Raw genomic sequence first — 104,198 nt, 5'->3', positions numbered from 1 at the left:
GTTCTAAAACTCTGCTTAAGAGTTGTCTTTATTTTAAACTACCTTTGAGACACCTCTTGGAATGAAAAACATCAATTAAAAGATTTCAGCCATGTTGCTAATTTTGCACTGAATTTTCATTAAAAATGAGAAGAAAATAATGAAACCCTAATTGGTGATGGAAGATAATGCTGATAGCTATCAAGTGACTCTTGCTCACCAACAGAAAGCTTGCTGAGCCCACTTTGCAGTTTGCCACGCCCACTCAAATCTAGCTTTACTTCAAACATGGCGACTAGGACTAAATTTCTGATGAATGGTTAAGGTGCCTCCTTCTTGACATCAAGCCACCATTTGAACATGGTACTAAGAATCCATTAAAAAAAAATCATAAAGGGGAAGATGTCCCATTATGAGGTCATATCTCAAAAAAGGGAAAGATGTTTTTAGGTTGTTCAATGTCAATAATCCAAAACCTCTGGAGATTACTACGAGAATTCCTAGCCCCAATCTTCAGCTGTTTCATTGATGACCTAGACACTATTTAGGGATGGGCTGATAAATAGTGAGTAATATTCAATTCACAAAAAAATACCAATGATCATTAATATGAGAGGTTCCAATTATTTAACTTGGACTTCTTCAACACCAAGTCTCCAGCTATTAGTGTGTGGATATATGTGTGGGAAAGGGTGGGAGGGTCACCATTAATCAGAAACTCAATTCAACAATTGATCTGCCCCATTCCAAGACTAGAGGATAAAAATTCAGGTTGACACAACAATCCTGAAGTGAGAGTGCTAATGGCAGAATGGCTCAGATTTTTGATTTCCTAGATTACAAGTGTCCACTTCAAAAATGTATTTTGAAAAATATACAAATCTTTAATATAGCAAAATTTCCTGTTGTGAGTCAAAACTGAAGTGTCAGATTTGTTTTGTAGGTTATTTAGTAAGAAATCGGGTACTATCGGTTCTGCATGACATAAATTAAACACTAATTGTAACCAATATATTGCTAATTTATATCAAGATGATCAACTGCAGTGTATAAAATATCAAAGGCAAAAAACATTGCTTATTAATGCAACTACAAATCCATTTATTAATAATCCTTATATTAAACAGAAAATATTGACAAATTCTCTACAATAAATAGTGCTCAGTGTGTATCATCTTCAGTCCAAAGCTAACTACCTCATTAGAAATCACATCTGCTGATAGTCAAATGAATCTGAGGCAAATGAGAGATAATATGAAGCTGCAAGGCTTTTGTACTGTTTAAAAAGCTTGGGAGACTTTCCAAATGAAATGATCTTCTTTAATGTCTACCTGGAGGGACACAAAACTTCAATTAACTGCAGATAATCCAATTATCAGCTATTTTCATCAAATATGTATAGTTTATCTGAGTAACAAATTATATGCTTATTTTTCCAATGAGGGGCTATAGGATACTGCATGGCTTTTTTTTTTAAAGGAGACACATTTTATCTATTTCAAACTATAAATTTTACATTTATTTTGCCTATTTCCAAGTTGACCAGGAATGAGATTAAGCTTGTCAAATTAAATACGAGAAATCTGAAATAATCAAATAAGACAAGACCCAGCAATTACTCCATGTTTTATTTATAACTACAGCTGTAGCTTTCTTTTAGTACAGTATGTTTCTGATTAGCCAAAAACCACAAACAAAATTCTCAATTATCTAAATTTTTTTCCCCGTGGCAACATGATGTCACAAGTTGAAAATAATTTCATCCGACGTGCTCATGTGGGGCTCTGACATGCTGTCAGTGTCAGTTTGGTAACATCGGTGAGTGACTGGAGGAAGTTGGCGGGTCAGGCAGCGCATGGAGTGATGGTCCTCGTTTCAGGTAACTCTCTCCCCTCTCTCTTTCCATTTCTTCTTTACCCTCCACTGTACTTGGGTTCTCCACTGTCCCCAGACAAATCAGAACAAATCTAATTGGGGAGGAATTGGGGTAACCGCAGTGAGGGGAGGGGGTGGCAACGTCGGATCAGGCGGGAGGTTGGTGCTAGCACCATCGGATAGTGGGATGGCACCAGGAGCATTGTCCTCGGGCTCCCGGGCAGGATTGGCGAAGGAAATGGGAAGGTGTTTGGGATCGGAGCAGGGACCTCGAGCTCCCAGACAGGTTTGGCGATGGCAGAGGGAAGGAGTCAGGGAAAATCGGTGACGGCCAATGCAAGTATTCTGCTGGTGCTACTTAAAGTCATTTCTCAGTTACCCGAAAAAAAGTAGTTAACACGTCCGGTCCTGAGTCTTCCATCCAGCACATATTCCATTATTCATTCAAGTTACTGAAATTCCACAGTTCTGGAACTCTAACCCTTTACCCAACAAACTGAAAGCCTGGAGAAATTTACAACTTTTGGGAGTGGGTTGAGGGTGGCATGTGATTGGTGGTGGAAAATTGGCTTATTTCTATTCCCCTTTCTATGGCAAATTGCATTTTGTCAGCCATAAACTTGGATGCAGTTCTTTGTCATTCATATGGTTACATGTCAAGGCCTAAGGAATAACAGCTAATTGTTACCACTTTCCAGACAACTTTCAATTTTAATTCTACATATTCTCACATTAATAATCTTGTGCATGACTTTATTAAATGCTAGATGGAAATTTAAATTGACAATATCATATTAGCAACTTGCCAAAAAAAAATTTGACTCTCTTACTTGGGCACGGTTGACCCTATGACAAATTCCAATGTCTGATAGATACCCTGTCCCATCATCAGCTTTCCCCACTGACAACTCTGAAACTTTGATACACATTCACCTTTCCTCACTGTACTTTAAATAATCAACTACACTGTCCTCCTTCTGTATCTGTACACCTCTGTTGGTGATATTGCACTTGGCTGGTCCCATTTTTATTTGGTTGTTGCAGCTGAATTGCCTGCACTTGCCTTTCCTCCTGAGTTTTGACTTATCACTCGTTTTCCCATAGCATTCATCCTCAACTCACTTTTATTTCTACCCTAAAAGCTTTCCACAGCAATGGAATTCTAAAACAAAACCTCCATGTGCAGGTTAACAACTCTAAAATCCTAACCACAGTTCTAGCTCTCTACATTTCCTCAATTGGTGGATTGTTTACCAAACACTTGGTAAAGAGTCAATAAAAGTCTGTTTTGGGTTTCTGTATAAACTTCATTCCTAAGCAGATTCCAACATCTCTTTGGAATCTAATTATAACTGGATTGATATTAAGTTCCAAGCTTTGGATCTCTTACTCAAACCTATTTTCACCTATGTAAATTTCAACCACCTCATTCATTATTCCAGTTTGTCCATTGTTGAAACTGTCATTTGTTATCTCTAGGTTTGACACTCTGGTCATCTGCAGTTCCACTGTACTCACTAATCACTCATACCTACCATTCTTTTATATCTTTCACTGAAGTCTCCTCCAGCTCTAAAAGCCTCAGATATGCTGAGCCACATTTCTGGCTGTCTGTTCATTCCTCAGCTGGCATCCTTTCCTGATAAGCCCTAAAGTGTTTAAAGCCCTTCCAATCCCCATCCTTTTTAATTCCTTAAAACACTCATTTATCATCTACTTTAGCTTCTCCGAATAAATGGTCTGGCACTTGATTTCCTTCCACTATGAGAATGGTATTGTTGATAATTTCTAACACTCGACATGACTGGAAATGGAACTATTCATAGCACTGAAATTAATGAGATAACAGTTACTGAACTTGTTTTTTGTCTGTCACTAGCTGTTCAAGTACTTTAAAATTTATTTGAAATTAGTTTCAACGGCCCTCATAATTGAAACAGGGTGTCTTTATACCATGATTTTTATCAAACATGTATGCACAGATTAAATCATCTTTTCAGATACTTTAAAAAGTATTATTTTGAACATACTTAAATATACAATGAATCTGGTCATGTTGAGAAACTGTTTCAAATAGTGGTTTATTTAAAGTAATCAATTTTTTTCAAGTTACTTTTGTGGGCTATCAAATCAGGAAGATCATCTAGAAAGAATAAAAACATAAATTTGTTTAAACAGCCACGAGTTTTAAATTTAGAGGAAACAAATGACAGACTTTTAAAAACACATGTGCTTTGTAGGATGACCATTTGTTCCTCAAACTTCTCACAGCACACAAGGTTAGCTGTTTCTATAGTCTGCCCACATTATAGATTTTTTTCCCCTCAAAATACTTCAATAAAATTGCTTTCACAATAATGAATAACTTATATTCTCGAAAGTTTATTCACTTTATTGCAATGCACCATAGAATTTTGTTTTGCATAGCATAGCTTATAAATAATCAATTATCTAAATATCTAAAATTTTATCCAATGATTATTTTTTATTTCAAGGTGATATTTCAAACATAATACAATGTAATTTTTCTAATGTTTTCTATTTGAAACAAATATTTCAATTTCTTTCCTCTTTCAAACTATAAATGTTTAACAGAACACATTCAATAATTTGCATGACAGTCCCATTACTGTTCCAACCTTCACATGCACAGAAACATTAAAAAAATACAAGATTCAAGCAGGTTAAACCTTAAAAATATAAAAAGGATTTAAGTTTCTTCTTCCTAAAAATTACCTTCAAAAGTAATTCTGCTTTACCAAAACTCTTGTGTGCATATTGAGAAGTTAGAAGTACAATTTTATACAAGTGGCATTTACAATTTTCCCATTTTTCAATTTGTTCCTTCTTCGATCTACAATTTTTTAAATATATATTCCTCCCATTCTTCCGGACGCAATGTCATAATAATAGTTTCTTAAAAATATAAGGTCAGCAAGAGCCCTGCACAATATTCATAGCAGTACTTTATACCACCATTTTTGAATGTGGAACCATGATACATAATGCTTAAAACCTTGGAAATGATAATTTCTAACAATTATTTCTTAGTTAAAATGAGCAGTAACAGGCAATAAAATATAAATCTGCAATATAAACACATCGACTTTTCTTTTAAAAAAAGAACATCCTATTGAGCACATCAAGAGGCTATATAAAAACATGCTCAATTATTGCAAACTAAATCCTTATATATTTTTTGAAATTCTGGCAAACATCACTACAAGTCAGCAGCGAAACCCATAAGCAATTTTAACAAACTTAATTTAGAAAATTCTAAATGCTGGGATATTACTCCCAGAGGGAGTAATAATGGTTTTGCATTTCAGGCAAATATTAATGTAGAAATTGTAAACACCCATTCTTACACAGAAACATGCATAGACTCAAATGACTTGAATGAAACCAATGGATTGTGCTTAACCCTTTCCATGTTGAATAAGTAGGAATTCCATATGGTCAGCACATCTAATTCTGCAACGAATATCGTAGTTTAGCTGTGCTAATTTTCCAAACCTGAATATGATCAGTTTAAGTCCAGTAACTGCAATATTCAAGTAAAAATTCTCTCCATACTTGATGTGGAAGAACTACTAAAATACTGTACAGCAAATAAGATGAAACTTAAATAAAAGCAGATCATTTTTCTTCTCATGGAAATGCTAGTAAAAGGCCCTTCAAGTTTCCTCAGACTGGGAGGTATGTTTAAAGTCTATGAGACAGTCCAAACTACAGTTAAAGTACCCAATAATTTAGAGACTGTTCAGACATCCATTTCCTGTACACCAGTTAATACAATATACAATCATGGCATTCACATTAAATCATAAAATATTTGAGGGATGTATCAAAGTTGTATCTGATGACAGATACCATTCCAAAAATATACAAATTATTAATGTCTTGTGGACATTATGAATTGGTTAAGTGAAAAACAATAGAAATTCACAAATATTTTTGTGAATTTCTTATTTTGTTTAGAAGCATGTTGAATCAAAGAATTTTCCATGACTCCAACGAAAAGTACATAATCTTGGTGGCAGAGGCAGGGTAAGGCAGAAGTGTCCATTTGTGAATATTGCAGCTTTTTTGGTCTTACGCTGGAAGCTGGTCCTGGTGAGTTTCTGGAGGTGGTTGGTTGAAGTTTGGCATCATTGGACCAAACAGCAGTCAAGAGAGCATGTTCAGGCCATCTAATCTACGTCATTCTCATGATGCAGAATTGTATCTTATATCAAGTACAGAAGGAACCTGAAAAATATTGTTAAGAGATTACAAACCCAGAATTTCAATTTTAGTTAAACTTACAAAAATTTAACATACCCCAGCAATAATATTGAAATCGCTGCAAGAATTTCATTTCAGCTGTGCTTATTTACATATTCCAGAAGATCCAAGTCAAAAGAAATATAAAAACTTTATTCCCAGAAGATAAGAGTTTAAACAAATTGTATATACAGGTAGTGCCCGACTTACGAACGTAATCAGGACAGAAGGATCAGTTGCATCTTGGAATGGACGCAAGTTGGAATTTTGCCCACGAACGTGGAGTACCGAAGTCTTAAAGCAAACTTTTTAAAAAAAAAACAAATCTTTTTTTCATCATAGATTTGATAACTTAAAGCTTCTTGAATTTGTTGATCAACCTTGGCAAATCTTTCCACACTGATCCACACTTACCTTGTTTGTCAGCATCCTGGGGTCAATTGGCTGGGTGCAGCCATCTTGATTCCTGTGTGCATGTGCGTCTTCGGTTGGTGCATGTACGTTGGGCTCACATATTGGAACTCAGTTGGCGCATGCACAAGAGTAAAGTGCCCTAATGATATGGAATTTGTGCCCTTAACTTTCGCACATGAGCCAACTGAACTCCAATGCACGAATCCATTGAGCATGATATGGAATTTGTGCCCTTAACTTTCGCACATGAGCCAACTGAACTCCAATGCACGAATCCATTGAGCATGTGCACAGGAATCAAGATGGCTCTTCATACTTGCAGAACCTTTTACAGCCTCACATATATTTTATCTTTGTCCTTTAAAACTGTGGAATGAGACAATCTATCGGCAAGGAATAGGTTTTTCCTCTTGCTTGCCATCTTTCTAGCACTCCTACAGAACAGCGACTACTCACCAGGCACTATACTGCACTATATTGCACATGTACACATGTATCAAAAAAATTTTTTTTGGTCATATGTTGAGTAGGTCATAAGTCAGGGAGTACCTGTAATGCAGAAATTGATCACCATTAACATGTGGCTGTCAAAACAGAATTGTGTGCCATTAGGCAAGGATTTTCTTTGATGTGGTCATCCTTAAATAGCCCCACAAAAAAGGACTTCTCTTCAATTGTGTAGTCTTTAAATTTTAATGCTGCCTATTCCTGAGAATTGGTACATTTTTAAACAATTAAATTTTTAAGAGATCAAATCTGCTTTGAGATCCATAGCAATACCTCGCTTTGTTACTGCAAGGCATTCTTAAAAATAATGGAGAATGGGATAGAGAGGAATGAGAGCAGAAAAAAAATACTAAAATCATTCTGTCTCCATCTGAAGAGGTCAAAGTGGAGTTCCCAAAGTGCCAGTAGCACAAGAACAGAAGATATACGAGCAGGAGGAGGAAAACTGGGACGTCGAACCTGCTCTGCCATTAAATAAGATCATGGCTGATCTGGCCATCTTCCTGCCTTTTCCCCATAACTCCTGATTCCCCTACTTTGCAAAAGTCTATCTAACTCTGAACATTGTTCATTTTTTTAAAAAACCTGAATGAATAGAGTAAAAGTAAAAACTCAATGTTGGAGAAACTCAGCAGGTCAAACCGTGTCCTTTATATAGCATAGGTAAAAACATATAACCGATACTTCGGGATTGAGCCCTTTATCAAGATGTGGAAAAATGTTGGCAGGCACCCAAATAAAAGAGTAAGGTGATCACAAGGGCAGGAGATAATAGGCAGAGAAGGGAGGGAGGGGACGGCAGCATGAAAGGGGAGGATGGTTGGGTGAATAGAGAGGGAAGTGGGGTTGGGGGAGGAGGAGAGCTGGAAGGGGTAGGGGGAGAAAGAGAGGAGAGGTGGTTAGCAAAAACAGGAAAAGTCAATATTAATGCAATCTAGCTGGAGTGCCCAGTTCCTCCAAATTACAGATAGTCTTGGTGTGACAGTATACAAGGCCATTGACAGGCATGCCAGTATGGGAGTATAGCACAGAAATTAATGGTTGGCCACTGGTGGAGACGGAGCCAAGATGCTCAGAGGAGCAATCTCCCCGTCTGCGCCCAGTCTCTGATATAGAGAAGGCCACAAAGGGAGTTCCGGATGCAGTAAATCAAACCTGAAGACACAGCTGAAGTGTTGCTTCAATTGAAAGACCTGTTTGGGGGCCTTGGACTGTGGTGAGGGAGGAGGTGTGGGTACAAGGGGGGGCAGGGGGTTGGTGGGGAGATGAGTGCATGAGGGAGTCACAGAGGGAGCGCTCCCTATTGAAGGCAGAGAGGGGAGAAGGGAAGATATATCTGGCAATGGGGTCCTGTGATAAGTGCCGAAATTCTGGAGGATAATGTGTTGGATGAAGAAGCTCGTGGGATGGCAGGTGAGGACAAGTAGGATTCTGTATTTGTTGTATCTGGGAGCAGAGGGGGCCAGGGTAGATGAGCAGGAAATGGAGGAGATATAGGAGATGGCTGAGTTATGATGGTGGTGGAGGGGAAGCCACATTTGTGGAAGAAGGTAGACATTTCAAAAGATCTGGACTGGAAGACCTCATCTTGGGAACAGATGCAGCGAAGACGGAGAAATTGAGAGTAGGGGATGAAATCCTTGCAGGGGGCAAGGAAATGTAGTCCAGGTAGTTGTGAGGAAGTGTAGTCAATAAATCTACTTCGTCGAGAGCATTACAGCCACATTCAACGAGAGCGTACTTTTCTCCTTGCATACACTCACCTTATCATAATAGGGCAAAAGCAAACAGAGCAGGTGTTGGAGGCATTTTGCAGAACAGGGATCATCCATTGAGGCATGGTTAGCATTCATGGCTAAAAATTTTACAGTTCTGCCAAATGAATGCAGTAAATTTTTTAAAAGGACAAAAGGAAAGGTCTGGGCTTGTGTGGCAGACCAGTATATTTTAATGAGAATGGAGATGATAGTTTACAAGAATTAGGAGACAAAATAAATAAATCCAAGTAGATCACTATTCCACTTGGAGGCTGAATTCTCCCATTTCCAATTACCTGCACAAATCTTGTTGGTTTACTTGTCTCATTACACTTCCCCCCTTTTACTTGTCTCATCATAACCCCACCTTCCATTTGCATTTCAGTATTATCCCTTTTATAATTTAAATTCATCTAGTTTCCATCTTATTTGACTTGGTCCTTCCTCCTTTCTCAAAAGCCATTTTAAAATATGTACTAAATTCATAAATCTTTAGTTATCCCACTCAATAATTAAATCAATTTTAATAGACGATAGTCAAGTTTTCCTGCGATTAAAATGTAAATAGATTCCTTTCATTGCCTTTGTCAATGAGTTAAATTTTGCCAACTTCATTTCTCAAGTATTTTGAACCTTAGAACACTACAGGATAGTATCAGGCCCTTCTAGTCTGTACCAAACTTAATATTCTGCCTAGTCCAGCTGACTTGCACCCGGACCATATCCTTCCATACCCCTCCCATCCATTTATCAGTCCCAATTTCTTTCGAGGCCACATTCCCCGCTTCAGCTGGCAGCTCGTTCCATACTCCCAACACACACTGCATGAAAAAGTTCCCCCAAAACCTTTCTCCTTTCACCCTAAACCCATGTTCTCTGGTTTGTATCTCACCTATCCTCAGTGCAAAAAGCCTACCAACATTAAATGTCAGTATACTGCTATCAAATCTTCCCTTATTCTTTTATGCTACAAGGAATAAAATCCTAACTTGTTTAACCTTTCCCTGTAACTCAGTTCCTCAAGTCCTGGTAGATCTTCCCATCAATGAAAACGAGACCTGACATAGTTTACCAATGTCCTATATAACAGAAACATGATCCCCAGACGTTTTGTGAAACAGAAAATGAAAATGCTGGAGAAACTCAGGAGGTTAGGAAACATCCATGGAAGACGATCAACAGTCAAGGTTTCAGTATAATCTTCCATGAATTATAATTTGGAGAGATTATTGGGTTGTCATCAGGTTGCTTTTTGTAGGTTAGCTGTTGTGATTCCTGCATCCCAAAGCGACTGTGCTCCATTAATCATGAAAGCACTTCGACAAAGTTGCAAAAACCACTATAAAAATGCCAGTTTATTCCTTCTACTTGCTATACTCCCATCTGCTAATCCAGGTAGGTCTATGAGCTGACATCATGTAAAGCCACAAACACCCGAAGCTGACACAGAAGGGTCTTTAAGATTTGGGGCTCCTGTGGGGATCTGTTTTCCCATATTCCCCTCTCCACCCTCTGCAGAGATGGCTTTCTCCAAGACTCTCTCATCCACTCCTCCCTACCAACCAATCACACCCTTGGCACCTAACCCCTGTGACTGCAGGAGATGCTCTGCTTGTGCCCACACCTCATCCCTCACTACCATTCTATATTCACTAAAAATCAGACATTTTCATAACACTGACACAATGTTCAATTCCTGCAATATCAACCATCTTTCTTTGAAATCCATGCACTCAAGCCACAAGAAAATTAAGTAGAATCACCAAACATTCTTATTCACTGCAAGAATGATTAATTAGGAACAGGAGTAGGTCTTTCAACTTTGAGCTTGCTTGACCTCGTTTTCCAGGATGACAGAAAAATGCAAAATTAGATTCCATCAAGTTTCAAGTGCAAAAAAAAAATCAAGACAAGGAATGGAGATTTTACCTCCTCTTCCTCCTCAGAAAGTTTAGTAGCAACATCTGGAGAGTTTTGGGATTTGTCACCAATGTTTCCATTTGCTTCTCCACTACCGTGTTCTGCTTCCCATTCTTGGAGAACTTCTTCAAGATTGAAACGACGACGATAATTCACAAAGAAGTTTTTCACTTGTACAACTGTCTTATTGCCAATTACATCTGAAATAGCTTGAAAATCTCTGCCATATTTTCTTATTGCTGTGGTGGGGGTGGGGGGGGGGGGTGAGAAAACTATTATTCAATATAAAAGTTATTACATTTTAACTACGGTTACATTTCTGCATTTTCATTCTTTACTCACCCTGCACAGCTAGCAGTTGCTCTTCAGTTGTCCAACGAGCGTTAATTTTCTGATTTGTCTAGAAAACAAACTTGGATTTAATATTGCTTCATGACCAAATATTTACTTCCAAAGTGATCTCCTGTTGTTCTGCTGGCAAATATGATGTGAAAGATTCTATTTTTAAGTCATCCAGAAACAGCAATTATTAAGGAAAAGCACCGATTTTTGCCTTTATTAAATACAGAATTCCCTAGCCTTAAAACCAGTGTTAGAAAAAAAAAGTTAATATTTACTGAAAGAAGAACCCACAGGCTTTTCCCAGATTAGCATTTTAACTAATCATCCGAAGACACTTTAAATTGCGCATTGACAGAAGTGTTAATGCCTTAATAATCGAACAGAACCCGTCAAAGTGGCGGCTCTCTTCATAAACATTTTTGTGCCCAGCCACAACTGTTATCCATTTACAACTGCCAGCTGATGAAACAGCTTGCCAAAGCTGATACAATCTCAGTATCAAGCGCCAGTAACTATTTCTCTTCTCTTCGAACCCTGAGCAAAAGCTTCCTTTGCTTTGTGTGTCTTAAAGATTCAATGAACTCTCCAGACTAACAATTAGCATTTATAATGAAAACTTAAACCAAATGTGCAGAAGACACGTATGTTCGATATGCATTGAAGGTAACCATCTAGACATTACCTCAGCTGTTTTTAAGACATGAAACTTAAACAGAATTAACTGATAATGTTTGATGTCAGTGATTTACATTTATTAAGAGAGAACCACAATGACAAGTATCAACAGGGAACTGTAACAATATACCTCAAATTCAAAGAGATATGTTTATCAACTTGTAAGAGTAGCAAGGTTCAATACTTTATGGTAGAATTTTGCTGCCCAGGACCCCGTTTTTGAAATCCAAACCCATACACATGACAACCAATAGGGGATCAAGCATTGAATCTTGTGTTCTCCAATCTGTAAAGCAATCTTTCACTACCACTCTACCTCTGCCAAGCCTTGTAAACAATTGGCTGGCTCACTGGATCACATGTGAATTTAAATGATCTCGTGAGAAATAAATATTAAACAATATTTTCTGGCAGTTCAAGCAAGATTAGAACACTAAGGGGAGGGAATTATACTTCAGATGAATTAGCGGCTTTATTTGAATTCCATCTGAGTGATCAGATTCACATTTGGTCACTACATCCTAAGAAAATAATACTAGCCTTGAGGTGTAGCATAAATTCAGCACACAATGCTGGGCTTTGGCTTTAAACTACACATCTTTAAACATATTCCCTCAAATTGAGATTGGAGTAATCAAGATTTGAGAATATTAATGGAATTTGACAGGATAGGTGTACAAGAAATATTTTTAAAGAAGGCACGTCAATAATGAGCAAGTCTCAGCCTAAACCTTACAATAATACAGAAGAGAAACAGGCCCCTTTGGCCCTTCTAGTCTGTTCCGAACCCTTTTTCTGCTGAGCCCCTCTGACTTGCACCCAGTCCATAGCCCTCCATACCTCTCCCATCCATGTACCAGTCCAAATTCTTTTCAAATTTAAAATTGAGCCCAGTCACCACTTCAGCTGACACCTTGTTCCACTCTCCTACCTCCTAGCTATTTGGAACAAAAAAAAAGCTCCCTTTCAAGGAGGGCAGCTGAAATCAATGCTTACATTTTCTAAGCTAAAGTTCTCGTCTGAATGAAGTTTTAATGAATTTAAGAGATGAAACTAAAATAAACAACATTTAAAGTCACACTTCTACTGATGATTTACTTGGTACCTCTTAGAATGCAGCATTTTATAAAGTATGTGCTCAAAGCATCTGTCAAAGGTAAATGCATTAACAGATTGATTCCCCCCCCCCCCACCCCAGTTCATCATTTGTAATAGAGGATAATGATAAGCAACTGCCTTGATTCAACAGGCTCAACCAAATTCATTTGAAATACAACTAGAAATTCTTTTTCAAAGTATTGGTGACGAGAGGATGAAATAATGTGTCATGGAGCTTTATACAAAATAAGAATAAAATATTGAATGGCACTACCTATCTAGAGTTTAAGAAGCTCTTAAAAGTACTCGGGATATGCAGAAACAAAAAGACCAGTACTTTCATGTTTCTGATCCTCAGGGCAAGCACATACTCAAGATAATGATATAAACATCACATGCACATTTTAACAAGGTTAACAGTTCTTTACCTCCAGTGGCTTGAATTCCTCAATCCCACCATGTAATTTTTGTTTCAGAGTACCATTTATCTGTTTCACATTTTGGATCTAAAATTTGAAAAAGAGTAAATTTTAATGAGGAAAAGAAAAGCTCAAATGGGATTTCTATATTTTTAATCACCTTCACGCAGTTTTTGTCACTACTAGCTACACAAGGGAGAAGAAAGTGAATAATTATATTCATTTTTCTATAATCTTCAAATATCAGTGACTTAAGACCACAAGATCAAAAGACATAGGAGCAGAAATAGCTTATTCAGCCTATGGATTCTGCCCCACCATTTAAACTTGAGCAGATCCATTTTCCCACTCAGCCCCACTGCCCGGCCTTCTCCACATAACCTTCGATATCTGGCTAACCCAGAACCCATCAACATCTCCTTTAAATAGAACCAATGGTTCAGCCTCCACAACCACCTGTGACAATAAATTCTTCATATTTACCATCCTCTGGCTAAAGAGATTCCTACGCCTCTCTAAGCGGAGGCTTTCAATCCTGAGGTGGTGCCCCATTATCCTAGACTCTCCCACCATGGGAAACAACCTTTCTACATCTACTTTGTCCATACCTTTCAACATTCAAAATGTTTCAATAAGATCCCCCCTCATTCTCCTAAATTCAAAGTACAGGCCAAGAACCGTAAAAAGCTCCTCATATTTCCTGGAATGATCCTTGTGAACCTTCTCTAACGTCAGGACATCCTTTCTTAAATGAGGATCCCAAAACTGCTCACAATACTCTAAGTAAGACCTCACCAGTGCCTTATAAAGCCTCACATCCCTTTCTGGGATACACCTCCAAGGACCTTGGTTATCTTTGCTATCTTATTCAAAATACTATTTTTCATATTTATGTGTTAGCAGAGTGCAAAATAAAACTTTTAATTTTGAGGACCTTCACAGCCAAAGGTGAAACCCATCACATACAAACATATTCAGGTTGAGTCAATTGGTTGGTAAACAGTGGTGTGATCATTGGTAATTCTCAATTTAATCCAAGGCACTAATTATACTTAGGAAGGGAGGGTGGGGGCTGAGGAGAGCCATGGTTTTAATTAGAGGACCATCAGAGCTGGGAGGTGTGAGACATCCTGTCAGACAAGGGATCCCTGGAAGGAATGTACATTTGGGAAGGTGGATAGGCTGAATGAACGATCCAGGAATAAGCAAATGGAAGGCCTCATTAGCCCATCTCCTCCATCGTGCTATCCTTCTTTTCCCCTCCCCACACCATGAACATTCTGCATTCACTACCAATTCCTTGAAAACTTTAACACTGATACTTAAGGTTGGGATGATCAAGACTTCCTTCAGAATGGTGAATCAGAATTTTCAACTGAGAATGTGGAGGCTCAGAGATCAGTCAAACAGATCAGTAGATTTCTGGATAATAAGAGGATATGGGGCATGAGTAGAAATAGTCTGCTGGGCTAAGTGATCAGTCATGTTTTTACTGAAAAGCGGAAAAGGCTCAAAGGATCCAATGATCAACGCATAGCTATTAATTATTATGACATGAGTATACTTACCCAACTGAATGGAGCAAAATGGACTACATTGACCTCGTTGTAATCCAAGATCACATAAATGGTGATCACATGTTGAACATATTTCAGGATTTTCGCGCATTTTTCTTCAAGCCACATTTAGGAAAACAAAATATACTGGAGATACTCAACATCAGAAATGGACCAAAATGTTTCTTTTTCTGTAGCAGCTGTCTAACCTGTTATATATCCATAGTATTGTCTGTTTTTTTAAAAAAAAAACATCCAGGATCTACTTTAAAAACAGAAAATGCTAGAAATAGTCAGGTCAGATAGCATCTGTGGACATACAAACAAAGTTAGCGCTCAAATTGAAGAACAGGAATAGTGGAGGTTAAAAAAAATGTTGGTTTTAAGGTAGAGAATAGGGGATCAATGGACTGAGCCAAAGGGATATCGGTGATAGAATGAGGCTGGGCTTTGTTGAGGTGATAATTTATAAACTTGTCAGGTTAACAGATTGATGAGGAAAGTTGGATATAGAAAATGAAGGAACATATAAAAGGTATAGAATGCAGGTCAAAGTGGTTGCAGAGAAATGAAACCAGAAGGAGAATGTTGGTATTGTCCAACACACAAGGTTATGCCCGTGGAGAAAGAAAAGCTGAGTTAATATTACAGGTTGATAACCTTACAACAGAACTAGCCAGTTCTGATGCAAACAAAGAATAAAAGTTACCTAAAAATTGTTGAATAAAGACCCTGCCGCCCAAACAGAAGATGTGGTTTTTGTCAGGCATGTTTTAGGCTTCATTAGAACAGCACGGTGGGGGGTGGTCAAAGTTAGATAAATTTGAGTGGGATGATATGCTACTGCAAACTAAATAGAAGAACCACTCGGTGGCTGATCTGCATTTTATGTTAGAGAAATCCTTTATGTTAAAGGACACCATATCAAGAGTAATGAATACAATACACCAAATTAAGTGTGCAAGTGAATCACTTCTATACCTTAAAGGACTGGATGGATCCCTGGATAATGGGAAGGGATAAATTAGAAGGTGGTACCTCTCCTGAGATATTTTGGGTTAGTGCTGTAGATTGGAGGAGAGAGGACAATATAAAATGAATGATTCTTTCAGAATATTGAAAGAAGAATGAAGGAAATGTAGAATCTCGATCATAGTGGTGCAATATAAAGGGGGTGGAAAGGCATGGAGCAGGGGAATGCTATTCACGGTCTCAATTGAAGTAGGTGGAGAGCATAGGTGCAGAAAACAGAGAAGACGCATTAGAGGTCTTTGTCAACTATGGGCAAGGGGAAGACGTGAATAATGGAAAAGACATCTGAACAGCAAGACTCATCACCAAAGAGGATCTTTATGGAGATGAGCAAATGGAAAAATGGTATGGAATACTTACAAGAGGCTTGGTGGAAATAAAGTTGAGATAGTTTTGGGACTCTGTGGCCACGTAATGAATGTTTGTCCCTAACCTATCCTGAGAGGATGACAGATCCTGAAACGAATGGGAAGAGTCAAGGAGGACAAATGAAAATTAGCAAAAGGTTCAGCAAATGTAATATTAACTCTTTTTTCTCTCCACAGATACTGTCTGATGCTGGGTATTTCCAACATCCTTTAGTTCTCTGCAACAGTTCTGATCTGAATTCCACATCTTGCATATCCTTTTGCTTTCTTTCTCTCAAACTTCCCTCAATCTATCAACCAGATAGCATAAACAGTGCATCACTAAAGCAATCCTGGTCTTTACCTATCAGATATCCCCTTTTGCCTACACTCTTTTCTCTCTAACCATTCCTGCAAATTGAAACTGGTTTGTACATTTTCCCGTTTTAATAGTCATTAACCTGAAACATTTCTCTCTCTACTCAGCTGAGTGCTTCCAGTGTTTTCAATCAACATTTTTGTTTTTCCAATTAGAATGGCCCAAAATTCAAGGACACAATAATAGAAATTCAACAATTGCTCTCATTATTGCAAAAATCAGACAGTAATTTGTAGTTTTGCAAAACGATAATTAAACATGGGAATGAAAATGTCATGGTACTTTGTCACCTCCATAGGCTGTGCTGTTGAAGTCTTCACAGAATCAATCAACAGTGTTGCAATATGAACATAATATTTTATTTGCATTCTCAATGGAAAACATTAAAAATTTTAAGCCTCTGTGATTGAGCTAATAACTTTTATTTTTAAAACTGCATTGAGAATGAGCAAACTGCATTCCAAGAAATAATTACTAAACTATTCCTCTGGCACCAAATTAAATGTAGACTGCAATTTCTTCAGAATAATTGAAAACCCCATGGTATCCAAAATAATTTTTTTTCCATCCCTTACTTTTCAAAGAAAAAATGGATCAGATTATTATTTAAACGCTGAAGACTTGCAGCATGCTACTGAGCAGAGGAGCCTGGAGGTTCTTGTACACAAATAGTCAAAGGTTGGTTTACAGGTCCAACAGGTAATCAAGGTGACAAATGGAGCATTGACCTTCATTGCCAAAGGGTACCAACTGGTGAGACCGCACCTGCAGGACTCTGTGCAGCTCTGGTCTCTACTTGAAAAAGGAAACACTGTCTTTGAAGACAATGCCAAGGAGGTTCAACAGACTAATTCCAAAGATGAAGGTTAGTGTACGAGGTGAGATCGAGTTGGGTGGGAAGAATGAGATCTTATAGAATATATATAAATTTTATGAAAGGGATACACAAGATAGAGGAAGGAAGGTTGTTTCCTCTAGTAAGCACATCTTGAACGAGAAGCCATAGCCTCAAGATTCAGGGCTGTATATTCAGAATGGTGTTGAGGAGGAACTGCTTTCCCCCAGAGATGCAAATCTGTGGAATTTACTGCTCCAGGAAACAACTGAAGTTGCCTCGTTAAGTTGATTTAAGACATTTGCGCATTAATCTCAAAGGCAAGATGCAGCCTCAGTTTAACATGACATCTGAAAGACAGCACCAATGAAAAGTAGTGTGTACTCTGTACACTACTGGAACATCAACCCAGATTTTTGTGTTCAAGCTCCTGCAGTGGATTTCTTGCCCATACAGTAGTCTCCCTCCCCACCCCCCTTATCTGTGTTCCAACAACCCCAGCAGATGCCTGAAAACATGGATAGTACCAAACACTATATATATTGTTTTTTTTTCCTATGCCTATAAAGTTTAATTTATAAATTAAACACATTAAAAGATTAACAATAATTAATAATAAAATAGAACAATTCTAACAATATTAAATAAAGGTTACTTGAACACAAACACTGTGATATGGCAACAGGTGATCTGATAACCAAGCCAGCTTTACAAGTGATTAACAGGTAGGTAGTATACACAGTGTGGATACACTGAACAAAAAGGATGATTCATGTTCCGGGGTGGGACAGCATGAGATTTTAATCACTCTACTCAGAACTGCATGCAATATAAAACTTATGAATTGTTTAATTCTGGAATTTTCCATTTAATATTTTTGGACTGCGAGTCACTGAAACTGCGGATTGGGGGGGGGTAGGGGGTGGGGGGAACACTGTATAAGCAAAATTTCATTTATGCATTATTTGATAGCAAAACAGTGAATTGTTAATTTTCCTCCAATAGCACACTATTAGTAATATTAAGGACTAAATCCAATTGAACTATCAAATCACAGGGATAGGATACCTGATGTAGCTCACCCATTTCTGCAAAACATAAGATACAAGTGCAAAAGCAGTTTTCAAAAGCAGTTATATTCAAATTACTCAGATCTAAAATATTTTTAAGAGATTTTGTACTATGATTTCAAAGGGACATTTAATATAATTGAACCACTCATTAATTGGCACCAAAATACGCTTAATAAATTAATTCAGATGGATTTTTACATTACTCAACAATAATAGTTATGGGGTAAAGATGGGTAAGTGAAGCCATCCTCCATTCCCCCATCCTCCATTCCCCCATCCTCCATTCCCCCATCCTCCATTCCCCCATCCTCCATTCCCCCTTCCTCCATTCCCCCTTCCTCCATTCCCCCTTCCTCCATTCCCCCTTCCTCCATTCCCCCTTCCTCCATTCCCCCTTCCTCCATTCCCCCTTCCTCCATTCCCCCTTCCTCCATTCCCCCTTCCTCCATTCCCCCTTCCTCCATTCCCCCTTCCTCCATTCCCCCTTCCTCCATTCCCCCTTCCTCCATTCCCCCTTCCTCCATTCCCCCTTCCTCCATTCCCCCTTCCTCCATTCCCCCTTCCTCCATTCCCCCTTCCTCCATTCCCCCTTCCTCCATTCCCCCTTCCTCCATTCCCCCTTCCTCCATTCCCCCTTCCTCCATTCCCCCTTCCTCCATTCCCCCTTCCTCCATTCCCCCTTCCTCCATTCCCCCTTCCTCCATTCCTCCATTCCCCCATTCCCCCATTCCTCCATTCCCCCATTCCTCCATTCCAATCTTCACTTTATGTAAAATGTTTAAAATATTTTTTAATTCTAATGTTTTTTTACTTCCTCATCTACCTTTTATGAAAATTCTTTATTCTGAATGGCAATTGAGCCAATTAATGGCATTCCTATTCATCAACATCACAATTCTCCTGGTGGTGGTACTAAACTCTAGGATTCAAAATTCAAATTTATTGTCATTGTAATAAAACATTGTCATATTACATGAAATTGTTTTTGCCTGCTGCAAGGCAGACAGATTTGCCTGACACAACACTTAGTCAGAGAAAGATAAGCAAAAGAGAGATTCCCCAGAGTCAACAAGTGTCCGTAGATTCACCTCCAGCACTTCCTCAGCCACACAGAGTCCAGTCCGAACCATTGGCCACCCGAGCTGCAGATCCAAGCCTCCGACACAATCAGGAACCCTTCAGCACCCCCCCCTCCCCGCATCCCAATTACAAGACCTGGTACCCCTTCAGCCAGTTTCGAGCTAGTCTCCAGCAGTCCACAGTCCAGCTTGAGTCTCCAGCAGCCCACAACCTCCATGGCTTCCTTGCCTCAAATCACCAGCAGCTCACCGCTTCCAGCCACATAGCCCGCTCAATGGTCCACCGCCGTGGTCACCATCCCCACGGGTCATCTCTCTGCTTCTTCTCAGATGGGCAATGATCTCCCTGCTTTCTAGTGCCCTGTGCCAGTCCTCTGCTCCCCTGGAGTCTAAAACCCCTTGTGGCTGCTGCCAATCAGAGGCACCGGCATTTTGGGCACAGACCTCATGGTCGCGGGATTTTACATTAAACTACCATCGGCTCCTTAACGGGCCATTCAAAGCCTGCACAGAGCTGACGGCAGTTGACTGCACATTTGGACCCCATGGGAGAGCTGTATCTCTGTTCTTCGATCCCCCGTGGGTCTGCACCAGCAGCATCTCCTGCCATTACAGCAGCTCCAGCTGCACTGTCTTTTTTGTGTAAGCCCAGTAGTCATGCAAACTCAGTAAAGGGTAAATCCAGACTAGAGTCCATTTATAAACATGATCTATTACTACTTTATAAAGAAAATGCAATTAAAATATCAACTCATCTTGAATTTACCTTGATATTATATAAAACCATTTTGGTGTTTTTTTTAATAATTGACAAAATACCTTATCCATATACAATTGTAAATGCTTTTCATTTTTATATTGCACAAGATTTAACAGTTGGCATCTAAAAAAACTGATTCTTTGTAACAGAAGCTACTATTAATGCAAAAATGATATTCAAAAAGCAAAGTGCAGAGCTCAGGTTTAAGATTATCCATTGATGTGGGTGATATAATCTGTACGCTTTCATGTCAGACTCTAATCTGTATTAAATGAATAAAGGAAGCATAATATTAATGTACTTCAAGGAGGTTAATGGTTTGACCCAAGCTTTGCCTGATTGGTTGGTTTAGATTGCAAACATTGGGAGCAGGGCTCTTTTTTTTTTAAAAAGACTTACAGCATTGTAACAAGCTCTTTTGGCCAATGAGAGCGTGTGTCCAAATACAGTAATTAACCTACAAACTCCATAGATTTTTGAAGTGTGCGAAGAAACCAGAACACCCGGGGGAAACCCACGAAAGTACAGGGAGGATGCACAAACTTACAATGGCAGATTCCAAACCTGGTCACTGGCACTGTAAGCGAGTTACACCATAGTTAAGTCACTAACCATGCATCCTAGTTCTGTAGAAGTTTTTCTCTCTAAACAAATAATGATTAATTGAGGGCTTCCAGCATTTCTTTTTGTTTTAGTTTCAGATTTCTGGCATTTTTTTGTCCCTAATGCTGGCTTTGAGATATATTTTGGCTTAATACACATTTGTTGTGTTGTTATACATTTTCATCTAGTTTGCTTTAATTTTCAAATTATTATTATGGACTTCAATTTTAAGAGTTATATTTTTAAATTTTATCAGAATGTCCAGAAACATTTCAAAACAAAATCAATGACAGCTTTGACAGAAAACCATGCCCTGCCTACAATATGCCTTCTATCAAAACTATCAGGGGTTCACATTATCTATGAATTTGTTGTTGTCGAGATCCAGGAATAGGAAGAGCCAACAGGACAAACCTATGATACAATCAAGTTAGTGTGGGCATGTGGGACCTAAAGCACCGTGATTGTAGGCAGCGAGGCTACTTCAGCATAACTCATCCTATTTTGCAATGTTCCAACCATAAAAAACTGACAAATGACAAAACACTTGCAGAAGGGGATGTCCACGGGCTCTTAATTCCAGTATATTATTTTTCCAGAATTGGCCTAAAAACTCAAAGCATTATTGATTAAATTACATGATGAATTTATGTTCCAAGTCACAATTCAGCTTCCTAAATCTGATACCAAGCGAGGAGTCACGTAATGGAGTCGTGGCCGGTAGGAGAATACCAGCCCTCTTCAGAAAAGAAGAAATAAAGTGAAGAAAATGCAAAGCTCAAGAAACCCAAACACATCAAAAAGATAAAAATGCAGAGAAAATAAAGAAAATGGCACCTAAGAAGGAAAAATCAAAAATGGGAAAAAAGGAAAGACACCAGAAGAGGCAGGGACCTGCCATGGACAGAGGAGCCCGCTCCCCGAGGTTAGTGGAGACCCCACAGGGTTGCAACCTCCCTACCGCGAGACTGCAAAAAAAATGGCTCATTGAGCCAAACAGAAATGTGCAATGTACACACAAAGGAAATGGAAAACTCTTGATGGAGGGGGGGCCCAGCTGTGGAGTGAACGTACACAACGCGACCAGCTGAGAAATGCCCGACAGCAGGGCTCTCAGCTGGAGAAAGAGGAAAGCAACAGGAAAGGGAGTGATGAGAAAGAAAAACAGCAATAGGAGGCCCAACAGATAACTAACCAAGAAGAAGAGGACCAACAACAAGAAGCCATGCAAAAAAACACCCAACAAACTGAGGCAAGCAGCTCAACAAGAAAGTCAGAAGAGACACAGAATCAAGGAAGAGAAGTAGAAGACACAAACCCAAGAGCAGACACAGAAGAAGACCAGGCTCTGCACAGAGGAATAGAAGGTAAATTTCAAGAAAAAATGAAAGCATTAAAAGAATGGTTGACATTAGAATTTAATGAAATGAAAAGAAAAATGAAAAGTACAGAAGAAAAAGTGAGTAGAATAGAGCTAATCATGACAGAAATAGGGAAAAGATGAGAAAATCTGGAAGAACGAGAAATGGCTGTGGAAATGGAAGTGAATGACTTAAGAAGAAAGAGTGGGTGGGGAGGGAGGGGGAAAAGGGGAGAAAATAACACTGTGTATATTCAAGAGGGAAATGTTTGTGTGTATTTTGGTTAGTATGGTTCATAGTGTGAAAAATAAAAAAAATAAATTAGAAGTGAAAAAAAAGTTAGTCACAAGAGTTGTTAGCTCAGAAGATGGATATAATGGAAAACTATTGTAGGCGAAACAATATGAAGATAGTGGGCCTAAAGGAAGATGAAGGCAGCAAAAATATGAAAGAATTTATAAAAGAATGGATCCCAAAAAACCTGGGAATGCCAAAAATACAGGAAGGAATGGAAATAGAAAGGGCACACAGAACATTAGCCCCGAAACCACAGTCACAACAAAAACCAAGATCCGTTTTAGTAGAATTTATGAGATACACAAGAGAAAATATATTGGAGAGGGCAAGGAATAAAATTAGAGAAGACAAAAAATCATTGGAATACAAGGGTCAAAAAATATTTTTTTACCCAGACATAAGTTTTGAACTCCAAAAGAAGAGGAAGGACTTTAACACAGCAAAATCGATCCTATGGAAAAAAGGCTATAAATTGATGTTAAGATATCCAGCTGTGCTTAAAATAGTTATCCCGGGGGAGCAAAACAGACTGTTCTTGGATCTGGAGAAAGCACGAGAATTTGCAGAACGCCTGCAGGACAGAAAGAGAGATGAAGAGATGTAACAAGAACGAAGACAAACTTCATATAAAGATCTTAAAATAATGTACAAGTAAGAACTAAAGAAGGGAAAGAAAAAGGAAATAAGGGAGAAGGGGAAAAAAAAGAGGGTGAGCTTTGTTTAAATGCGAAGATAAAAGTCTTTTCTGGAGGGGGTTGGGTGGGAGAGAATAACAGTCACTGCAAAATAAGTTGACGCTTGCAAGCGGGTTCGCAATCCGAATGGAGAGAGGAATTGTGGTTGCCCGGCAAGGGACAAGGGGCAACTCAGAGGGGGGGAACACTTGGGGTTAAGGGAATTTTAGATGTGGGAGTTGTTGAAGTAATTTATGTTTTAGAAGTGTTGTCGTACATCGAGTTCAAAAAGGGAAAACACAGATGAAAATGGGGAAAAGTGGAAGTGAGGAAGCAGAAATGAGGTGTAAACAGAGTACGAGATGGCCATGTTGAACTATATGACAATATTAATGGAATACATAACCAAATCAAAAGGAAGAGGCTATTAGATTTACTGAAAAAAAGAAAAAATAGATATGGCATTGGTGGAGGAAACGCATCTAACTGAAGTGGAACATAATAAATTAAGGAGAGACTGGGTAGGGCACGTAACAGCAGCATCATATGATTCAAAAGCCAGAGGCGTAGCTATATTAATCAATAAAAATGTACCAATCAAAATAGAGGAGGAAATAATAGATCCAGCTGGGAGGTATGTAATGATAAAGTATCAGATATATTCAGAATTTTGGAATTTGCTCAATATTATATGCACCTAATGAAGTGGATCAAAAGTTTATGCAAGATATTTTTTTGAAGATTGTAGATACGCAGGGGAATATATTGATAGGAGGGGGATTTTAACCTTAATTTGGACCCAAAGGTGGATAAAACTGGACAAAAGACCAGCAAAAAGAACAAAGTAGCCAAATTTATGGTTAAATCAATGCAGGAAATGCAACTTATAGATATATGGAGGAGGCAACACCCAAGCAGAAGGAATACTCATATTATTTGAGTAGACATAAAACATACTCAAGAATTGACCTGTTCCTGTTGTCATCCCATATCCAAGGGAGAGTTAGGAAAACGGAACATAAAGCTAGATTGTTATCTGATCATTCACCCCTGTTATTAGCAATAGAACTGGAGGACATCCCACCAAGAACATATAAATGGAGATTAAACTCCATGCTACTTAAAAGACACGAATTTAGAGAATTTGTTGAATGCCAATTAAAATGTATTTTGAAATAAATACGGAATCAGTGAAAGACAAATTTATATTATGGGATGCAGTGAAAGCCTTCATTTCAGGGCAGGTAACAAGTTACGTAACTAAGATGAAAAAAGACTACAATCGGGAAATAGAACAGTTGGAAAGGGAAATAGTTAGTACAGAAAAAAATAGCAACAAGGGAAGATACAACAAAGATACAGACAAAAAATTAAAATACAAAACATTACAGACATATAAGGTGGAGAAGAACATAATGAAAATAAAGCAGAAGTATTATGAGCTAGGAGAAAAAAAAACGCACAAAATACTAGCCTGGCAACTTAAAACAGAACAAGCTAAAAGAACTGTATTAGCATCAAGGAAAAGGGACAAACAAATTACATATAACCCAACAGAGATCAATGAAAACTTTAAGGAATTTTATGAACAATTATACTGAACTGAGAAAATAGATGAATTTTAGCTAAAATTGAACTACCAAAATTGTAAGAAGAGGAGCTTTCAAATTGATAAATCCATTTGAAATAGAGGAAATGCAAGATATATTAAAAAAGCTACCGAACAATAAAATGCCTGGAGAGGATGGACCCCCAATAGAATTCTATAAAATATTTAAAGAGTTATTAATTCCTCCAATCCTGGAAGTAATGAACCAGATAGAAGAAACACAAAACTTGCCAGATTCATGTAAAACAGCAATAATTACAGTAATACCAAAGATGGGGAAAGATCCACTAACACCAGCATCATATAGACCAATATCTCTACTTAATTCAGATTATAAGATAATAGCAAAACTATTAGCAAACAGATTGGCCAACTGTGTACCAAAAATAGTAAAACTAGATCAAACAGGATTTATTAAGAAAAGACGAACAATGGACAATGTCTGTTAAGTTCATTAACTTAATCCATGCAGTAAAAGGAAATAAGATACCAACAGTGGCTGTTGCTGCAGATGCAGAGAAAGCCTTTGACAGGGTAGAATGGAATTATTTATTCCAAGTATTATAGAGGTTCATCCTACCAGAAAAATATATTAATTGGATTAAAGCATTATATAAGGGACGATTGGCGAAGGTGGTAGTAAATGGATATGCATCGAACCAATTTAAATTAAGTAGGTCAACTAGGCAGGGATGTCCACTATCTACCTCACTGTTCGGTTGCGCAATAGGACCATTAGAAGAACTGATAAGAACAGAAAATAAAAGGGATAAAAATAAAGGAGAAGGAATATAAAATCCGTTTATTTGCAGATGACATCATAGTATACTTAACAGAACCAGAAATATCAATAAAAGAACTACATGAGAAATTGAAGGAATATGGAGAACTATCAGGGTACAAGATCAACGCAAATAAAAGTGAAGCGAGTTTAAAAAGGAATCACCATTTAAATGGCAAACACAAGCAATCTAACATCTAGGTATTAGATTAGATAATAATTTAGGCCACCTATACAAATTAAATTATCAGCCATTAATGTAGAAATTACAGGACGACTTAGAACATTGGAAAGAACTGCCACTAACACTGATAGGGAGGGTAAATTGCATTAAAATGAATGTCTTCCCAAGGATATAATACCTATTTCAATCGTTACCAATTCCCTGAACAGAGAAATTCTTCAATGAACTAAAGAGAATAAGGAAATTCTTATGGAAAGGGGGTAAAAAAAAGAGGATAGCGCTAGATAAATTGACAGAATGGTACAAACAAGGTGGTTGGCAGCTACCAGTACTGCACCATTTACTCAACATATGGAAGAAGATTCACGTAGAAAGGAAATAAACAAATTACCAACTACCAAATTTATTATTGATGCCAAATCAGCTAATCCCTTTTACAATAGATAACCTTTCCTTTAGAGAATGGGAGAGAAAAGGAATTTAAAGAATAGAAAATTGTTTTTTGGGAAATAATTTATTAACATTTGAACAAATGAAGTACAAATATGGAATAACTCATGGTACAATGTTTGCATACCATCAACTGAAAGCCTACTTAAAGGATAAATTGGGAAGCAGACTGCGATTACCAGAAGGAAACAGCTTTGAATATGTGATTACAGAAACAACGATAATAAAATGATTTATAACAAACATGTACATCAAGCTGCAAGAGAAGGAAAATGATGAAACAAGCTATAAACCCAAAAAGTAGGAAAAAGATTTAAACAAAGATTAAAAAAATGAAGTATGGGAAAAGTTATGCTCTGGAACTATGAAAAATATAATAAACATGAAGTTACACATGATACAATATAATTGGTTACACAGGCTATATATCACGCCCCAAAAGTTAAATAAATGGGACCCAACAGTATCAGATAGATGTTTTCGCTGTAAGAAGGAAATGGGAACAACAGTACATGCAACTTGGACATGAGAGAAAGTGAAAAAGTTTTGGGAAGATATAAATCAGGTATTAAATAAAATCACAAAAAGCAACATACCAAAAAATCCAGAGATCTTTCTTCTAAGTAATATAAGTAGTAAAGAATTAGGCCTCAAACTGGATGAAGTGCAAAAAAGACTTATTATGATAGCCTTAGCTGGAGCAAAAAAATGTATAATGTCAACTTGGAAATCAGAAGAGAGCCTGAGAGTACAGCAATGGTACATAGAAATGAATAAATGTATTCCACTGGAAAAAATAACAAAATTAAAAAAATAAAGTCACATTATTTGAACAAATTTGGGAACTGTACATGGAACACAACAGAGAGGGCCTACTGCGGATCTCCACCCCCTAAAATGATAGAATAAGAAGAAGACAAAATGACCTGATCCAGTGGGTAAAGTAGATGACACAATTTTCTTGTTTATTCACATTGTATGATGACATTGTTTAATGGTTTTATTGTATTGTATATGTTGAAAGTTTAATGGGTTTGGTGGGAAGGAAGGAGGGAAGGGGGGGGGGGAAGCCACTGTGTATATTCAAGAGGGAAATGTTTGTATGTATTTTGATTGATTTGTTCATTTTCAGCTTTACTCTCAAATAGCACAAGCGGAGAAATCACAATGTTTGCTTAAATGGTATTGGAGGCCCCCACATTAATGCAGGTCAAGTGACAGAAAAAATTCCCTCAGAAATCACTAGGCAAAAATTTGAGATGTAAAATAAAATTTGTTCTCACACAACGAGTCGGAAAAAAAAAAATTTTCAACTTGCTCATTTTGACACACTTAGAGATGACGCAGCTTTGAGTTATGGAATAGCCCCAATCTTGACTGTTTCTAATGCATGCAATATCCTAACCAGCAACTCACCCTCTCTCTACCACTCTTTCCCCCCCCACCCCATCAAGCCCCACTCCATAACACATGGGTCATCTGTATTGTTGACATTGTGTAGGAAGGCTCTGTTTAACAGTCAGGAGATAACTAAGATTTTCTTTTTCATTGCTAATTTTCCCCAAATCATAAATGCACTAGACAACAGGGGAAGGAGTTCCAAAATTAGATTTAAGAGTCTGCTGAATGTAACTGAAATGAATATATAGAGCTTACTTGACGTTTAAGTGAAACCAGTTCCATATCAAGCTGTCTAAGGACTGTGTTAGCAGTACCAGAACTTGTGGACAAAGCATCAAGATCCTCTTGAAGAAGAAACATTCCCTTTGGCGGTTTCTGACTTATCCTTTGCTTTCCTTGAACTGTTCTTGTCTCTTTCTTTGGTGGGACACTTTTCACAGTTTGTGAACCCTGCTGTTAAGGAAAAAAAATTACAAGATATTTGGTACAGAATCCATAGGGATACAAAAAGAATTTGCAATCCAGAACACGCATATGAATTTAAACTTAATTATTCCTTTACTATGCATCCTAGGAATCGGGCAATTACACAATTTTTGCAATTAGTTTATGTATATAATCATCATGTTAGATACTTCCATGGAGATATGATTGTTATGTCAAAATCTAAAGGAGTAGAGTAAAATTTGTAAATTACTCGAGAGATGTTGTTTAGAGAACAAGAACAGCCTATTTGGTTTTGATAGCAGGTCGCTAACATTTTCCGCACATAAATTGATATAATGAGGTAGACTCCTGAATATCAAGATGCTGCAGTTTCCCAAATGAATCTTGGCTTAATTATTTTATAGGGTTGATATGAAAGCTTGTTAAGGATTGGAAAGAGGCGTGTTTTGGGGACAAGGAATTGAGAGACCATGCTTATTCAAAAGATGGTCTTTTATGTGAGTGGATTTAAAATGGAATGCCTACAATAAGGATTTTGCCATATTCATGCCAGCTTTACAAAAACAAACACTTGTAGGTGAATTTTTGAAAATGTGCCAAACAAGATTGACAAGTTATTTTAAAATACTTGTTATCCTTTATCTACCCAGCAATCACATTGGGAGCAGCTTGTTCATGTATTATAATGAGAACAAAAACAGAAGACAAAATGAAATGGGTGATGTGGATGTTGTTTATCTATGCATTTCTCCCCCTCGTGTGACATTGAGAGGAAAGAGAGTTGAGCACATTCAAAACATTGTGGGCTGTGTACTGATTTTACAAGCTTAAAATGAAGCTACTGTGACCAGAAATTAACTTTAAAGGAATAGATACAAAGCCACCTGCAATCAGTTCCCATGTTGCAATATATACACATTTTGACTCGGCTTCTTTCTAGTGTTTTTTAACAGCTGCACTAATACTTTATTCAAAAGTGCACAGGAATTAAAGTGAGCCTACTCTGCAATCTGCCAAGTCATGGGCTTTGTACAAAAGTTTATCCCACAACATCTGCTTTGTCTTCTTTATCAAGGCTGTTAGTTGCTTGATTAAATACTGGACAAATTTCACAAAATTCTTGTTTAGTGACACAGCTTCAGTCTCAAAATCATGGAATCTGAGCAATTTTAATAGCATCATCATTTTCTGCATGTATTTGCACTTTTACTTTTATCAGACTGGATCTCTAGATAAAAGTGAAATTCTTTTTAATAGAAAGAATGGGACAGAGCACAAAACAAAACCTTGGAAAAAAAATTATGAAATACCTGGGGGTTTCTAACAGTGTTTGGATAATGGCTGTTAATTGAGAGAATGTGAGAAAGCAAGAGGTACTGTGCAAAATATACCAACTGCTTGCATCATATCTGGTTTGGTAATTGCCGGGGAACACAGAAGACTGCAGAAAGTGGCAAACCTGGCCAAATCCATCGAGCACTGACCTCTCACCCACTGCAGACAAGGCAGCCAATGTAATAAAGGACCTGCATCACCTTGGTCACCTGCTCTTCTTGCTATCACCCTCAGGCAGACGATACAGAAGCCTTAAGTCCAGCACCGCCATGTTTAAGAACAGTTTTTATCCTACAGTTCTCAGGCTTACTACCCAAACTATAAACTAAGAGATCAGTTTGGTCTATTGAGACATCACTTTTTTCTTGCACTAAATGCAACTCAATATTCGTCTATCCTTTTATATTTATGATGTCTTATTGTGGAAATTGAATGTATATTCCAGTTATTCCAGTCTTCTGCCTGCTCTGAACATTTCCAACTGCCATTGTGACATCAATCATGTCGACTTCACTACTCACCTCACTCATTCCAATCTCACCCCCACGAAATGCCTGGCCCTCCATTCTCTCCAGAGAGAGTTAGATAAGACTCTTGTAGGTAACGGAGTTAAGGGTTATGGGGATAAGGCTGGAAAGGGGTACTGATGGTAATGATCAGCCATGATCTAAAATGGCGGTGCTGGCCCGACGGGCCAAATGGCCTACTCCAGCTCCTATTGTCTATTGTCAATCTGAACCTCACCATCAAGAGTGATGCTGTTGTGGTCTGGCACACTGACTTCTATCTGGCTGAAGCCAGACAACAACTCTCAGACACCTCCTCTTACTTACCCCTCCAAAAGGACCCCACCAAGACTCATCAAATCATTGTGTCAAACACCATCTCTGATGGTGTTCAGTCACCTCCCTGGCATGGCCTCCAACCTTATTGTTTCCCAATCCTGAGCCACACGTTTCTACCTTCTAACCAAAGATCTACAAATCCAATTGTCCCGGCAGACCCATCGTGTCTTCGTGCTCCTCCCTTTTGTCTCTCTCCCTCCCCCCTCCCACCCCGCAAACCCCAGTCCAGTCTCTCCCTACCTACATCTGAATTACTTCTCACACTTCCATAACCTCATGTTTACCATGGATATCCAATCCCTATTTGCCACCATCCCCCATACTGAAGGCCTCAAAGCCCTTTGTTTCTTTCTGGAAAATGGAACCAACCAGCCCCTCTCTACCACCACCCTCCTCCAAGTGGCAGAACTTGCCCTCCCTCAATAATTTCTCCTTTGACTCATCCCACTTTCTCCAGGTTAAAAGGGTACATAGGCCCCAGCTATGCCTGTCTTTTTGTTGGCTACGAGAAATAATCCATGCCATAAGCCTACACAGACAAGGCACCTCAACCCTTTCTCTAGTACATCAATTACTATTTTGGTGCTGCCTCATGTTCCCATGATGAGCTCGTTGACCTTATTCACTTTGCTGCAACTTCCACCCTGACCTCAAATTCATGGTCCATCTCTAGCAGCACTCTCCGTTTCCTCAATCTCTGTCTCCATCTCAAGACAAATGCGATAGACATCTATAAACCCACAGACTTCCACAGCTACCTTGATTATACCTCTTCCCACTCTGTCTCCTGTAAGGATTCCATTACATTTTCTCAATTCCTCTGTTGCATATGTACCCAGGACTTCCATGTCAGATATCCTTCTTCAAACAATATCGCCTTCCCTCTATATCCATCAACTCGATGCATTTGCATATCCTCCATTACCGGCTTATTTGCTCTCTCCCCCACATGCAACAAAGACAGGATTCCTCGTCCTCACCCACCACCCGACTCATCCAACACATCTTCCTTCACTATTTCCATCACCTACTACGAGATCCCACCATCAGACACATATTGCCCTCTCCGCCTTCCACCAGGACTGCTCCCGTGACTCCCTTGTCCACTCCTCCCTCCCCACCAATAGTTCCCTTGGTACCTACCCGTGACCGCAGGAGATGCTCCACTTGCACCCATACCTCCTCCCTCACCACTATTTAGGGTCCCAAATTATCCTTCCAAGTGAAGCATCTATTGCATCTGGAACTCCTGTTGTGGTCTCTTCAACAGCAGAGAAACTGCACACAGACTGGGAAATCTTTTTTGAGCACCTCTGCTCTGTCCACCACAATGGTGTTGATCTCCCAGTGGCCACCCATTTCAATTCTCCATCCCATTCCCTTGTTGACATGTCTGTCCATTGTCTCATGCACTGCCAAACTGAGACCCTCCAACCTGATGGCATTAATATAGATTTCTCTGGCTTTCATAAATACCCCCCTTCCCTATCTATGTCTCTCCATTCCATCTCCTTTCACACCAACATGATAAATTCTTGTCTCATCCCTTGTATCCAATTAACCCCTTTTGTTGGTCTGGATTTCTCCCCCATTGTTTGAATTCTGAGACTTTCTAAGATTTCTAGGTTCTAGCTTATTCTGCTTAATCCATGAAGAAAAACTCAGACCCAAAATGGTGGCAATAAAACCAGCTGAGCAACTCCAGCATTTTGACGTGTTTCAACTGCAATCAGTGTCTGCAGACTTTCGTCTTCCACTTGAATGCATATAATTGTAGTTGGTGTATTTTATGTACTTGATTGGCTGCAACAAGAATTATGGTGCATCTGTACATTATATCTGTGTCCATGATAAACACTCATTATTCTTTTTGATGAGGTTTCAAAGTTATCTTTTCCATTGCTTCCTTGAACTGTTTAATACCAAACAGCATTTCTGAACAGTACAATTTTTTCTATTCTTGCTTCTAACTGGTGATGACAACATTCTTGTTAAAATGGCAGGAAATGTAATTCAATGAGAAACAAAATTACACTACATCGGATTCTACTCACGAGATAAAAAACAAGGAAATATAAGTTTAAACATGCAGCTGTATTAAGTACAATTCAGGAGTAAAACACGAAATTCTGCAGATTCCGTGATTGAAGTAAAAGCACAATGCTGAAGAAACTCAGCAGGTCAAACAGTGTGCTTTATGTAGCAAAGCTAAGATACATAACCAACATTTCAGGCTTGAACCCTTCATCAAGGTAAACAAAATGGTGGGGATGGGAAAGAGGGCCACGGAGAGTTTTGGGGAAAGGGGGAGGGCTCCCCAATGTATAATGTATACTATTTGACCTGCTGAGTTTCTCCAGCATTGTGTTTTTACTTAAGTACAATGCAGGCTTGCTGCTCCTGCACTAACCAAAGCTGTACATTTGAAATTGGACTGCATCTGTGTGAAATTGTTTTAAATGTATCAATATAATTTGAATAAATTATAATTGTCAATATTCTGAAATGCAGCTGTTAAATTTATTTTGGATTGTAATTCAAATACATTTGTATTGCATCCAGAACTAATTGGTTCTAATTAAAAAAACAGATTATGATGTACCTGATGTAATTAATTTGCTTTATAATTTGTGTTTCATTTCCAGCCACAATCACAATTTGAAATTTCTGTGTAAAGCTAACAACATAATCTGGTGGACACAAAGAAATTCAACCTGCATAGTTGATCAAAATGGAGGAGGAGAAGGAAAAAAAAAAACGGTCAACTCACCTCTTTCTTTGCCTCTTTGCTTGGATCAATTTCATTTTCGACAATACTGTTTGGATTTACACCAGATTCCTCAATCTCATCACCACTGCAGAAAAAAAGATTTGTCGATACTCAGAAAATTCAACAAATTAGCAATTCAGTATTCAAAAGGCAATCATTTATGAAACACTAATTACACAACAATCCTAAAAAAAAGTCATTTAACACTTACAAATGAAAAATTGTCTATATATTAAAAAACATTATTTTTTTCAATGTTATTTTTATGAAAATATACTATTTCAAGTAATCTGTTAAATTAAACCATGCTGAATCAACACTTGACACCTACTAAATCAGAGGAAGTAGTTGTATCCTATTCTTGAGAAATTTTACAGAAGGACTAAAAGCAAAAATCTAAAGCACTGTGTGAATATCTGGGTTTAATTCCAAATCCTGACATTCATATAATTGATGGTGCATTGGAAGGTAATTCTGCTTAAAAGAAGCAGTGTGGTACCCCACCACCACCACGGAGATCGAGCCAGCACATTCTGCACGGCATGTACAGTAGTAAACAGCAACATAACACACTGTAACACGTCCCTTAACACAACGAACCGGCGCGGTTGAAAGCTGGAGCAGTACAAGACCAGCAGCCCTAAAATGGCGCTGGGCAAGCTGCCCAGCTAACAGATCAATAACAGGCTGGGGAAGAAGGGTATTCACATGCAAGAATGTTCCCGCCCGCTATTATTATTCATGCAGCTGATGTCAGCCAATCAAACAAATGGCGGGAACTCCAACTGTATAAAAGGAGCCTTTCCAGTCTCAATAAATCTCAGAGCTTAACCTCCCACACTGTGAGTGCGTGTGTTTCTTTGTAGCAGTCGGCTACAGGAGCTCCAATGTGTGAATCCAGAATGCTAGATGGACAAGTTGTCTCCCAATGTGGTCATGTCTGAGACACATCTCAGGAAATGATTCAAAACTCACTGGCCCAGGCAAAATAAATAATTGCATGCAAAATTAAATCTCCTCAAATAATGGGTGTCATGTAAATTGATTCAGTTATATTGGAACTTGAACATCAGGTAAGTTGAATAATCGGATAATTTTAATGCTTGGTTTAAGTCCTGCCTGGGAGGGTTTTGTGCAAAATTGTTTTCATTTGTTAGCTAGAAAAGGAAATGTAGATAGTAAACACAAATGCAAAACAATTAAAAATACTGAAAGAAAACTAAATATGAAAATAAGCACCAAATGTTTATATTGGTTTTACCTGAAATAAACTACTACCTAAAAATAGTTTTAATATGAATATTGTACAATTAATTGCATTAGCCTAATAAGAAATGGCTGTCATAGCATTTAATTACCTCCCTTCCTTATCCCTTTTCATCTGCTTCCGAGCATGACGATCCATTACACTGGTCTTGGTTCGCGTCTTCTTCCATGAGTAATAGAATTTTACCAAGCTAGCTATGGATTTGTCAGGTAGCTGTGAATATGCATATCGTTGAGCAATTCTGTCAAGTTCAATCAAACTTCAAAATCCAGTTAATATGTCATCGTACAGATATACCTCGATCAAAAAAAGACTTCAAATCAAACCGTGCATTTTGAATCTATGATTAATAGCTAACTGGGGTGACACAGTTGGCATAGCGATAGCCAGCGATCAGGACCAGGGTTCAAATCCCAAGCTGTCTGTAAGAAGTTTGTACTTTCTCCCCGTGTCTACATGGGGGCCCCAGTTTTCTTTCACTGTTTGAAACTGGGTGTAGGTTATTTGGGTGAAATTGGGGAACATGGGTTCTTGGGCCGAAATGGCCTGTTATGTCTAACATTGAAAAAAATTCTATGAAAAAGGGAAATCGGGCTCAAGGACTGTATTCATATTTACAATCTTTTCTTTGGCTTGGCTTCGCGGACGAAGATTTATGGAGGGGGTAAAAAGTCCACGTCAGCTGCAGACTGGTTTGTGGCTGACAAGTCCGATGCGGGACAGGCAGACACGATTGCAGCGGTTGCAGGGGAAAATTGGTTGGTTGGGGATGGGTGTTGGGTTTTTCCTCCTTTGCCTTTTGTCAGTGAGGTAGGCTCTGCGGTCTTCTTCAAAGGAGGTTGCTGCCCGCCAAACTGTGAGGCGCCAAGATGCACGGTTTGAGGCGATATCAGCCCACTGGCGGTGGTCAATGTGGCAGGCACCAAGAGATTTCTTTAGGCAGTCCTTGTACCTTTTCTTTGGTGCACCTCTGTCACGGTGGCCAGTGGAGAGCTCGCCATATAACACGATGGTGCATTGGAAGGTACACGATACAATACACTTGTCAGAAATACAGAGAAAGACACCACAAAAAATTACACCACCGAGTCTCAGAAAAATGATCAAATCTATAATTTGGACAAGCTTATCTAGGGTAGCAGTTTTGCAGTTGGCCTCAGAACACATGCTTAGGTGAAGATTTGGGGAAAAATAAACCATTACTTCCAATTCAATGCTGCTTGCTGAAAAATATTTAGCTTCCACTGATGAATTTTTAATGAGTTTTCATGTTCATGTATGAAAGAAATTGCTTCATGAGGTAGAGAACATGCACTCACTGTTTCCCAACAAAAGGCAGTTTAAAATGACATTGTCAAATGTCATAATGTAATAGTGCATTTAGAGACAACAGTTTGGGGGGCATTTCATCTTTAAAGAAATATACTCCAAATTACACTGGAAAAAAGTCTGCAGACTTTTCCGTTGAGCTCCAAATTACACCAACTGCACACTTATTGTAAATGTGCCCTCAACAAATAATTTTATTGAAATTACTGTGGACTAAATATTCTCAAATGCATAGGTTTTCATGGCTTAATGGAAGGATTATCAAAAGTGAGTAACAATAAATTCTTTAAATAAAAATAAAATACCATGCTGATAGCTTGCTCTGGAAGAGAGTTCCATGCAGTGATCTACTATAAGCTCAAGCGATTAAGAATGAGTTTCCTGCATATCATGAAAGCCACCCAATTACAGGTTAGCCTCAGGTTAGATGGCTTATATGGGAAACATGTACCACAGAGACAAGGTGCAAGATTTAATTGGGGGAGGCAGAGTTTGTGAGAAGTCTGGCAGAAGTTACGAAGATGCTACAAACATTACAGGATGCAAGTTGGGCTATATGAAAGCTTCTTAAACCTATAACCATGATCGTGTAGATCATGTTCAGTCTTCTGCTGTGCTTGAGAACAGGTTTCTACTGTTGTATGTTAATTGCAAAAGTATGAAGGCAGAAAAAATACTATTCAATTCATTCCAATTTCCACTTCTGAGAATCTTAAAATCTTTGACAGGTGTGATGCAATATCCAATATTTCATTTATAATATTAGATAACAATCATTGATTGCATTAGCATCTTCACCCAAAGTTCACATCCACAACATCTGGAACTGTTTAGCAGGAAGCACATTGATTTTCCCCATCAAGGAGCAAATTTGCTTTTGGTTCAGAAAACTCAGGACAAGATATAAATATTCAAAAATGACTATTACTAAAAAATGTGCAAATCAGTAATTTTCACTGTTTCAAAAAATTTCGACCATAAGACATAGGAGCGGAATCATGCCATTTGGCCTACTGAGTCTGCCTTGCCATTCCATCATGGTTGATTTACTATCCTTTTTAACCCCATTATCCTGCCTTCTCTCCATAACCCTGGATTCCCTTCCTGATCAAGAACGTATCTACTTCTGCCTCAAATATCCGCAATGGTTTGGCCTGCACAGCCATCTGCAGCAATATTTTGCACAAATTTACCACCCTCATTGTTTACAAAAGGATGCAGAGTTGGGCAGAAAAGTGGCAGATGGAGTTCAATCCAGGTAAGTGTGAGGCTCTGCATTTTGGAAGGTCAAACCTGAAAGCTGAGAACAGGGTTAATGGTTGGATACTTAACAGTGTGGATGAACAGAAGGACCATGGGGTCCAATTCCACACATCTCTCAAGGTTGCCATGTAGGCCTATGGGATGCTGGGCTTCATTAGTCAGTGGATTGGGTACAAAGGTTATGTTGCAACTCTACAAATCTTTGGTGAAACCACACTTAGAATACTGTGTTCAGTTCTGGTCACCTCATTGTAGGAAGGATGCATAAGCTACTTAGAGGGTGCAAAATTTACCATGATAATGACTGGATTGGAAAATAAGGTTAGCAGAGCTAGGACTTTTCTTTTTAGAGCAAAGGAGGATGAGAAGCAACTTAGAGATCTACAAGATTCTGAGAGGCGTAGCTAAGGAAGACGGCCAATGTCTTTTTAGTTTTTTTTTTTTTTACACAGTGAATTGTGAGTACCTAGAATGCCTTGCCAGGGGTAGTGGTGGGAACATTAGGGGCATTTAAAGAGATTCTTGGACAGGCACATGGATGACAGAAAAAGAAAGGTTTTTTTTTGGTATGAATATAGGTCGACAGCTGAAAAGCCTAAACTAGTGGTTCTCAACCTTTTTCTTTCCACTCTCATACCACTTTAAGTATTTCCTATGCCATAGGTGCTGTGATTAGTAAGGAATTGCTTAAGGCAATATATGGGTGGAAAGAAAAAGGTTGAAAACCACTATTTTAATTGTACCTAATTGACACATTATGTGGATGCTTTCATAACTCCAAAGGAAATGGACCAATGACAATTTTTCTCAAACAAAATATTTCAGTAACAGTTAGGTCTCGAGCAGTGATTCTCAACCTTCCCTTCCCACTCACATATCACCTTAAGCAATCCCTTATTAATCACAGAGCACTGATGGCATAGGGATTACTTAAAGTGGTATGAGTGGAAAGAAAAAGGTTGAGAACCACTGGCCTATACTGTGCTGTTGTATTCTATGTTCTCATCTCTAAAGAGATGTTTTTGTATTCTGAGGCTGAGTCCTCTGGTCCCAGATGCCCCCACCTTGGGAAACATCCACTCTATCCAGGCCTTTCAGTATTTGATAGAGTTCATTCTTCTAATCTCCAGCAAGTAGAATCCCAGAGCCTTCAAATGCTCCTCATATGAAAACCTTTTTATTCCAGGGATCAATCTTTTAAACTCCTCTGGACCCTCTCTAATACCATCACATCCTTCCTTAGGTATACAGCCCCAAACTACTCACAATATTCCAAGTATGGTCTACAACAAACCTATCAAAGAAAATGGATTTGATGGCGATCTCTCGCTACATTGATAATTAATCATTGACAATTTAATAACATAGAATAGAACCAGTTTTAAAATCACAAACCAAATAAACTGCACTGCAGAACAACACCTGGCAGTAATCAGCCCATCTCATATACAACTTCTCAGTCACAGAAAGGATCACAGCACAAACCGAAGTGGAGGTCATTTGTGTTCACAACAATCTGGCCACTGAGTTTCAACAGAACAAGGTCAGAAAAATATGCTTCAGGTACAATTTTTATAACTGACATTATTACACACAAGTACAAATTTAAAAGACAAATCACTCATTCCTACCATTTGTTGAATTCTGTGGAAAGTCTTCCCATGGAAACTGAAAGCTTGCTCAAAGAGTACCCGGTCCTCCACAGTCCACTCATCTGGAAATGGTGTGAAGTTTGGAAGGTCAGCCAAGGACTTCTCAATGTTATGTTTGTGCCAAAAGAGCATACCCAAGGCCTGCAAAGGGATGGGTGTTGGAGAATGGAGAGGAAGAAAAAAAAAATTAACTTGCTGAAACAAAACTTCAATCCTCAAAACATTAACATTAAACCCAGGAGTCAAAAATTGTTGAATAGATTTTTACTATTGGAGATCTGCACATATAGTGCATGACCAAAGTATCAACTAATTCAATAAACAGCCATTTATTTGTTAAATAGCTATAAATTAGAAGGACTGATCATAAAATTCATAAGATTCAAATTTTTCACTTCTTCAAAATAGTTGAGTGACTGGTGGTTAAAAAATTCTGCAGATGCTGAGCTTCAGTGTGATACACAAAAGTGCTGGAGCACACGTAGGTCACGCAGCATCCATAGGAAGTAAAAGGCAATTTTTCAGGCCTGAGCCCTTCATTGGGAATGTAAAAAAAAAACAGCTGATACCTGAACAAAAAGGTGGGTGATTTGGTGGTGGGGGCGGGAAAGAGGACAGGCTAAAAAGTAAAAGGCATGAGATGGATACAAGCAAAAGAAGAAGAGAAAAGAATGATGGAAGATGGCAGAGGTCCAAGGGCAAGTCTCTGATAAAAGGAAAGGGTTAGGGAGTTGGTGGAAAGGAGTAAGGAGAGAGAGAGCGCGAGAGAGAGCGCGAGAAGAAATTGGAAGTTGATATTGACATCAGAAATTGGAGATTGATATTGACACCAGAAATTGGAAGATTGATCCAGTCTGGTTGGACAATGCCATGACAGGTTGTTCCTCCAATTTGTGGGTAGCCTTGATCTGGCAAGGAGGTCATGGAGAAATATGTCAGTGTGGCAATGGTGGGTAGAATTAAAATGGTAGGTCACAGGGAGGTCTTTGCTGTCATAGCAGACAGGGCAAAGGCACTGAACGAAAATCTCCCAGATTGCGTCCAGTTTCCCCAAGGCAGAGGAGCTGGATCCTAGATTCACTTGTGAAATGCTGCTTCACTTGAAAGGCACCAGGAGGCGATTGATGGGAAAGGATGAGTGGGTGAAAGGGTCACAGAAGGAGTGGTCCCTCCAGAAAATGGATAGGCATTGTCTGCTATCATTCCTTGTACAAAGGAACAATTATGGACATAAGAGACAGAGGAAAAATGGCAAACTTCAGAAACCTATCAACAAAACTTGCAATTTACACCTATAAAATGGTGACAAAATTCTTCATAGGTTTTGCTGCATTTGCTTTACATTACATCAAAAATATTTTAGAATGTAGAAACAATTGAAAGTAAACTAGTTATAAATCGGAAAGTCAGAATTGGCTAAAAGATCATTTTAAATCTTAAAACGTTATTACCTGTTCCATGTTGTAGCCATGCTTCTCTTTAGCTATTGCAATGTACTCATCCACTGAAAATGCAAAACAAAAAGTTAAAACTTTTACAACTTTAGATTAGTTTAGTGAACATAACACGAACAGAAGCAGGAATAGGTCATGGTTGATCTTTCACTTCAATATTTTTCATGCACCAAACCATCCCTCTCAATTCCACGAATTCAAGTGAATCCTGTTCCTGTGAAGCAGCTCAGTCTTTCGCCCCATGAATCAAAAAGCACTTTTCTTTTTGAGCCATGCATTCCACTCCTTTTTTTTTCCATTTCTGTTTTCTTATTTTAAACCCTTTATAAGACAACATTCCTAAAACATCAAACATTTTCCTTATTCTCCTATTTAAAACTTCTTTAGCCCCAATCTCCCCTTCCCCTCCTGAGTTGTCCTTTATCCCTTGTCGGACAACCACATCTCCCCTCTCCATTTGGGTTTGCGAATTCACTCGCAAGCGTCAGCTGATTTTGCAGTGACCGCAACTCCTCCCCACCCAGCAACCCCCCAGAAAAGATTTCACTTTTCATATGTAACAAAGGTCACTCTTTTAGTTCCCTCCTTATTCCCTCTATTCCATTTCCTTCCCTTATTAATTCTTGTCTATACTATCTATAATTTCCTCTAAATACGGATACATTCACGTATGCACATTATACATATACACACTTATACCTCTTTACCCACATACATATAAATCGTGGTCATTTTTACTCTCATTACACGTCTTCATCCCTCAGTCTATTTTGTAATTGTTCTGCAAATTTTTGTGCTTCTTCTGGATCCGAGAATAGTCTGTTTTGTTGTCCTGGAATAAATATTTTCAATACCGCTGGATGCTTTAGTATAAATTTATACCCTTTCTTCCATAAAATCGCCTTTGCTGTATTGAACTCCTTTCTCTTCTTCAGGAGTTCAAAACTTATATCTGGATAAATGAAGATTTTTTGCCCTTTGTACTCCAGTGGCTTGTTGCCCTCTCTTACTTTTTCCATTGTCTTCTCCAGTACCTTTTCTCTTGTAGTATATCTTAGGAATTTTACTAAAATAGATCTTGGTTTTTGTTGTGGTTGTGGTTTAAAGGCCAATGCTCTATGTGCCCTTTCTATTTCCATTTCTTGCTGTAGTTCTGGACATCCTAGGATCCTAGGGATCCAATCTTTTATAAACTCTCTCATATTCTTGCCTTCTTCATCTTCCTTAAGGCCCACTATCTTTATGTTATTTCTTCTGTTATAATTTTCCATTATATCTATTTTCTGAGCTAACAGTTCTTGTGTCTCTATAACTTTTTTATTAGATTCCTCTAATTTCTTTTTTAAGTCCTCCACCTCCATTTCTACTGCTACTTCCCGCTCTTCCATCTTGTCCATTTTCTTTCCCATTTCTTTTAAGGTCATATCTATTTTATTCATTTTCTCTTCTGTGTTGTTTATTCTTCTTCTTAAATCATTAAATTCCTGTGTTTGCCATTCTTTAAATGACTCCATGTATTCTTTAATAAGAGAAAGTAAATCCTTTATCTTGCCTTTCCCTTCTTCTTCTATTTCACTGTACTCTTCCTCTTCTTCTTCCTCTGGGTTGGCCATCTGTTGTTTCTTTGTTGCCCTTTTCTTCTCTTCTTTCTTGTTTTCATTGTCTTCTGTGTTCTCTTCTTGCTGCAGGTGTTCTGCAGCTGTCGTTGCCGGCTGTGGAGATCGACTCCCCAGCTGGTCCCCCCTCCCGTCGGTGTGTTTTTTTTCATGCGCATGCGCGGTTGCGCACTTTTACTCGGCTCAACGAGCCATTTTTGTAGTCCACTTTCTACCGACCTGAGGGAGCGGGTTTCTCTCTCCACCGCGGGCCTCTTCGAACAGGTAAGGCCTTCTCCTTCTTCCTCCGTTGTCTTCTCTTCCTCTCTTCTTACCGTTGATTTCGATTTTTCTTTTTTTGTCGCCATCTTCTTTCCACCTTTATATTCACTTTTCTTTAACTTTTATTTCTGTGCCTTTGTGTTTTTCTGTTTTTTTTTTTAACTTTTCTGGAGAGGGCTGGAGTTCACCGTCCGGCCACTACTCCATCACGTGACTCCCCCCCGCATTCCACTCCTTGAACTTAATGAAGCCAAAGACAATTTGCATGTGGCTGAGGTGAAAAACCATCTATTACTATCCCTGTTGTATTTTAATTTTGACTGGAGCTGCATGCATTCATTCAGTGCCACCCCTTTGCCCTTTCTATATTAATGGTCGTTACATGGACTGTACAGTAGAGCCTTTCCGTTCTGTTTCTTTCTAGTCCACACTGTTTTTGTAGCTCGTTCTCAAGGCCACAGAAGAAAGGTCTGTGCTCCTATTATTAATGCATTCCTTGTTACTTCCTTAATGTTAAGGTCCCCATGCATCATTGTCCTTTGGTCAGTTTGCAAATTGTTCGTGCAGTTTCCGCTCTTTTCCACGCTGGCTGCAAAAATTGCATTTCTATTAGATGGAGAATTCTTGGAGCCTACCTCTGGATTCCCAATTCCAGTCACACCTTGTGATTGACCATTTCGACAGTATGCAAAAGAGATCACTTCTCTTTCAGCCTGATATATCACAACGTCTGAATCTGAGACTCCAGCTCAATGAGTTCATCAAATTCTCATCACCTGGATCGGATGGATCCCTGAGCAGTAGACGACCCAGTATTTATTTCACTGAAATCAACAAAACTGATTTTGGCAGTCCCTATTTTGGAGTAAATAATCTACTTCACCAAATTAACATTAAAGAGAAATTTTTTATCCATGTACATTTCAGCACAGTGTATTTATTAACTTATTAATTAATGAGATTTAAAAATGTTAACAAAGCAACATGTTGGAAGTCTCTTCCAGCTCATGAAACTCTTGCCACCCAATTAATCTATCAATCCCATATGTAAGGGATGGCCAAACCACAGCTCGCAAGCCACATCCTGCTCTTTGATATGTAATGCGAATCTCGTGAAAATACTTTGGCTGGAGGAGATACCAGTGTTTCTGAAGGTGCCCTGGGACACTCCAAATCTCTGCAGCCAGGTCAAGGTGGTCCCAGGACAGTCACAGCCTGGGCTGTGTGACAAGGAAAGGGAAGAGTGATTGGGCACTGGAGGAACAGCCCTGCAGAGGAGTGGAGCGAGAAGTGCATGCCTGAGTTGGGTTCTCCTTGCTTGGGCAAAGCTGAGGATGTTCTGCAGGCAGCTGCCACATACGTCAAGAAGCCAGAGCTGGGCCAAGAGAACATCGATGGCCTGTCCCGGAGATGGGGCGTCTGCCCAGGTACTCCTGTATGGAGGTGGGGAGGGGAGAGCAAGATGACGGAGATGAGAGACTGGAGGGGTCCCCAATGAGGGCCTCATCCAGATGCCAAACCAGGACAGAGCTGGAGCTGGAAACAGCAGTGAAGGTCCTGTCAGTAGCCATGGGAAAGCCCTGGCCTCTCAGGATGGCAAGTCAAAACCAGACAGCACAGAGGTTAGACCACTCTATACCTCAGCCTCCGTTCCCAGTAGCTGCTTCTGCTATCCCACCAGTGACTGTGAAGAGGAGAGCAGAGCACAAGACAAGAAGGAGCAGAGCTGTGGGCTCCCTGGCCTCACCCTGCTGCAGAAGGCAGCTTTGCATCAGGTCGCTTCCTGCATCATGTGCTCAGCTATGGATGCTCTAATGATGCAGGTATCTGCAGAGTCCAGAGGCAGAATCAATCCAAAAGAGAACACATCAGAAACAGGAACAGGAGTCATTCATCCGGCCCCTCAAGCCTGCTCCCATAGTGAGACCACAGCTGATTTGGCTGTGGACCCAACTCCACCTCCCCCCTTGCTCATAACCCTCAATTCCCTTACGATGCAAAAATCTCTTTCTGTATCTTAAAAATATTTAATGAGGCAGCCTCTACTACTACTTTGGGCAGAAATTTCCACAGGAAATCAGTCAGAAATTTGAAAATATCTGGTATGTGTGTGTACTTTTTGATTATGAAACTAATACAAATCAGCAGTTTAAAAACCACATACATATTATTACATACATGTATTTCTTAATTTTGCAACAAAATATGCATGCAAGAGTAAAAATGCACATGTAATTTTTTTCATGTCTCACAGCTCTCAAACATCTGAAGTTTATCATAGGTGCTCTTGCGTTAAGTAAGTTTGGCCACCCCTGCCGTATGTGTTGGAGAAGCATGGCAATAGGGGATATTCTCAAGTGTTGTAAAATTTGCATGACACAATGCTCCAGCAATATGATCAATGCTGAGAAAACAAAACACAATTCAACTTGCTTGCAACATACATCAATGACCAAGTTGAAAATATAGATGGTTTAATTGGCAATTTTGCAAATGACAAAAAAAAATGGGAGTTGCTGATACTGTAAAATATAGGTAAATTGGAAATTTGGGCTGAGAAATGGCAGATGGAGTTTAATCCAGAAATGTGAAGAGATGCATTTTGGAAAATCAAATGCAAGAGTATTTGATTTTGTAAATATTAGAACTCTTAAGACATCTTAGGGTGCAAGCCCATAACTCCCCGAAGTGGAGGTTGATAGGTGATAAAGTTTCATGATTCTTTTAAAGTGTCCTTCACAGTCAGAGAAAGAAATAAAAGAGAATCTTCCCAGAGTCACCGAGTGTCCATGGTTTTGCCTCCAGGCTCCTGCAGCTTCCACAGCATTTGGTCCAAGCCATTGGCAACCAAGCTCATGATCCAAACTTTCACATGATCAAGAAGCCCTCAGCACCAACGTGCATCCAATACCTGGTTCCTCTTCAACCAATCTCGAGCCAGTCTCCAGCAATCCACAATCTGATGCAAGTCCTTTGACCGCAGTTGCTAGCAAACCACAGCCTGCATGGGTTCCTCGCTTTGAGTCGCCAGCAGATTGCCGCTTGTGCATTCTTCAGGTGCAGAACCCCTCACTGATCCAGTGGTAATGGGGAATGAAGTATAAAAAATTGGGAAGCCACATTGCAGCTGAGTAAAATCTGGTTAAGCCACATTTAGAGCATAGTGTGTAGTCCTGGTTGCCACACTATCTGAACAATGTGGAGCCTTTGGAAAGGATACAAAAGTAGTTCACCAGTTGTTTGGGCTAAATTTTTATAGGTACAAGGAGAGAGTGGACAAATTGGGACAATAGAGTATTGGAGGCTGAGATATTATCTGATAGATGTGTATAGAATTATGAGAGGGATAGCTAGGGTAGATAGTAAATGCTCTTTTACTTTACGCAGGACAGAATGTCAAATACCATAGAGCGTGGGTCAAGTGAAAGAGGGATGTTTAAGATATGAGGGGCAACATTTTGTTTTTATCCAGTGGAAGAAAGCAGTGCCAGTGGAGTTGGTAGAAGCGGGTATTTTAAAGACCTTTAGACAGACATGAACAGACAGGAAACAGAAGAAAACATTTTATTTGGAGACTATTGAAATTAATTCAGATTAGCATCATGGTCAACAGAGACATGATCAGCCAAAGAGCCAGTTCCTTTGTTGTCTTGTTCTGTATTCTAACCTTGCTCAAGGACTTATTCAGAACCTTGATTAGACACATGGAGATTCCCAATTCTTTTATTTTTAATTTTTTTAATTTTTGCACTATGAGTTATATCAATAACAACATCCACAAATGATCACCAATATATACATAGTGACATTTTTTCTTTTCCCCCCACTTCCTCTCTTCCCTTCCCCACCCTCATCAAAAATCAATAAATGATAAAACACTTAAAACAAAGAAATAACCAAAAAAAGGAAGAAAAAAAATTGTATCATCTACTTTCACGTATTTAAATCTTATTATGCTCATAATTGTGTTGTTTTACGAGATGGAGGGTTGTGGTCGGCATTCTCCGACATATTTTACGTATGGTTCCCAAATTTGTTCAAATAATGTACCCTTGTCTTTCAGATTGTCTGTAATATTTTCTAATGGAATCCACTTGTTTATTTCTGTATACCACTGTTGTATTTTGTTTCCAATTTCCAGGTTGTCACAATACATTTTTTGGCAACTGCTAGTGGTAAATTTTATTTGGGCTTTGTCTAATTTTAGTCCTAATTTTTTGTCTTTTATATTATTTAACAGAATTTTTTTTGGATCTTTTGGTATATTTTTTTAATGATTTTGTTTAATATTAGGTTTAGATCTTCCCAGAAAGTTTTTACTTTTGAGCATGTCCAAATTGCATGCAATGTTGTTCCAATCTCTTTCATCTATCCGAAGCTGTTGGGTACCATTCTTTTTAATTTCTGAGGAGTAATGTATAATCTGTGTAGCCAGTTATATCAAATCATACATAATCTACTATTCATCATGTTCCTCATTGTTCCGAATCATAACTTCTCCCATGTTTCGTTCTTTATCTCTGTGTTTAAATTTATTTCCCAACTTTTGTTTCGGTTTATACTTTATTTTATCTTTATATTGTAGTTTGATGTACACGTTTGAACTAAATTTTTTAATAATCATTGTGTCTGTAATTAAATATTCATAGTTGCTACTTTCCAGTAATCTCAAGCGATTTCCCAATATATCTTACAGATAAGTTCAATTGGCAATGTAAATATTGCACTTTGTGTTATTCCATATTTATCTTTTATTTGCTCAAATGCTAATAAATTATTTCCCAAAAAGCAATCTTCTATTTTTTTAAATTCCTTTTCTATCCCATTCCTTGAAAAATAAATTGTCCATAGTAAAGGGGATTAATGGGTTTTGTGCTAATATCATTTTTGGTATTTGACAATTTATCTTTTTTTCTTCCAGGTGTATTTTTGTTCAATAATTTAAGTATGTAATGTTGTACTGGTGAATTGTTATATTCCACCAATTTTTCATCCCATTTATAAAGTATGTTTTCAGGGATATTTTCTCCCAATTTGTCCAATTCTATTTTCGTCCAGTCCAGTTTTTCTCCTCTCTGATAAAAATCTGATAAGTACCTTAATTGTACCACCCTGTAATTTTTGAAGTTTGGTAGCTGTAACCCTCCTTGTTTGTAACTCCATGTTAATTTTTCTAGCGCTATTCTTGATTTCTTACCTTTCCATAAAAATTTCCTTACTATTTTCTTCAGTTTTGCAAAAAATTTCTCTGTCAGGGGGATTGGTAACGTTTGGAATAGATATTGCACTTGTGGGAACACATTCATCTTAATACAGTTTACTCTTCCTATTAAAGTTAATGGTAGATCTTTCCAATTCTCTAGATCTTCCTGTATTTTTTTAATAATTTAATTTGTATAAATGTTTTAGGTTGTTATCTATTTTGATACCAAGGTAACATATCACCTGTGATTACTATTTGAAAAGGGTACTTTAAAAAAAAATTCTGAATAATCAATTTGGTTCATTGGCATCACTTCACTTTTATTGGTGTTAATCTTGTTCTCTGATATCTCTCTGTATTCTTTCAGTTTCATATGTAGTTTTTTATTGACTTATCTGCTTCTGTTAAATATACTATGATGTCATCTGCAAATAGGCTGATTTTATATTCTTTCTCTTTTATTTTTATTCCTTTTAATCAGTTTCCTTCCTTATCAACTCAGCTTGTGGTTCAATTACCAAAGCGAACAGTGAAGGGGATAATGGGCATCCCTGTCTTGTTGACCTGCTTAATTTAAAGTGATCTGATACATATCCATTTATTACTATCTTTGCTAATGGTCCATTATATAATGCTCTAATGTAGTTAATAAATTTTTTCAGTAGTTTACATTTCTGTAACACTTTAAACAAATAGTTCCACTTTACCCTATCGAAGGGTTTCTCTGCGTCTAACGTAACAGTTACCGTTGGCATTTTATTATTTGTGCTGCATATATTAAATTAATAAGTTTACAAACATCATCAGCTGCTCGCCTTTTTTTAACAAATCCAGTTTGGTCTTGCCTTACTAGTTTCGGTACATAATCATTCAGTCTGTAGAGTTTTAAAAAGTTTTTAAGGATCTATTAATCCCTCCCCTCCTAGGCGTAGAAGGATCAGATATAAAGGGATTCATAAAAAGATGGATCCCACAAGTCTTGGAAGCAGAAGAACTACAAGATAAAATAGAAATTGAAAGAGCACATAGAACATCAGCACCAAAGCCTTATTCAAACCAAAAAACCACGTTCCATAATAATAAAACTACTACGACACACAACAAGAGAAAAAATATTAGAGCGGGCAAAAGATAAAGTAAAAGAAAATAAGCAGCCTCTGGAATATAAAGGACAAAAAATATTTTTCTATCCAGACATCAGCTTCACGCTCTTAAAGAAACGGAAAGAATTTAACTTGACAAAGCAGATACTATGGAAGAAAGGATATAATTTTAATCTACGGCATCCAACAATATTAAAAGTATTTATTCCAGGGGAAAGAAAGATTGTTCTCAGACCTGAAGGATGCCCAATACTTTGCTGAAAACTGCCGAACAGACAACGAAACAAGAATTATTAAAAAAAGACTATCAAAACAATGTATAGAGATTAATTGTAAAGATAATAACGTAAATATAAAGTTGAAGTTTGAAAAAGATAAGGGGGGAAAAAAGCTTTGTTACATTTTTGAAAACTATATAGTGTTTCTCTGAGGGGGGGCAAGGGAGAGGAAAAGAACTACTACCGCAAAATCTGTTGATGCTTGCGGTTATTACCGCAATCCAAATTGATAAAGGAATTGTGGATGTCTGGGAAGGAGCCAAAGACAACCCAATACAGGGGGGGACTTTCATTATTTTGGATAGGGATTCACAATTCTTAACCACTATGTAGATCACTTGAAGCACCTGAACTGTGTGATGAATGGAAGCTTTAGCCAGGAGTGGGTTCTATAAAATTACACTTTACATTCTTTTTTTTGGCTTGGCTTCGCGGACGAAGATTTATGGAGGGGGTAAATGTCCACGTCAGCTGCAGGCTCGTTTGTGGCTGACAAGTCCGATGCGGGACAGGCAGACACGGTTGCAGCGGTTGCAGGGGAAAATTGGTTGGTTGGGGTTGAGTGTTGGGTTTTTCCTCCTTTGCCTTTTGTCAGTGAGGTGGGTTCTGCGGTCTTCTTCAAAGGAGGTTGCTGCCCGCCAAGCTGTGAGGCGCCAAGATGCACGGTTTGAGGCAATATCAGCCCACTGGCGGTGGTCAATGTGGCAGGCACCAAGAGATTTCTTTAGGCAGTCCTTGTACCTCTTCTTTGGTGCACCTCTGTCACAGTGGCCAGTGGAGAGCTCGCCATATAACACGATCTTGGGAAGGCGATGGTCCTCCATTCTGGAGACGTGACCCACCCAGCGCAGCTGGATCTTCAGCAGCGTGGACTCGATGCTGTCGACCTCTGCCATCTCGAGTACTTCGACGTTAGGGATGAAAGCGCTCCAATGAATGTTGAGGATGGAGCAGAGACAACGCTGGTGGAAGCGTTCTAGGAGGCGTAGGTGATGCCGGTAGAGGACCCATGATTCGGAGCCGAACAGGAGTGTGGGTATGACAATGGCTCTGTATACGCTTATCTTTGTGATTATCATGATTATCCAACTACACGAAAACCAACAAGGTCGGGTCAGATACAGCAATGAGCTCTCTGAACCCTTCTCCATTAACAATGGCGTGAAGCAAGGCTGTGTTCTCGCACCAACCCTCTTTTCAATCTTCTTCAGCATGATGCTGAACCAAGCCATGAAAGACCTCAACAATGAAGACGCTGTTTACATCCGGTACCACACGGATGGCAGTCTCTTCAATCTGAGGCGCCTGCAAGCTCACACCAAGACACAAGAGAAACTTGTCCGTGAACTACTCTTTGCAGACGATACCGCTTTAGTTGCCCATTCAGAGCCAGTTCTTCAGCGCTTGACGTCCTGCTTTGCGGAAACTGCCAAAATGTTTGGCCTGGAAGTCAGCCTGAAGAAAACTGAGGTCCTCCATCAGCCAGCTCCCCACCATGACTACCAGCCCCCCCACATCTCCATCGGGCACACAAAACTCAAAACGGTCAACCAGTTTACCTATCTCGGCTGCACCATTTCATCAGATGCAAGGATCGACAATGAGATAGACAACAGACTCGCCAAGGCAAATAGCGCCTTTGGAAAAACAACCAACTTTACATTACGCAACAATTATTTATGGTAACACAGGTTACGACACTGGTTCAGACATCAATTTTTATGCCAATGCTTTATTAGGTTCATCGGTTCCTTTGCTAGTGAACAAGCTAATCCCTGTACTTCCAAAACCAGATTACTGATGCAACAGGAGCCAAGCTTTCTCAGCAGGACTCGTTAAATAACAGATATAGAGGTTATGAACATGCACTAACATTTTTTATGGCATGGAAACAGGCCATCTCGGCCCTACAAGTCCACGCCAGTTCACTCAAACAACTCTGCTAGCTCCCCCCGCCTATTCTCTGCCCATAACCCTCTCATCCCCCTCATGTATATATCCAGCCTCCTCTTAAATGAAAGAATTGACTCTGCCTCAACTATTTCCTCCGGAAGATTATTCCATTCAGCCACCACTCTCTGAGTGAAGAAACATCCTCTAATGTTTCTCCTAAAATTTTGCCCCCTTACCCTCAACTTGTATCCTCTTGTTTCAACCTCCCCTGTTCTCAGGGGGAAGAGTCTACTTGCATCTAGACTATCTATTCCCTTCATATAATTTTAAACACCTCTATCAAATTCCCTCTCAACTGTCTACGTTCCAATGAATAAAGTCCTAGCCTCTTCAATCTTTGTTTTATTATAAATGACATTTGGGTTCATGTAAAATTTGAACCTTCACAGGTTAAGATTGTGATGTCAGAAAGATGCCAATTTCTGAAACCTACTGGTTCCATCCAAGTTGTGAAATTATCACATTTCCTTGATGTTTAATACTCAAATGTGTAGGCATGATTCACATTCTCCAATGCCAGTTTATTAAGTAAACATTTTTCTCCCTCAACTGACCTCCTTTACCATTGTATAGGTTTGATCAAGTTGGGCACATTAATCTAGGCTTTGGCACAAATATACACTAACAAGCATATTTCCACAAACCATGTTGCACTTTAAAGCCCAGAAACCAGTGATTGTTGGTATCCATTTTCTCCCCAGAACATTCCCCCTCAGGTTTTCAATGGCACAATCAATTCTTAACATTTAAAACTTTTTCATACTAATTTTTAGCAAGCTCATTTGCTTCATTTTTCAAAGTTCTGCCATCAAGCAGGTCAACAATTGAATTTATAATTAAATAATCTAGAAGGCTCTGTATCAATAGCAGCCTTTCAGATTCAGATTTGTTGTCAGAGTGTATGTGACATCATATACAACACTCAGAATTTTTTTTGCAGGCAAGGCAGAATTACCACTTATTGGTAGTACAAAAAACTGTACTCAAGATACATACACATGTAAACAAATAAAGAAATATAAACAAACTGACTGTGCAATGCAGAGAATTAATTTTAAAAAATCAATAAAGTGCACAAGAGTCCTTAAACGAGTCTGAGTTTGTCATTGAGGAGTCTGATGGTGGAGGAGCAGCAGCTGTTCCTGAACCTGGTGGTATGAGTCATATGGCACTTGAACCTCTTTCCTGATGACAGCAGCAAAAACAGAGCGGGTGCTGGGTGGTGTGGCTCCTTGATGATTGTTGCTACTCTCCGATAGCAGCGCTCCCTTTAGATATTCTTGATAGTGGGGAGGGTTTTGCCTGTGATGCCCTGGGGTATGTACACTAACTTTTGGACAGCGCTATGCTCAGGGATATTGGTGTCCCCATTCCAGACCGGGATGCACCAGTCAGCACATTTTCCACATTTCTGTAGAAATTTGCCAGGGTTTCTAGTATCATATGAAACCTCCAGAAACATTTGGGAAAATAGAGGCACTGGGAAGGGTTGAGGCGGTCATGTGACAGCAATGCCCCCTACCTAGTCAGAAGACACATCAACTGCCAATAAAGGTTTGGTCCTGCCCTACCCATTAGTGCACACTTTGCCCTTTGACCCATGTAAATTGCTTGGACTGGACTCTCCAGCCTGCCTTTACTTGGTGTTGGGCCATTGGCTGTTGTAATTGGATTAACCCTCCTGGCACCAAGCAATTTTTCCTGCTAACAACCCGGGCCAGGCCCTTCAGCACTATAAAGGTATCATGAGTTCTTTGTTCTCCCTCTTTGTCAGCTTGGGACCATCCTGCTTCACTCCAGGCCCAGAAATGGGGAAGGGTGCTGGAGAAACTGTTGGTAAGATGTGCACTTTTAAAAGGGGTTGGGAGCATTTAATGAGTGCCCCTTGTAGCATAGAGCTGTGCCTGCACAGAGTCAAGGGGTGGTGGGGCATCATAGTGATTCTTCCTTGATCATTTTATGTACCAGTTCAGAGTGTGTGTGTGTGTGTGTGTGTGTGTGTGTGTGTGTGTGTGTGTGTGTGTGTGTGTGTGTGTGTGTGTGTGTGTGTGTGTGTGTGTGTGTTTTGTTCCCATGCTATTTTCCCCACGTTCATTATTAATTGTCTGCTATTACTTGCCCATGGCTGCTATAAAGTCTCTCTCTGCATGTGCACACACGCCTGTCTGTGTCACAATGCCATTAGTGTGTTGGGCCATGGAAAAATCAGAGATAGTGACTCCCAAGAACTTAAATTTCCCCACCCCTGATCCCCCAATAATTACTAGATTGTACACCTCTGGCTTTCCTGAAGTCAACAATCAGCTCCTTAGTTTTGGTGACAATAAGTGCAAGGTTATTGTTGGTTCACCATTCAGCCAAGCTTCCAATGTCCCTTCTGTTTGCTGATTCCTCATCTTTCTTTATACAACCCACTTCCGTGGTGTTGTCAGCAAATTTGTAAATGCTGTTATTGTCACACAGCTATAGGTATATTGAATGAAGTGGGGGGCAAATAACACAGCCCTGTGGTGCTCCGGTACTGATGGAAATTATGGAGGAGATATTCTTGCCAATCCTCACTGATTGAATTTTATTGTCCTGTTTCCATTTTGCTCAATATCCTTGTAAATTTCTAAAAACAAGTTCCAAAGGTGCTGTACTTCTATGCAACAATTTTTAAAAAAACTTCAAAGCCTTTGTATTCTGAACATCGACTTGACCACATACATGACAGAAGGCTTTTCTTTTAGAGGATTCTTGAACCACTATTTTTAGTACAAACAGTGATGGTCTTTGATTTTACAGTACAGTAAAACCCCCATGATCCAGTACTCTATCAACCAGAAAATTCAATTGTAAAAGCAAGTGTACTCCAAAGCAACACCCAACCCCTTGGTAGTAAACATTCAGCTAGTAGAGTGCCCCAGTCGTGCCCTGCCTGCAGTAGCTGCTTAAATAAAGGTGTATTTGAATAAAATGGTGGCGCCCAGGATGAAAGTGCCATTCACTGCTGGACCGAATCTCCTAAGATTTAACAGGGTGGAATTTCCCTTGCATGGATGTTCCCGCCCGCTACTGTTATTCATATGAATGACTCAGTCAATCAGCAAAAATGGCGGGAACTTGAACAGTATAAAAGCAGGGTTTCCACCCCGAATAAAGGAGTGAGCTTAACCTTGTGTGTGTGCTGTGTGTGTGTTGTGTGTTTCAATGTCGTGATCGGCTACATATGCACGGTATCGCCAAACTAAAACAAATTGCCACGAATTTAAGTTACCAACACATTATTGGTATAAGTGGATTTATTTTTTAAAAAGCAGGCTCATCTCAAATCACATGCATGAAACTAGAATAGTTAAAATTCCTTTCATTTTGGTTTTTTGGTCTAAGAGTGTATACTATAGTTTAGAAACATTTCATTCCCAGAATTCAATAAAAGCCAATTTCAGATGGAATCGCATGGAGAATGCGGCTCCGGAGCAGGCTGTGGGTTTCTGCAAAGGGACGTTCAGATGGCAGTGCTGAAGGAGGTGTTCTGCCACCTGAAAAGGTCTGAAGCGGGGAGAGGGGCCACAGAGCAAACACCGTCAGACAGCCCCCCGGCACAGGACTACATGGCAGAAGCGGCTGGCGTGGGACATCAGGGGCCTGAAGTCCTGCACCGGCTGCTCCAGCCTCGTAGTCCCATGCCAGGGATCTGTCAGGCAGGGGGCAGGGTGGCTGTCGGCAGCTGACTGTCAATAGCCTGTCTGCTGGTAGGCACCTGAAAGCTGCTAGCAGCTTTGCCTGAGCTGCTTTCAGATGCAATGGGGGATTCTTGGAGCAGGATATTATATCTACAGAAGGGCTAGGTAGGTAAACCTCCTAGCTAGGTTCTCCACTTTCAGGTGGCCGCCTGATAGCCACATAAGAGTACAATAGGCTGCGTTACAGTCTGGTATTGTGGCCATCTGAAAGTGGCTAAATTTGCATACATATTAAGGCAAATATGGTGTTCCCACAGAACAAAAATGTCACCAACTACTAAGAGCAACATGACAATAAACAAATTCTATTAAAATATTCTCTATCTTAAAAATATATTTTTATGTCTGAACATAAAATGTAATTAAAGACCAATTTAAGCAGATCGTACTTGTGGATAAGCAGAGACAGAGCCTTGACCAACTGAGGAAGCAAATTAGTTTACCCAGGCATCTTTTGCAGAAATGACTGGCAACTTCTTCATTTCTGGTATTTCTTAGCAAAAGAAAAAAAAAATGATTTGGCAGAAAGATAGCATTATCCTTAATCCAACTACAAAACAATGATCTACATGAGAAAGATAATCTTCCCTTGGATTTAAATCTAAAATAGAATAAAACTAATAGCACAGAAATAGGCCATCTAGGTTCTTTCTACCTGCCTACCATGATACACATTTATGTTAATCTCATTTCCCCACATTATTTGAATAAGCCTCTCCGATCCAAGTACTTTACAGCTAGCTTTTAAATATGATTCAAACTGTTGAACTCTCCCTCCCCGCTTCTCTCTCCGCCCCCCCCCCCCCACCCCACTTCTCAGATTCATGCTTAGTGTTGCTATATTGGTACCATTGAGCAGCAAGCAATTAAACATTTGAAAGAAACTAAAAAATAACAACTCCTTTATAAACAATCCTGCCACATAGAAGAGTGCAGAAACAATTCTTCTTGTAGCCTTAACTACATTTGTAAGAACTACCAGACAACTGTGTCATAACACCTGCTGGTGTGAAACAGATAAAAACACACTAAAATGCTGTTGGAACTCAGCCAGTCATTTCATTGTTCATAGAAGACAAAGATAATTGGACTATTGTCTTTAAAGGAACAGATGTCCAGGCTCGGAAATGGATTGATCTTTTGCTGGTGCCAGTGATCCAAGTCTGGTTGAAGTTTGTTGTTCTAAGAAGGGTCTTGTGGTTTTGCAAACAGAGAGCAAGTTTACTGCAGCAGGTTTCGTGATGCAGGGTGCAAAATTGGCTGGTTTTGAGTTCAGCCTATTTTAAACCCTTGTAGTCAACTACAAGAGGACATGGCTGGTTAATTTGTTTCTCCTGAAATGGGGGAAAAGAAGAACTCTCTGTGGTAACCTGGAAGAAGGTCATCTTTTTGAAAGCCCATGAAGGGACAAGTTTCTTCAGCAAGACACTGAAGTGGCTGATTGAAGGAGATCAGTTTGTGTGTGTCCAACAAACAACCAATATCTCTCTAAGACCAACAAAGACTTTCCTTTATGGTAATAATTTAAGCTCCAGAGCCCGGTGAAGATCATAAATGTTTAATTCTGTGCACAGGATGGAAAATTGCCTGATACCAGTGAACATGGAGAAGTGAAAAATAAATGATTAGACAGTGAAACAAAGAACTTTCTTGAAGACATACACATGTGCTTGGAATTAGAAGAGGGTTAGGTTCAGTTAATAGTAATAAGTTAAATATTGATTTTTTTTTTACTATGTTTGAAGAAAATTAAAGACATTTTTGTTAAAGTAACCATCGTCTTGGTGAATTTCTATTGTTGCTGGTTTTTTGGAGTCCTCTGGACTCGTAACACCATGAAGAAAAAATGTGATCCAGTACTGATGTGACAATTGCAAGCAGAGAGGGAGAGAGAATTCAATTCTGCAGTACTATAATCAGTAGACAGCAGCTGGGATTGGAACAGGGTAAGCTGATGTAAAGCCCTCTTTTGGAAGACATCCTGGTCAAAGCTCTTGTGGTTCATGCAAGAGGAGAAGACTGGCTCTCTAATGTTTCACTTGGAATAAGGGAAACTAAAAAGGAACTCTGTGGTGACCTGAAAGAAAGAGGTGATCATCTGGAGAACCCTGAAGGGGCAAGTTTCATCAACAAGACACTGAAGTAGCTAATTAAAAAGGAACAACAAACCTCTCTCTGAAAACCAACAAGAACCTTCCTGAGCAGTAACCATTTACCTTTCAAGCATCAAAGTCTGGTGAACTTCATAAATATTAAATTCTGTGCACAGTATAAGAATTGCCTGCAACCAGTAAACCTGGAGGAATGAGGTGAGATTGGACTGTGAACCAAAGAACTTTTCTGAACACACACACACACACACCACACACACACTTAGAATTAGAAGGGGGGTAGGTTAAATAAGTCAATAGTGATAAGTTAAAGTGTGATTCTGTTTTCATGTTAAAGATAATTAAAAACAACTTTTCTTTAAGTAACCATTTGTCTTGGTGAATATCTATTGCTGCTGGGTTTAATGGGTTCTCTGGGCTCGTAACAGTACAATCACAGTTTCTGCAGACTTTCATGTTTCAATCAGTGTGAAACAGAAGCATGGCCAAAATGATTCAATTTTAAATATAGTACCTCAGCCACATGGACAGAATAAAGAGAAGTCCATTTAGAATAAGATTGAACTGGACTGTAATTCTCCAAATAATTTCCAAAGGCAAAATGTTCAGTATCCAGGTTCACTTACAAATGTTGCCTGGTGCAGAGCTAACCAAAAACTGCAGATTAAGTTAAAACAGAAAATGTCAAAAACTAGAGTTTCAGTTTAATGATGGAAAGAGAAACAACATGAACATTTCAGTCAGCAAACTTCAATCAAATCTTAGAAAAGTGGCAAACTTAAATCAAAAAAGAATTGTAGCCTTTATTTCATTGATAGCCAGATGAGTAATTTTGATTAAGTGGAAAAATAGTTTAACACCAACTTGTATGCATTGGATACAGGAATATTATGTCTTGCTTGAGCTTGGAGAAAATTAGATACAACGTTAGAGTTCATGATTGAATTTGACGAGATATGGGGCCCATTTATGGACTATAACCATAATTTGAATACATAGGCAGGGGGCTTTGGGGGTTTCCTGTCTGATGTACAGGAGCTGAAACTTGATTCCTTACATATTATTCATTGATGACCATGTTTAGTGAGAGGGGAAAGGAGTAGAATGGGGGGGGAGGGGGGGTGTCCTCTTTCTTTTATTCTTTCCTTCTTTTCCTTTTCTTCGTTTTACAAGTAGAAGAGATTACTAATTTGATAATTTACCAAGAATGTGTTGTAATATTAGAATGATGTGAAGTTTTCCCTAAGGGAATTTCCATTGTATCCAAGCATTCTACACAAGACCATGTATTAACGACTCATGATTCATATTCTGTATTGAATAAAGTTGTGTGGTTTACGTGTGGTCAATATGTAACATCTCTTCCAAAACACATTAAAAAGTGGCAAAATCAAATATGTTGTAAATTGCCTGCAAAGGTTAGAGATTTAAAAAGGGCAACATTTGTGAAGGAATGGTTCTGAACTTCAAAGGCAATTAAACAAAGCCAGCACGCTACTTCCCAATGTTCTGTTTATATCATACAAAAAAATTGCTGTTCTCCCAGAAAGAGAAAACTAGAACTGTGAGCATTTGCTACCTGAATACTATCTATGCAAAATTAATAACCAACGTTTTATGGTTCTTAAAATTTGAGCTCTTCATATTTCAATCTGCCAACTAATTCTTTTCATGGTGTGGTGCACCATCTAGAGGTTACAGAACACAACAGCAATGATATTTCAATATGACCAAGATTTCTTCTCATATGCCACTAAGTAACAATTTATTTTTGAATGCATGACAAAAAAAAGATTTAAAACCACAAATTTATGTAGACCAGAAAGATAAAGGCTGCCATTGATGAATAACTGATTGGAGAAAAATATTTTTTTAAAAATGGAATAGAACAGCATTATGGGGAAGATTGTACATGGATCGCAAATGGATGTGTCCATTTACTAACTCGGGAGTGGGAAGATGTGTTAGCAAAGACAAACTGGTAGAATGCTGTACTTCAGATGAGTTGCATTTTATAGATTGAGTAGAACTGTCAGTTTAAAAACCATCTTGTGCTTGAGTTCTTTGCATCATTATGCACGAGCTATTTAGGAATGGTGCAAAGGATTTCAGAGATCATTTGTATTAGAGAAAGACAGCCTCTATTTTTTTTTAAATCATTTCAGATGATCCCAGACAAATAAATTAATTTGGCTGAAGAGAATCATACTTGATATGGTCGATCCAGAATCTGCCAAGATTTACAACTGCTCTATGTGAATCATCGACAAATTAAAAAACCCAAGGAATCAGACTTTGCCCACTGAACCTCTCAAAGGAACTCAATTGTTCAAAAATATAAACTCTAACTGATTTTTAGTCTTCCACAATAGAATATCATATCAAGGGAAATTCCACCCTGTTAAATCTTGTTTTTGAGATCACCCCTCATTCTACTAAAATCCTCTTTCCAATAGTCATACAAAAAAACAGCAAGATGGCAGACAATAAGTTATGTGGCAGTAACAAGACAAAATACTATAGTCAGGTGGGATTTTGCACTTCATTAGGAAGAGAAAGAAGTATTTTTTTAATCTCCATGGCCAAATAGCAAAGGAATCTCAAAGATTAGGTGGCAAATGCCAAGCAAGGGAATGATCAACTACTTCTGTGGCTTGATTGACTAAATGTCTGCACATGAAGCAAAAAGGGCAGTGAATGCAGCAGAGGACTGGGGCTTTGACATGGATCAGCATCACCTAATCCTCAATAATGAGGGATGCAGAGTTTAGAGAAATACAGATCCAAGGATGAGTAGAGAAGAGGAAATTTGGAGCAAGAGTAATGCAGTATTGAAACAGGCCCTTTGGCCTAACATAAGTCTATGGAGACCATCAGATACCATTTAAACCAACTCTACAGTAATCTCATTTAATAGCTCAAGGTGGCCACATTGCCCTGGTCACAACCTCTTCTCACTGGTACCTTCAAGTAGAATGTAATTAAAATTCCTTTATTGTCATCTAATTAAAAAATGTATTATTACACTAAATTGCCTTCACTCTGCATTAAGAATCAGATTCACCATCAGCAGAAATTGCCAGGCACTCCCCCCATCCCCTCCCCCCTCCCCCTCCCTCCCCCCTCCTCCCCCACCACCCCCCTCCCCCAAGAGTCTGTGATTTGCATCCAGTGCTGCCACTGCCAGTCAGGCCAAACCATCCATAATCCAAGCTTCAGATCCGAACAACCAACAAGATTAGGAACCCTTCAGTGTGCCCTCAGCTCACATCCTGGTTTCGATATGTGGTACCCCTTCAGCCAGTCTCCATCAGTCCACAACATGGCAGAAATACTTTGACTCCTGTCTCCAGCAGCCCGCAGCCTATGTGGGTTCCTTGCCTCAAGACACTAACAGCCTGCTGCTTGTGTGTTCCTCAGCCATGGTCAACGTCCCATGGATCGTCTTTTCTGCTTCCCCTTCTCCAACTGGGGGGAGAATGTTAGCCTTCCAATTTTCTGGTGCCCTGCGCCAGTCCTGAGTTTCCCCAGAGTCTGCAACCCCTTGTGGCTGCTACCACTCATTGGCGCTGCCATCTTTGGTCCCGATCCCACGGTTGCAGGATTTTAAATAAAACTACTATTGGCTCCTTTAACAGGCTGCTTAAAACGTGTAAAGAACATCAGCTGTGGAATTGGTTGTTTGGACCCTTCAGGGAAGCACTGTGTCTGTCTCCAGTCCCCACGGATCCCCACAGAACAGGTACAGAAACAGACCAGCACCACTTGGTCCAACAAATCTTTCCAACAACTATCAGGGTCTTGAACCAGGGACTGCTCCATCACTCTGCACAAAAGGAAGTCACTTTCTTCTATGACCAGGATATCTGAATTCTATCTTTTTTAATTCAACAATGTATACTATTACAGCGTTTTTTTAAAGAAAAAAGTACCCATTCAGCTGCAGCAACAATTTCATTGCATATGTACATTATACAATATATAGGAAAATAAACTTATCTCCTCACATTCCCACCAACCCCTCCATATTCTACTGCACATATCGATTACAAAAATGGAGAGCAGCCAAATAACTTACCGATCTGCAGGACTCTGAGATGTGAGAGGAAAATGTAGCAACCTGGACAAAATTCACAAGCTCATGGGGAGAACATGCAAACTCCACAGACGCTGCGCCAGAAATCAGGATTACACATGGGTGGCTGGAGTAGAGAAGCAGAAACTCCGCCAGTTATACCAATGTCCTGCCAATTTTGCAAGGATGAAAGCATTTGTGAAGCTCTAAAGGACAGAGTTAGAACTTGCTTAAATTTTTGTGGTTCCTTCAGAAACAAAAAAGACTAGATTTTCCATAATCTTTTCAACCCCTTTTGGAGTAGTTTTGAAATCCAAGCACACTACCTGAGGCATCAGGCATCCTGCTTACAACCTACCAGGCAACAAAGAGAGGCAATAGGGTACATGCACACCTTTTTTAATTAAAAATGTAACTGGTGCCCAAACTTAATAATCCAGGAGTATTTTTTTTTTAAATTACAGTAAGCTACGAGCTACATTTTGTTTTGAGATCCAGGTCCAATTTGTACTCAATTCCATGCTGGCGACTAGTGGTTAAACATTATTATTTTATGAGCTTGTGTGCAGGTTTTTCCATTTATATCCCTAGTAGCCAGACAATTGTTGGGATGTTAAGAACCTTAGTTTTGTTGAACATACACAGAAGGACTGGAGCAACTCAGCGGGTCACGCAGCATCAATACAAAGCAGTGGGCAGTCGACGCTTCAGGTCTCAGTCCTTCATCAACATTCCAGGTCTGAAACGTCGACTGCCTATTGCTTTTCCTGGATGCTGCACATCCTGCTGAGTTTCTCCAGCATCTGCAATCTCATTGTTTACCTTTGTTGAAAGAGCAATTCTTGGTGCAGTTAAATATGAATTTTCCTGTCTGAGCAAATGTAGGCTGCTGCAACAGGTTTCATACCCACATTACTGAATGCTGGAAAATCCAGGTTTTTCTCAATGCAATTTTCCCAGTAAAATTCCTGACTGAGGAAGAAACACATTCCTGTAGGAACCTGCTGACTGTTTTAGTTTCAGGACTGCAGAGCACTTGAAAATGGATAATATCTTTGTAATAAAGCTTCCAGTGTTCGCAAGATTTTATAAAGAACCATGACACAATTGATCATTCTCCATGATTTCCATCTATAGTTCATGGGATTCCACACAGGACACACCTTTCCATTTTCACTCCAAAGGGCTGGGTTCCTCCAGTATTCCCTGTTCCACTCACCAGGGCAATTTGCATTACACTACATTACTGCAGGAGATAAACATTATACAGTCTTTCCAGATGAAAGATCAATTCACATATACTTCTAATTTTGTCCACAACATTCAGTCTTCACACTGGGGTTCTACTTTGGAACACTCAAAGCATTCATTGGCTGACAGGTTTATAGAACACCTCCAATCAGTCCATCGGGGTGACTTAGTTTCCTGCCTGTCACTTTCATTATTTCTCCCACATACACACACTGACCTCTCTAACTTAGACCTTCTCCATTGCTCCATTATGATCAACACAAGCTTGAAAGGCAGCACTTTGTCTTTTATCTGAGAAATTACAACCCTCAGGTCTGAATACAGTAGTTTCAGGCAATCCTCCACCCCACCTCCCCAAGACCATGGTATACCTACATCTTTATTTCTTTCATTTTGTTGTTCCCCTCTATCTCCAATGTCTGCTTTTAAATATACATTAATGACCTATCTCGGCTGCACCATTTCATCGGATGCAAGGATCGACAACGAGATAGACAACAGACTCGCCAAGGCAAATAGCACCTTTGGAAGACTACACAAAAGAGTCTGGAAAAACAACCAACTGAAAAACCTCACAAAGATTAGCGTATACAGAGCCGTTGTCATACCCACACTCCTGTTCGGCTCCGAATCATGGGTCCTTTACCAGCATCACCTACGGCTCCTAGAACGTTTCCACCAGCGTTGTCTCCGCTCCATCCTCAACATTCATTGGAGCGACTTCATCTCCAACATCGAAGTACTCGAGATGGCAGAGGCCGACAGCATCGAATCCAAGCTGCTGAAGATCAAACTGCGCTGGGTGGGTCACGTCTCCAGAATGGAGGACCATCGCCTTCCCAAGATTGTGTTATATGGCGAGCTCTCCACTGGCCACCGTGACAGAGGTGCACCAAAGAAGAGGTACAAGGACTGCCTAAAGAAAGCTCTTGGTGCCTGCCACATTGACCACCGTCAGTGGGCTGATAACGCCTCAAACCGTGCATCTTGGCGCCTCACAGTTCGGCTGGCAGCAAACTCCTTTGAAGAAGACCGCAGAGCCCACCTCACTGACAAAAGACAAAGGAGGAAAAACCCAACACCCAACCCCAACCAACCAATTTTCCCTTGCAACCGTGTCTGCCTGTCCCGCATCGGACTTGTCAGCCACAAACGAGCCTGCAGCTGACGTGGACATTACCCCTCCATAAATCTTCGTCCGCGAAGCCAAGCCAAAGAAAGAAAGAAAAGAAGAATGACCTTGGTCTGCATCCTATCACAGCAACTCATGCCAGTGAAATAACAAAGACTAGATATTTTTAAAAGTATAGGTGTAAATTATTTGGTAAATAGCTCTACCTAGGGATGGATTTTCAAAGAAATAGAGCAGGAAGAAAAGTAAAGAGCAATGCCAAAAGCTCTCTACAACCCCATCCACCATCAACTCCAGTTTCGGGGAATTATGTATCTGTATTTCGCAGTCCTCAGTGCCCTACCGTTTACCACATCCTTGGTTTGTACAAGACACCAAGACACAAGAGCAACTTGTCTGTGAAGTACTCTTTGCAGAAGATGCCGCTTTAGTTGCCCATTCAGAGCCAGCTCTCCAGCGCATGACGTCCTGTTTTGCGGAAACTGCCAAAATGTTTGGCCTGGAAGTCAGCCTGAAGAAAACTGAGGTCCTCCATCAGCCAGCTCCCCACCATGACCTCCAGCCCCCCACATCTCCATCGGGCACACAGAACTCAAAACAGTCAACCAGTTTACCTACCTCAGCTGCACCATTTCATCTGATGCAAGGATCGACAAAGAGATAGACAACAGACTCGCCAAGACAAATAGCACGTTTGGAAGACTACACAAGAGTCTGGAAAAACAACCACCTGAAGAAACACACAAAGATCAGCGTGTACAGAGCCCTTGTCATACCCACGCTTCTGTTCGGCTCCGAATCATGAGTCCTCTACCGGCATCACCTACGGCTCCTAGAACGCTTCCATCAGCGCTGTCTCCGCTCCATCCTCAACATTCATTGGAATGACTTCATCACCAACATCGAAATACTCGAGCTGGCAGAGTCCGCAAGCATCGACTCCATGCTGCTGAAGACCCAACTGCGCTGGGTGGGTCATGTCTCCAGAATGGAGGACCATCGCCTTCCCAAGATCGTGTTATATGGCGAGCTCTCCACTGGCCCACCAAGACAGAGGTGCACCAAAGAAGAGGCTCAAGGACTGCTCAAAGAAATCTCTTGGTGCCTGCCACATTGACCACTGCCAGTGGGCTGATATCGTCTCCAACCGTGCATCTTGGCACCTCACAATTCGGCGGGCAGCAACCTCCTTTGAAGAAGACCACAGAGCCCACCTCACTGGTCAAATTTAAATTTCACCCCTCCAGAGCAATTGTTTTAATAAATGCACAACAGAACACATTTTCCATCACATCCATGAGACCAGATTCAATAAAATCTAGCATTCACTTGAATATGATAACAGATCGATACAATCTTACAAATTGCAAACGATTTGAATCAATTTAAAAATGATTCTTCCATTAAACTTCAAAACTGAATCAAGCATGGATTTACAATCATTTATAATATGCAACATTTCTGCAAACCACTTACCCCTTTTTAAATGGAAAGCATTTACACCTGATGATTTAAGTGCACCTTGTTGCAGATAAAAATACTCACTATTGTTTAATTGAGAAATATTTTAGATCAAGTAGAACAATTTAAACATTTACCATGAATATGGTTAATACGGAAAAAGACTGATTACAAAATATAATAACATGAAAATTGTCAAATGGCTTCACGTACAGATAACTGAGGTACCACATTCCCTTGGGAAGGAGGTGGTCAAATATTACTAAATAATTCATCAAAAGGAGTAGAGGATTTGACAGACTACACATAGCACTTTCATATGGGGTAAAGAACATTCCAGACCATCAGAAAGATAGTTACCAAGATATCAAATTAGCAATTCACAGGAGATTTCTTATCCGGAGTTTTAAAAGCTATATGGAGAAGAGGATGTATTTAATTATAGATGCATTAAATGGGGAAGTTAAAGAGGGGCATAAAGTGAGACATGCAAAGTTTGAAGATCAACATGAAATGGCTCATTTCTGTGCTATACAGATGTAATTTTATGCATGGAAAATGAACTTTGTGTACTTTGGCAAACAATTAAAAAGTCAATCTAAACTAGATATTTTTTATATTTTGATTTAAAGAATGATTTAAAAGGCAATATGGTTTTTTGTAAAAGACTCAAAAGTAAGATCCCCAATGAAAGATTAGGTTTGAAATTAAAGTTTTATTAAACTGTATGATAGTGAACAAGAAATCTGCAGATACTGGGGTCTAGTGCTGTATACAAATGTGCTGGAGAAACTCAGCAGGTCATGGAGCAAAACTGCCTTTTGCTTTCCATGGATGCTGCACATCTTGCTGAATTTCTCCACAATTTTATGTACTTCATTTATTAAAGTGTATGCTGGATTATGCATAAAAATCTAGTCAATATAATGCTCAGAGGTGGCCGAAAGAGTTCATCCAGGTGACCACTGTGAGAGTGCTGCAGGGAGAGAGTGACGTTTTCAGAGAATGAGGAGTGGCTTTGGTGCCAGAGGCCAATGCTAACAGGGAGAGCCCAATGACAGGAGGGGAAGGGACCAGACTGGAGCCAGGATGTTATAGGACCATGACTACAGTAACAGTCATGCTGAATTCCAATGGGAAGCGACTGGTTTTTTTTTTAATTCAAATTTTAAATTTGATTTGCCTCTTATGTTAATTATTGCCATCGAAAATTATTCTGGAAAAGTACGTTTTCAGATGCCTGTCCCAGAAGTCCGCTTCCTAAAAACAATTTGCAGATGCTGGAAATCTGAATAAAGATTCAGTGAATACTCAGCAGGTTACCAGAGAAAGAGTTATCACATCATGGTTAGAGATCATGGATACAAAACATTAACTGCTTCTCCAGTGATGCCTTCTAGCTTGCTTGAAGGCCAATGCAGTGAATTGGTGAATAATTAATTCACAAGATTGCAGTCAAGAGTGAATCAATAAAACCCAGATTATTTAACTACAAATGCAGGCTTAAATTCTACAAATCTGCAAACTGAAAGATACCATTGATGAACAGACCTCAATATTATAACTGTTTATTACTAAAGTAAACACTTCTGGCATTCATGAACTCTTTGGCTTGGCTTCGCGGACGAAGATTTATGGAGGGGGTAAAAGTCCACGTCAGCTGCAGGCTCGTTTGTGGCTGACAAGTCCGATGCGGGACAGGCAGACACGGTTGCAGCGGTTGCAGGGGAAAATTGGTTGGTTGGGGTTGGGTTTTTCCTCCTTTGCCTTTTGTCAGTGAGGTGGGCTCTGCGGTCTTCTTCAAAGGAGGTTGCTGCCCGCCAAACTGTGAGGCGCCAAAATGCACGGTTTGAGGCGATATCAGCCCACTGGCGGTGGTCAATGTGGCAGGCACCAAGAGATTTCTTTAGGCAGTCCTTGTACCTTTTCTTTGGTGCACCTCTGTCACGGTGGCCAGTGGAGAGCTCGCCATATAATACGATCTTGGGAAGGCGATGGTCCTCCATTCTGGAGACGTGACCCATCCAGCGCAGCTGGATCTTCAGCAGCGTGGACTCGATGCTGTCGACCTCTGCCATCTCGAGTACCTCGACGTTAGGGGTGTGAGCGCTCCAATGGATGTTGAGGATGGAGTGGAGACAACGCTGGTGGAAGCGTTCTAGGAGCCGTAGGTGATGCCGGTAGAGGACCTATGATTCGGAGCCGAACAGGAGTGTGGGTATGACAACGGCTCTGTATACGCTTATCTTTGTGAGGCTTTTCAGTTGGTTGTTTTTCCAGACTCTTTTGTGTAGTCTTCCAAAGGCGCTATTTGCCTTGGCGAGTCTGTTGTCTATCTCATTGTCGATCCTTGCATCTGATTAAATGGTGCAGCCGAGATAGGTAAACTGGTTGACCGTTTTGAGTTTTGTGTGCCCGATGGAGATGTGGGGGGGCTGGTAGTCATGGTGGGGAGCTGGCTGATGGAGGACCTCAGTTTTCTTCAGGCTGACTTCCAGGCCAAACACTTTGGCAGTTTCCGCAAAGCAGGACGTCAAGCGCTGAAGAGCTGGCTCTGAATGGGCAACTAAAGCGGCATCGTCTGCAAAGAGTAGTTCACGGACAAGTTTCTCTTGTGTCTTGGTGTGAGCTTGCAGGCGCCTCAGATTGAAGAGACTGCCATCCGTGCGGTACCGGATGTAAACAGCGTCTTCATTGTTGGGGTCTTTCATGGCTTGGTTCAGCATCATGCTGAAGAAGATTGAAAAGAGGGTTGGTGCGAGAACACAGCCTTGCTTCACGCCATTGTTAATGGAGAAGGGTTCAGAGAGCTCATTGCTGTATCTGACCCGACCTTGTTGGTTTTCGTGCAGTTGGATAATCATGTTGAGGAACTTTGGGGGACATCCGATGCGCTCTAGTATTTGCCAAAGCCCTTTCCTGCTCACGGTGTCGAAGGCTTTGGTGAGGTCAACAAAGGTGATGTAGAGTCCTTTGTTTTGTTCTCTGCACTTTTCTTGGAGCTGTCTGAGGGCAAAGACCATGTCAGTAGTTCCTCTGTTTGCGCGAAAGCCGCACTGTGATTCTGGGAGAATATTCTCGGCGACACTAGGTATTATTCTATTTAGTAGAATCCTAGCGAAGATTTTGCCTGCAATGGAGAGCAGCGTGATTCCCCTGTAGTTTGAGCAGTCTGATTTCTCGCCTTTGTTTTTGTACAGGGTGATGATGGTGGCATCACGAAGGTCCTGAGGCGGTTTTCCTTGGTCCCAACAAAGCTTGAAAAACTCATGCAGTTTGGCATGCAGAGTTTTGCCACCAGCCTTCCAGACCTCTGGGGGGATTCCATCCATACCTGCTGCTTTGCTACTTTTCAGTTGTTCGATTGCCTTATATGTCTCATCCTGGGTGAGGACCTCATCTAGCTCTAGCTTCTGGCATTCATGAACTAGTGGGACTGTAATACGCATGCTAAAGGGGCACGCCTTGCAACTGCTGACACTCAAATCAGAAAAAGTCTTACAATTGCAAATCGAAATTACAGTTCCTTTTGAAAACAATTTCGGCCTATAATACAAAAAAAAAGTAGACTAACCTGGTTGACTAGATAGTAAAATTGGTGGTACAAGATGAAATGAGCACCAGGTGATGCACAACTATTTGTTGTTTTCTTCCCTGGCAGACCCATAAGAACTGATAAGATAGGTAAATAATATAGAAGTATGCGCATTTCAGGACTGTTTTGTTTGAAATGCCTGATGGCTCCACATTTAATAAGCATCTGTATTTTTGTGCTTTTACAAGGAACGTCAGAGACAAACGTACTTTCATGTGTACATGCAAACACCAGTTTGAAGTTCAGTCTTGAGATGAACATTAAATAAAATATTCACAGGCACAGACTGTTGCTTTTGCTATGTAAAAAAAAAAATTTCCATAGCTTTACCTAAAATTGTGCAGCCAAACCAGCATTTACTTTAATTGCATCTCGGCAAGCACAAATTCAAAGAAGAACCCCATACATTTAGACTGCAGTAACATTGCTCTGTTCAAAATAAATTCTCAATTAGAAACTGGAATTGAAACATCTGAAACCGATTCATGGAAAACGGGGAAAATAACAGTTTTTGAAATGAAAATTAAGATTTGAAGTACAAATTGAAAAGCAAACTTACATTTTGACTCAGAGACATTCTGATTAGGCGACCAGACCAGCATTCCAAGGTTGTCCCTTTCCTGAGATTGCTTTGCAATTTCTGTATGCAAAAGGATAAAAATAAGCAAATTATTTTTCCTGATATTCACACCATGTACCCACTTCCAGCATTTTCAAATAAATACAAATTTTAAAATTGTGGGTAGCATGCTGTCTCTCAGCCAACAACCTCAGTTCGATCCTATACTTGAGTGCTATTTGTATAAAGTGGGAATGTTTTCTTTGCAATTGCATGGGATTCCTTTTGGTGCTTCCATTTCTGAGGAGTCAAGGGATGCGTCGGAAAAAAGTTACAACGGTGCAGGGAAACGAGGTGAAATGGGGATTCTCCCATGAGAGCCACCTTTTTAAAAAAATATTTTATTTAAAAATTTTAAAACCACATCTACAATTAATTGATATTAAAAAATACAAATGTGGTATACATGTATAAAGTAACATCCCACCATCCCTCCCTCCCCGACATAACAAAAGAAAAAGAAAATAAGAAGAATACCAAAAAAAGGAAAACAACACCTCATTACACATAACATTGGAGCTTTCTGAGAATCCTTCAAATTTTCATGACAACAGATTATAAGTATGGGCTCCATATTTTCAAAAGAGAGCCACCATTGATTGAAGTGAAAAACTAGTTGTATCATTATAAAAACATACCAAGCTTTAAATAAGCTTAATTGAAGACAAGTAGGTATGGGTTTAGATGCTGAGCAGATGGGGAAAACAAAGCAAGAAAACAATGGTAAAATTAGATTTTATTTAAAATCAAAGCTTCTCACATTCATTTACTATGTACTCAACTCCTATACTCAATTTAATCTTCATTCAAATGGAGCATGGTCTCAGCATTAAACAAAGTACTTCAAAGACAATGAACAGCAGTCACTGATATACAAAACTCAGCTGCTAATTTGCATATTGCTTCCCTAAACACAAAATCCCCATGGCTTTATTTGGAATTCTCATCATTTGTTTATTCATGCAAGGCACGTTGGCCCCAAAGGTAGAACTTTCTGCCCATCGCCATCTACAGTAAGATAAAGGGTTGCCACCATGATGAGGATCTTAACAAAGAAACAGTGAAGTAATAACAATACTGATCCAAGTCAAGATGGCAACTCTCTTGGATAATTGGGAGATGGCTGTGTTCAATGGTCCTGGTGGTGAGGTACTGGTCAAAACACAAATCGCTGGAAACTGAAAATATTAGGGACCGCAACCCTTTGTTTTCTGTTATTGTTTCAGATTTCAAACCTGTGTATTTTTATTTTCATTTACTCTTCATTTACCACCACTTTAAATTGGAAGGGCTGGACCAGTAGAGTCACTGATATTTAAGACAACAATGGAGTGCCACCATTTTGGTTTTTAAAGTCACTGATATTTAAGACAACAATGGAGTGCCACCATTTTGGTTTTTAAAGTCACTGATATTTAAGACAACAATGGAGTGCCACCATTTTTGTTTTTAAAGTCACTGATATTTAAAACAACAATGGAGTGCCACCATTTTGGTTTTTAAAGTCACTGATATTTAAGACAACAATGGAGTGCCACCATTTTTGTTTTTAAAGTCACTGATATTTAAGACAACAATGGAGTGCCACCATTTTGGTTTTTAAAGTCACTGATATTTAAGACAACAATGGAGTGCCACCATTTTTGTTTTTAAAGTCACTGATATTTAAGACAACAATGGAGTGCCACCATTTTGGTTTTTAAAGTCATTGATATTTAAGACAACAATGGAGTGCCACCATTTTTGTTTTTAAAGCAAGGAATCTCTCGTCTTCGGTGTCAGAGGGAGGCAGTAATCCAACTTCTCCTGAAATGATAAGATACAGCTGGCCCACTGAGCAACACGAAGCCTGTCGAAAACCATTTCTGTCTACAACACCAAGAAGGTAGACTAACCTGGTTGATTAGACAGCGAAGTTGATGGAACAAGATGAAATGAGCACTAGGCAATGCACAACTATTCATTATGTTTTCTTCCCTGGCAAACCATCAAGACCTGATGTCCACAATATGGAATTGAACACATTTCAGGACTATTTTGTTTAAAACACAAGTTTCTCAGCTCATTTTACAAATGCGCTTGTTGTATTGGGATTCCACTAGCAATCCTTTTAATGACGAGAGAAAGGATCAAAGGGTTTTGGTGTTCAAATTTTATGACAGGCCATACTTGTTACATAGCAAGGCTAATACTAGATATTCTTTTCCAATGCAAGCTTCTGTCAGAGGTCTGCTTCAATATTCAAAAAGAAACTAAATCAAGCCTCCCATAATACATTTTAAAATAACTTAATTTGTTTCCATTTATGGTCTTAAACTCATGAGATGCTTAAAGTCATTGCTAAATATCCAGTGGTTGCTTGTTGGACATGCTAGCAAAGGTCAACATTGGCTAAGGTCAACATCAGGGAAACTCTGATCAAATGACTGCACCTTGTTAAGATCTGGTGGGAGGGGGATGATTTGTTCTTCAGCAGCATTTTCAAAATACAGACTGGAGTGTGTTGGCTGAACATGCCACAGTCGATTCTCAGATCGATATTGATGGTATATACCAACTTTGTTATTAAATCTATAAATAGGTGGGTGGATAGAGTTACATCACAGAAGAAAATTAAAATATTTGCGAACCAGAAACCGTGGATGAACAGTGAAGTCTGTCGCTTGATTAGAGACAGACTCAACCTTTAGAGCTGGAAACCAAGAGATGTATCATTTGGCCAGGCCCAACTTAAAGAGGGGAATCTCTCAGGCTTAACAGAAGATTGAGGAGCACTTTGCATCTTCGGACTCAGCGCATTTGGCAAGGTATACAGGTTATCACAGATTATAAATCATTGGGTACAGCATCAGTTTCTAGCTGTGACCCCTTAAAATTCTTTGAACAGCTTAATTATTTCTATGCTTGTTTTGATCAAGAAAATTAGGGCTTCCCTTTCAAGGTGAATCCTTCATTGAATGAAGTGCCTCTCTCAAGGGCCATCCTTAGTAGGGTGAATGTACAGTCAGACCAGATGGCCGTGGTCGAGAGCTTAGAGCTTGTGCAGATCAGTTAGTAGAGGTTTTTACAGACATTTATTTTTAATCTGTCCTTGGCCAAGGTTGTTGTCCCAATAAGTTTTAAAGCGTCTACGATTGTGCCTGTCCCAAAGCGCTCAACTGTACTTGTACTTACTCAGTTGTACTTACTCTATCATCCTGAAATGTTTTGAGCCATTGGTTTTATCTCATCTGAAATTTTGTTGCCTATCACTATGGATCAAGATTAATTTCCCTACCATGCTAATAGGTCGACAGAGGATGCCATTTCAACAGTGCTACAGACTACCATGACTCTCCTAGAGTGTCTGAACTCTATGTATTATTTATTGATTATACCTTGGCTTTCAACACTGTTGTACTATCAAAGCTGATAACCAAACTTTGTTCGAATGGTATCAGCTCATCCTTTTGTAATTGGATTCTGGACTTCCTTACTGTTAGGTTGGGCAATATTCTCTCCTCTAGCATCACTGTGAATGCCCCAAGGTTGCATGCTGAGCCCCCTTTTGTATTCCACCTTTACCTCTGATTGCATTCCTATGTACAATTCAAACTTAATTATAAGTTCACAGATGACACCACAGTGATCACAGGATCTGATCACAGGGGACAATGAAATGGCCTATAGGGGTGAGGTTCAGCATCTAGCCTTGTGGTGTGCTGAGAACAATTTGTTACTCAACATCCAAAAGACAAAAGAGATCATTGTGGATTTTAGACAGGCGGGAAGTCGCACCCATATCCCAATTTACATCAATAGAATGGTTATCTCTATTGATCTCACATGGCCTTTGAATTCATCAATGTTGAACAAAAAGGCACAGCAATGTTTTTTTTTGAGATGTATGAGGAGTTACACCTCCACCCTAGAACACTATTGGATTTCTATAGATGTACTGTTGAGAGTGTGCTGACATACACTATTTCAGCGTGGTGCAGGAATTGTTCTGCACAAGACAGGAAGGCACTCCAGCAGGTAGTGAAAACTGCCCAATGGATTGTTAGAATGCAATTGCCTACCTTCAAATCTAACTATAGGAGACGATGTTTGGACAGGGCAAGGAATATCATTAAAGACGCAACACACCCTAACCATGAACTATTTACTCTCCTACCATTGGGCAGACGCTTATAGGAGCCTTCGTTCGAGAACTACCAGATTTAAAAAGAGCTTTTATCACGAACTTGTGATAATTCACAGCGTTGAGCGGTGCTGCACTTGTATTTCAGATTCAGTAATTTTTTTAAAAACAATTTATTTTAGAATATTGCGGTCTTATAACATATGTTGTGTTTTTTTTTGTTGCATGTGTTTGTTGTATTTTATATTCTGGTCGATGCCAATATGATTCATTGGCTGGTATACCAGCATAATGTCAATAAAGAGCATCAATATCGAAGGAGAATAAAGAAAAAACACTCCACTCCTCAATCTCGTGCTCCTAATTGACAAGCAAGAACTAGCATCCATTTGGCACAGTTACAAAGAGCCAACAAGCAACCAGTTGAATACAGGTAAACCCTGACTTACGATGATGGGGTTTGGTTCCAGAACTTGCATCGTAAGTCAGGGTCTATCTGTAAGCAGTGGAAATAACAGGAGCTTACACAAATAGACCCAATCTTGATGCAAGTGTAGAAACAATTGCAACCCCCTCTCCCGCACTCATCTCTTACGGTGCTGCTAACTAGGGGCAGTAGTGTCACCTCGCAACCTACATCTGGAAGTGCGCACCCTGGGTGTTCTAGTTTTCTCCCTCCCCAGTGATCTCAATCTGCAAGCGCTCTCACTCTCTTCCTCCGCAGGAACAGCAATCTGCATTTAAAAATGGCGTTGGACGATCATCCATCAACGCACATTTCCTTGACGTCACTACAGAAGGAAAAGCAACCGCGTTGATACAGGTAGACCCGGACTTGCCTTTATTCTAAATGGATTCTAATCATCGTAACTTTCAAAATATCTTAAGTTTGACAAGGGTGTATCTATACAACTGTAGACACATTTATGATTCTCTGAAAGCAGGACGCCACTACTATATTTACAGATGCTCATGGGAAGCAATTCTTCTTTGGCTTGGCTTCGCGGATGAAGATTTATGGAGGGGGTAAATGTCCACATCAGCTGCAGGCTCGTTTGTGGCTGACAAGTCCGATGCGGGACAGGCAGACACGGTTGCAGCGGTTGCAGGGGAAAATTGGTTGGTTGGGGTTGGGTGTTGGGTTTTTCCTCCTTTGCCTTTTGTCAGTGAGGTGGGCTCTGCGGTCTTCTTCAAAGGAGGTTGCTGCCCGCCAAACTGTGAGGCGCCAAGATGCACGGTTTGAGGCGATATCAGCCCACTGGCGGTGGTCAATGTGGCAGGCACCAAGAGATTTCTTTACGCAGTCCTTGTACCTTTTCTTTGGTGCACCTCTGTCACGGTGGCCAGTGGAGAGCTCGCCATATAACACGATCTTGGGAAGGCGATGGTCCTCCATTCTGGAGACGTGACCCACCCAGCGCAGCTGGATCTTCAGCAGCGTGGACTCGATGCTGTCGACCTCTGCCATCTCGAGTACTTCGACGTTAGGGATGAAAGCGCTCCAATGAATGTTGAGGATAGAGCGGAGACAACGTTGGTGGAAGCGTTCTAGGAGCCGTAGGTGATGCCGGTAGAGGACCCATGATTCGGAGCCGAACAGGAGTGTGGGTATGACAACGGCTCTGTATACGCTTATCTTTGTGAGGTTTTTCAGTTGGTTGTTTTCCCAGACTCTTTTGTGTAGTCTTCCAAAGGCGCTATTTGCCTTGGCGAGTCTGTTGTCTATCTCGTTGTCGATCCTTGCATCTGATGAAATGGTGCAGCCGAGATGGGTAAACTGGTTGACCGTTTTGAGTTTTGTGTGCCCGATGGAGATGTGGGGGGGCTGGTAGTCATGGTGGGGAGCTGGTTGATGGAGGACCTCAGTTTTCTTCAGGCTGACTTCCAGGCCAAACATTTTGGCATGCAGCCATCTTCAGCGCAAACTCCGGGAGATCCAAAATGAGTGGTGGACTAGCCTCGCCAAGCGAACCCTGCTCAGCGCGGACATTGGCGACTTCAGGGGTTTCTACGAGGCTCTAAAGGCTGTGTACGGCCCCTCACCCCAAGTCCAAAGCCTGCTGCGCAGCTCAGACGGCAAAGTCCTCCTCAGCGACAAGATCTCCATACTCAACCGATGGTCAGAACACTTCCAATCTCTTTTCAGTGCCAACCGCTCAGTCCAAGATTCCACCCTGCTCCAGCTCCCTCAACAGCCCCTAAGGCTAGAGCTGGATGAGGTCCTCACCCAGGATGAGACATATAAGGCAATCGAACAACTGAAAAGTGGCAAAGCAGCAGGTATGGATGGAATCCCCCCAGAGGTCTGGAAGGCTGGCGGCAAAACTCTGCATGTCAAACTGCATGAGTTTTTCAAGCTTTATTGGGACCAAGGAAAACTGCCTCAGGACCTTCGTGATGCCACCATCATCACCCTGTACAAAAACAAAGGTGAGAAATCAGACTGCTCAAACTACAGGGGAATCACGCTGCTCTCCATTGCAGGCAAAATCTTCGCTAGGATTCTCCTAAATAGAATAATACCTAGTGTCGCCGAGAATATTCTCCCAGAATCACAGTGTGGCTTTCGCGCAAACAGAGGAACTACTGACATGGTCTTTGCCCTCAGACAGCTCCAAGAAAAGTGCAGAGAACAAAACTAAGGACTCTACATCACCTTTGTTGACCTCACCAAAGCCTTCGACACCGTGAGCAGGAAAGGGCTTTGGCAAATACTAGAGCGCATCGGATGTCCCCCAAAGTTCCTCAACATGATTATCCAACTGCACGAAAACCAACAAGGTCAGGTCAGATACAGCAATGAGCTCTCTGAACCCTTCTCCATTAACAATGGCATGAAGCAAGGCTGTGTTCTCGCACCAACCCTGGGAAGCAATAGCAAAGGTACAAACAGGCAGGTGGAATTGCTGTATGGATACCAGATGAAATTTAATGCTTAAAAAATTAGGAATCACTTTTTTGTTAAGAAGAATAAAAGGGGTATTAATAATCTGAATTCTTATCAAATACAAGAACTGAAATAGTCAGAGTACAAGACCAAAAGCAATAATAAACCTTGATTAAGGCCTGCTTCAGCAATAAGTATTGTGTCTAGTTCTCATTCCCACCCCCCTTCCCCCCCACTTTTGAAAGATGCAAAGGGTATATGGAGCAATCAAACTGGATTAATTAAAATGATCCCAGAGATGATGGATTTTGATTACTTAGGAAAGTTGGGATTGCACCAGAGAGGAGGAGGAGATTTGAAAGAGTTTTTATATCAGGAAGGTCGACAGCAGAAGGATACCTGTCATATTGGCAGTGATCAAGAAGTAGAGATAAAGAATGACAGTGAGTTTGTCAAAAGACAAGAAAGTGTTGAGGTAAACCCCTTTCTTAGCAAGTGATTAGGATGTGGGATAGAGGCAAATTTGATTAAGAAAGCTGGACAAGAATCTGAAAGGAAAGTATTCTCAGGGCTCTTGGAGAGAGACCAACTGAATTCCCTTTATATGGTCCTTTGGAAAATGAAGGGCTAAATGGCCTCATTTCATGCTATAATCATAAAGTGCGATGACTATTTACAATGCAAACATTATTTCCAGCAGAAACAGATGCAATAAACTGGAACCAAGCTACAAATAATAAGAATGGGCTTGTCTTTGTCACAATTCCATGACTGAAAAATTCTGCTCATCTAATTTTGTATTAAACATATTTGAACAACGTTGTGACACTTCACAGCAAAAGGTGTGTCGAGGTAGTACTAAAAGCCACGATGCATACAGAAACTGAAATGTTTTCCGAAGATGCTGTTAACAAGAAACATTTGGATGGGAAATGGGAGGTGTGAAGGATAGATTATAGGTCAGTGGGGGGGGCGCCAGATGTAATACAGTGGGAGTTGGGCAGAGATATCCCCAGGGTTCTCTCACAACACATGAATACCAGAGAAAGGAAAAAGTACAGTCTCACCCAGCTAGATGGCAGTGGTGAGGTATATTGTGGTCAACAACCTCAAAATCTGCAAACTAATCATGGTTAAGATCATTTATTTTATCTGTATTCCAGTAGCAGAAAAAGGTCAATGTGGACACAAAAGCAAGGTCAGTATTGTGAGTGGTAGATATTGGAATGCAGAATTCAGAAAATATGTGAGGTCAAGAAAAGAAAGTGTGGAGATAGGTTGGCACTTTGCAAAGGAGGGCATTTAAAAAATAAATTCAGGACAGATTTATATTTATTAACTACATCAAATAGAGGAGGCAGAAACATTGGATGGTCATTAATTCTTAATCGGAATAAAATCAAGAGACCAGGGAAGTTTGTGGCAGTAGTGTCAGGGGAAAGCTTGGTGCTGGACTCTTAAGGAAAGGGAAGCAGTTGTACTATTAGGATGGTCTCATTTCTTGTAGCCAAAGTCAAAAGCTACTTGCTCTCATTTTTGAAAGTACCAGAAATAAGGGTTTGAGGGTAAAGTGTATACAAATTCCTGGATAATCCTGAAACAAGAAGAATTTTGGCAGATGAAAGCAGATTCCCGAAGTACTTTCCGTGGGCCAGTTAGATCTGTTGGTGAATAGCAAAAGCAGTTGCGTGTTCAATCTATGCCTCATGGCCTCTCAAAGAGATGGGGACGTGTTTATGCCAGAGGGCATCTGGTGGTGCACTGGCAGAACTGCTGCCTCACGATGCAGGTTCAATCGTGACTTCCAATACTTTTAGAGTTTGCCCTTTCCCCACAACCTCATGGGCTTCCTCCCATGTCAAAAATGTTCATCTTAATCAGCTACCATAAATTACTCCTTTTGTGTAGGTGGGCTCGTTGAAGGGAATGCAGGGAGAATAAAATTAAATTTGTATAGGATTGGCACAAATGGGCATCTGAAGGTCAGCATAGATCTGGCAAACCAAAGGCCTGTTTCTGTGCTGTGGAAGCAACTGAGAAAGAAAATAACAGTTTTCACCATGATCAAGGCAGCAAACAGAGGTGCAGATTGATAAAAAATTATCTGTAACTGGAGGGCCAAAACTGAAATAGGTTTTACAAATGAGCTAGGGAATAAGTACATTCAGGTTTATGAATTAGGAGCGGGTCTCTCCACTACAGCAGGTCAGTGATGTTGATAGCAGAAAATTGAGATGGCATAAAGTGGTTAGAAATAAATCAAGCTTGCATTCAGAACAGCAGATTAGTGCATGTGCAAATGGATCCAGGACAGGATGCATTGATTTGGATATCTGGAAAGAATTGGAATACATAGATTCTGGTTATAAATGAGAAAGGAGAATTTAAATAAAAATTTAAAGTATGTTATAGGATAAAACTGTCATTCATTGGATAGGGAATTGCCATGACTGTTGCACCTAACTTGAGGCAATCAAGTGCCAAAGTGTCAGAGAATGCAATGAGATGGCACTTATGGGACTCAAGATCCAAGAGGTAAGCAGTCACTCCACTCTTTAAATCATTCTTTCATTGGATACATTTTGAGCTGCACTGTTTTTAAAACTCTATAATTTCTCCCAGAACCTCTGGATGCTTTTTTCCCCTCTTAAAATTAACAAATTTTTATGTATTTTCACAAGACTTCTTTACCTGCCCTATCACCACTTTGTTTGTCTCACTGTACATAAAAACAATCCTGTGAAGCACCTTGGGACATTTTACTCCATTAAATACATCATTGCTATTGGGATATAGTATGAAAACCAAATGTTAAATCTTCATTTAATGATCACAACAAATCAATGACAACTTAGTTCAGAGGGTCGTAACAGTTAAGAACACGACAATACTTCTGCATATTTTCCAGGCAATGTTTCCTCAGTTTTCTTGGAAATGAGAAGTAATCCAGATCAACCCACAATATTGAATTAGTAAATACATCTAGAAAACCCATTATAATTGGTCAACTCAAGAGTATTACAAGTAGCAAGTACACAGAATAATTTAATTTAATTTAGTAGCACCACCACTGACCAAAAGCAGCCATTCTCTACAGGAGCCCAATGGACCCCTCTGAGAACCACAGCCCAATTAAACAAAAGCCTCGTTTTCTTTTTACCTCACATAATCAACATATGGGGATAAAGTTCAACCATTGGAAAAATGCCCTCCATCACCTTGCTTGACTGTACAAGTATGCTGAATGGAATAAACTTCATAAATTTGGCAGTTTAAAACCAGTAATCTCATAACCTGGCGTATTCCTCAGGCAAAGGATCAACAAGATGAGTGGACAAATATATCAGAAAGATCAAAGACAAATGTAAAAAGGAGAATTTTCAGGCATGGGGTGATACTTGGATCAGAATTTATTGTCATAAACAAGTCATGAAATTTGGTGTTATGTGGCCACATAGTGCAAGCATTCATAATGTAACTATCTTTCAACTTTATTAAAAAATAAAAATAGTGCATGAAAAGTGCAGCGTCTTTGGTTCATTCAGGAATCTGATGGCAGCAGAGAAGAAGCTGTCCCTCTGCGGTTGAGTGCTTTTTAGGCTCCTATACTCCTCCCCACCCCCCAACCGATGGTAGCAGAGTGAAGAAGGTGTGGCTTAGGTGGTGGGGGTCTGAGCATAACGGCTGCTTTTTTAAGACACCGCCTCATTTAGATATCCTCGATGAAGTTTGGTGCCTGTGATGTGGCAGGCTGAGTTAACAACCCGAGAGTTTATTCTCGTCTTGAGAGCTGGCGCCTCCATACCAGGCAATGATGCAACCAACCAGAATGCTCTCCACGGTTCACTTGTAGAAGTTTGAGTCTTCTATGACATATCGAATCTCCTCAAAGTATAGCCGCTGGCAAGCCTTCTTTGTGTTGTATTTTGTATTCTGGTCAATGCTAATATGATTCATTGGCTGGTATACCAGCATAATGTCAATAAAGAGCATCATATCGAAGGAGAATAAAGAAAAAACACTCCACTCCTCAATCTCGTGCTCCTAATTGACAAGCAAGAACTACCATCCATTTGGCACAGTTACAAAGAGCCAACAAGCAACCAGTGAATACAGGTAAACCCTGACTTACGATGGGGTTTGGTTCCGAGATTTGTAGAGCTGCAACATGACCTCTTGACTCAAATTCAATCCCCCAACTAATGAAGGGATGGTCTGAGTTTTTCCAATTTTACCAATATCGACTGGGCTTCTTTATTACAAGGGGCTTAAAGGACAGATGCCAAACTGAGTGAATTCTACAGAATTCTGGCTACAGTCATTCTTAATACAACTGCAGAAGAATAGTAAATGCCTGCCTGCCCAGCAGCTTAGTATGGTGAATAAATAAACAATATTGCTTTCCTGGTTATGGCTCACTGACCATCCATTTAAAACTACCATGATTCTACTTCACAAGACCATAATCATGGGTCTACTAAAAGCAAAAGTCTGGGCAAAGTAAATAAAATTAATGTGTGCAATCAGACCTCAAGTTAAGAAAATATTTAGATGAAGCCAACAGCTCAATATGATTTTAAAAACACAAAATGCTGGAGAAGCTCATCAGGTCCAACAGTGTCCTGTATGCAGCAAAGGTAGAAATACATTTCGGGCCTGAGCCCTTCATTAAGGTATGAGAAAATGCCAGCAGGCAGATCAGAAGGGTAGAGGGCGGGGTGGCAAAGGAAGGAGATAATAGGTGGATGAGGGGAGGGAGGGGACAGCAGCAATGAGGGGGAGAAGGGATGGCTGGGAGGGGAGAACTGAAAGACAATAGAGGGGGAGGGAGGCGAAAAGGCAAACAAGTTCAGCAGAAAGCACTGAAGTCATTATTAATGCCATCTGGTTGGAGAGTGCCCAGACAGAAGACAAGGTGTTCTTCTTCCAATCTGCAATGTTGTTACAGCACCAGAAACCAGAGTGTGAATCCGGCGCTGACTGTAAGGAATTTGTACGTTCGCCTCATGTCTGCGCAAATTTCCTCCCACCCTTAAAAATGAGGGTTATAGGTTAATTGGGCAAATAGGCTTGTGGGCCAAAGGATCTGTTACCATATAGTATGTCCAAATTTATAAATAACTACTGAGAATTAATTTCTCCCAGCTAATGGAATATTAAGTGTACTGTTATCAACCCATGCCATGAATGGATAAAGCCAAATTAATGTTTATCAAAGATGCCTGATTTATTTTTGTAAAAGGCTGAGCAGTTGTGATGAGTCACAGATTTTTAACATCTAATTTACAAGGCTGATCCCAAATAAAGAACAAATAAATGGACCCAAAGCTCCTTGTAAAAAGGAGCCTAACTCTTTTTCCAATCAATTATTGAGCTTGGTTTCATGTAAACTAAGGCAATAAACATTCCATTCTTTAATAACAAAGTATCTGATAATTATGGCAGTAAAAAGCTCCTCGAATTCATACCTATAACCATATCTAGAAATCACAAACTTATTTTTAATTTGAAAGCAGGGAAATGTTCTTAATGTTCTCAAATCAGAACAGTGGTCTCAATCATCAAGACCTCAGCAGAGTCAAGACGGGTTACACAAATTCTTCAGCGGTTAAAAGATAAAAGTTATCGTTTCACAATCATTTGTAACAGTATCCATCAAAAATCCAGAGATGCATTTCTACTGAACCTCTTAAATGGACTATAGAGGGAGAGAAACTAAAAGTGTGGTGAGCGAGGTAAAACTTGACCACAAGTAAATCACCTGTAGTTTGTAAGTATCAATTTAATGCGAGGGTAAAGGGGAGCCAATTTAAGTGTGGGGCATTTTTTTTTAAAAAAATGGGATTCATGCAAAATGGTTGGGTTGGATGCTGATAGCAACATTGAGTTGGTGACTGAAGAACCGGCTTCGATGCTCTGTGGGAGTGACATAGAATGAGCTCTTGCAAATCAAATGCAGGCTATTTCATAAAAAGGCAATGGAACACAAAGCTCAGAAATCATAAAAGAAGTTTCTGGAGGGATTCATAAACTGAATAGTTAATTGTGCAAATAGAACAAATACAATAGCTATGGACAAAAATAGGCAATTTGTCCCAAATTAGCACAATTTCTCTCTTCTATCTTTCCTTTTCATCTATTCAAGGATTTTTTTTTTAATTATAGAAAGAACTGCATGCAATCTGAGGAATTTAACACAGTGTGTGTGGAATATGTTCAATAGGAATAAACTAAAATTTGCATTGCCTTGCAAAGAGTTAGAGATTTTCTAATGCAACAGCACTAGAATTGGTAAAAGCTGGAGGAATGGCGCAAAACAAAGAGAATCAAGGTGTCATCGTTCAGCATTCAGGCTTCCCTGATCAGTTTGACACAAGCTTGGAGCTTTGACTTCAGTGGCTCTGGGTAATAGAGTAAAACAAGGTCTGGCTAGATTAGTAACATAAGTTTATTTGTCTAGAAACAAAACAGCCAACAACCATGTCCAAGAATACAGTACAATTCAGATTATCTGAAATGGTTGAGACCAGGCCTATGTCAGATAAACTTTTTTTTGGAGAACTGGTCATTTAAAAAAAAAACAGTAGCAACAACAAATCACTTGTATCGATATTTAATCAACAAACATTGGAAGGCTTTTCAAGCATTAAAATAATGTTTCTTTCTCAACAAAAGGTTGCTGGCAGCCACCTATCACGGACACCTCCCCATCGAGGCACAGTTCCTGCCTGGCAGACTAACATCCTGGTCAGTTCGGCTCTGAAAATTTTTTGGATAAATTAGGATGTCTGGTTTGTTTCAGATATCCTCATTTATCAGAAATTTTAATTTTTTTTTTGGAGAATCTGATTTTTCAGATAATTAGATAATATTTTAGCTCCAAATATTTAAGTGAACAATTTCTCAATTTGATATTGAAATTTGCTGGATTAGCTCTCACAATGACTGCTCTTGGGACACAACAATACTGGCTTTTAATAGTTTTTAAGACAGACACAGTGGCCTTGTGACAACCTCTGCTTGATGTAGAAAATACTATCTAAATGTAGAAAGAAGTACATTGAATTTTGAAAGACAAATAAAAACCCATTTACCAATCATAATTTGTGCAAATCAAAATCTATCTTTATTCACATCCTGCCTTAAACTCCCAAACATCTAGTTTTTTTTTACAAAAACCATTGGCATTTAAAAGTTATTACATAGAAATCAGATTTTTAAATGACCAATGGCTGATAAACCTCCAAGAAAATATGCACCATCTGATAGTTGTTGTCAGTCCAAAACACTATGAATTCAGAAATAAAATTTGAAAAATAAAGCTCTAGTGTATATTTAAACCAAACACAGCCAAGTTATTACCAAACAATTACAGCTACAAACTCGAATAACAAATACCAAGGAACAATAGCAAATTCTTCCGTGTAATGCTTTTTTCCCCCACTGTGAGAAACAAAAGTAGAAGACAGATCTTCCAATACATGCAAAAAAGATTTTTATTGTTAAAGGGATTGCAGTGAAAAAGATTTGATTATGACATTCTATCAGGTGGCTTAAGGATTTTTTTGGACATTGTTTTGTACAAGCATATATATTAATTGAGGTGATATTATGACATGTAATTAAAATATTATTTGCCATGTATTTCACAAAAAACATGACCAAAGCTATCCAGTCAAAGGAAGAAATATTAGGTCAAAAATATAAGAAAAACAAAAGATTCAGAGAAACTAGAGAAGAAACCACTGTTATATAATTCACGGCCCATTGAGATCAGTTTCATTACATCTTATACTGGCCCTTCAGTCCACATGGCATAAGACTATGACCAAGACAAAATCCACTTTCCAGAAAACTTTCTTCTCACTTTAAAACTACTTCTCTTGCTTTCTGATGGCATAGTTCATGGTACTGATCAGAAACAGGCAAAATGCTGTTGGTAAGCGGCAGAGTAATGCTGGGAAGAAAATAGCATATCTAGATCAAAAGGTAAGCAATGTGGGAAAAAAGCCACAAGATTTGAAAGAGGAACACAAGGTAATCAAGAGTTGAATTAGGTTAGAAACCAGTCAGCATGGTGAGGTGCCCAGAGGCATTCTGGCAGAGGTCACCTTGGTCAATAGGAGAGTAAAAGGGACTTCAAAGCACCATATAACAGTTTATGGCATGGAAACAGGCCAAATCGGCCCTACAAGTCCATGCCAGTTCACTTGGCTCCCCTGCCTATTCTCTGTCAATAACCCTCTAAACCCCTCTTATCCATGTATATATCCAGCCTCCTCTTAAATGACTGCCTCAACTATTTCCACCGGAAGGTTATTCCTGAAGAAATATACAGAGATCCTTAAACCCTTCATTTAATAGACCAATTTCATTATTAAATGCAGATTATAAAATTATTGCAAAAATTTTGGCAAATATATTGACTAAATTGCAGCCTAAATTAATAAATATGGATCAAACAGGTTTTGTAAGAGAAAATGTAGCTAGATTACTTAGTATAATTCATTTAGCCCCCAAAAAAGAGCTGATTTGAGTGTGGCAATGACTTTAGATGCAGAAAAGGCATTTGATAGATTGGAATGGGGCTTTTTCTTTAAAGTGCTGGAAAAATTTGGATTTGGATTAAATTTTCCAAATTGGATTAGGGCATTATATAATAATCCTAAAGCTAAAGTATGACTAATGGACAAATATCTACACCAGTAGCTCTCAACCTTTTTCTTTTCACTCACATATCACTTTAAGTAATCCCTATGCCATCTGTGCTCTGTGATTAGTAAGGGATTGGTTAAGGTGGTATGCGATTGAGAAGGGAAGGTTGAGAATCACTGCTCTAGACCCAATTGTTACTGAAATACTTTGCTTGAAAAAAATTGTCATTGGCCCATTTCCTTTGGAGTTATGAAACCGTGCAAGTAAATTAGTTACGATTAAAAGTGGTTTTTAAACTTTTTCTTTCCACCTACATATCACCTGAAGCAATTCCTCATTATTCACAGAGCACCTATGGCACAGGGAATTCTTAAAGTGGTATGTGAGTGGGAAGTTGAGAACCACTGATCTACACAGTTTGAATTAGCTAGATCAAGTAGACAAGGATGCCCTCTATCTCCAGCTTTGCTTATTTTAGCCACAGAACCTCTTGCTCAACCAATTCAAAGTGGTTTGGAAATTAAGGATTTGGATTTAGGGTAGGTTAAGAAGAACATAAAATTAGTTTATTTGCAGATGATGTTTTAATATATTTGATTGAACTTGAGACATCTTTACAAAAATTGTATGTTCAATTGGAAAATTTCAGGTTATAAAATAAATTAGGGTAAAAGCTAAATTACGCCATTAATGGAAGGCGATTATACTCAATGTCAAAGGGATACTCAGTTTAAATGGCCAAAAGAGGGTATAAAATATTAAGGTATCTGTATGGATAATAATTTGAAAAATCAATACAATGTGATGGCGCACATACTCATGGCTTTAGCCAGCGCACACCTCAGGCAGACGTTATGTCACCGCCCACGCGGGGGTGGAGCTCACGCTGCCCTTAAAGGGGTGCACACGGGATTTGAAATAAATGGTCAATGAGAATCTCCAACGTGGTGGCTGAGAGTCTCTTCCATCGTAGCTGCCACTACAACAAAACAAAAAAATCAAGGAAGATTTTAAAAAGTATGAATTTACCTACAACTTTGATGAGAATGGTTAATTACATTAAGATGAATATATGTTTTCCAAACATTACCTATTTGAATCCTTCAAAATTTTTTTTCAAGAATTGAATAAATATGTCAGGAAATTCCTCTGGAGAGATAAAATGTCAAGAGTTTCTACAGAGAAGTTAATGTGGAAATATGAATTGGGAGGCCTACAGCTTCCTAATTTTAAAAATTATTACTGAGTCGCTCAAATTACATTTCTTGCTTTTTGTTTGAAAAAAAATCAGCATGGGTTAAAATAGGATTGAATAGAATAGCAGAGAAAAGCAGAATAATTTATATACAAGCGGAAATTGAAATTAATGGTTGGTGATGCACCATTACTAAAACATTTGATTAATATATGGAAAAAAATAAATGATGAAATTGGTTTAAGAGGATGTAATCACCCAAAATGCCTTTGATTCAAAATCTCCTTATATCTTTTCAAAGGATAATCAATTCCTGGATAGTTGGTTTTGTAAGGGGATTATAAATCTTTTAGATTTTTATGAAATGGGTCAATTAATGTAATTTGAGCAATTGAGAAATAAATATGGTGCAACTCATAGCACTCTTTTTTGTTATTTCCAACTAAGAGCATATTTGAGGGATACATTAGGTCCAACCATGCTGTTGCCTAGTTATTAGAAGAGGAATTGTTAAAAAGTTTACTTCAATTATATACTCTTTATTTCAAGTAGGAACTTTAAAGCAAGGAGTTCATAAGTCTAGACAAAGGTAGAACTAGATCTGAATATTGTAATTGATGAGCAAATATGAGCAGATCTATTGTAGGGATTTTATGATTAAAATTATCAATGCAAGATATAGATTAGTTCAGTATCATTTTTTTAATATCTTACACCATCGAAATTGAATAAATTAAAATCAGATTTATTGGATAAATGGTTTAAGTGTGGTGAAGATGTCCTAATGTAGACCTGTTAGGGTGGATTTATGAAATTTTTGGAACAAATTACAGGAGCTGTCTTTCCACAAAACCCAGACCTATTTTTAATAAGGAAATATTGAAGGAACAATGTCCAAATTAAAACTATCAATAGATATTTGTTCAAATAGTGTTGGCAGTGGTGAGGAAATGTATTGCAGTTACTAGATGGCATGCAGAAATTAAAAATTGTATTCCTTTGAAAAAAATTACATAGCTTGAGATGTACATCTTATATTTTTGCAAATTTGGCACCAATATACCCAAATATTGGGCTTAAATTTGTAATAACGTCCTTCCTGTCCCTCTAGACCCGTGAGATTTTCCTCAGCATTGTAATGAAGCATATTTAAGTGCATTAGACAACATCTTTGTGCAATCCTGAAAATTTCCTTGTTGTCTTTTCTTTCTACATTTATATAGCTGTATTATATCTTTTATATTGAGTATTTTAAGGGAGGAGGGTTTGAGAGGGAGGGAGTGAATACCATCATGTATTTAACTTTTGATTTGTTTCTTTTGCGATTTGTATTAATTCTGATTACAGCATGTATGGTGAAAATTTAAAATATTTTTAAAAATATACAGGGGCAGAAGGACCTCAGATTGGGAAAAAATTCCTGGATAGTTGGTTTTGTAAGGGGATTATAAATCTTTTAGATTTTTATGAAATGGGTCATCAGACTCCAAAAATTGCTGCATTAAGCTGAATGTTAATCACACAACCCATAAACCCAGTGACCAGTTAAACCAATCAGAAGGGTCTAGATCAAGCAAATCCCTCCAAGTATTAGAGGTAAGGGTACACTAGAGAGGGAAAATCAGAAGAGGAAAAAAAAACAAGGCAGATTTGTCTGGCATAGTAAAGGAAAATCCCAACAGATTCTAGAGGTATATTAGACCACAAGATGGAAGAGTAGAATCAGGCCGTTCAGCCAATCAATTATGCTTCACCATTCAAATCATGGCTGATGTATTTTTCCTTTCAACTCCATTCTCCAGCTTTCTACACAACCAAACTATTGACACCCTTACTAATCAAGAATCGATCAAACTATGACCCAATCTCCAGCAGCCCACAATCTGTTGCGAGTTCTTTGGCCTCAAGTTATCAGAAGGCTGCGACCTGTCGGGCTGGGTTCCTCGCCCGCAAGTCACCAACATCTCACAGCCTGTGTACACGCTCCTCATTGGTCTACCACAATCGCCCTTGGGGTTGTCTCCTCTGCTTCACCTTAATGGGGGTTGCTTTCCCCATTACTGGTACACAGAGTCGGTAAACCACCCCCCCAAGACTTTTGCTGAGCACAGGCCTGAGGTTGCATGATTTTAAATAAAAACCATCGGCTCCTCTAACAGGCCACATGAAGCAGGAGGACTGAGTAGTAGGGCCCTATGAGGGACCGCTGACTCTCTACTACCCACTCTCCCCAGGTCTGCACTGTTTTTTTTTAAAAACCTATGGGGAACTCTTTCACTTAGAAGAAAACTATATTAGCAGGTACAATTACAGGTTTCTAAAGGCATTTGTTCATATAAATGGATAGGAAGGGCTTGGAAAAATATGCCCAAAGTGACAATTTGGTCAGTGGAGAAGTTGGACACAAGGGCCTGATTATGCAACTTATTCAACTGTGGTGAATGCAACATAGGCTGGTCCCTTAAATGTAGGGTGGCATGAACAATGTAATGTTTAGTGCAATACCATTACAGTACCAGCAACCTAGAATCAAATCTGGCACCATCTGCCAGGAGTTTGTAAATTTTCCTACATCCCTATGAAAATCCTCTGAGTGTTCCAGTTTACTTCCATGTTCCAAAGATGTACAGTTAGTTGGTTAATTTTTCACGTGTAATTGGACAGCACAGTTTGATGGCAGCAAAGGTTCATTACTGTGTTCAATCTCCAAATCAAACTGAAGTGCAACTAAAACTGAGCCCTGACGACCTCCACCATCATGAAATGCTTCAAGTGTCTGGTGATGGAACACATAAAAGCACATCTCCCAGAAACACTGGACCCATTTCAATTCGCTGACAGATGGAACTTCTGCACAGATGATAAGAAATAGGAGCAGAAATTGGCCATTCAGTCCTCTGCTCACTATTAAACACGAGCTGATCTATTTTCCCATTCAGCCTTCTCCTCATAATCTTTGATGCCCTAGTTAATCAAGAACCCATCAATCTCTGCCTCAAATACACTCAATGATCTGGACACACAACCAATGTGGCAACAAATTCCACTAATTTACAACCCTCTGGCTAAAGAAATTGCTCCGCATCTTTGTTCTAAGCAGACGTCCTTCAATCCTGAAGTCCTAGACTCTCCCAACATGGGGAAACAACCTTTCTACATCTACTCTGTTCATGCCCATGAACATTCAAAATGCTTCAATGAACCCCCCCCCCACCCCCCCGATTCTCCTAAATTCCAACAAGTACAGGCCAAGAGATATCAAAAGCTCCTCAAACGATAACCCTTTCATTCCTGGAATCATCTTTGCGACCTCCTTTGAACCCTCTCCAAACTCAGCACACCCTTTCTTAAACAAGCCCAAAACTGCTCATAATACTCCAAGTGGGGTCTCACCAGTGCCTTACGAAGCCTCAAAAAAAAATCCCTGCTCTTATTCTATTCTTCTTAAAATTAATGCCAGTAATGCATTTGCCTTCTTCACCACTGACTCAACATGAAAGTTTACCTTTAGGCTATCCTGCACAAGGACTCCCAAGTCCCTTTGCATAGAAGTACAGTGAAACCTCGTTAGAACGTGCTTCGTTAATCCGCAGAATCGCTTATAGTGCAGGTGTCTGTGGACCCAAAACTGCTAAGAGGCGGGCTGATGATAATCATCCCACGACCCAACTCCCCGCTGCCTGACAGCCCCCCTCCCCAGCTCCGACGTCCTGCGCCCGCCGCCCCTGCACCTGTTCCGCAACTTGGCTGTAACGCAGTATTATATCTTCAACCCCAATTACCGCGCTCTAACAAGGTTTTACTGTATTTTCAATTTTCTCCCCATTTAAAAATTATTCTGCCTGCTTATTTTTTTTAATATTAAAGTGCATGACCGAACAATTTCCAACATGGTATTTTATTTGCTATTTCTTTCCCATTCTCCTAATCTATCCAAGACCTTCTGCAGTCTCCCCATTTTCTCACCGTTATCTGCTCCTCCTTTGATTCATTTGTAAACTTGGCCATAAAGCAATTCACTTCTTAATCTAAATCATTAATACACAACAAAGAGAAACAGCCCAATATCAACCCCTGTGGGACACCAACCAACACCATCCCAACCAAAATATAATCCCTGTATTGCAACTTTCTGTTTCCTGCCAATCAATGCTCTACCCACTCTAGTATGTTTTCCTGTTGTACCATGGGCTCTTATCTTGTTAAGTAGCATCATGTGCAGAACCTTGTCAAAGGCCTTAAAATCCAAATACACATCTACTGCATCTCCTTTATCTAGCCTGCTTGTTATTTCTTTAAAGAATTCCAACAGATGCTATAATCTCATCCCTCCACTGTGTCCTGTCCCACCTGGAGGATGATGCCTTACACCAGGCTGTTGTTCATCAACTTCAGCTCGGCGTTCAATATGATCACACCCCAGAGGCTCATGGAGAAGCTGTCGTTGCTGGGACTCAACACAACTCTTTGTAACTGAATTCTGGACCATGGAAAAACAACCGTCTTGGTTGACAGCAGAATGTCAAGCACCATTAATCTGAGCACTGGTGTACACTGTGTGCTCAATCCATTCTTGTTCATGTTACTGATCCATGACTGCAACACCAGATCCAATAAAGTCATCAAGTTTGCAGAAGACACGACAGTACTTGGCCTCATCAGAAATAATAAGTCATACTGCAGAGAAGAGGTTGAAAGCCTCGTGCAAGAATAGCAACCCAAGTTCAACATGGACAAGACAAAGAAAATGACAGCAGACTTCAGGAGGATCAGGAACGACGCCCTCCATTACACATTAATAGCTTCATAGAGCACCAGATTCCTTGGGAGGCCATTTAAGAAGGAACCTATCCATGATAAACACCTCACTTATCATGAAGGCACTAAAGCAACTGCACTTATTGAGAAGACTGAAGCAGGTAAGGCTACCAACCACCATTCTGCCAACTTTCCACAGGAGCTCTTCCAAAAGTGTCCTGGTCATCTGCATCACAGTGTGGAACAGTTGCTGTAGAGCAGGGGTGGCCAACCTTTTAACTTTTAATTTAGATATACGGTACGGTTACAGACCATTTAACTTGCCCAATTAACCTAGACCCCCAGTGCGAACTCATGGCTGAAACAGCCTGTTACTGTGCTACATGTCTAAATTAAAAATTAAAAGGTTGGCAACTGCTGCTGTAGAGCATCAGATCAGAGGACAATCAACAAGACCATAAGAGCAGCAGAATCAAGGGTGTTTTCCCCTCCTCACCGCACTATCCGCGCAATTTACGGGGATGGTTGCAAGGAGAGCATGCAAAATCAGCGAGGACCTATATTGCCCGCACACAGCAGCTTCCCGCTAGTCCAACTGGGAAAGAGATACAGGAGGATCGGAGCCAAAACCACCAGGCTGAGAAACAGTTTCTTCCCACAGGCAATGAGACTGCTGAATGGCGATGAACCACTTGTACAAACCCTTCATGATTTTGTTTTTTAAAAAGCAGTAATATTTATTTTAATATTTGTATATACATACGGTGCATACTTTTCATTTGGCTGTATGCATGTTATGTCAGCATGTGCGTTTGCCATGTTTTGCACCAAGGACTGGAGAATACTTGTGTCAGGTTATATTTGTACAATCAGATGATAAATGAATGTACTTTTTCTTTGAAGAGTTCAAGTTTACAAATACTAAAAAAGTAAATTAAAATTCCTACCTTCAGAGGCAAAAAATCACAAGGTAGCAGAATCATAGCACTTAAGATGGTACATTTTAATGAGACTCAACCTCAAATAGTGTTGACCATGTTAATACATTATTCTGAACAGCCTATTTGAAGTTGCTCCTCCAAGAAACCATTATAGAAGCAAAGAAATAACTTGCATTCATCAACCATCATTTTTACCTTCAGCCAATGACCAAGCACCAATTTCTCCCAAGGCCTTACTACCACTGCAGAACAAATGACCACAAACTATTTTTTGATAAATCTGTGGATTAAAAATCTGAAGAACACCATGCTGAATAGCACCATGAGGTTTTTAAATCTATATAATGGGGTATCATCTTAACATCTCAATCACAAGATTGCACCAAAGTTTCAGAACTTCTTCAGTTGTGAATTAATGTTAGCTTTATTCATCCATGGAACTTGAGAGGTACCAAAGGGCAAAGCTGATTCTGTATAATCAGGACTGTGAATGAGCCGCCACATTCTGAACTTCATGCAAGTTAATTAACAGCAACAAAACATATTCTGAACCAAAACAGACCATTTTCCTTTCAATCAACAATCATTGCCTACGTAAATATGGGCAAATTCACATCAGCAGCAAATTAAATGCCACTTTAATCTGTTATTTTTGAATACAAAATTTATATTACATTTAAAAAATAAAATTACCTCATCCAGCTTTGCACCTGGCAACAAAGTGAATAAATAATACACTAACTGGCCACTTTACACTCTTATTCCCTCGTCATTTGGAAAATAAAGCTTTTTCAATTTACTCTTCACTCCCAGACCCACGCTCAATGTCTCCTTGATGCATTCTTTCCATCGCACCTACATTTGCCTCAAGCTAGAAACAAGCCAGCATTTCATATACTGCATTTCTATGACCATTTTAGACTAATTTCAACTTCTTAAACGGAAGCATCAAGATAATTCCACATGACTTGTAATTACCACCTAAACTTCTTGTTTCATTTCACTAGCAAAACTTAAGATAGATTTACTCAGAAGGACACCTTAAACTCATTGGTTCCACTTAGAAAATTACCCTCAAATTCAATTTCATAAATTGATTCAAATTTCTAGCATCTTATAGTAACTTGCACATCCTCTACTCCTATTTAAATAGGGTCAGAAACAGGTAACCAAAATTAAACCATTTAGAATAAAATCAACTTTATGGCAACCACGATCATAACTTCATATTTTATTGTTCATCTTAGAACAACATTTCCCAACCATGGGTTTGTTACAAGTGAACTGTGAAGACAAATATGAATGATATATATAATGTAAATATAATGTCCAAATCTAAAATTCCTTTATGTCAATAGTCTGAGAAGGGACATGCTACTGGTGATCCATGGATTTGCTATAGGTAAGGAACACAAAGTCATCTCTGGATGAGAAATGGTCAAGAACTACTGCTGAACATTTTATAGTAAAATGAAACGGACATTAGATTCCTGAATTGGTCTTGTTCTTCCTCAAATTGTTTTTATAAATTCACTCAATGGACATTGCAGTTTTAACGCTGCTACATTTACAAATTACTTGCTCAGCATTAACATTTAAAATCAGATCCATGTCCTTTTCAAACTCTAGGTACTTTTGTTTTAATTAAAGCGATGTTTAAAATAATTAATTTGGAGGAAATTGTTGCATAAAGATTTTGATTAACAGATTTTCTTTTCCATTACAGTCATCTTTGAAACAATATCCAAATTTGTATCATCTGTTGAATCCATGACTTCCCAAATTTTCTGTCGGAACATTTAAATTCTACTCTGGGGTCAGGTCTAACTAGTTCATAATTCTTAGCCAACTATCTCCTATCTAGAAATCGTAACATACAGTACCTAATTCGTATCAAAATTCAAGTTGATTCCCTGGATTCCTTCGAGCAGTTTGAGCAATCGGGAGCAAGAACAGAACAACCCCAAGTTCAAACACTTTGCTGATGAACCAGTAGCCTTCACAAATAGAAGAGGCGAGAACATAAAAATTGAAATGCAACCCCCAAACTGGCCAACCCAACCCATACCCAGTGAAGCCAGATATCCTCAAAATTGTGAGAAGCTAGAAAGATACTCAATGAAGTAAACTACCTGGATTTTTTTTTTCAAAGCCAACTTTTTGTCAAATTGAAAGTCTTGTGTGAGATTCCCACTGTAAACTTAACATACAAGCCAACAGTACATCCAGATTAAAAGAAACCGATTGATCAACTTTTAATTCCCTTCGGTCTAGCATGTTTAATAAGAAAAACCTCCAGCATCGCTTGCAGCGAGTGGCCTCATTGTTTTTTTTTATTATTGCTCGCACATGCGCCCAGTGTTAAATAATGCAGATTTTAAAAATGCACGTTAGTGGGGTTTTTTTTTAAAAAAGTCGACCTGACCTGGAACGATACAACCCCACAATAACAGTAGTCTTAAAAGATTAAATCTGTTTAAATGCCCCCCTCTTCATCCCCCCCCCACCCCCTCATGATCCTCATTCACAGCGAATGTGAAAGTAACCGCACCTGAAACGGGGGGTTGGGGGGGGGGGGAGTTTCACAAATCACCCAAAGAGCGACATCAAATCCAGGAAGCAAAAAGAAAAGAAAATATATAAACTTTTGAACACGCAGAATAATACGGGGACACTATTTCGGTTTTATTCAGGGTGGGGTAGGAAATGATGATTTAGGTGGAAGCACGCCTGCAGAACACGCTGCTATTCTCAGTGCGAACAACAGGGGAGGGGAGAAGGTGGGGGGGGGGGGGGGGGGGGCGAATTATCCATCTATTCCCATTCTGCCCCTATTGATCTTCTGGAGCTTGGGATCACCTTTACCAACTCTTCTCAGGGTGACCTAGAAAGGAACCTGCCCCCCACCCCCTTCCCCTCCCCCCTCAGAACGAGCCTCTCCTCCTTTATTCAATATATGGGGGAGGGAGAAATGATAATGAGTTCCACACATGAAGCAGATGGAAGTGAAGAACTCACCGGCATCGTAATCAGGGACCAGCGCCTGATACTGGGAACCCACGCGCATTCCTCCACCTGTAACAAGTAGTTAAAACACACGCATCTTATTAAAATTAAATGACCGGGCGATGTCGCTCACAAGTCCGTTCGAGGCTACCGAAACGCTGCCGGTACCGTGCTCGTCCTCGGAGCCGCTGCTCGCCTCCTCCCAGGAGTTATTGCCGTTGGTCGCGGCTCCCCCTGCAAAACTTTTCGCCCCGTTCCTTCCTCTTCTTTTGCCCGAGACCTCGGGCCCTTTCTCGATCATGGTCGGCATTGTGGGCGGCGCGCCCTGTGGGGGCGCCGAGACCCTGGGAGTTGCGCGAAACTTTGCGCTGCTCGGGCTCAGTGTCAGCGGGCGGGCGGCGGAGAGTTCGAGGCACAGTCAACCCGCCCACCTCCACCAGCGCCGCTCCGCTCGACGCCGCCGGCCGCACTCCCGCAACGCACCCCAACCTGATCGCAACCTCGTCCCGCCCTCCCCATTGGCCGGTCCGCAGTCCTCCTCACTCCACTGGTGACGTCCCGTGCCAATCAAACGCCTTTTCCCACCCGCCCCCTCGCTAAGTTAGGTTGAGTGCACACTGTACGTGGGTCTTCAATGACTCCGCCACCCTTGGTGCCTGCGAACTCAGTCTCATCACTTTAACTTTATTTTCGTCCTGCACCCTTCCATAACCTAGAAGTGCGGCAAATTGTTAAAAAAGGATTAGGTTGAAATCAGACTGGAAATTAAAATGTGGGGTTCTCCTTCCCGGAGAAGCTCCTTTTAGGTTTCTCGGATCTATTTCTTTTTGCGGAGGACGGTTTACTGAAAAGCTGAAGGTGGCTGGAATAGAGGAATTGCCTTTCTTTGAAAACATTTCCTAACTTTCATTCAACTCTTGCAACATCAATAGATCTAAATGCAGATCAAGCTATTCAATGACAACCAAGTCCTGACGGATTTCTTGCCATCTTTTTGAGAATTAAATTCTAAGCAGAGAAGTGTTTTACGAGGGCTTAAAGTTGTTGATCATTTAAAAGGATCGCGATCAGTCTGTTGTACCCCTGGATAAAATGACCCAAGACTGGGTCCAGAGGGGTCTGGAACCATGATTTGAGGAGTCCAATGCCCGAATCTAGCCATCAAAGCCCATTTTACGACTACGCGTGAATTTCACAAACTATCTAATAAATACTCACTTGGACTTGATCATAATCAGATCATTTCTATTGCTTTATTTTCCTTTGTGAAAACACGCAATGCATGATGGTTTAAATATTGCAATGCAAATATTGGGTTACATCATATCCACTGGTAAATTCGAAATAATAGACATTGGTATTGGAAATTTAGGATAAAAATTGGCAATGTGATGGTTGGGACCTGCAAGCATGATCTCTTTTTAATTCGTGGGCAAAACTACAAGCTCACCATTAGGCTGCACCAAAACATCATCCATTTGGTTGCAATGGAGGAACCAATTAAATATTGTGCTTCGTCTGGAGACAGCAGCAAACAAAGCACGTTATATGTATACTGACTTCAATCCTAAAATCATGTCTTAAAGGCTGATGTGAGGCATCAGAAAGGAATCACAAATCCCTTTGAATTTTAAAGGTACTGGAAGAACAAAAGATACCGAATAAAGATTCTGAAACATGTCTGCTGCAACATTAAGAGCCACCACTTCAATCCCACACCCCATTTGGACAGCCAGCATCTCCCCCCACCTCAAAAAAGAGTACATATGTTAAAATACAAGATACATCACTTTTAAATCAGCATTTCATCCAAAGTACCCCACATTCTCAATCTAACAAATTACCACTTTTGTTTATTAAAAAATGTCTTTGCTATTTAAGATCCTCCAAACCATTTTGTCCTTGAGAATGAAAATTATCATCTAAAAATCAAAATAGTAAGATTGAAAAGTTCAGCACAAGAACAGGCCATGTTGACCATGATTCATTCCTCTATTCCCTGCCTATTTATGTATTTACAGACATTGCTATCCTATCCATTTTTGCCATGTCCCCTAGGAGTGCCTTCCAGGCACTTACCACATGTGGGAAAAAAAATTGTTTTGCAAGTCCCCTTCAAATTTCCCTTCCTGTCACCTTAAAACTATGCCCTCTGTTATTTGACATTTCCTTCTGGCAAAAAGTTTCCGTCTACCTGCCATATCTATCTATGTCAAGTCAAGTTTATTGTCATCTGATTTGTACAAGTACAACCCAATGAAACAGCATTCTCCTGTCCTTGGGGCAAAGCACACAGACACACAACCAGGCATAACACACATAGAGACAAGTACATATTTCAGGTTAAGTATTTCATCCATACAAATAAATAAATATTGTTTCATGAATATGAGAGTCTCAGATGGTCAGTGTGAGCAGTTCCTTTGGTCGTTCAGCATTCTCACAGCCCATGCGAAGAAACTGTTCCTCAGCCTGGTGGTGCTGGCTCTGATACTCCTGATTCTCTTCCCCGATGGGAGCAGCTGAAAAATGCTGTGTGCAGGGTGGAAGGGGACCTCAATGATATTGTGTGCTCTCTTCAGACAACGATCTTGGTACTTCATGTCAAGTGGGGAGGGAGATTCCAGTGATCCTCTCTGCCATTCTTATTGTTCTGTGGATTGAACTCCAATCCATTTCTCTGCAGAAACCGTACCACACTGTGATGCAGATGACCAGGATGCTCTCGATCGAGCTCCCATAGAAGGTTGACATAATGGTGGCCAATAGCTTTGCCTGCATCAGTCTTCTCAGGAAGTGTACTCGTTAGGCCTTTCTATGCAGAAAACTAATTTAATTGGTGTGTGAACTACCCATCTTTCCCTGAGTCTCAACATGGACAAGATGAAGGAGATGACTGGATTTCAGGAGGACCAAGAATGACCACCATTCACTACACATCAACCACTCTGCAGCAGAGAGAGTGAAGAGCAAAAGTTCCTTGGAGTTCACTTGACATTTCCTCATTTGTCAGGAAGGTGCAACAACAGTCTCTTTTACACAGTTGTTGAAAGACAGGAAAAAAGACTGCCTTTTAACTGCTTCAACTACCTGTATAAATGCAATGAAGGTGGGATGGGGAGTCATTTTCATCCCATGTCTCATACTGCCAAGGTAGGTAATATCATAGCTGATGCGTTTCACAATGGCTTTTGTCTAAAAGGGTTAGAGCTTTCCGGGTCCAGGATGGTTGAAGGCTGCTACAGGTCCCACCTCTTTTTGCTCCGGGATGTCAGCTTGCTTATGTAAAATGTTGCACTGACCCGGCACTTCTTGGTTTAATGTGAACGACCGAGCTGCCATCTCATTTCATGAGATTTTCCACCTCTTCTCTGTGGAACGACTCATCATTGTTGTTGATGAGGCCAACTACTGTTGTGTCATCTGCAAACTTGATGACACTTTTGGAGATGTATTTGGTGATGCAGTCATGACTCAGTAGCATGAACAGGAGTGCACAGCCAGTGCTCAGCATTCTGCTACCGACCCGGACAGACTATGGTCTTTTCATTAGTAAGTTCAGAATCTAGTTATAGAGAGGTATGCTGAGTCCCAGCGAGGACAGCTTCACCACCTGCTTTGCCACTTTTATAATTGTATATAATTGTATTAGGTTGCAACTCACTCTTAAAAGCTCCAGAATAAAGGATCGATATTTATGCAACCTCTTCTTAGAGATAATACACTCCAATCCAGGCAATATCCTGGTGAACGTCTTGTGTTTCCTGTCCAAAGCCTCCACATCTATTCGATAATGTAGTGGCCAGAACTTCATACCATACTCCAAACTTTTATACAACTATGGCATGACTTCCTAACTTTCATTCTCAATGCTATATGTTTTATTTAATACTCTATGCTTTTCTGTTGCCACTTTTAGCAAGATGTGAACTTGCACCCTGTGATGGTACAAATTCTATCACCAACGTGTATATGTATAGATTGTAGTGTAGGATGACTGTGATTGGCTGAGAGTGTAGCCACGCCTACTGGCAGGTCTTAAAAGGTTGCTCCTAGCCAGACCAGGTCATTCTAGACTGGTCGACCTACATGTGATATGCCCCAGTCTTCTAGTTAATAAAAGCTTTGGTTTGGATCAACAAGCCTTTGATTCTTTCGATGCTCTCTACGCACCCAAGATCCTCTTTACATCAATACTCCTAAGGGTCCTGCCATTTACTGTATAGTTTTCTTTTGCATTTGATCTCCCAAAAAGCCACATTTTACACTTATTAAGATTAAATTCCATCTCCCATTTCTTCATTTAAATTTGCAACTGATCTATATCCTGCTGTATCTTTTGATATCTCCACCAGTTTTCATATCATATCCAAAAATGCTAATCAGACCACCTACATTTTCTTCCAACTTATTAATAGACATTACCAACAATGGTCCTAGCATTGATCCTGTGGAATACCACATTAAAGCTTTGCTCTACCATTATATTCTGACTTCTATTTTGGATCCAATTTATCATATCTGATGTGACTTAATCTTCTGGGCCAGCTATCATGAGGGACCTTGTTGATTGTTTGTTATCTATATCAATGATCTGGATGATAACATGATAAATTAGATCAGCAAGTTTGCTGATGTTACAAAGATAGGAGGCGTAGTGGTCAGTGAGGAAGATTTTCAAAGCTTGCAAAGGGATCTGGACCAACTGGGAGAATGGGCCAATAAATGGATGATGGGATTTAATGCAGACAATTTAATGCAGGATGCTGAGGAGTGCGGAGGAACAAAGAGACCTGGGGATACATTGTTCTCTGAAGGTAGCATTGCAGGAGGACAGGGTTGTAAAGAAAGCTTTTGGCATCTTGGCCTTTATAAATCAAAGTATTGAGTAGAGGAGTTGAGATTTTATGTTGAAGTTATACAAGACATTGGTGAGGCCAAATTTGGAATATTGCGTGCAGTTCTGGTCACCTAGCTACAGGAAGGATATCAATAAGATTGAAAGAGTGCAGAAAAGATTTATTGGATGTTGCTGGGTCTTCAGGAGTTGAGTTACAGGGTAAGATTAAATAGGTTAGGACTTTATTCCTTGGAACGAAGAAAAATAGGGGAGATTGGATAGAGGTTTACAAAATTATGAGGGGTATAGACAGAGCAATTAGACTCTTTCCACTGAGATTAGGACAGATAAATACAAGAGGACATGGCTTTAGGGTGAAAGAGGAAAGCCTTTAGGAGGAACATTAGGGGGAACTTCTTCACTCACAGAGTGGTGGGACAGTGGAATGAGCTGCCATCTGATGTGGTGGGTGCAGACTTGATCTTAAGAATAAATTGGATAGATACATGGATTGGAGAGATCAGGAGGGTTATGGAATGGGAGCAGGTTATTGGGATTATCTGAACAATGGCCTGTTTTCGGTGCTATTGCATTCTATGGTTCTATTTTCTTTCCAAATGCCTCATGATTAAACTTTACATTTACAACTATAAATCTGACATCTTGTCCTTCAAGTTGTGTTAAAGATGATGTAGATAATATCGAAAAAAGATATAGATATTTCCCATTCACTGGTGACACCTTTTCTCAAACCTCGAAAGGACCAAATGGTACAAGTAAAACTTTAAAAGTCTTTGCTGTCTAATTTTGCTTTCCTTTTATATTTCTGACTATTTTTACTTACTTCTTATAACTTTCATAATTATGTTCTATTGCTTGGTACATACTGAAATGCAGAATTTATATAGTTTTAGCTTTTCTTTGAAAGATGGGTACAAAGTACACTTGAAATTGATGTTTGTCATTAAAATAATCTTCATAGAAATATTATTGAAGTTTAAAATGGAGATTCCCAGGGATATCTTCTCACAGATGAAGATCATAATTTATATAAATGACATAAATGCCTAAATCAGAAGGTAAAATGTAATGGAATAACGAGAGGCATTTGGGGTGAAAATGTTTTACCTTCAGTCCAGATACAGACCTATGGCAGAGAAGGGCAGACAAGTTAAAGCCAGAGTAAAATAGATCAGACAAAGAAGCATGACACAGATGCCAGTTGAGAGGGGAAGTAACTAAAGATATGAGCAAAAGAGAAAGAGCAAAGAGAAAAGATTAGCAACAAATACAAAGGGAAATTGGAAAAAAAAATCTATAGGTCGTGAATCTTCTAAGTCACACATGTCAAACTCTGGCCCGCGGGCCAAATTTGACCCGCGATACAATTATATTTGGCCCGCAAGATCATTTCAAAAATGTATTAGAGGTGGCCTGCCCTGCAGCGAGAGCCGATGCTGTTTTTTGGTAATGTCACCCCCACCATCCTCCCCCTTCATTGCACATCCTTCCCCATTGTAAACGAGAAATTGTAACACGAGAAGTCTGTCGCTGTCATCAGCCGGCAAGCCAGTTGGAAGGTTCCCCGCACAACCAGTCACTTCTTCCACCTGTCGAGCGGTGCGGCGGATGGGCGAGCGCCTGTGATTTCAGATTTCCAGCATGGCAGGTTGCGCACGGCCCCCGGGCAGCACGAGCCCCGCGCGACTGGCACTGGACGGCCCTTCCACAGCGCGAGCGCACTTCTCCCGGTCGCCACGGCCTTCAGCGCTTGCACCCGCGCGGACCCCAGGGACGGCTGGTTCAGCCCTGCACGTGAAGAGAGAGATGGTGGCTGTCCGCAAAGGCTGATCGGCAGCGCGCTGGGCCTGAGTGGGTGGGTAAGCAGGGGTGGGCAGAGGGTGTAGGTGAGGAGTAATGGGCAGGGGAAGTTATGGTGGTGCGAGGGGAAGTTAGAGGGAGGGATGAGTAGAAGGAGGGGTGGATACGGAAGAGGTAAAAGGGGTGGGGCAGGGCGAGTAGGGGACGGGTGATTAGAGGGTGAGAGACGGGTAGAGGGAGGAACAGGTTGAGGGGAGAGGCAGTAGAGGGGCGTGTATAGGATGGGGTGGGTAGAGGCAGAGCGAGTGGAGTGAGGGGTGAGTAGAGGTTGGGTAAAGGACTGGTCAGGTAGAGGGATGGTGGGTCGAGAGTGAATAGAGGCCTAGAGCCTGAGGAGTGAGCAGGAAATGCTGAGTCCTGATGCAGGCCAAAATGGACACAGCCTGTGAATGCTGACTACATCTCCATAGGGACCAAATAGGTTTCCCTCAGGACAAGCAAAGGGTGAACTTGAGCTACCTACTCCTGACCTGTAACATTATCCTCCTAAAGTTATATCCTAAAGTTTAACATTACATGTGTTGAAAGAAGAGAAAACATGCAGATGTTGTTGAAAATTTTCAATAAATATTTAGTTCGGCCCTCGACTTAGTCCAAGTTTTTAATTTTGGCCCTCCGTGAATTTGAGTTTGACACCCCTGTTGTAAGTGAACCAGAAAAGGGTTGCAAGAAGAGAATCTTGGGGTGATCAGAGAAGGGAAAAAATGCACTTTTAGAAGTACAGGGAGAAAATTAGTTCTTGGCATAAACTTATATGAAAGAAGATGCTGCAGGGATCAGCAAAGTTAGTTTATTTTAGTCTATGACCAAGTATACCAAGATAGAGTGAAAAACTTGGTTTTGCGTGAAATCCAAGCATGAGAAAAATTTTGCCACTATCTGACACCATTTTGGATTTAGAAATTCACAACATACATGGAATGTGTAGCCAATATACCAAATAGCCTGAAATACTGGAAAGGCTAGTTGTAGTTAAAATAGATAAATCATTTGTTTTGGCTGGGATGCCTCATATATTGCTGGGGAAAATAAGGGAGCATATTGCAGAAGCCCTGGCCATAATTTTCCATACTGTTAAAGATACACTGTGGTGCTTGAGAAATAAAAGATTGAAAACCTGATACCCTTGTTAAAGAAAGGAAATATAAATAAACTCATTAACTGCAGACTAATCTCTTTAACTCCAGCTGTGTGGAAGATGCTAGAAACTTAATCATTGACCGAATTAACAGTCACTGCTTTTTTAACATGTATCAATGAGTTGGGGTTGGATATACAGTTCAGATTTGTAGATAACACAAAATTTGTAAGGAAAGAAGGTAGCAATTGACTTCAAATAGACAGATTTACAGACTTCCGGCTGAATAGTGAATTAAATTTAATACTGGGAAATGTGAAGTGTTTCATTGTGATAGAAAACGAAAACTTTGGCAAACTTCCACAGAAAAGAGCGCTGACGGCAGCATCACGGACTGGTAAGGGGGCAACAACACATCTGAGCAAAACTTAGCAGAATGTAGTGGACACAGGCACACAGTCCAATTCATCACAGGCAAAACTCTCCCCACCATTGAGAAATCTACATTGAACAATGCTGTCAGAGAGCATTAGCAATCATCAAGGATCCTCTCCACTCAGGCAGGATATGCTCTGTTCTCCCTGCTGCCATCAGGAAAGAGGTATAAGTGCCACAAGACTCATACCACCAGGTTCATGAACAGTAAGGACTTTTACTTTGCAATTATTACTGAATATTTATTTTCTGTATTTCATTTTGTTTACAATTCTTTCTTTGTTTACATTTGTATACATATCTTTTCCTGAGTACAATTTTTTTGCACTACCAATAAGTAGAAATTCTGCCTGGCCCGCAGGAAAAAGAATCTCAGGGTTGTATGTGAAGTCATGTATGTACTCTGACAATAAATCTAATCTTTGAACTTTGAAAAGAGGCAGCATAAACTAAATTCTAAAAAAATCTATAGGCATAGAAAGATCTGGGAAGCATGCAAATAAAAAAGAAAGTATCAAATGCTGGAAATCTGAAATAAAAGATAAAAGGGTGTGATACACACTATCAATTACTCTAAAGAATGATAAGCTTTAATATACATTAGATTTCGGCTGGCCCAACTCCATGTGCTCGAATGAATAGAAGGGGGCAGGGAGGTCGACCTTTAAGGCCAGGTCACAGGAGGAGGCGTTACATGGGTCGAGTCGTCAGTGGGTGAGCCAGCCACTTGAGTACAACAGCAGCAGTATATACATATATGCATATCACTACAGGGTGGAAATATTCTGCAGGGGAGACAGCATCTGGGAAAAAGTGACAGAAAATCTTGCATTTCAAGTTAAAGACCCTTTATTAGAACAAGAATCCATGTTTAGAGTTATTTAAAAATGGTAGGTTAGGACGGAAGAGTGGTTCATCGCACACATTCAATCCTGGGCTTCATTAAGAATGCCTCAGAATTGAAGAGCATGGTAATCAGGGTGAACCTTGATAAAATCTTGGTAGATCATGTGCAGACAACAATTTGAAAAATGTAAGGCTTTGGCAAAGAGAGTGGGGGGGGGGGGGGGGGGGGGGAGGGGATGTTGCAGAAGAAATTTACCAGAGAAAGGAGGACTTAGCTGAATAGATCAACAAGAAAAAGTGGAATAGATGTTGTGAAGAGATCTGAAAGTGATAAAACCCACTAAGAGTAGCAGAGAGAAATGGTTCCCATTGGTGAATGGATCAAGAATGAGGAGGCCTGGATTGAAGATGATTGGCAAAATAAACCAAAAGTGACAAAAAAAAACTTATTTTACCCTGTGCATGGCCTGGAATTTTACAGCCTAGGTTAGCAAGGAAGGCAAACTTGATTGTAGTTTTGAATGTACTCCTGAACAGAAAGAATTTCTAGGTCTTTGGAAGAGGACAGTAGAATGGGTCTGGCTGAATTGCTCTAACATAAAGACAGCATGAAAGTGACTGATTGAATGGTCTGCTTTCAAGAAGAATGAGAGGGGATCTTATATAAATGTATAAAATTATGAAAGGCATTGATAAGATAGAGGTAGATCTTCTTCTTTCTTTGGCTTGGCTTCGCGGATGAAGATTTATGGAGGGGTATGTCCACGTCTGCTGCAGGCTCGTTGGTGACTGACAAGTCCGATGCGGGACAGGCAGGCACGGTTGCAGAGGTTTCAAGGGAAAATTGGTGGGTTGGGGTTGAGGGTTGGGTTTTTCCTCCTTTGTCTTTTGTCAGTGAGGTGGGCTCTGCTGTCTTCTTCAAAGGAGGTTGCTGCCCAAAATGCACGGTTGGAGGCGAGATCAGCCCACTAGCGGGGGTCAATGTGGCAGGCACCAAGAGATTTCTTTAAGCAGTCCTTGTACCTCTTCTTTGGTGCACCTCTGTCTCGGTGGCCAGTGGAGAGCTCGCCATAGATAAGTTGTTTCCAATGATGGGGGAGACCAGAACTAGGGGACATAGCCTCAAGAATCA

At 39.8% G+C, this 104,198-nt stretch overlaps 1 protein-coding gene and 1 long non-coding RNA gene across 5 annotated transcripts; one reads left to right on the top strand and one right to left on the bottom strand.

Annotated features, from left to right (window-relative positions):
* The first annotated feature begins 459 nt into the window (after window positions 1-459).
* On the top strand, window positions 460-7,634 carry LOC138753454 (uncharacterized). Its single transcript, XR_011351181.1, has 3 exons — window positions 460-544; window positions 1,727-1,858; window positions 7,418-7,634. It is a non-coding gene; the product is annotated as an uncharacterized lncRNA (long non-coding RNA).
* On the bottom strand, window positions 3,917-94,475 carry rcor1 (REST corepressor 1). Of its 4 annotated transcripts, none has more exons than XM_069916458.1 (12): window positions 94,155-94,475; window positions 93,999-94,055; window positions 68,362-68,442; window positions 40,033-40,085; window positions 38,561-38,722; window positions 34,429-34,550; window positions 33,071-33,155; window positions 27,929-28,126; window positions 13,262-13,339; window positions 11,061-11,118; window positions 10,728-10,957; window positions 3,917-6,105 (listed from the first exon to the last, which is right to left on the bottom strand). In XM_069916458.1, the coding sequence occupies exons 1-12, from the start codon at window positions 94,294-94,296 to the stop codon at window positions 6,064-6,066; spliced, it is 1,308 nt and encodes a 435-aa protein (XP_069772559.1). In that variant the 5' UTR covers window positions 94,297-94,475; the 3' UTR covers window positions 3,917-6,063. The 4 variants fall into 4 exon arrangements, with proteins under 4 accessions (XP_069772559.1, XP_069772560.1, XP_069772561.1 ...); XM_069916459.1 differs by having other exon boundaries at window positions 27,929-28,123; XM_069916460.1 differs by lacking the exon at window positions 93,999-94,055.
* Window positions 94,476-104,198: the final 9,723 nt, after the last annotated feature.

Source organism: Narcine bancroftii, chromosome 2 (assembly GCF_036971445.1).
Source record: "Narcine bancroftii isolate sNarBan1 chromosome 2, sNarBan1.hap1, whole genome shotgun sequence".
Classification (NCBI taxonomy): Eukaryota; Metazoa; Chordata; class Chondrichthyes; order Torpediniformes; family Narcinidae; genus Narcine; species Narcine bancroftii.
This window is presented reverse-complemented; position numbering and strand designations above follow the sequence as displayed.

Excerpts from the sequence above, each read along its gene's own strand:
- rcor1 (XM_069916458.1), bottom strand. The coding sequence starts at position 94,296 with ATGCCGACCATGATCGAGAAAGGGCCCGAGGTCTCGGGCAAAAGAAGA. Across the intron at positions 33,156-34,428 it reads AAAAGGGATAAGGAAGGGAG|TGGTGATGAGATTGAGGAAT; the intron begins GTAATTAAATGC and ends TTTTTTCTGCAG. Across the intron at positions 6,106-10,727 it reads TTTCTGAGGAGGAAGAGGAG|GTTCCTTCTGTACTTGATAT; the intron begins GTAAAATCTCCA and ends AATATTTTTCAG.